General features: G+C 39.1%; 2 protein-coding genes, 1 long non-coding RNA gene and 1 pseudogene across 7 annotated transcripts; 3 read left to right on the top strand and 1 right to left on the bottom strand.

Annotated features, from left to right (window-relative positions):
* The first annotated feature begins 33,821 nt into the window (after positions 1-33,821).
* On the top strand, positions 33,822-70,441 carry LOC114672378 (uncharacterized). Its single transcript, XR_013413284.1, has 4 exons — positions 33,822-34,075; positions 36,509-36,614; positions 54,182-54,271; positions 69,524-70,441. It is a non-coding gene; the product is annotated as an uncharacterized LOC114672378 (long non-coding RNA).
* ZFY (zinc finger protein Y-linked) lies at positions 53,621-102,095 on the bottom strand. 5 transcript variants are annotated; one of them, XM_077989722.1, is made up of 8 exons: positions 101,697-102,095; positions 83,173-83,261; positions 75,322-75,894; positions 60,489-60,638; positions 60,080-60,223; positions 58,911-59,063; positions 57,985-58,125; positions 53,621-57,264 (listed from the first exon to the last, which is right to left on the bottom strand). In XM_077989722.1, the coding sequence occupies exons 2-8, from the start codon at positions 83,231-83,233 to the stop codon at positions 56,081-56,083; spliced, it is 2,406 nt and encodes an 801-aa protein (XP_077845848.1). In that variant the 5' UTR covers positions 83,234-83,261; positions 101,697-102,095; the 3' UTR covers positions 53,621-56,080.
* Positions 101,068-103,062, top strand: LOC144329361 (uncharacterized). The gene is made up of 2 exons (XM_077989804.1): positions 101,068-102,444; positions 102,641-103,062. The coding sequence occupies exon 1, from the start codon at positions 101,392-101,394 to the stop codon at positions 101,995-101,997; it is 606 nt and encodes a 201-aa protein (XP_077845930.1). The 5' UTR covers positions 101,068-101,391; the 3' UTR covers positions 101,998-102,444; positions 102,641-103,062.
* Positions 103,063-104,979: 1,917 nt separating this feature from the next.
* LOC106995390 (nucleosome assembly protein 1-like 1 pseudogene) lies at positions 104,980-108,092 on the top strand (annotated as a pseudogene).
* Positions 108,093-144,179: the final 36,087 nt, after the last annotated feature.

Genomic DNA, 144,179 nt, shown 5'->3' with positions numbered 1-144,179 from the left:
AAACACTAGAAATGAAGTATTACTTCCTTAAGGATAATAATACATACTGCAGTTTGTTTTAAATAGTTTACATCATTCTTACCTTCCTGACAAATTTCAATTGATAAAGTTATGAAAGTTAATGACCAGCTTTTTATTTTCATTATTGCCAAAATGCTAAAAGGAGGTGTAAATACAAAACTTTACAAATACAAATAAAATACAACATTATAATACTGGGTTCTTCATTCACTACTGAATTTAATTGACAAAATGAATATTTTAAGGAGGAACAATTATCTTAAATAGGGGCAGTTTTAAAAAAATAATTTGGAGGGGAAAAAGAGAGATATAGACTAACCACTGATAGAAATAATTTAAACTAGAATGGGAAAGAACCATGGTGGCCAGGTAGAGAGAAAACGTGGAAAATAAGATTCTTTAGAAAAGGCCATATTGGGGTAGCAGCCAAGATGACTGAAGAGAAACAGCTCTGCCCGAAGGCGGGTGATTTCTGCATTTCCAACTGAGATGAACTGGTGATTACCCAGTTCATCTCATTGTGACTGCTTGGACAGTGGGTGCAGCCCACGGAGCTTGAGCTGAAGCAGGGTGAGACTTCACATCACTCAGGGAGTGCAAGGGGTCAGGGGAATTTTCCCCCCTCCCCAAGGGAAGCCATGAGGGTCTGAGTCTGAGGAAGCATGCACACTCCAGCCCAGATACTGCGCTTCTCCTACAGTCCCCTTTGGGCAGACACAGAACTAGCTGCAGGAGTTTTGTTTGTTTCTTTGTTTCTTTGTTTGTTTGTTTTTTCCTTACTCCAGTGGTGCCTGGAACACCAGTGAGACAGAACAGTTCACCCCCCTGGAAAGGGAGGCTGAAGCCAGGAGCCAAGTGGTCTGGCTCAGCAGGTCTCACTCCCACAGAGCCCAGCAAACTAAGATCCACTGGCTTGTCATTCTTGCTGCCAGCATAGCAGCAGTCTGAGATCAATCTGGGACACTGGAGCTTGGTGGGAGAAGGGGCATCTGTCATTGCTGAGGCTTGAGTAGGTGTTTACATCTCACAGTGTAAACAAAGCAGCCAGAAATTTCGAACCAGGCAGAGCCCACTGCAGGTCAGCAAGGCTGCTGTGGCCAGACTGCAAAATTTCTCCTCTCAGGGCAGGGCATCTCTGAAAAAAAGGCAGCAGCCCCAGTCAAGGGCATATAGATAAAACCCCCATTTCCCTGGGACAGAGCACCTACACGAAGGGGTGGCTGTGGGTGCAGCTTCAGCAGAATTAAATGTCCCTGGCTGATGACTCTAAAAAGAGCAGCAAATCTCCCAGCAAAGCATTCAAGCTCTGCTAAGAGTCAGAATGCCTCCTCAAATGGGTCCCAGACCCTCATGTATTCTGACTGGGAGACACCTCCCAGTAGGGGATGACAGATGTCTCAAACGGGAGAGCTCTGGCTGGCATCTAGCAGGTGTGCCTCTGAAGCAAAGTTTCCAGAGGAAAGAATAGGCAGCAATCTTTGCTATTGTACAGCCTCTGCTGGTGATACCTAGGCAAACAGTGTAGGGAGTAGACCTCCAGGAAACTCCCACAGACCTGAAGTAGAGGGGCCTGACTGTTAGAATGAAAACTAACAAACAGAAATGATAGCATGTCCACTAAAAGACCCCATCCTAAGATCACCAACATCAAGACCAAAGGTAGATAAATCCACAAAGAAGGGGAGAAACCAGTGCAAAAAGGCTGAAAATTCACAAGACAAGAATGTCTCTTCTCCTCCAAAGGATCACAACTCCTCACCAGGAAGGGAACAAAACTGGATGGAGAATGAGTTTGATGAATTGACAGAAGTAGGTTTCAGAAGGTGGGTAATAACACACTCTGAGCTAAAGGAGCACATTCTAACCCAATGCAAGGAAGCTAAGAACCTTGAAAAAGGTTAGACGAATTGTTAACTAGCATAATCACTTTAGAGAAAAACATAAATGACCTGATGGAGCTGAAAAACACAGCATGAGAATTTCATGAAACATACACAAGTATCAATAGCCAAATTGATCAGGTAGAATAAAAGATATCACTGATTGAAGATGAACTTAATGAAATAAAGCGAGAATACAAGATTACAGAAAAAAGAATGAAAAGGAAGCAACAAAGCCTCCAAGAAATATGGAACTATGGGAAAAGACCAAACCTACATTTGATTGCTGTACCTGAGAGTGATGGGGAGAATGGAACCAAGTTGGAAAACACTCTTCTGGATATCACCAAGAACTTTCCCAATATAACAAGACACGCCAACATTCAAATTCAGGAAATGCAGAGAACACCACAAAGATATTCATCAAGAAGAGCAACCCCAAGATGCATAATCGTCAGGTTCACCAAGGTTGAAATGGAGAAAAAAAGTTAAAGGCAACCAGAGATAAAGGTCGGGTTACCCACAAAGGGGAGCCCATCAGACTAACAGTGGATTTCTCTGCAGAAACTGTACAAGCCAGAAGACAGGGGGACCAATATTCAATATTCTTAAAGAAAACAATTTTAATGCAGAATTTCATATCCAGCAAAACTAAGCTTCATAAGCAAAGGAGAAATAAAATCATTTACAGACAAGCAAATGCTGAGGAATTTTGTCACCACTAGACCTGCCTTTCAAGAGCTCCTAAAGGGAGCACTAAACATGGAATGGAACAACCAGTACCAGCCACTGCAAAAACATACCAAATTGTAAAGATTATCGATGCTAGGAAGAAACTGCATCAACTAATGGGCAAAATAACCAACTAACATCATAATGACAGGATCAAATTCACACATAACAATATTTACGTTAAATGTAAATAGGCTAAATGCCCCCAGTTAAAAGACACAGACTGGCAAATTGGATAAAGAGACAAGACCCACTGGTGTGCTGTATTCAAGAGATCCATCGCACATGCAAAAATACACATAGTCTCAAAATAAAGGGATGGAGGAATATTCACCAAGGAAATGAAAAGGAAAAAAAAGCAGGAGTTGCAATACTAATCTGTGATAAAACAGATTTAAACCACAAAAATCAGAAGAGACAAAGAAGGGCATTACATCATGGTAAAGCGATCAATGCAACAGAAGAGCTAACTATCCTAAATATATATGCACCCAATACAGACACACTCAGATTTATAAAGTAAGTTCTTAGAGACCTACAAAGAGTCTTAGACTCCCAAACAATAATAGTGGGAGACTTTAACAACACACTGTCAATATTAGATCAATTAGATAGAAAATTAATAAGGATATTCAGGACTTGAACTCAGCTCTGGACCAAGCAGACTGATAGACATCTACAGAACTCTCCACCCCAAATCAACAGAATATAAATTCTTTTCAGCACCTCACTGCACTTATTCTAAAATTGACCACATAATTTGAAGTAGAACACTCCTCAGCAAATGCAAAAGGACTGAAATTATTAGTCTCGCAGACTACAGTGCCATCAAATTAGAACTCAGGATTAAGAAACTCAATGCAAAACTGCACAACTACAAGGAAACTGAACAACCTGCTACTGAATGACTACTGGGTAAATAATGTAATGAAGGCAGAAATAAAGATGTTATTTGAAACAAATGAGAAAAAGACACAATGTAACAGAATCTCTGGGACACATTTAAAGCAGTGTGTAGAGGGAAATTTACAACACTAAATGCCCACAAGAGAAAGCAAATTGACACACTAACATGACAATTAAAAGAACTAGAGGAGCAAGAGCAAACAAATTCAAAAGCTAGCAAAAGACAAGAAATAACTAAGATCAGAGCTGAACTGAAGGAGATAGAGACACGGAAAACCCTTTAAAAAAATCAATGAATCCAGGAGCTGGTTTTTTGGAAAAAATCAACAAAATACATAGACCACTAGCCAGACCAATACAGAAGAGAGAAAAATTAAATAGATGCAATAAAAAATGATATAGGGAATATCACCACTGATCCCCAGAAATACAAACTACCATCAGAGAATACTATAAACACCTTTACTCAAATAAACTGGAAAACCTAGAAGAAATGAAAAAATTTCTGGGCACATACACCCTCCCAAGTCTAAACCAGGAAGAATTTGAATCTCTGAATAGACCAATAACAAGTTCTGAAATTCAGGCAGTAATTAAGGCCTACCAACCAAAAAAGTCCAGGAGTAGATGAATTCACAGCCAAGTTCTACCAGAGGTAAAAAGAGGAGCTGGTACCATTCCTTCTGAAACTATTCCAAACAGCAGAAAAAGAGGAACTCCCCTAACTCATTTCATGAGGCCAGCATCATCCTGATAACAAAACCTAGCAGAGACACAACAAAAATGGAAATTTTAGGCCAATATCCCTGATGAACATTGAAGTGAATATATTCAATAAAATATTAGCTAACTGACTACAGCAGAACATCAAAACTGTATGCGCCACGATCAAGTCATCTTCATCCCTGGGATGCAAGGTTGGTTCAGCATATGCAAATCAATAAACGTAATCCATCAGATAAACAGAACCAGTGACAAAAACCACATGATTATCTCAATAGACACAGAAAAGGCCTTCAACGAAATTCAACAGCCCTTCATGCTAAAAACTCTCAATAAACTAGTCATCGATGGAATGTATTTAAAAATAATAAGAGCTATTTATGACAAATCCACAGCCAATATCATAATGAATGAGCAAAAATTTGAAGCATTCCCTTTGAAACCCAGCACAAGACAAGGTTGCCCTGTCTCACCACTCCTATTCAAAATAATATTGAAAGTTCTGGCCAGAGAAATCAGGCAAGAGAAAGATATAAAGAGTATACAAATAGGAAGAGATGAAGTCAAATTGTCTCAGTTTGCAGATGACATGATTGTATACTTAGAAAACCCCATGGTTTCAGCCCAAAATCTCCATTAGCTGATAAGAAACTTCAGCAAACTCTCAGGATACCAAATCAATTTGCCAAAATTACAAGCATTCTTATACACCAATTACACAGAGAGCAAAATCATGACTGAACTCCCATTCACAATCGCTACTAAGAGAAAAGAATACATCGGAATACAATTTACAAGAGATGCGAAGAACCTCTTCAAGGAGAACTACTAACCGCTGCTCAAGGAAAGAAGAGAGGACACACATAAATGGAAGAACATTACATTCTCATGAAAAGGAAGAATCAATATGGTAAAAATGGACATACTGCCCAAAGTAATTTATTAAATCAATGCTATCCCCATCAAGCTACCACTGCCTTTCTTCACAGAATTGGAAAAAACTACTTTAAACTTTATATGAAACCAAAAAGGAACCTTCATAAGCAAGTCAACCATAAGCAAAAAGAACAAAGCTGAAGGCATCACACTGCCTGACTTCAAACTACACTACAAAGTTTACAGTAATGAAAACAGCATGGTACTGGTACCAAAAGAAATATATAGACAAATAGAACAGATCATAGGCCTCAGAAATAATACCACACATCTACAAGCATTTGATCTTTGATGAATCTGACACAAAGAAGCAATGGGGAAAAGATTCCCTATTTAATAAATGGTTTTGGGAAAACTGGCTAGCCATATGCAGAAACCTGAAACTGGACCCCTTCCTTACACCTTATACAAAAATTGACTCAGGATGGAGTAAAGACTTAAATGTAAATACAAAAACCATAAAAATCCTAGAAGAAAACCTGGGCAATACCATTGAGGACCTAGGCATGGGCAAAGTCTTCATGACTAAAACACCAAAAGCAATGGCAACAAAAGCCAAAATTGACAAATGGGATCAAATTAAACTAAAGAGCTTCTACACAGCAAAAGAAACTGTCATCAGAGTGAACAGGCAGCCTACAGAATGGGAACATTTTTTTGTAATCTAAGGAGTGGAACATCTCACACTGGGGCCTGTTGGGGGGTGGGGGACTAGGTGAGGGATAGCATTAGAAGAAATACCTAATGTAGGTGATGGGTTGATGGGTGCAGCAAACCACCATGGCATATGCATACCTATGTAACAAAACTGCACACTCCGCACATGTTCCCCAGAACTTAAAGTATAATAATAACAATAATAAAAAGAAAGAAACAACTCTGCTCTGTGGCTCTCACCAAAAAGCAAGAAAACCATGGGTAAATTCTGCATCTTCAATTGAGGTACCAAGGTTCTCTCACTGTGACTGATGAGGCAGTTGGCGCAACCCACTGAGAGTGAGGAAAAGCAAGGTGGAGTGAGGGCCCACCTAGGAGTTGCACATGGCAAAGGGTGCTTCCTCCCCTGAGCCAAGGGAGGTGGTAAGGGACTGTGCTACCTCTTCCTAGAAACCATGCTTTTCCCATGGGTCATTGGAAGCTGTGGACTAGAAGGTCCCCTAATAAGCTCATGTCACCAGGCCTTTGGTCTGAAGCACAGAGCTGTGCAGACTCATGAGAGTTGCTCAGGTGGGTAGCCACTTGAACAGGCACTGAGACACAGGAAATTTTTGCATATCCTGGTTCCAGGAACTACAATGAGGCAGGAAATTTGTTCACTCCCATGGGAAGGGGACTGAAAGCCAGGGAGTCAAGCTGCCTCATGTTTACAAAACCCCACAAGCTAAAATCACTGGCTTGACATCCACACTGGCCAGCACAGCAGGCTGGAGGTTGCCTAAGAAGACTAAGTTCTGGCAGGAAAGGGGCAGCCACTGTCACTGTGGCTGCAGTCAGCCATTTTCCTCTGCTGCATGCTGGTGAAACTGGGTTTTCTGGCTTGGGAGCAATTCCCTACAGAGCAGTACAGTGGCTGGGGTGGTTAGTGACCAGACTGCTTCTTTAAGTGAGACCTGGATCCACGCCTCCTCACCCAGCAAGTCCTCCCTGTGGGAATTTCAGCATCCCCAGCCAGGGATTTATGGACAGAACTCTGATATCCCTGAGACTAGCCCCTATTAGAAGGGGCTGCTATGGTATTGTGGACTAGCTGTCTTAGTCTTTTCTGGCTGCTGGCTCTGGAGAATCAGGGACACCCTGATTCTCCTATTGACTGGGGAGTCAATAGGAATCCTCCCCAGTGCAGTACACCTGCTCTGACAAGAGGCAGCCAGACTGCTCAAGTGGGTCCCTAATCCTGCTCCTTCTGACTAGGTGAGAGACCTTTTAACAGGAGCTCCAGATACTTCATATAGGAGCGTTCCAGCTAACAACAGAGGAAGGAGCAGGTTGCTGCCCTTGCTGTTCTGCAGCCTCCATGGGTGGTACCTCCAGGAGGGTCCCAGAAAAATAGGGTTAGAAGTGGACCCCCAGCAAGCCACAGGAGCCCTATATAAGAGGGGCCTGACTGCTAAAAGAAAAACAAATAGAAAGCAACAACAACAATAACAACAAAAAGGCCCCACAAAAACCCCATCCTCAGAGATTAAAGATAGATATACCCATGTAGATGAAAAATAATCACCGCGAAAATGCTGAAAACTCAAAAAGCCAGACAACCTCTTCTCCAAATGATCACAACACTTCTCCAGCAAGGTCACAGAACTAGGCTGAAGCTGAGATGGATATAGTGACAGAAGTAGGCTTCAGAAGATGGGTAAGAACAACTTTTGTGAGCTAAAGGAGTGTATTCTAACTCTTCGCAAAGAAGATAAGAATCCTGATAAAACATTACGGGAGGCGTCAGTTTAGAGAGGAATATAAATGACCTGATAGAGCTGAAAGACACAACATGAGAACTTCACAATGAAAACACAAGTATCAATAATCAAATAGACCAGGCAGAAGAAAGGATATCAGAGCCTGAAGACTATCTTGCTGAAATGAGGCAGACAGAAAAGATTAGGGGGAAAAAAAAGAATTAAAAAGAATGAACAAAACCTATGAGAACTTTGGGATTATGTAAAAAGATTGAACCTACAATTGATGGGGTACCTGAAAGAGACAGGGAGAACAAAACCAAGCTGGAAAACACACTTCAGGATATCATCCATGAGAACTTTCCTAATCTAGCATGACAGGCCAACATTCAAATTAAGTAAATCCAGAGAACCCCAGTAAGCTATTCCATGAGAAGATCAGCCGCAAGATACCTCAGCATCAGATGCTCCAAGCTCAAAATGAGGGAAAAAATATTAAGTGCAGCCGGAGAGAAAGGGTGGGTCACCTATAAAGGGAAGCCCATCATTCTAACAGTGGACCTCTCAGCAGACACCTTACAAACCAGAAGAGATTGGGAGCCAATATTCAATATTCTTAACAGGAAGAATTTACAGCCTAGAATTTCAGTGGCCAAACTAAGCTTCATAAGCAAAGAAGAAATAAAATCTTTTTCAGACAATCAAATGCTGAGAGAATTCATCACCACTAGGCTTGCTTTGCAAAAGCTCCTGAAGGAAGTACTAAATATGGAAAAGAAAACTGTTACCAGCCACTACAGAAACACAATGAAGTACACAGATCAATGACACTACTAAGCAACTACATCAACAAGTCTGCAAAATAACCACCTAACATTATGAAGCAGGATCAAATTCACACACACAAATTTAACCTTCAATGTAAATGGGCTAAATGCCCCAATTAATAGACACAGAATAGCAGACTGGATAAAGAGGCAAGATCCATTGGTGACCGGGTTCCGAGATGGCTGAATAGGAACAGCTCCAGTCTACAGGGCCCATCATAAGCGATGCAGAAGACAGGTGATTTCTGCAGTTCAAACTGAGGTACTAGGTTCATCTCACTGGAGCTTGTCGGACAGTGGGTGCAGGACAGTGGGTGCAGCCCTCTGAGAGTGAGCTGAAGCAGGGCGAGGCATTGCCTCACCCAGGAAGCACAAGGAGTCAAGGAATTTCCTTTGCTAGCCAAGGGAAGCTGTGACAGATGGCACCTGGAAAATCGGGTCACTTCCACCCTAGTACTGCACTTTTCCAATAGTCTTAGCAAGCGGCACACTAGGAGATTATACCCCGCACCTGGCTCGGAGGGTCCCATACCCACGGAGCCTCTCTCATTGCTAGCACAGCAGTCTGAGATAAACTGCAAGGCAGCAGAGAGGCTGGGGCAGGGGCGTAGTCATTGCTGGGGCTGCAGTAGGTAAACAAAGTGGTCTGGAAGCTTGAACGGGGTGGAGCCCACCACAGCTCAAGGAGGCCTGCTTGATTCTGTAGACTCCACCTCTGGGGGCAGGGCATAGCCAAACAAAAGGCAGCAGAAACTTCTGCAGACCTAAATGTCCGTGTCTGACAGCTTTGAAGAGAATGGTGGTTCTCCCAGCATGGCATATGAGATCTGAGAATGGAGAGACTGCCTCCCCAAGTGGGTCCCTGACTTCCAAGTAGCTTAAGTGGGAGGCACCCCCCAGTAGGGGCAGACTGACACCCCACATGGCCGGGTACCCCTCTGAGATGAAGCTCCCAGAGGAACGATCAGGCAGCAACATTTGCTGTTCAGCGATATTCTAGCTTCTGCAGCCTCTGCTGCTGATACCCAGGCAAACAGGGTCTGGAGTGGACCTCCAGCAAACTCCAACAGACTTTCAGCTGAGGGTCCTGACTGTTAGAAGGAAAACTAACAAACAGAAAGGACATCCACACCAAAATCCCATCTGCACGTCACCATCGTCAAAGACCAAAGGTAGGTAAATCCACAAAGATGGGGAAAAAACAGAGCAGAAAAGCTGAAAATTCTAAAAATCAGAGCGCCTCTGCCCCTTCAAAGGAATGCTGCTCCTCACCAGCAATGGAACAAAGCTGGAGAGAGAATGACTTTGACAAGTTGAGAGAAGAAGGCTTCAGACGATCAAACTTCTCTAAGCTAAAGGAGGAAGTTCGATCCCATCACAAAGAAGCTAAAAACCTTGAAAAAAGATTAGACAAATGGCTAACCAGTATAACCAGTGTAGAGAAGTCCTTAAATGACCTGATGAGCTGAAAACCATGGCATGAGAACTGCGTGACAAATGTACAAGCTTCAGCAGCTAATTGGATCACTTAGAAGAAAGGGTCTCAGTGATTGAAGATCAAATGACTGAAATGAAGCAAAAAGAGAAGTTTAGAGAAAAAAGAGTAAAAGGAAACAAACAAAGCCTCCAAGAAATCTGGGACTATGTGAAAAGACCAAATCTACATCTGGTTGGTGTACCTGAAAGTGATAGGGAGAATGGAACCAAGTTGGAAAACACTCTTCAGGATATTATGTAGGAGAACTTCGCCAACCTAGCAAGGCAGGCTAACATTCAAATTCAGGAAATACAGAGAATGCTACAAAGATACTCCTTGAGAAGAGCAACTCCATGACACATAATTGTCAGATTCATCAAAGTTGAAATGAAGGAAAAATTGTTAAGGGCAGCCAGAGAGAAAGGTTGGGTTACCCACAAAGAGAAGCCCATCAGACTAACAGTGGATCTCTCAGCAGAAACTCTACAAGCCAGAAGAGTCAGGGCCAGTATTCAATATTCTTTTTTTTTTTTTTTTTTTTTTTTTTGGGATGGAGTCTCGCTCTGTCGCCCAGGCTGGAGTGCAGTGGCCAGATCTCAGCTCACTGCAAGCTCCGCCTCCCGAGTTTACGCCATTCTCCTGCCTCAGCCTCCCGAGTAGCTGGGACTACAGGTGCCCGCCACCTCGCCCGGCTAGTTTAATGTATTTTTAAGTAGAGATGGGGTTTCACCGTGTTAGCCAGGATGGTCTCAATCTCCTGACCTCGTGATCCGCCCATCTCAGCCTCCCAAAGTACTGGGATTACAGGCTTGAGCCACCGTGCCCGGCCCAATATTCTTAAAGAAAAGAATTTTCAACCCAGAATTTCATATCCAGCCAAACTAAGCTTCATAAGTGAAGCAGAAATAAAATTCTTTACAGACAAGCAAATGCTGAGGGATTTTGTGACCACCAGGCCTGCCTTACAAGAGATCCTGAAGGAAGCACGAAACATGGAATGGAACAACTGGTCCCAGTCACTGCAAAAACATGCCAAATTGTAAACACCATCAATGCTAGGAGGAAACTGCATCAACTAATGACCAAAATAGCCAGATAACATCATAATGACAGGATAAAATTCACACATAACAATATGAACCTTAAATGTAAATGGACTAAATGCTCCAATCAGAAGACAAGACTGACAAATTGGATAAAGAGTCAAGACCCATCGACGTGCTGTATTCAGGAGACCCATCTCATGTGCAGGGACACACATAGGCTCAAAATAAAGGGATGGAGGAAGATCTACCAAGAAATGGAAAACAAAAAAGGCAGGGGTTGCAATCCTAGTCTCTGATAAAACAGACTTTAAACCAAAAAAGATCAAAAGAGACAAAGAAGGCCATTACATAATGGGAAAGGGATCAATTCAACAAGACGAGCTAACTATCCTAAATATATATGCACCCAATACAGGAGCACCCAGATTTATAAAGCAAGTCCTCAGAGACCTACAAAGAGACTAAGACTCCTACACAATAATAATGGGAGACTTTAACACCACACAGTCAACATTAGACAGATCAATGAGACAGAAAGTTAAAAAGATATCCAGGATTGAACTCAGCTCTGCACCAAGAGGATCTAATACACATCTGCAGAACTCTCCACCCCAAATCAACAGAATATACATTCTTCTCAGCACCATATCACACTTATTCTAAAACTGACCACATAGTTGGAAGTAAAGCACTCCTCAGCAAATGTCAAAGAACAGAAATTATAACAAACTGTCTCTCAGACCACAGTGCAATCAAACTAGAACTCAGGATTAAGAAACTCACTCAAAACCACTCAACTATATGGAAACTGCACAACCTGCTCCTGAATGACTACTGGGTAAATAACTAAATAAAGGCAGAAATAAAGATGTTCTTTGAAACCAATGAGAACAAAGACACAACATACCTGTATCACTGGGACACATTTAAAGCAGTGTGTGGAGGGAAATTTATAGCACTAAATGCCCATAAGAGAAAGCAGGAAAGATATAAAATTGACACCCTAACATCACAACTAAAAGAACTAGAGAAGCAAGAGCAAACACATTCAAAAGCTAGAAGAAGGCAGGAAATAACTAAAACGAGAGCAGAACTGAAGGAGATAGAGACATTAATAAAAACATTCAAAAAATCAATGAATACAGTAGCTGGTTTTTTGAAAAGATCAGCAAAATTGATAGACCACTAGCATGAATGATAAGAAGAAAAAAGAAGAATCAAATAGACACAATAAAAAATGATGAAGGGCATATCACCACTGATCCCACAGAAATACAAACTACTATCAGAGAATACTATAAACACAGCTATGAAAATAAGCTAGAAAATCTAGAAGAAATGGATAAATTCCTGGACACGTACACCCTCCCAAGAGTAAACCAGGAAGAAGTTGAATCCCTGAATAGACCAATAACAGGCTCTGAAATTGAGGCAATAATTAATAGCCTACCAACCAGAAAAAGTCCAGGACCAGACAGATTCACAGCTGAATTCTACCAGAGGTACAAAGAGGAAATGGTACCATTCCTTCTGAAAATATTCCAATCAATAGAAAAAGAGGGAATCCTCCCTAAGTCATTTTATGAGGCCAGCATCATCCTGATACCAAAGCCTGGCAGAGACACACACACAAAAAAGAGAAATTTAGACCAATATCCCTGATGAACATTGATGCAAAAATCCTCAGTAAAATACTGGCAAACCGAATCCAGTGGCACATCAAAAAGCTTATTTATCCACCACGATAAAGTTGTCTTCAACCCTGGGATGCAAAGTTGGTTCAACGCATGCAAATCAATAAATGTAATCAATCATATAAACCGAACCAACAACAAAAACCACATGATTATCTCAATAGATGCAGAAAAGGCCTTTGACAAAATTCAACAGCCCTTCATACTAAAAACTCTCAATAAACTAGGTATTGATGGGATGTATCTCAAAATAATAAAAGCTGTTTATGGCAAACTCATAGCCAATATCATACTGAATGGGCAAAAACTGGAAACATTCCCTTTGAAAACTGGCACAAGACAGGGATGTTCTCTCTCACCACTCTTATTCAACATAGTGTTAGAAGTTCTGGCCAGAGCAATCAGGCAGGAGAAAGAAAAAAGGGTATTCAATTAGGAAAAGAGGAAGTCAAATTGTCCCTGTTTGCAGATGACATGATTGTATATTTAGAAAACCCCATCATCTCAGCCCAAAATCTCCTTAAGCTGATAAGCAACTTCAGCAAAGTTTCAGGATACAAAATCAATGTGCAAAAATCACAAGTATTCCTATACACCAATAACAGACAGAGAGCCAAATCATGAGTGAACTCCCATTCACAATTGCTTCAAGGAGAATAAAATACCTAGGAATCCAACTTACAAGGGATATGAAGGACCTCTTCAAGGAGCACTACAAAGCGCTGCTCAATGAAATAAAAGAGGACACAAACAAATGTAAGAACATTCCATGCTCATGGATAGGAAGAATCAATATCGTGAAAATGGCCATACTGCCCAAGGTAATTTATAGATTCAACGCCATCCCCATCAAGCTACCAATGACTTTCTTCACAGAATTGGAAAAAAGTACTTTAAAGTTCATATGGAACCAAAAAAGAGCCTGCATTGCCAAGACAATCCTAAGCCAAAAGAATAAAGCTGGAGGCATCACACTATCTGACTTCCAAAACAGAGATATAGACCAATGAAACAGAACAGAGCCCTTAGAAATAATACCACACATCTACAACCATCTGATCTTTGACAAACCTAACAAAGACAAGAAATGGGGAAAGGATTCCCTATTTACTAAATGGTGCTGGGAAAACTGGCTAGCCATATGTGGAAAGCTGAAACTGGATCCCTTCCTTACAGCTTATACAAAAATTAATTCAAGATAGATTAAAGACTTAAATGTTCGACCTAAAATCATAAAAATCCTAGAAGAAAATCTAGGCAATACCCTTCAGGATATATTCATGAGCAAGGACTTCATGACTAAAACACCAAAAGCAATGGCAACAAAAACCAAAATTGACAAATGGGATTGAATTACACTAAAGAGCTTCTGCACAGCAAAAGAAACTACCATCAGAGTGAATAGGCAACCTACAGAATGGGAGAACATTTCTACAATCTACCCATCTGACAAAGGGCTAATATCTAGAAGCTACAAAGAACTCAAACAAATTTACATTAAAAAAACCAACAACCCCATCAAAAAGTGGGTAAAGAATATGAACAGACACTTCTCAGAAGAATATATCTATGCAGCCATCAGGCACATGAGAAAATGCTTATCATCACTGGTCATCAAAGAAATGCAAATCAATACCACAATGAGATACTATCTCACACCAGTTAGAATGTCAGTCGTTAAAACGTCAAGAAACAACAGATGCTGCAGAGGGTGCGGATAAATAAGAACACTTTCACACTGTTGGTGGGAGTGTAAATTGGTTCATCCATTGTGGAAGACAGTGTGGTGATTCCTCAAGGATGTAGAACTAGAATTACCATTTAACCCAGCAATCCCATTACTGGGTATGTACCCAAATGATTATAAATCACGCTGCTATAAAGACATGTGCACATGTATGTTTATTGTGGCACTATTCACAATAGCAAAGACTTGGAACCAACTCAAATGCCCATCAATGATAGACTGGATTAAGAAAATGTGGCACATACACAATGGAATACTATGTAGTCATTAAAAAGGATGAATTCATGTCCTTTGCAGGGACCTGGATGAAGCTGGAAACCATTATTCTCAGCAAACTGTCACAAGGACAGAAAACCAAACACTGCATGTTCTCACTCATAGGTGGGAATTGAACAATGAGAACACTTGGACACACGGTGGAGAACATCACACACTGGGGCCTGTCAGCAGGTGGGGGGCTGGGGAAGGTATAGCATTAAGAGAAATACCTAATGTAAATGATGAGTTAATGGGTACAGCAAACCAACATGGCACATGTATACCCATGTATCAAACCTGCACAGTGTGCATATGTACCCTATAATAAATAAATACATACATACATAAATACATAAATACATACATACATAAATACATAAAAGATTTTTAAAATCTGTATGATTCTAGGCAAGTAGTTACCATGTGACAATATGCAGCAGAGTAGACCTCTGATGTTCAGTAATTTTGGGGGTTAATTTCCTTTGTCACTTCTTAGCTTGTAAAACAAATGAAACATTAAGTATACACCATGCTTCATATCATCTTTTCCTATCATAAATATAGGACAAATGGCATGAATTGTGATACAACATAATAAAATTATATTGTTTCATACTTCTCAGGACATAGCCACATAAATAAACGCTGCCTTTCAAAGCAATCAAAAAAAGAAAGAAAAATAATACAATTAAAATGCGTTATTAGAAAATATTATTTCAATACAAAATAAAGTAGCAAAAATAGATGAACAAAAGACATAAGAGAGGAGACATAATTTAAATTCAAAAACATATATACTTCAAGTAAAATAATGAAAAAAATATGTGTCATGCAAATAGCAACCACAATAAAGATGGACTGGCTGTAACTAATATCGGACCAAAAAAAAAAAGTCTAAAACAAAAAAGTCATTATATATAACACGGGAGACTGTTAAGAAATTAGAGAAGCCCAACACAAAATACAATAATTATAAACACATATGCACTTAACATAGTACCAAAATAAGGTAAAAATGCAAAATTTAAGACAGAACTATGCAATTCAACAATAAAAACTGGAGACTTCAAAACCACTCTTTCAGTAACGGGTAGGACCCACAAGAAAACAGAAGACTGGTACAACACTGTAAGTCAATTGTACTATATTGACACATATGCCATCCTAAAAAACAACTAAATATATATCCTTCACTTGTATACCTTCAATATTCTCTGGGATAGATGACAGCTAAGCCACAAAGCAATCATAAGTAAGGTTAAATGGAAATAACACAACATGAGTTCTCCAAATACAACGAAATGAAATCAGTAACAGGAAAACTTGGGGGAAACTCACAAATATATAGAAATTTAAAACACAATCCAGACGTTTGTTGGTCAAAAAGAAGTCAAAAGAGAAATCAGAAAGTAATTTGAAATAAATTAAAACAAACAACAAAACATACCACAGATTTATGTGATGCAGCAAAAGCAGCGATAAAAGATATAAATTTATACTTGTAACTGCTTTTGTTAAAAAAGAAGAAAAAAAGCAATTCAATTGAATTTACTACTATAAGATATGCGGGGCAGAAGGAACAAACTAAACTAAAGCATGCAGAAGAAAGGAAGTAATAAAAATTAGAGTGGAAATTGAGGAAATAGATAATGAAAAGCAATAAAGAAACCTAATGAAACCAAAAGCTGGTTCTTTCAAAAGAGGAACAAAATTGATAAACCATTAGCTAGTTTGACTAAAAAAGAGAGAACACTAAAATTGCTAGAATCTGAAATAAAAGAAAAATAATTACTACTAACCTTACATAAATGAATAAAATGAACACTGTGAGTGTGTCAAAAATGTAGATTATTTAGATTAAGTGGATGAATTCTTAGAAACAAACTACTGAAACTAATTCAAGAATAAACAGGAATGTCACTAGACCTATAATAAGTGAAGATAGTGATTCAATGCCCACAAGAAATATCCTAAGGTCAGAATGTTTTATCCATGAATGTTACTGAATCTTCAACGAAGAACTAATATGAATTCGGCTGAGTGCAGTGGCTCATGCCTGTAATTCCGGCACTCTTGAGAGGCCTAGGCAGCAGATCACTTGAGGCCAGCGGTTTGAGACTCACCTGCCAACATGGTAAAACCCCATCTCTATTAAAAATTTTCCAGGCGTGGTCGCAGGCACTTCTAATTCCAGCTATTCAAGAGGCTAAGGCAGAATTACTTGAATCTGGGAGGCAGAGGTTGCAGGGAGCTGAGATCATGCCACTGCACTCCAGCATGGGCAACAGAACAAAACTCTGTAAATAATAATGATGATAATAATAATAATAACAAATTATTCATAAACTCTGCCAAAAAAAAAAAAAAAAAAAACATTTTCCAATTCCTTTTATTTACCTTGATGTCAAAACTATATAAAAATATAAGAGGGTCCGGGCACAGTGCCTCACGCCTGTAATCCCAGCACTTTGGGAGGCCAAGGTGGGCAGATCATGAGGTCATGAGATCAAGATCATCCTGGCTAACACGGTGAAAAATACAAAACAAAATTGTATTTTTGAAATATATTTTTGAAATATTTGTATATTTGAAAAATACAAAAAATCTGCCAGGCAAGGTGGCACATGCCTGTAGTCCCAGATATTCGGGAGGCTCAGGCAGGAAAACCACTTGAACCTAGGAGGTAGAGAGGTTGCACTGAGCCGAGATTGAGCCACTGCACTCCATTCTGGTGACAGAGCGAGATTCCGTCTCCCAAAAAGAAAAAAAAAGGAAAAAAAAAATCATAAGAAAACTACAGTACACTGTGTTAACTATGAAATGAAAAACAAAAAAATTCAACAAATTATCAGCAAACTGAATGCAGCAACATACATATTAAGTACCATGACAAACAGGGATTTATCTTGGGAAAGCAAGTTTGGCTCAACATTCAAAAAATATTAATGTTACACATCATATCAATAGAACAAAACACAAAAATCACATGATTATCTCAAGGATAGGAGAGAAAAAGGATCTGATAAAGTCCAATAATATTTGTGATAAAAATATGAATGGAAGTAAACTTCTTCAACTCGATAAAGGACATCTGCAAAAACTCACAGGTAACATCATCACACTTAACAGTGAAAGGCTGCATGCTTTTGCAAAAGATACGGAACAAGACAAGAATACTGTTTACACTGCTTCTATTCAACATTGTACTACAGGTTCTAGGCAGAGGGAAAAGGCAAGAAGAGAAGTAAAAGGCTTTCAGACAGCAAAGAAAACAGCAAAACTGGCCGGGTGCGGTGGCTCAAGCCTGTAATCCCAGCACTTTGGGAGGCCGAGACGGGCGGATCACGAGGTCAGGAGATCGAGACCATCCTGGCTAACACGGTGAAACCCCGTCTCTACTAAGAAATACAAAAAACTAGCCGGGCGAGGTGGCCAGCGCCTGTAGTCCCAGCTACTCCGGAGGCTGAGGCCGGAGAATGGCGTGAACCTGGGAGGCGGAGCTTGCAGTGAGCTGAGATCTGGCCACTGCACTCCAGCCTGGGCGACAGAGCGAGACTCCATCTCAAAAAAAAAAAAAAGAAGAAGAAAACAGCAAAACTACTTCTCTTTACAAATAACATTATATTGCGTATGGAAAATCCTAAGTACTCAATCACTAGAGCAAATTAATGAGTTCATCAACATTGTAGGATACAAATTCAAAAATAAAAAGCAATTGTATTTCTATATACGTGCAGTGAAAGATCCTAAAGTGATACTGAAACAATCCAACTTATAATGCCATTAAACAGAATAAAATATTTAGAAATACATCAAACAAAATTTTTAAAATGTATGAAAATTACCAAACATTGTTAATGGACTCACAATTCTAGACTTCAAGAGTTACTTTCAATTAATTGGTAATCTGATTTCATAACTGATGTGAAATTACATGTAACACTACAGGAGGGAGAAGAAAGAAGACTCACAATTCTAGATTTCAAAAGTTACTACAGGATTCAAGCAACATGGACAAACAGATGCAGTCAAGTGAAACAGCTGCCACTGAGAGAACAGGACTGTAGCAGAGCAGGTCTCACTAACATTTGAACAGACAGGCCCCTGTAACAACTGTTTCAGCACTGAATGGTTAAGCTAAATATTAAGAGCAAGTGCTCTTATACAAAGGCTAGAATGTAACAAAAGCCCACCAAGAGTTTTGCCAAGGCTTTTCCTAGGTCTTGAAGCATGACAAGGTAACAAAGGAATTCTTAATGGGACCTGTTTAGAATTAAGCACGTTTTATTGTTCGCGTGAAGAAACTCCCCAGGCCTCCATAAACAAGTTTTATTGGAGGTCTGAAAGAACTCCCCAAACCTCCACGATTGAGCAAGAGACAAGATAAGAGTAATCACCCCAGCACCTGGATCCATCTAGATTCAATAAATTTACTGAAGCTCTGGAGAAAGGTCTTCAAAGTTTGGACTTTAGTTACAGGTTAGAGGAAGTTAATCACTTATGCCTTTAGATGAATGCACACTTACACATACACATAGAGCTGAGAAGGTACATAAGCTCTGGAAAACTTAATTTTGAGTGGGTCTGGCAGTATTTTCCAGGCCTCCTCTCTGTACCCAATTACAGAAATAAACTCCCTCCTTTCCCAGTTCATCTGTATTTTATTATTGGGCTGTGAGAATAAGAAGCCCAACACTTAGTTTGGTCTGGGACCAGGATGGCTGGCACACTCCTAACAGGTCTTCAGAGGGGAGGCACTAAGAGTGGAAGGAGGGAAAACACAGAAGCTGAGCTGAAGTAGGGAACCAGCAAGGGATCTGAACCACAAGAGCTGACAAAGTACTTACCATAGCAAAACCTTAAGCAACCTGATAGGGCTGAAAAACACTCTATAAGAATTTCATCATTCAATTGCATGTATTAACAGCAGAACTGGCCAAGCTGAGAAAAGAACCTCAGTGCTTGAAATGTGTTGTTCTGAAATAAGACAGAGAATAAAAGAGAAAAAAAAGAAAGAAAAAAATTAACAAAACCTCTGAGAAATATGGGATTATGTAAAGAGACCAAATGTAAGACACATTGGTGTCTCTGAAAGAGTCAGGTAGAGTGTAAGCAACTTGGAAAACGAAGCCAACAGGGAATCAAGAACAGGCAGGGAACCAGTGCTCAACACTGGAGTCAAAGACATGTTGTCCCTCATTGACTATGGGAAATGAGGCAACTAAGTTAGCCTCCCTTGGCATCAGTTTCATCATGTGACACTGTACAGCTAGTGCAGCCTTTGTAGGCTCTCAATGAAACATCTACATAAACATACATAAACACTTAGAGCACTCAGTACTTGTACACCTCAATCACAGAGTCAATGGACACCAGTAGGGAGAAACCCACAGGCAAAAACAACATGGTAAGGCCTCAAGGAGAGGAAACAAGCATCAGGTAAGATCCGTGGCAGGGGTATCTGGTGGTGTTTAACATTGGAGTCCCAAACTCTGGAAGACCACCTTAGACTGAGAAGCTATGCAACAAACTCAGAAAATAAACTTAACTAAGGAATGCAAGTCTCCCATAGGTAGCACCCACATCCCACTTCCCCACTTAAGGTAAGTAGTCATCTCTTGAAGTTGCTTGCTGTATAGATGCTACAATTATTATGCCAAAAGTTAGCTATAAAACCATCAACCAATGCCACATATTGGACACTACAACCAACAACCTACAACTTAACGATATGTAGCCAATTGCTAATCAATGCTATTTCTGTAATCCATTTGGCAATTCCTAACAAACAACTTTGTTATAGGCCACTTGCTCACTACTTTTTGCCTTTACAAATGTGCTTATCACATATCCACGTTAACAAAACATTGGTGTGCCTATCTAAGTTTACTTGGTTCTGTGTTTTCCAGGCACTTTTCCGCATCATGCATCAAATAGACATTTTAAAACCATGTTTCATCCCTCAGCTTTTTCCTTTAGTTTGATATTTAGAGTACAGTAAGCAGGGTTCAGAGTCCACTCCTCTGACCATCTAACACTCTTCCAGGAGTCAGCACTATGAGCCCAACATCTAGGCAGGCAGAAGACCTTAACATTCTTCTAGGAAAGTAAGGGGTTAGTCCTCCAGAATTCGAATCTCTGTACCCCTTGGTTGAGATCAGACTGTTTGAGCTGTTCTTTCAAACTCCCCCTTTGCAGAAGTCATTTAGCCATCTCCAGCGATGGATAGGAGTTTCAGGTTTCAGGAGAAAAAAACAAAAACAAAAACAGCCTTCTCTGCCTCAAGAACAGAAGCACAGGTCACAGCAGGAAAACAACTCTACAGAGAACTTCTACCCTCTCTGCCATTGTCTTCAGGAAGAAATCTGTGTCAGGCTTTTGGCAGTGTAGCACCAATGGTTTCACTTCTTTTGGCCCAAAATTACATTGTGTGCATTTAAAATTGCAGTTGCTACCTACTGTTTGTAATTTGAACTTGCATTTTCTTCTGTAACCAATTACCGGTAGTTTCAAATCAAAAGGTACATGAAGATGAGTTCTCTCATTCCAAAGTTAAGAGACACTTGCTCCCTCCAAATCCAACTGGGTGCTGTAAGTGACTAGAGGCATTACAGAGCTGTTTGGACAGCTGTCCATGATATGCAGCAGTCTCACAGACCTTGCAAGAAAAGGACCTTCAGAGAGTTTCAGCATAACCAGAAGGTGCATATTAGTGTTGGCCACCTGGCAACTTGAGCACTCTGCCACTACAAGGGGATCAGAAATTCCAAGATGTTTAAGACAAATTAATTTGTCTTCGGTAACACCTTGGCTGAGCGACATGCATAGGCAGCACAATTCAACCACAGACACATTTCTGTCACTTTCAAAAAGTTCCTAAATTATGGGAAATATTCTTTTGTTGGGCAGTCTTCTTTTATAAAAGCAGCTGGTTTCATGTACAACAAAAATGGAGTGTCCTCAAAAATATCTGGAAAAATAAGCCCATGTAACCTGGAATGGTCATAAGCGGCAATGGCCTAAATGAAGGTCTTTTGAAATGCTCAAAGTAATTTATTTGCATGCACAATTGGAAGAAGTTTGTTTTAAAACCAGAAAAAATAAATAAATGAGAGAGTTGGCCTTGCTTTTTTGCAATGGGAAAGGACTGAACCTAACACCTGGAACCAATGCTCGTCATAGTTAGGAGCAACATTTTCTATAAAATGACGGTCTGTGGAAAAAAAACTGCCTTCCAATAAGGCAAATTAATGAGAAAATCTGTATATCTATACCAAGCCTAAGTGAAGAAATTAATGACAACTGCTGAGGAAGCCTGAGTTGAAATTTACATTACCCTTAATTTAGGGAAATGCCTGTGAAGAAAACAAAAATGTTCCTGTCTAAAATTGTGGTAGGAGTTATTAAGAAATTATTTTAGGCAGATAGAGAGGAAAAAACGGGGTCCTTGGAAGATTTTTCGCAGCTCTTGTCTAGCATGTGTAGGTAGTGGTGCATGTGTACACAAAAAGAGAGCCAAATCATGAGTGAACTCCCATTCACAATTGCTACAAAGAGAATAAAATACCTGGGAATTCAACTTACAAGGGATGTGAAGAATCTCTTCAAGGAAAACTACAAACCACTGCTCAAGAAAATAAGAGAGGACACAAACAATGGAAAAATATTTTATGAGGTCAACATCATCCTGACACCAAAATCTGGCAGAAACACAACAGAAAAGGAAAATTTCAGGCCAATATTTATGACCATGGAATGATGAACATTGATGCAAAAATTCTCAATAAAATACTGGCAAACCAAATTCAGCAGCACATCAAAAACTTATGCACTACAATCAAGTCGGCTTCATCCCTGGGATGCAAGGCTGGTTCAACATATGCAAATCAATAAACATCATCCATCACATAAACAGAACCAATGACAGAAAACACATGATTATCTCAATAGATGCAGAAAATGGTCCTACTGCCCAAAGTAGTTTATAGATTCAATGCTATACTCATCAAACCACCATTGACTTTCTTCACAGAATTAGAAAAAACCACTTTAAATTTTATATGGAACCAAAAAAGAGCTCGCATAGCCAAGAAAATCCTAAGCAAAAAGAACAAAGCTGGAGGTATCACACTACCTGACTTCAAACTATACTAGAAGGCTGCAGTAACCAAAACATCATGGTACTAGTACCAAAACAGATACATAGACAAATGGAACAGAACAATCTTGGCAAAGTAAGTTTTCTAAGTTAACTGAAGCCCTATCTCCAGATATTCAGGGTTCACATAGTTAAAAACTGTGTTTCTTAGGTTTTCTCTATGGGGTAAGGTTAGTAGTAGTTAAAAGTCTAATGTACAATAACTAAAGCTACAAATGATTAAAAAGTGACAGCAGGTATGTAAATCAATGACTTGACAGGGTTTCATTTAACCAATTTGTAACATTTTCATCCCAAATGGCTTTTTGGTGCTCTTAAAATTCCTCACTGAGACAACTTCTCTTTGACCCTCCAGCAATAGCCTCCGTCCCCTGCACACACATGCACCACTACCTACACATGGAACAGGACTATCCAGCAATGAGCTTATTAGCCAAAATAAAATTTAAAGCCTCAAACCATCTGAATATACACCTCCTCTCAGCCAAAAAAATTCCAAAGATAACCTGAAAAACTAGTTTGGGCCGTAATGGGAAGGGGGAGTCAGACATGCCTCATTACCATTAACATCAACACAGACCATGGTACTGATAGAACAGATCCTTTAAGTCTGACAGGAAACCTTTACAATCTATTCTCTCTAAAGCCTCTCTGATACCTAGAGGCTATTAGCAAGACAAAACCTTGGTATCCACAATCCCTTATTATCACCCAGACATTTCTTTCTATTGATTTCAGATATTTATTTAAATGCTTGACAATAAGAAAATGTTTCAATTCACCTAAGATCTGGAACCCACATTTCTAGTGGTCCTACTTTTCTGGACCAAACCACTATTTATATTACACATATCGATTAATGTCTTGTTTCTTCCTAAATGGATAAAAGCAAATTGTATCCCAACTACCTTAGGCACATGTCATCAGGACCTTGGAAGGCATGTCCTTAACCTTGGCAATATAAACTTCTAAATTGAGACTTTTCTCAGATAGTTTTTGGATTAAAAGTCTTTTTGAGAAACTCTGACATGCAGATTTTTATCATCAATGCTATCAAGGAAAAAATGTTCTGACTAAAAGAGAAAAATGAGGAAGAAAAAAAAAAAACTTTTAGCTGAGGAAAAGCAAGTGTTCTCTAAACTACCAGACCCAGAAAATGTCAACAAACTGATAGGTATTGAATAAATGAACAAAGGAATGAATGGAGGAATGAATGAGCAAATGACCAAAGGCAAGGTGCTTAAAAATAGATGGCTTTGGCCCAGCACAGTGGCTCACGCCTGTAATCCCAGCACTTTGGGAGGCCAAGGCAGGCGGATTACGAAGTCAGGAGATCGAGACCATCCTAGCTAACACAGTGAAACCCTGTCTCTATTGAAAATACAAAAAAATGAGCCAGGCCTAGTGGTGGGCCCCTGTAGTCCCAGCTGTTGGGGAGGCTGACTCAGGAGAATGGCCTGAACCCAGGAGGAGGAGCTTGCAGTGAGCTGAGTTGCGCCACTGCACTCTAGCCTGGGTGACAGAGCAAGACTCCTCAAAAAAAAAAAAAAAAAAAAAAAACAGGGAAAAATGGATACGGTTTTCGCAGTTGGGTAGCATTCTGCAAAAGCACTGGATCAGTGGTCAGATAATTCAACCGAGGTTCTTGCCGAATAAACTGCCTGTTCAACACATCTCTTGGCCTGGCAGTCGAGTGCAAAAAGAGAAATTTGAGAAATTTGAACAAAATGATGTATTTTTACTGTATATTTTCTATCCTTTTACTTTCTGTTTTTTTTTTGTATCATTAATTTATGTATTTTTCTTGCCAATATTGTATAGCTAGAATTTTATCTAATTTTATAATTTTTGGCCTTTAATAGATAGAGTGTACTTATATTCATTGCAATTATTAAAATATTTGGCTAAAATAATTAAAGTATCTGTTATATATTTTATTTTACATTTTCTTTTCATCCTGCTCTTTCTTCACTTCCTTTATGACAGCTTTACTGACAGCTATTTAATTTGTTTTGAAGGTTCATTTATTTTGTTTTTTGTTTTTTTGGCACCATATTTCCCTTCTACTTGTTTGGACACTTTGCATTCTTTCTATTCCTGTAGTGATTACCCTTAATACTTTAACACCTATATGTAATTTAAAGACAAAGAAGCAATCAAACCTTTTTAATTGTAATACTATAGCACTGTTTTAATCTAGTAACCTCTGTAATGAAGGATAGTGGTTGCCTACCCAATACATACTTATCCTTTGTACCAAATATACTTCAAATCTGTTGAAGTATCTTTCACTGCATATCATGTGTGTAGGTTTTGTTCTGCTTTGCTTTTTTGAAGGAAAAGCTAACTCCATCTCTTGTTGTGGGAGTCAACCTAGTTATGCATAATGTTATTCACTTGTTGGGGTTGCTAATGGTTAGTTATGTTAACAGTATTTCCAGGAAAAGCTTTGTGGTCCAACACTAGCCATTGATACGTGATGAGCAGCCTTACAGAAGGACTTTAAGAAAAAGTTTCTTCTTCTTTAAGAGAAAGCCATAGGAAAATGTTATTTATCTTTTTTTCTCTCAATTGCCAAATTTGGATGAGACATATGGAACTGCTATAAATGTCTTTTTCCCAATATATTGATTTAACAAATACCAAATATGCAACTAACCTTGAAGATAACTACATCTGGAGTTCCTATTAAAAGTTTTCTTATTGTTCAGTCTGTTGAGTCATGTCTTGCATTTTGAGTGTGTGAGTGTGCTTTTATTTTCCATATGTGTATAGGCTCAAAGTATTACTATTATATGTTACCCAGGCTGGTTTCAAGCTCCTGGCCTCAAGCAATCCTCTTGCATTGGCCTCCCAAAGCAGATTATAGACGTGGGGCACCATGCCCAGCCAAGTTATGAACTGTAATACTTGCAGCCAAGAGCGTTCTAACTCACAATGATGATGGCAACCTGTTTGGAGCAGCCACTGTGGCGATGCCAGCTACAGCAGGGGAGGCATGGCCAGGGCTACATGTTCCATGGAGCTGTGAAGAGCTGGGAACAGGCAGGAGCCCTGTCCCCTTCCAAGTTGGTGGGGTGGGAGTCCCGTGCTTAGCTGCAGCTGCCCAACAGCGGCTGCAGACTCAGGTATCCCTATGCTTTTGGGGGCCCAGGAACCCCCTTTGCCCCTGCAAGCTTGAAAGTGCTTGGTCCTGCTGCCTGGCCTTTCCCAACTCTTGTTTGCTCCGAGTGTGGAGCAACATTATGGCCAAGCCCAGGTGCTATCACAACCCAGCCGGGAGGGTGTCCATGCTCAGGGTGGTGTTGACACACCAGCCCCCTGCCACCAAATCCCCTTCCAGACTTTGGGTGCCCATGAGCACAGGAGTGGAGCTGAGGAGGTATTGAGGGTCATTTGGCACAGGCCTGCTGGCACTCCTTGGCATGAACAGTCTGGGCACTGTGGATGGCAAGTTGACGGCAACATTAGGCAGATGGGCTCCTGGGAATAAAGAGTTGGGTTGCTGGTGAGGCACTGCTTCAAGCCATCCTGAAGGCTGTCAGTTCCAGGTGAAGTCTTTAGCCCTCAGTGAAAACTTATGGTGCTTTTTCCAGGCCTGCACATGGCTGCGTATGGACTTCTTGCCTTCTGAAGTCCATAAAAACCTCAGACAGCCAGACTTACACAGACTGTGGGACTACCAGCTGTGGGAAGCACTGACCCAATTCGGGTCTCCTTGACTTGTCAGGACAACCTGCTTGCAGAAAGGAGCTACCCATTGCAGGTCTCCATTCTGCTGAGAGCTGGACACTCACTGGGACAACCAGCCTGCGGAAAGGAGCTATCCACTCTGGGTTTCCTGAAAGCTGTTCTGTTGCTCAATGAACCCCGTCTTTGCCTTGCTCGTGCTCCAGTTTTCCGTGTATGTCATTCTTCCTGGATGCAGAACCAGAACTCAGGACCACAGAATGGTGGACTGAAAGAGCTGTAACACAAAAAGGGCTAAAACATACCCTCTGCTTGATACCTTGTGAGTGACAAGAAGGAGAAAAGAGTTGTTGACCTTCAGGGAGCCCACACCTAGGAGCTCCCCAAGCCAAGGCTATGACACCATCTTTGAGGCTCTATGGTTCCTAGCATCTCCAAGTTTCTGGGCACCACTGCATTACCCGGTGCCCACAGTGGAAAAAGCCACTTCCAATACGCCTGGTTCAGCTGCAGCATCACACAGAGCTAGCACCTGTGCTGGCACCTGGAGTTGCCTGCCTCACTGCAGCTGGCATGCCTAGCAGTGCACAGTGGCCAGACCTGACTCACACACCTCTCATTACTCCATATCTGGCTTGCCCTTGGCAGGTATGGAATCCAGGCTGGTTGCTTCACCAAGTGGGCAGAACAAGCCCAGCAGGCCCAAGAAAAACCCAAGCAGAGGCCTCATCAGCCACAGAGGTTTCTGGCTGGTAAAGCAACACCCTAAGAATCCTGTGGCAATAGCAATGCCAATTCTTCTGTATATTGTTATTGTGTAGTATTTTGGTCCCATCATGCTTTTACTCAGTACCCCCAACCTGCTCTCATTACCCACTGTTATGGCTCTTGTTTTGAGACATATAAACAAACCAATGTACCATTAGTCAATACATTTATAGAACACTGGCAAATAATGGACCAGGTAAAGTACGCAAAGAAAATCTCAACAAACACAAAAACAATATCTAACGGACCATATTCATGAAAGGAAACATGAGCCGCAGTTCAAAAGAAGCAATGTACCAACCATAAAACTATTCATTGTGTTCAGTGCCTTTACTCTGTTTCTCCTCGTCAGTTCTCCTCCTATCTCTACCTTGCTGTGTGCCTGAGAAACTGAACTTTGGACTGTGTAAGGTGCTCCCATTCACTTTGGTTTCCAGGTGGATTCAGCCAATGGGCAGTTTAGAAGGGTGATAAAAGGCAGGTGGTATTTATTGCCTTGGCTCCTCTCTTGTGAAGGGAGTTTAGCTCTTGTCAGTACAGTTTTCTTCCTCGGCTATGCTTATCCTGAGAAGTCAGGAACTGTGGAAGACCTGAGATTTTGCCTTCCTGACAACAGATAGGGTGATTATATTCATATCCTTACCAAAGAGACTAGAGTCCTGGTCAAAGACAATGACTGTTTACTATTCATAGAAAAAAGCAGCAGCCTGAGCAATCTCTTGAGTTCATACACAACATCTCAGTTCACACAGATCATGCTGAGACCTAACTATTCACCGAGCTTGTAGTGGGTTGCTTTATAGGAGAGAAACCCTCAGCTAAACGACTGATCTTTTATCAAGACTGCTAATGATCTTCCCATTCTCCCCTCCAGAGAGATAACTCATTCAATGAAATGCTAGCAAAACTCCTTAAGTGTTGAGGGGAAAGGGTCTCCAGGTAGGTAACACTGGAAAATAGGACAAGGTTTCCTGTGACAGAAAGGGGAAGGCTTTAGGATGTTGGAATGCTTCTTAGGGGAGAATGACATTTCCTATCATTAGTCTCCAGCTGTCAAGGTGGATTTTTGGTGGACCATGTGGAAATGCTGAGAAATGAAGCAAAAAATCCTCCCAACACTTTCACCCTAGTCTGAACTGATGAGTACTCCCCAGTGTTGCTAACATTGGGTGTTGCATTATATCTCATTAGTTTCTCACAAATCTGCTCATTTTTGTAAATAGTCCATCTTTAAATTCTTAAATTACCCAGTTTCTGCATGTCTCATTGTTGCATGTAGAGACAATATCTTAGCCAAGGACATATATTAAAAACATTTCTAAATAACAAAAAACAACTCTATTTGATTTAGCAGAGGGGCTGTAACAAAATATAAGCTTTGGGAAGGATGAAGGAATGAAGATTGGAAGTGAAGCAACCAGGAACACTGTCCAGAACATGGAGAGTTAATTTAGTGGTCCCTATTCCCATTACAGACACACAATGTTACAAATACTGACACCGAGTTCTGATGCTGCTCCTAGAACTTTTGGGCACACTGTTTGCTCTAACTCTGATAGGCCTGCTGGCTGTCTGCATCCTCACCAGCACAACTTTGTCAAAATTCCAGACTCTGTATTCCTTATTTTCAATTCAGCCTCCAGTACAAGCACTGATTGGCAGAGCCTGGGTAGGTACCACCACTCTGATTGCAAGGGAAGCTAGTATGTTGAGGTTCTACAATGAAAGGTGACACACTCTGCCATATAACTTGAGGAATTCCTGAAATATAAGTAATATTAGATTCTGAGCAGCCAAACTAAGTGACCAATGGCCACTACTTGCCCACCCCAATGAGTGGCAAATTAGAAAAGAGCCATGATTCCAAGGGAAATAGGGATCAATGGGATATCTTATATCAGACCAAGTAGATGTAGAAATTCTTCAAGAAAAATTTTGTTAATTTCTAGCATATTGCAATAGATACTTGGATAAGATGGTGCAAGCTAGCTGGTAAAGCCAGCTCTTCCTGGTTTGCCTGGGATTTTTTAAGTGTTTTAACAGTTGAATACCCTAAAAATAAAGGTTTATAGTTGGATACCCTGACAATAAAGGTTCATAATGAGGACATACCTTCAGTCAACAGCATTATGTTACCTTGATTGTCAGTGTTGCAGGAATCAGGACACTGGAGAGACCAATGAGGGGAACAGGAGGATTTTACTTAGGTGGCCACCAGCTCAGCAGATTAATATCCCGAAGTTGAACAATGAGCAAAGACAGGGCTTGACTTTTATTCATGCAACCAAAGCAGGTTGGCTCGCCAATGGTACAAAACTTGCCAGGAGGGGAAAGCAAACTTACAGAAGCAGAACAAACACAGTTAATCAAACGGTTACAGATCTTGTAACTCAGGCATGTCTTGTGACCTTTGCTATGCTGCACAGGAGGGAAAAACAGGAACTTGCAAAATCCTTGCAAACTTGCAGAAAGAGTTACAAAAATAGTTATACAAGCAGAACAAAGAATGATGGCATCGGGAAAGAATTTCAGGCAGAGACTGAAAGTAACTTGTTTTTCTTGTCCCTGATCTTGTTAGTCCTATGGCCGTTCTTTCCCGTAGCCAGCCATGGACCTCTTACATGGCTTTCCCTTAGGCCTGCATTTGTCTTCTTAAGGACAATTCCCTTAGCTCACAGAGATCACCCTTAATTTGACCTATGATTGCAAGGGGCTGGCCGAACAAGATCTCATAGGACAAATACCCAATTTGTTTGGTGCAAGTGCACCTGATTCAGAGGAGGACCATGGGCAGGACCTGATCCCATCAGAGATGAGCTTCTTGGCAATATTTCTTTAATAGCTGCTTGAGTGTTCAGTTCATGTGCTCCACTTTTCCTGAGTTTTGCAGCTGGTAGGCTATGTGTAACTTCCATTTCCTGAATCCTCAAGGGCCTGGTTTGCAACAAGAAGGTCCTGCACCAGTTTATATTCATTAGTCCCCAGTTTCTGCACTGGTAAAAGCAAGAGTATTCTGCAGTGACCAGCATCAGGCTAAGATCCTGTGTTCTAAATGCCACTTCAAATGCCCTTGGATGCCATGTATGGCTTATCAGGGAAGTGGGTAATAACTAAACTGAACTAGTATTTCCCCTGGTTTTAGTTCTACTATCTTTGGTATCTGGCTCACAGCCAGGCTAGGGGCGTTACCTTCAGCCCACACTCTAGGAATTTTACTAGGCAACCCATACAGCTCATCTAGCCCCAGTTTTGACAACCCTTCTGCATACAGCCTCCATTCTTCTGCCTGCAGGACATCAAGATTTAACACCATTTCTTCAGGATGGTGGCAGACTTAAAGTTATGGGTCATATCATTGCCGAGTGTTCAGCCTCAGTGTCTACCATAAAGCCCCTTACTTCCACCATGACCATGGGGTCCTGGGGGCCTAAGGAGATGTAGCCTTGTTTGGCCTAGTCTTCATACCCTTCAGTCCCTGCCAGTCTGGTAAGGTCGGCATCTGGCTCCTTCTCAGTGTGATAGCCCTTTGCTGGCAGCCTTCTAGCTCCTTGACTTTCGTCCTCTCCCTCATCGCCCTCTGGACATTCATTCTTCCAGTGTCCTTTCTTCTTGCACCCTGCACACTGGTCCCTATTCAGTCCTTCCTGATTCTCAGGTCTTGGCTTGATTTAACCTTTTCCTTGTCCACACCTACATCCACATCCTCTTGTGACATTCGCCCCCTTTCCATAAGTGCTGCCACCAGCAAATTGGCCTTTTTCCTGAGTCTCTGATCAGCTGCTCTTTTTGTCTCCTCACCACAGTTAGTGTACACCTTGGTGGCCACTTCTAAAAGCTGAGTGATATTCATGCCAGTGAAACCCTCTAGCTTTTTGCAGTTTTCACCTGATGTCTCCCTGGGCTTGCCCTACAAACACCGCATTTACCATGGACTGGTTCTCAGCAGCCTTAGGATCAAACGGAGTGTAAAGCCAGAAGGCCTTACAGAGTCTCTCATAAAACTGGCTACAGCTTTCATTTGCACTCTGAAGCACCTCTGAAATCTTTCCCATATTGAATGTCTTTTTCCCTCCTTCTCTCAAATCTTGCAGGAGTGCCTCTTGGTACCTCTGCAGTTGCTGTAGTTGGGCTGCGTCATTTGGGTCCCAGTGCGGGTCTGCTTCTGGGAACTGGCCCTGTGCATATTCTAGGACATTAAGGACGCCTTCAAGTGCATTGTTTTCTAGTCAGTGGAGGGTTACCTGGGTCACCCTTCAGCATTCCTTGGTGTTGAACAGCGTCAGGACAAGCTGTTTGCAATCTGGCCAAGTTGGATTGTGTGTCTGAAAAATAGACTGTATCAGATCTGTGAGGGCCTGGGGATTCTCCATGTAGGAGGGAGTATGGTGTTTCCAGTTTAGGAGATCAGTAGTTGAAAAAGGCTAGTAAATGAAAGTTGGTTGCCCCCTCTTGGACCTGGCCCTGTTCATCATAATAGATGGGTCCCCTGGTTTCTCAAAGAGGCATCTGCAAAGCTCTGTTGCAGCCAGATTGGAGGCAGCTTGCTTGATCATCCTGACTTTCCTCCTTGACCTCCTGGGTTGAGGGCTCAGATTTCTCCCTTTGGGGTTAGCCTGGGGCATGTCACCATCTAAGTCTGGCTGCTATGGGGCCAGCCTTAGTAAAGGTGGGTAGATTGGTGCATAGGGAAGAGGGGTTTCTATTTCCTCTGGTGGTTCCTGCAAAACTGGTTTTTCTTGTGTTTTTTCCTTTCTCTCTGTAGCTGACAGTGAAGCTGAATTCTCTTTCACTTTTGGCTCAGCTCGAGCTACCTGTGTTCTGCAATAAGCTGCCAGGCAGGGCTGCAGCCACGCAGGTTGGGTTTGAATTATATTCAGCCATGAGTCAACATAAGGAAATTGACCTGATTGTCCAGGCTGTCCTCTGACTTCAGTCACCACCTTAATACACAGCCAATTTTTTTTTTTTTTTTTTTTTGAGACGGAGTCTTACGCTGTCACCCAGGCTGGAGTGCAGTGGCGCGATCTCGGCTCACTGCAAGCTCCACCTCCCGGGTTCCCGCCATTCTCCTGCCTCAGCCTCCTGAGTAGCTGGGACTACAGGCGCCCGCCACCACGCCCGGCTAATTTTTTGTATTTTTAGTAGAGACGGGGTTTCACTGTGGTCTCGATCTCCTGACCTTGTGATCCGCCCGCCTCGGCCTCCCAAAGTGCTGGGATTACAGGCTTGAGCCACCGCGCCCGGCCAATACACAGCCAATTTTTTCCCTATCTATGGTTCCTTCAGCTGGCCATCCAACATTGAAAGAAGACCACTCTATTTCACAGACAGTTCTTCAATCTCTGGGGGTCAACTTGATCCCATAATCCCCCATATAACGTTTCTTAAAGTTCTTTAACATGCATTCTAATGGGGTAGGTTTCAACAACTTCCCTCCCATTTCCTCCCAGTTATGGCACAATTCACTCACTCTTTTACTTTCACTTCGGACGGATGAGACCGTCTCCCTCGCAGGAGTATTTCAGACACTGCTTAGCTTTAATGGAAGGTTTCAGTCCCAAGCCCAGACCACCACAATCACTAAACTGTGGGGCACCTCCCTAGCATACAGTCTATGATGAGAGACCTGTGGCTCCATACACATCACTCCACACATTGATTCCTTTTGGAACCGTCTGTTCACATGCATTCACATACCTCCCCACTCCTGGTTTCCTTTTTTAACCAATTTAGTGAGCCACTCTTGCGTCCTGGGTCATTTGGGGTGTAGGTTTCTCCCGACTTTGTGAACCTCTCTTGTGTCCTAGGTCAGATTAATAGGTACACCCCAGGAAGTGATGAGGCTCGTCTTCTGTCCTTATGGGACAGGTCTTGCCTCAGGCCCAAACCTTATCATGGTCCTGTAGCACGTTGTCACTGGAATTGTCCTTAAATTCCGTTGTGCTGTCAGAGAGCAGCAGCAGGTTGTGGGAGAGCTGATCTCCCTTCTGGGTTGAAGTTCGCCGGATAGCATGCCTGGAGTCATGGGTCTCCCCTACCCCTGTCTCCTTTGCTGGGGCCCTAGACCCACAGGCAAAGGATACAGCAAACCTGCCATCTTCAATCCTGGCTGGCTCACCAAACTGTGGCTGGAATCTGGAGACCAGAGAGACCAATGAGGGGAACAGGAGGATTTTATTTAGGTGGCCACTAGCTCAGCAGATTAATATCCAGAGGCTGAGCAGTGAACAAAGACAGGGCTTGAATTTTATTCATGCAACCAAAGGGGGTTGGCTAGCCAGTGGCGCCAAACTTGTGAGGCAGGGAAAGCAAGCTTACAGAAGCAGAACAAATGCAGTTAATCAAACTGTGACAGGTGTTGGAACTCAGGCATGTCTTGTGACCTCTAGCATCCTGCACAGATGGGAAAAACAGGACCTTACAAAATCCTTGCAAACTTGCAGAAATAGTTACAAAAATTGTTACAGGAGCAGCACAAAGAATGATGGCATGGGCACAGAATTTCAGGAGGAGACTGATAAGAACTTGTTTTTCTTGTCCCTGCTTTTGGAACCCATTTCTTCAGGGCCGCTGCCTGGCCTTGCAGGTAATGTTATCATAGCTCCAGCTGGACTTTTGAGTGAGTCAGCCCGGTCAGAGAAGAAGGACTTGTTTTTCTCTTTACTTGTTTTTCTTACATTTCCTGGTTCATCAGCAAGAAACAACAAGCTATTTACCTTCACAATAGAGAAGTCCAGCAGAACCAAGATGGAAGCAGAGTGGGTGAATCTGAATCTATGGACACATTCATCTTGGAAACCCTAAGAGAGGCGAAAGGTGAGTATCTAGCTGATACTAGACAGTCATTATGACTAATTCTGACTGTTAGAGGGAGTGCAAAAGTCAGTCTCAAAGCTAACAGCCAGTACTAGGAAACAGAAACAAAGTAACAAGAAACTCTTACAGCAGCAGAGTTCTTCTAAATAATTCCATTGGATGGTATTTCTCGTCGTTAGTCTACTTAGAAAGAAAATTGGGCCTTTTAAAATTATTATTGTGATAAAGTGCTCATAACAAAATTTTCCACCATAATCATTTTTAAGTGTACAATTCAGTACTTAAATGCCTTCACATTGTTGATGTAACCTGTCTCTAGAACTTTATCTTGTAAAACAGAAACTCTATACCTATTAAAACAACTTCTCCCTATTCTCCCCTCCCCACAGTCCTGGCAACCATCACCTACTTACTGTCACCCTGAATTTGACTATTCCAAGGACTTCATATAGATGGAATCATACTGTATTTGTTCTTTTATGTCTGGCTTATTTTACTTAACACAGTGTTTTTCCTGTAAGTGCAGTTGTACCATGTCAGAATTTTATTCTATTTTAAGGCTGAATAATATTCCATTATAAGTATATTTCATATTTTGTTTCTCTATTCATCTCTTAATTGAAATGTGAATTGTTTCCACCTTTTGCAGTTGTGCATACTATTGCCATAAATATTTATGTCCAAATATCTGTGAGCCAGGCTTTCAATTATTTGGGGTATATATGTAATGTTGGAATTACAGAATCATTTTCCACATCAGTTGCACTATTTTGTATTTTCACTAGCAATTCATAATGTCCGTTTTCTCCACATTTTTCCCAACACTTACTTTCTCTTGAAAGTAAGTATTAATTTGTATGAAATGGTATCTGCTTGTAGTTTTAATTTGCATTTTCCTAATGGACAATGATGTTGAGAATCTTTTCATGTTTTTATTGATGATTTGTATATCTTCTTTGGTGAGAAATGTCCACTCAAATCCTTAACCTATTTTTAACTGGTTTTTCTTGTTGAGTTGTAGGAGTTATTTATATATTCTGGATATTAGTTTATCAGACGTATGATTGACAGATATTTTCCCTATTTGTGTGTTGCCTTTTCACTCTGTTGGTAGTGTTTTTAGGTACTCCGAGGTTTCTAATTTTGTCCAGTTTACTTAGTTTTTATTTTGCAGGGTGTGGTGGCTCACACCTGTAATCCCAGCACTTTGGGAGGCCGAGGCAGGCAGATGACCTGAGTTCGGGAGCTTGAGACTGGCATGACCAATATGGAGAAACTCAGTCTCTACTAAAAAAACAAAATTAGCTGGGCATGGTGGCGCAAGCCTATAATCCCAGCTACTCCCAGATTCTCCTGAGGCAGGAGAATCTCTTGAATCTAGGAGGCGGAGGTTGCAGTGAGCCAAGATTGCACCATGCACTCCAGCTTGGGCAACAAGAGCAAAACTCCGTTTAAAAAAAAAAAAAAGGTATTCTGAAGTATTTTATTCTTTTGGATTCTATTTTAAATGGGATTATTTTCTCAATTTCCTTTTCATATTATTCAGTGACAATATATGAAAATATGACTTTTTTGTATGTATTGAATGTAATAGTTTGTGTATTTGTATAATCTTTGTTTTCAACATAAAGGTTCATGTCATCAGCAAATTAAGATAATTTCATTAATCTTTTACAATTTGGATGTGTGGTTTTTTTTTTTCCCTTGCCTAATTGACCTGCCTTAAATTTCCAGTACACTGTTAAATAGCAGTGATTTAGATGGGCACCTCTGGCACAGTGGCACATGCTGTAATCCCAGAACTTTTGGAAGCCAAGGCAGATGGATCACTTGAGGCCAGGAGTTCAAATTCAACTTTTCCTTTTTGCAAAATTTCTGCGTACTATTTACCAATGTTCTAAAATGCAACGTATTGTATTGTAAACCTTAAAAACAAATAGAGAGACTCTTAGGTGTTTATTTGGAAAAGGAACATTACAAAGTATGCACAAGCTGTAGTAAACTAGGTGCACGTTCAGAGCAGTAAAGGAAGACAAAGGAATTTTAAAGTACTAAATGGGGAGGATTCCATAGTTGTTTTGAAATAACTATCCCTGGCTACAAAGATCAATAAAACAGATGTGTGGGTAAGTCAAAAAGAAAAGTAACAAACATAATGCCAGTCTGAGGTTGAATAGGCAGTTGCTGGGCAGATGTCTTGTGGAAATATTTTTTATAAGTTTGTGGTATGGTTGCAATCTGTGTTCCTACCCAAATCTCACACTGAATTGAAATCTTCAGTATTGAAGCAGGGGCCTGGTTGGGGGTGATTGGATCATGGGGGCAGTTGCTCACAATCCCCCTTGGGTGCTGTCATTGTGATAGTGAGCTCTCCTGAGATATGGTTGTTTAAAAGTGTATGCCACTTTCCCCTCTCTCTGGATCCTGCTCCAGCTATGTGAGACACTTGTATCTGCTTTGCCTCCTGCCATGAATGAAAGCTCCCTGCAGCCTCCCCAGAAGCACATACGCCCATGCTTCCTGTAGAGCCTGCAGAACTGTAAGTCAATCAAACCTCTTTTCTTTATAAATTACCCAGTTTCAGATATTTCTTTATAGCAGCGTGAGAACAGACTAATAGTGATACTAACAATCACTTGGTCCAGTAACCTTTAAATCCTCATACCCAGGATTCTGCATAGTAGTTTAAACAGGCTTGAAATTAGTTTAAATAAGACCACTTAAATGGGCTAAAAGTTTGTGATGCCTCTCTGCAAGGTTGTAGAGTTTTGTAGAGTCTTCTTTGCTGTCAGGCATACCAGTATGAGAACGCTGTATTCCTGGCCTTTCCTGGCTCCATTTGTTAGGATTTTCTTTTTTAACATTAGGGACTCCATTTTTATTTTTATTTTATTTTCTTTTTTTGAGAGGGTGTCTCGCTCGTCACCCAGGCTGGAGTGCAGTGGCCGGATCTCAGCTCACTGCAAGCTCCACCTCCTGGGTTCATGCCATTCTCCTGCCTCAGCCTCCCGAGTAGCTGGGACTACAGGCGCCCACCACCTCGCCCGGCTAGTTTTTTGTATTTTTTTTAGTAGAGACGGGGTTTCACTGTGTTAGCCAGGATGGTCTGAATCTCCTGACCTTGTGATCCGCCCGTCTGGGCCTCCCAAAGTGCTGGGATTATACATTTTTAATCTGACAACTTTCACAGTGTACATGTGTAATATTGTCACACAAAGTAATTTGCTTCTAAGTGTCAGATAAAAATAGGAGGTCTAAAGTTGGGGGAAATAAAGAATGTGGCTTTACCACAATATCAACCACTAACTATATGACTTTAACTGGCAGCCTCAATTTTCATATTTATAAAACAACATACTGAAAAATATTAATGTTTATACATTTTTCCCACATTATACATTTTAAAATGAATACTATCCACAAATCTAATATGCCAAAGTGATCAAAAGCCTGCTGCTAGTTAAAAAAAAAAAAAGAGTAAGAAAAAATAATAAACCAAGAAAAAAAAAAGCAACCGATATGGCTAGTGTGCACATGTAGGATTATTTTCTCCTATCATACTATAACTATCTGCGACCACCTTACTGTTTCATTGTACTGAACCCTGTTTAAACTACCTCGGCAGAATCCTGTGTGCCAGGATTTAAAGATTACTGGACCTAAAAGTACTTCATAGAAATACTTCCAACTTTCTAGTCCAATAGAGGAAAGTTTTCACTTACTGAATGGTTAACGAAAAATTAAATTCTTTGTAGTATTTTTAATTGTGGGAAACAAAAATTTAACATTTTACTAATTTCTAAGTGTACAGTTCACTAGTGTTAACTGTATTCACACTATTGTGCAGTAGATCTATAAAACTTTTCTTACTTGACAAGTTAAAAATAAATATACATATTAATGGAGTATAAAATGATGCTTTCATATATGTGCATGTTGTAGAAAAATTAAGCTTATTAACATATCCATCACCTCACATACTTACTCTTTTTTTTTTTTTTTTTTTTTTGAGACAGAGTCTCGCTCTGTCACCCAGGCTGGAGTGCAGTGGCCGGATCTCAGCTCACTGCAAGCTCCGCCTCCCGGGTTCACGCCATTCTCCTGCCTCAGCCTCCCGAGTAGCTGGGACTACAGGCACCTGCCACCTCGCTCGGCTAAGTTTTTGTATTTTTAGTAGAGACGGGGTTTCACTGTGTTAGCCAGGATGGTCTCGATCTCCTGACCTCGTGATCCGCCCGTCTCGGCCTCCCAAAGTGCTGGGATTACAGGCTTGAGCCACCGCGCCCGGCCCATACTTACTCTTTTTATGAGAACATTTAAAATCTACTTTTAGCAATTTTAAAGTATACATCATTATTAACAACAGTTATCATACTATAAAATTTATTACTTACACTTATTTCTCTTATCTAAATAAATACTTTGTGCCCTTGACCAATGTCTGCCCATTGCTTATATGCTCCTACCGCAAGCCAATTATATTCTCTGCTTTGATAGGTTCAATTTTTAATATTTGCACATATAAGTGAATATATGCAGTATGTCTTTTTGTACCTAACTTCTTTCTTTTAATATAATAGCTAGTAGGTTTATTTATGCTGTCATAAATGCCAGAAGTTCCTTTTGTTAAAGGCTTAATAGTATTTCCTTGTGTAGATATACCACATTTTCTGTACTCCTTTATTTGTTAATGGACATTTAAGTTGATTTTATATCTTAGCTATTGTGAATAATGATTGCAGTGAACATGGAAGTGCAGATAATTCTTCTACATGCTGATTTCAATTTCCTTGGATAAATACCCAGAACTGGAATTGTTAGATCATGTGTAAGGAAGGATAACCTACATCATAAAAGAAGGAAGATCTCAAATAAGAACCTACTGTTATACCTCAATAAATTAGAAAAGTAAGAACAATATAAGCCAAAAGTTAGCAGAAAGAAGAGCAGAAAGATCAGAAGAGAAATAAAGTAGGACTACAAAAACATTTTAAAAGATTAACAAAACTGAGATTTAACTTACTGAAAAATAAGAAAAATTGATAAATCTTTACACTAAGAAAAAAATTAAAGACTCAAATCAAATCAGAAACAAGAGAGGAGATATTACAGCTGATATCACAAAGGTACAAAGATTATCAAACTATTACAAACCAACAAATTTTATACCAAACAATGAGGTAACATAGAAGAAATGAACAAATTTATAGAAATATAAAACCTATCAAAGATGATCATGAAGAAATAAAAAATGAACAAACCAAATTATGAGTAAGCAAACTGAATCAGTAATAAAACTCTCCCATCATCAAGGTTGTGGTGAGGAGTGATCTCACCACTTCACTCCAGTGTGGGTGACAGAGCAAGACCCTGTCTCAAAAACAAAAAAGTCTTTCATCATAGCAAATCACAAGATTTGATGGCTTCTTGGTGAATTCTACCACATAATTTAAGAAAAACTAATGCCAATCCCTTGTCAACCCCTTCCAAAAAGTTAAAGAAGACAGAATACTTCCAAACTTATTTTTTAAGTCTAGAATTACCCTAATATCCAAGCCAGATAAGAATATCACAAGGAAAGAAAATACAGGCCAATACTCCTGATAAACATGGATGCAAACTGTCAACCAAATGCTAGCAGACTAAAAGACAGCACATTAAAAGAATCATTTGCCATGATCAATCGAGATTTATCCCTGGGATGCAAGAATGGTTTAATATATACACACGAATATATGTTATATATAACATTAACAGAATGAAGGACAAAACCATATGATCAGCTCAATAGATGCAGACAGGCTTCAACAATATTCCACATCTTTTTATAATAAAGATCTCCACAAATTAGGTGTGTAACTCAACACAATAAAAGCCATATATATTACCAACTTGCAGCCACATTATACTCAGAAGCTTTTCCCCTAAGATCAGGAATGAGACAAGGATGTCTACTCTCACACCTCTTATTCACTACAGTACTGGATGTGATAGCCAGAGCAGTCAAGTAAAAAGCAAATACATCTCATCTAAACTAGAAGGAAAGAAGTGAAACTGTCTCTATTCACTGATGACATGAACTTATATATATTGAAGTGTGGCAATGCTGCCATTCTTGATAAGGTTGCTGACAAGCCCCTGTGAATGTGGACTTTCTCTAGCTATCCTCTGGGTCATTTTGCTGTTCATGATATGAGACAGACAGTTGCTATGTGTATCATCAAAGCAGTGGACAAGAGGGCTGCTGGAGCTAGCAAGGTCACCAATTCTTCCCCAAAATCTCAGAAGGCTAAATGAATGTTATCCTTAATATTTGCTACCCCAGTTTTAATCAGTGGTGGAAGAATAGTCTCAGAACTGTTTGTTTCAATTGGCCATTTAAGTTTAATAATAAAAGAATCATTAATGAAAATAATGCATCATAAAACTTTAGAAGGAAAGTAGAGTGTCTTATGGGCCACTGGTAGGGGGAGTGTTGTTTGTTGTTGATTTTTTTTTTCTTTTTTGTATATGGCAGTTTTCAGTTACTGGGTTTAAAAACCAATACTATTTAATTAAAACAACTTGAATAAAAATCTGTCACAGCATTTTAAGAACCATTAAAACAAAGTTTAATGAGAAACCAAGAAAAGAACCCAAAATATGTTACAACGCTCTATTAATCAAAGCAGCATGACACAGCATATAAACAGATACACTGACCAAGGGAACAGAATAGAAACCTATGTATTTACCATACCATAAGCTGACTTTCAGTTGACAGGGAAAAATAAACACAAACAAGGAAAAACACATTTCATGGTGGCTCACGTCTGTAATCCCAGCACTTTGAAAGGCCGAGTTATGAGGATCACTTGAGATCAGCCTGAGAAACATAGTGAGACCCCCATTTCTACAAAAAAAACTTCTTAAAAATAATAATAAATTAGCCAACATAACCAGCTACTCAGGATGCTGAGGTGAGAGGATCTCTCAAGCCTGGGAGGTCAAAGCTGCAGTGAGCCGTGATCACTCCACTGCACTCCAGCCTCCATAACAGACCAAGGTCCTATCTCAAAACAAAACAAAACTAAAAAGTTGTTATTGATGTGACCTAAAACTTCAATAATTTACAAAGTATTTTAACCTCATAAGATGCAAAAATGGTTTTAAAATCTGAATAAGTATAGATGTCATACCTCCAGGCAACATAGATAATACTTCATTGGTAGGAGAAATGCCAACCTGCTCAAAGAGCTGCAACACTTCCAGCTGGTAGTATGTTGGGGATTTAGTTTAAGCAGCTTTGTCTGTATGTATTTCTTGTGTATATCCATGCATGAATACCTGAATCCCCAAACATATATATATGGACACATACATACACAGGAACATATATATATACATGTCATGTCATCTATCATTTACCAATATTCAAACACATATGTTAAAATAGGGTAGAAATTTATTTGGAAATAAGAGCAGATATCAAAACATAACAGGAATACTATATTAAACAAAATTTTATGAGCAAAACCATATATGTGTAATAAAACAAAATCCATGAGACCAACTTAAGTTTGACTATCTAGTAGCTACTAAGTGTGGAAAAATTGTATTTCTAACATGACTTACATCAACTACCCCTGGGGCAGTTAATTCTAAAAAACAAAATACTCATTCAGTTACTCACACCACACCTTTGCCAGCCTTTCAAGTTTTACTTGTTGACTCTGCTTCTGAATTTTATTTACCTTTGAAGAATTTAACTCATGGGAGACCACACAAGATTTATGAAATGCACATTATTTACAGGTGCATTAAAAAGTATACTTATTGAATGAACACCTGCCCTGTAAAAAGCTTACATAAAAGTATGAATGTGAACTATTTAGGCCCTGCTTTACTTGCACTGCTTTTTTTTTTTTTTTTTTTTTTTTTTTTTGAGATACAGTCTCACTTTGTGTCCCAGGCTGGAGTACAGTGGCTCAATCTCTGCTCACTGCAACCTCCACCTCCTGGGTTCAAGAGACTCTCCTGTCTCAGCCTCCGGAGTAGCTGGGACTACAGGTGCACATCACTATACCTGGCTACTTTTTATGTATTTTTGGTAGAGACAGGGTTTCATTATGTTGGCCAGGCTGGTCTGAAACTCCTGACCTCAGGTAATCCGCCCTCCTTGGCCTCCCAAAGTGCTGGGATTATCAGTATGAGCCACTGCATCCAACCTGTGAGTTTCTGGTTTGGTTTAGTTCTATGATTTTTCACATAAAACACAATATGTTGCATAATTATTTTGTAACTTCCTTAAAGTGCTCTTTTTAGTAAAGATTCACAAACTTGTGAGTGCATAAGAATAACGTCCTTAACAAAGGACTTGTTAAATCAGATCGCTGGGCTTATTGGTAGGAAAAATGTTGGCAAATGAATTATGCCTGCCTAACAGCAAAGAATGACGTCCATAAGATGGTATACTAGAACTTTCCAGGCCCTCATTCCACCAGAGACACCAAGTTAAGAAGAAACTGCAGACTACAATACCTTTGTAAGAGCTCTCAAGACCAGCTGAGAAACTATAGCAAGCCATGCCAAGTAAAATCAAGAAGGGACAGGAAGAGTTACTGGACTATAAGTAATTTCTCAACAGAAACATTGCAGGCCAGAAGGGAGTGGGATGACACATTTAAAGTGCTGAAATTTTAAAACTGCCAACCAAATTAACTGTATCTCGCAAACTATTCTTCAAAAATGAGTAAAAAATAAAAGTTTCCCATATAAAAGCTGCAAGAGTTAATTACTGTAAGAACTGCTCTTCAATAATTGCTAAAGAAAGTCCAAATTTGAAAAAAAAGGATGCTAAAGAGCAATATGAAAATATAAGGATTCTAGTAAAGGTAAATATGTAGAAAAATACAGTCATCTGGTTTGTTATAATTTTAGTGCATTGATTCACTTTTAATTCTTGTATGGAAGTTAAATTAAAAAAAGAAAAAGTAACTATAAATTTATGTTAATGAATAAACATAACCAAGTAGGGAGGTTACAGCTAAAGAGGCACATATATGTGACTGAAGTTAAGTTATATCAATTTAAAATAGAATGTTATAAACTTTAAGATATTTAATTGCAATGATAATATTGCAAACATAATATATCCACAATATGCACAAAAGAAATGAGCAGGGAATCCCTACCAAAAAAAAAAACTAAACACAAAGGAAGGCACTAAGACTTAAGCAGGAACAAAAAAGCTAAACAGAAAATAATTAACAAAATGGCAATAGTAAATCCTTCCCCTATTATAATCTAATTTAAATGTAAATAGATTGAAATCTAAAAATAACATTGGAGTGTTTGGGTGCAGGTGCTCAGGCCTGTAATCCTAGCACCTGAAGAGGTCAAGGCAGATGGATCATTTGAGGCCAGGAGACTAGCCTGGCCATTGTAGCAAAACCCAATCTCTACTAAAAATGTAAAAATTAGCTGCGTGTGGTGGCACACAACTGTAATCCCAGCCCCTCAGGAGGCTGAGGCACAAGAATCACTTGAACCCAGGAGTAGGAGATTGCAGTGAGCCAAGATCACGCCACTGCACTCTAGCTTGGGTGATAGAACAAGACTCCATCCCACCAAAAAAAAAAAAAAAAAAAAAAAAAGAGAGAGAGAGATTGAGAGACTCTGTCTCAAAATAATTTCTCAGAAGAAATAAAATAACACCGTAACATTGGAGACTATAAATTGGCTATAAAAGAACAAAACAAAACAGAATCTAACTATATGTTGTCTATCTTAGATCTAATGACATACGTAGGCTGAAGGTGAAATGATGAAAAAAGATAATCAGGCAATAGTAACCAAAAAGAGCAGGAATGACTACAATAACAGATAAAATAGACTTCATGCAAAAAAACCATTCAAAGAGGCAAAAAATGTTATATAATAATAAAAGGGTCAATTCAACAAGAAGATATTTAAAATGTTTAAAATTGAATCAGTAATAAATAGCCCACCAACCAAAAAGAGCCCAGGACAAGATGGATTCACAGCTGAATTCTAGTGGATGTAAGAAAGAAGAGCTGGTACCATTCCTGCTGAAACTATTCCAAAAAAATTGAGGAAGAGGGAATCCTCCCTAGCTCATTCTATGAGACCATCATCATCCTGATACCAAAACCTGGCAGAGACACAACTAACAAAAAAAATTTCAGGCTGATATCATTCTTGATGAATGTCAATGCAAAAATCCGTAGCAAAATACTGGCAAACTGAATCCAGCAGTAGATAAAAAAGCTAATTAGTAAACTATAATCAAGTAGGGTTTATCCTCTGGGAAGCAACGTTGGTTGAACAGATACAAATTTTAAAAATGTGGATTATCCTATAAACAGAAATAGAGACAAAAACTACAAGATCATCTCAATAGATGCAGAAAAGGCTTCTATAAAATTCAATACCACTTCATGTTAAAAGCTCCTAATGAACTAGGTATTAAAGAAACACAACCCAAAATAACAAGAGCCATCTATGACCAGCCCACAGCCAACATCATACCGAATGGACAAAAGTTAAAAGAATTTCCCTTGAAAACTGGCACAAGACAAGGAGGCCCTCTCTCATCACTCTTATTCAACATAGTATTGGAAGTTCTGGCCAGGGCAGACGGCCAAGAGAAAGAAATAAAGGGCATCCAAATAGGAAGAGAGGAAGTCAAACTATCCCTGTTTGCGGACAGCATAATCCTAAATCTAGAAAACCTCATACTCTTGGCCCAAAAGCTGATAAACAGCTTTAGCAAAATCTTAGGATACAGGGTCAATGTACAGAAACTGCTAGCATTTCTGTACACCAACAACATCCAAATCAGGAACATGATTCCATTCACAACTGCCATGAAAGAATGAAATACCTAGGAATACAGCTAACCATGGAAGTGAAAGATCTCTACAAGGATAATTACAAACCAGTGCTCAACGAAATCAGAGATGACATAAGTGGAAGAATAATCCATGCTCATGGATAAAGATGAATATTGTTAAAATGGCCATAATGTCCAAAGCAATTTATAGATTCAATGCTATTCCTATCAAACTACCGATGACATTCTTTACAGACTTGAAAAAAAAAATTAAATTCATATGAAACCACAAGAGAGCCTGAATAGCCAAGGCAATCCTAAGCAAAAAGAACAAAGCTGGAGGCATCACATTACCTGACTTCAAACCATACTACAGGACTACAGTAACTAAAACAGCATGGTAATTCTACAAAAACAGATACATAGATCAATGGAACAGAATAGATATCCCAGAAATAAGGCCACGCACCTACAACTATCTGATCTCCAACTAAGCTGACAAAAACAAGGCATGGAAAAAGTACTCTCTATGCAATATATGGTGCTGGGATAACTGATTAGCCATATGTAGAAGATGGAAACCCTTCCTTTACACCATACACAAAACTCAAGTCAAGATGAATTAAAGGTTTACATATAAAACCCAAAACGGTAAAAACCCTAGAAGACAGCCTAGGCAATACCATTCTGGATGTAGGAATGGGCAAAGGTTTCGTGAAAAAGACAACAAAAGCAAATGCAGCAAAAGCAAAAATTGACAAATGGGAACTAATTAAACAGTTTCTTCACAGCAAAATAAACTATCAAGTAAGCAGACAACCTACAAAATGGGAGAAAATTTTTGCAAACTATATATCTGACAAAGGTGTAATATCCAGCTCTATAAGAAACTTTAAACAAGAAAACAACCCCATTAAAAAGTAAGCAAAGAGCCGGGCACAGTGGCTCACGCCTGTAATCCCAGCACTTTGGGAGGCCGAGGCGGGTGGATCACGAGGTCAGGAGATCGAGACCATCCTGACTAACACAGTGAAACCCTGTCTCTACTAAAAATACAAAAAAATTAGCCGGGCCTGTTGGCGGGTGCCTGCATGCGAGATCCCGCCACTGCACTCAAGCCTGGCTGACAGGGCAAGACTCTGTCTCAAAAAGATAAATAAATAAATAAAGCAAGCAAAGGACATGAACAGATATTTTTCTAAAGAAAACATGTATTCAGTCAACAAACATGTGAGAAAAAATTCAACATCACTAATCATTAGAGAAATGCAAATCAAAACCACAGTGAGATACCAGTCACACCAGTCAGAATGGCTATGATTAAGAAGTCAATAGATGTTGGCAAGGTTGTGGAGAAAATGACACACCCATACACTGTTGGTGTGAGTGTAAATTAAGTCAGCCATTGTGAAAAACAGTGTGGTGATTTCTTATAAAAGGAAAAGCACAACTACCATTCGACCCAGCAATCTCATTACTGGGTATGTACCCAAAGAAATGTAAATCCTTCTGTCATAAAGACACAAGCATGTGTATGTTCACTGCAGCACTTTTCACAATAGCAAACACGTGCAATCAACCTAAATGTCCACCAATAGTAGACTGAATAAAGAAAATGTGGCACATACACACCATGGAATACTATACAGCCATAAAAAAAGAACGGGATCAGGCTGGGTGCAGTGGCTCATGCCTGTAATCCCAGCACTTTGGGAGGCCAAGGCGGGTGGATCACAAAGTCAGGAGTTCAAGACCAGCCTGTACAACATGGTAAAACCCCGTCTCTACTAAAAATACAAAAAATTAGGCGGGTGTGGTGGTGGGCGCCTGTAGTCCCAGCTACTCGGGAGGCTGAGGCAGGAGAATTACCGGAATCCAGGAGGTGGAGGTTATGGTGAGCTGAGGCTGTGTCACTGCACTCCAGCCTGGGCAACAGAGCGAGACTCCATCTCAAAAGAAAAACAAAAACAAACAAACAAAAAACAACAACAGGATCATGTCCTTTGCAGGACCATGGATGGAGTTGGAGGCCATCATTCTTAACTAACACAGCAACAGAAAACCGAATACTGTATGTCCTCACTTATAAGTGGGAGCTAAATGATGAGAGCGCACGGGCACATAGAGGAGAACAATACACACTGGGGCCTACCAGAGGATGGAGAGTGGAAATAGGGAAAGCATCAGGAAAAACAAGTAATAGGTACTAGACTTAATGTCTGGGTGATGAAATAATCTGTACAACAAACCGCTGTGAAACAAGTCTACCTATGTAATAAACCTGCACGTGAACTTAAAATAAAAATTAAAAGAAAAGATAATAACAATTATAAATATATCTACACTAAATATCAGAGCTCTTAACTATGTGATAAAAATATTGACAGAAATAAAAACAAGAAACAAGGACAATAATATAGGAGGCATCATTCGCCCACTTTAAATAATGGGTAGAGAAATCAAATAGAAAACCAATGGAGAAACAGGACTAGTAAAATGCTGTACACGAATTGGACATACCAGACACATAGAGAACATTCCACACAACCACAGCAGAATATACTGAGGCGGGCGAATCATGAGGTCAGGAGATCAAAACCATCTGGCTAACACGGTGAAACCCCGTCTCTACCAAAAAAATACAAAAAACTAGCCAGGCATGGTGGCGGCCGCCTGTAGTCCCAGCTACTCCGGAGGCTGAAGCAGGAGAATGGCTGTAAACCCGGGAGGCGGAGCTTGCAGTGAGCAGAGATCCAGCCACTGCACTCCAGCCTGGGCGACAGAGCCAGACTCTGTCTCGAAAAAAAAAATCACACACACACACACACACACAGATTATACAAAGTGCATTTTCTGAGCACAATATGATGCACTAAAAATCAAGAGAAATGGGAAAACTGGAAAATTACAAATGTATGGAAACTAAGCAACAAACTGTTAACCAATGGAAAACCCGGCACAATAGCACTCACTTGTAGTTCCAGCTACTTGGGAGGCTGAGTTGAAAGTAAGAGCTCTTGAGCCCTGGAGTTGAAGGCCAGCCTAGGCAACAGACCAAAAGGCAGTGTCAAAAACAAAACCACACAACCAATGAATCAAAAGAAGCTACAAGGAAAATTACCTTGACACACACTAAAATGAAAGCACGACGTATGGTACACACAACATGAGATACAATCAAAGTAGTCACAGACAGGTAAATTTACAGCTGTAAATACATGTATCAAAAAAGAAGAAAGACCTCAAACCAACTACCCAACAATATCACATGTACTCGAAAATATGTGTAACTATTATATGTTATTTAAAAATATGTGGCCAGGCGCAATGGCTCACGCCTGTAATCCCAGCACTTTGGGAGGCCGAGGTGGGTAGATCATGAGGTCAGGAGATGGAGACCATCCTGGCTAATATGGTGAAACCCTGTCTCTACTAAAAATACAACAACAAAAAAAATAGCTGGGTGTGGTGGTGGGCACCTGTAGTCCCCCTACTCTGAGGCTTAGGCAGGAGAATGATGTAAGCCTGAAACGTAGAGCTTGCAGTGAGCCGAGATCACGCCACTGCACTCCAACCCAAGTGACAGAGCGAGACTCCATCTCAAGAAAAAAGAAGCTTAATAGTAGAAAAATCAACAAAACTGAATTCATATTTTGAAAAGATGAATAACGTTGGCAAATTTTGCCTACATTAAGAAAAAGACTCAACTGAATTTAGAAATGAAAGAACAGTAATTACAAGTGATGCCACAGAAATGAAAAGGAGTAAAGAGAATACAATGAATAAAATGTACACCAAGGAGTTGGATAAATCAGAAGGAATAGGCTGGGTGTAGTTGCTCACACCTGTAATGCCAGCGATCTGGGAGGCCAAAGTGGGTGGATCACCTCAGGTAGGTTTGAGACCAGCCTGGCCAACATGGTAAAACCACATCTCTACTAAAAATATAAAAAATTACCCAGGTGTGGTGACGCACACCTGTAATCCCAGTTACTCGGGAGGCTGAGGCAGAAGAATCACTTGAGTCTGGGAGCCAGAGGTTGCAGTAAGCAGAGATAGTGCCACTGTACTCTAGCCTGGATGACCGAGTGAGATTCTGTCTTTAAAAAAATAAAATAAAATAAAATAATAATAATAATAATAATAATAATACATTGCTAGAAACACACAACCTACCATGAGTATATAAGGAAGAAGTAGAAAATCTGAACAAACCAGTAACTAGTAAGATTGAATCAGAAATAAAAATCTGAGCAAAGAACAGCCCACAGTAAGATGGCTTCACTGGAGAAGTCTATCAAAGTTTAAAAATAATTTTATGCAGGCACAATAAAGAATGAAATAATGTCCTTTGTAGCAACATGGTTGCAGCTGGAGGCCATTATCATAAGGAAACTAATGCAGAAACAGAAAACCAATTGTCACATGTAAGTGGGAACTAAATCTTGGGTTAATATGAACATAAAGATGGAAACAACACATACTAAAGTCTCCAAAAGAAGGGAGTAAAGGAGTGGGGCAAGCGTTGAGAAACTTCCTATTGGGTATTATCTTAACTATGTGGCTGATGGGATCAAAAGAAGCCCAAACCTCAACACTACACATACACCCTTATAGCAAACCTGTACTAGTACATCTGAATCTAAGATAAAAATGAAAATTTTTTAAAATAAAAAAATTAATAATCCTAAAGAAGGAAGCACTCTGAAATTCATATAAAGATGCCAGTATTACATTGCTGTCAAAACCAGATAAAGACATACACAAGGCTAGGTATGGTGGCTTATGCCTATATTCCCAGCATCTTGGGAGATTAAGACAGGGATTGCTTGAGTCCAGAAGTTCGTGACAAGTCTGGGCAACTTAGGGAAACCATGTCTCTACAAAAAAATTGTAAAAAGTTAGTTAGGCATGGTAGTGTGCACTAGCAGTCCTAGCTATTCAGATGGCACGACAGTTTGAACCCAGCGGTTCAAGGTTACAGTCAGCTGCGATCGTACAACTGCACTACAGCCTGGGCAACACAGCAAGACCCTGCATCCAAAAAACATTAATTTAAAAAAAACACATAAAGACAAAAAGAAAATCACAGATCAATATCACTAATGAAAATCTATGCAAAAATTATCAGTAAAATACAAACAGGTTGAATTTAACAGCACATTATAAGGATTATAGACTGGGATTACATGCTTGTAATCCCAGCATTTTGGGAGGCCAAGGTGGGTGGATCATTTGAGGTCAGGAGTTCGAGACCAGCCTGCCCACCATGGTGAAACCCTGCCTCTACTAAAAATACAAAAATTAGCCAAGTGTGGTGGCCAAGATGCAGTGGCATGTGCCTGTAATCCAGCTACTTGAGAGGCTGAGTAAGGAGAATCACTTGACCTTGGGAGGCGGAGGTTGCAGTGAGCCAAGATCACATCATTGCACTCCAGCCTGGGTGACAGCAAGACTCTGTCTCCAAAAAAAAAAAAAAAATTACATAGGCCAGGTGCCATGGCTTATAATCCTATAATCCTAGCACTTTGGAAGGTCAAAGCAGATGGATCACCTGAAGTCAAGAGTTCAAGACCAGCCTGGACAACATGGTGAAATCTTATCTCTATTAAAAATACAAAAATTAGCTGGGAGTGGTAGCAGATGTCTGTAAGCCCAGCTACTTGGCAGGCTGAGTGAGGCAGGAGAATCTCTCCAACCCAAGAGGCGGAGGTTGCAGTGAGCTAAGATCACGCCATTGCACTCCAGCCTGGGCAACACAGAAAAAAATCGCTCTCAAAACAACAACAACAAAAAAAAAACAAAAAACTGATTATATACCATGACCAGTAAGATTTTACTGGATTTTAAGAATGGTTCAACAATGCCTTTTAATACATCACATTAACAAAAACAAAGGACAAAAGCTACATGATCATTTCAATTTACATTAAAAAGCATGTGACAAGATTCCACACCTTTTCGTTATAAAATACACTTAGGCAAGAAGGGGGAACCCTCAACATAATGAGGGCAATTATTTTTATTTATTTATTTTGAGATGGAGTCTTGCTCTGTCACCCAGGCTGGAGTGCAGTGGTGCAATCTCACCTTACTGCAACAACCTCCTCCCACGTTCAAGTGATTCTCATTCTTCAGCTTCTTGAGTAGCTAGGATTACAGAAATGTGCCAGATGCCCAGCTCATTTCTGTATTTTTAGTAGAGACCTAGTTTCATTATGTTGGCCAGGCTGGTCTCAAACTCCTGACCTTAAGTCATCTACCTGCCTCAGCCTCTTAAAGTGCCGGGATTATAGGTATAAACCACCATGACTACCCAGGGCAATTTTATTTATTTTTGAGATGGAGTCTCGCTCTTTTGCTCAGGCTGGAGGGAAGTGGCACGATCTCGGCTCACTGCCACCTCTGATACCTGGGTTCAAGCAATTCTCCTGCCTCAGCCTCCCGAGTAGCTGGAGTTACAGCCATCTGCCACCACGCCCAGTTATTTTTGTATTTTTAGTACAGACGGCGTGTCACCATGTTGGCCAGGCTGGTTTCAAACTCCTGACCTCAGGTGATCTACCCAAACTCCCAAAGTGCTGGGATTACAGGTGTGAGCCACCATGCACAGCCAGCAATTATTTTTAAAAGCCCACAGCTAACACCTTATTTGATGGTGAAAGGCTGAAAACTTTTTCTCTAAAATTGAGGAAAGGCTGCTAAGTGATATAAGCCAGTCACACACACACACACACACACACACACACACACACAAACTGTATGATTCTAATAAAGTAGTCAAATTCATGGAAACAAACTAGAATAATGGTTACCAGGGCCTGGGCGGCAGTGGAGAGAGTTGTTTAATGAACATTGAGTTTCAAATATGAAACTTAAGAAACATTCACAACCATGTAAATATTCTTAGTACTATTAATTGTATACACTTAAAATGATTAAAATGGGCTGGGCGCGGTGGCTCAAGCCTGTAATCCCAGCACTTTGGGAGGCCAAGACAGGCGGATCCCGAGGTCAGGAGATCGAGACCATCCTGGCTAACATGGTGAAACCCCCTCTCTACTAAAAACTACAAAAAACTAGCCGGGCGCGGTGGCAGGCGCCTGTAGTCCCAGCTACTTGGGAGACTGAGGCAGGAGAATGGTATAAACCTGGGAGGTGGTGCTTGCAGTGAGCTGAGATCTGGCCACTGCACTCCAGCCTGGGCGACAGAGCAAGACTGTCTCAAAATAAATAAATAAAATGATTAAAATGGGAATTTTTTTTTTTTCTTTTCACAGTAAAGCCAATCTGACTGCTGGTGCCTATGTACAATTTTTTTATGTAGTAGGTCTAGGGTGAGCCCAAGACTTTATGTATCTAAAAAGATTCAAGTAATGCTGATGCTGACCTGGCCCAGCTTCAAAATATCGTACCTTTAAGATATTGGTCATAATGCTTTTCTTTACAAAAATCCTAGAATTCCTGAGGAGTTAAAAAATAATAAAAATAAAAAATAATAAAATTGACATTGACATTGCCAGAAAACCAGTCAGTAAATTATCTTAGGTGAAATCACAGGCCTGATTGGGTATATTTTTAGGTTTTCTAAGACAACTAAGTTATTCATGATCTTACCTGGCTTACGACTCTGGCCAGTGACATTCACCATATATATTTTTTAAACATTTTAGTGGCTTTAATTATTTACTGTTTGAACCACTAAACAAACACATGTTCCTAGAGTTGAAGAACTGCAGAATCTTTATCAAAGGTGTTTTGCAACTGAAGAGAGGTGATGGAAACATGAATGTGTTAAATGCCACTTACACATTTTAAGATAGTGACTTTTATCATGTGAATTTTACCTCCACAAAAATTTACGAGTCTCGGTCTTCTTTGCTGTAATGTTTGACTCCTCGTTAACTTCTACCAAGCTTCTAATTTTTGTTGTAATACCCATCCCACAGTATATGTGTACACTAAAGATCTCCAAACTGAATACAAAGGAGTAACACACAAATGTGTAACTAGGGCAGGTTCTTCTGCTATGGACTTACTGCCCTCAAAAATCACTTAAGGCCTAGTGCACTGGCCTATGCCTATAACTGCACCATTTTGGGAGGCTGAGGCAGGAGGACTCCTTGAGCCCAGGGGTTTGAGACCACCGTGGGCAACATAATGAGACCCAACCCCATCTCTATAAAAAATAAAAAATTAGCCAGGCACGACAGTAGATGCCTATAGTCCCAGCTACTATGTAGGCTGAGGTGGGAGGACTGCTTGAGCCCGAGAGTTCAAGGTTGCAGTGAGTTGAGATCACAAACCACTGCACTTGAGCCTGGGCAAATGAGTGAGGCTTTGTTGTTAAAACAAAAACAAAAAACCAAAAGAAAAAAAAGAAAAAAAAAGCTCTATGCAAGGAAAATTTATTTCAGCAAGTGGAGATGCTAACCAAACAATCTTTCATTAAGATAAAACAAAAAATTGATTTTCAAAAACACATTGAGCAAAGGACTCTTCAATTAGCACAAGTACTCTGAAATACTACTTGTAAATTCATAAGGTTACCAATATTTACATAAAAAGCATTTTGTGTTCCACTTATGTACAGAATGAACTAAGTGGGGAAATAAAAATAGTCCACTATGTTTTATGTTTATTAAGACTTAAAACTGCATGTTTTAAAGAAAAAGAGTTAACTTAGTATTGGTATCATATACAAGTAAACATTTATTAACAGCAAAATATTATTTTTATTTTTGCATATTATTCTCAAGTACACATTTACAACAGTATCACACTTCCTACATGAATTCTCCATAGTATTTTAAGTATTTTACAATTTGTACAGTGGAAGGGACATACGATATTTAATACACTATTTTTCAACCAAACAATAATTTATGTCATTGTAAGATTTTGTACCTCTTTAAAACTTTCAACTTCAACATCCACTTTTTTAGCTTTGCTAATCAAATTAAGAATTAAAACCAGCCTGCAAATAATAACAGTATATAACATTAAGCACAATTTCGTTTCTGTCTTTATACAAACGTTCTATCATATTTACTTGACCAAATGCTTAATTACCTTTTAAAGGTTTCAATACTGTGGTTAAAAACAAAACAACTGTGTATAACTCCAGACTATATGAAAAACATGAAGTATGTAAAGTGTTGTTCTTTACCTTTCTGTTTATTTTTAAAATATAAATAGCTAACTATTAATTTTAAGGAGTGCTTTAAAACTCTTAAACTTTCACTTAAATACTTCCTTTTATATTACTTCAGGGAGAAAACAAATTGGAAGGAGATTTAAAGGATTCTCAAATACAAACTGAAGTTATCAAGAACAAGATAATGAAGGACAGTAACAATCAGGTAGAAACATGTATGAGGGCTAAGAAGTCCTAACAGATTTTCAAAATCCATTATATGGTTTTGGTTGGTACTAGGTTTAAATTCATGTATTACTAAACCACTTCAGAACTAGATCAAATTAATCTAACATGTCAGAGGCTGTCAATCACCAAATATTTATATTTCCTAATCCTGTAACTTTTGAATTGGTGGCCCAGAAGGAGAAAATAAAAACCTGACAGCGTAAGTTGAATGAAGCACCACCATACTAAAGCCAGAAGGTAGCTGTAATGTGGTTTAAAAAAAATTCTAATCCCTGAAAATATTCCAAATACATAGGTACCAACAGCCAAATTAAGGAACCTAAAAATGCATTTTCCATTCTCCAAAATTCTTATTAACCAAATTCTTTTTAATTATATGAATTCATTTTATATTATATCCATACATGTTATTAACTGCTTAATAACTTATTAACTCTCAAACAATAAAATTTGGAAAGTGATATATGTTCCAAATAAGGCCACGGATTTTCATTACGTATGTTTATCTTCTAATCAAAATCAACTTAACTGTTGTCTTTTTAAAACTTTACTCAGTGTAAAATAAAAAGCAGGATAAAGTTGCTAATTTGGAATTAGCTCTCATTCTGTTACATGGTACCACCACTTTCCCTTAGTCCTCTTTACTTTGCAGTGAGACAAGAGTTCCTTCACAGGATTCTCAAAAACTAAGAAACCTATGTCTGAAATAGCTTTCCAGGAAAAATTTATGATATGAAGCTGAAATTGTAAGAAAACATTCTATCTAGAAACATCTTACCTTCCATTTTTATCTATCAAAGAGTATTAGAAGATTTTCACTCTTCCTAATGTCCTTCTTTTCAATTCTTCACCTCAAATTTAGTAACTCTGAATAGTAAGTTATGAAATGCTCTCATGCATCCCTGGATCTTCCAGGTTACTGTAAATTTTCATAAGTTTAAAATTTGTGCTTGTGTGTGTAAATATGTAATAAGCAACAAAGATGCATATACAAGATTTAGAGTTACACACCAAGTTTCAAAAAATCCTGAGTCCACAATTTACCTCTAAAAGACTAAAAGTCAGTATGCAGTAAGTCTCGGGTGTTGGAATACAATGCAAGACAAAGCAGTACAAAGAGAAAACAAAAGACAAAAATAAGTAAAACTTTTCAATAATACTTTTTAAAAGTTTGCTGTGCTGACAAAAGATGTAAACACTATTAATGAAAATTAAAGGAAGTACATTTTGTCTGCTGAACAAAATGAAATTTAAACATAAATGTAGTCAATATCCTATATTAATCAATGCTAGAAGCTCAAATGTAAAATTTCATCATCATGTAATATTAAGCAAGACAAAAAAATTATTATGTTTTGCTAACTGGACTTGACAGTAAAATCTCCCATTTATGTTAGCAGATGTCTCCAATGTGAAACGTTTGTGTAGGAAGAAATGGGTCAAAAATGTTACTTTTGTAGTTATCAATCTGATTTTGTCTTAGAAGAGTACCATCAACATGAATAAATATGTAAATAAATAGTAAAGCTTTTAAGACTGAAAATTCAGTATAGAATCACAAATTATAAGCAACTTGCTTGTTGCTATTTTTCTCATCTATTAAAGAAACTGAATAGGATTCAGGACACCCTATTGAATAAAATGTAAAGAAAAGTGGACTAGAAGCGATAATTCTATTTTTACACAGCATAATTCAATGTATAGTAATGGATGTGAACAAGACTGGCTTTAAAAAACGAATTTTCTGCTTCAAGGCCAACATCTTTACAAGCTTGTAGACACAATGTTAGGGCAGGCCAACTTCTTTATGATGTCGCATTATGTGCTGGTTCTTCTCTGAAGGTCTTCGGAAGCCTTTCTTGCAGTACTCACACCGATGAGGATAGTCTTTTGTATGAATGGAAATGACGTGCCGTTTAAAGCCTGAGGCATCCGTAGTGCTATACTCACAGTACTCACACTGATATACTTTCCTGCCACTGTGTGTCTTCATATGCTTTTTAAGCTCATTTTGTTGCCTAAATCCCTTTCTACATCTCTTACACCTAAATGGAAGATCCTTTGTGTGAACTGAGAGAATATGGCGACTTAGAACAAATGGGTCTGCAATCTTAAAGTCACAATGTCTACATTGGTGCATTTTTTTACCTTTGTGGACAGCCACATGCTTCTTGAGTTCTGAAGGCCTGTGAAAGCCTTTCTCGCACATCTCACACTTATGAGGATAGTCTTTTGTATGAACTGAAATTACGTGTCGTTTCAAATCACTTGAGTTTGAACTCTTGTGGTCACAATGCAAACACTGGTGTGTTTTGTTTTCTTGGTGGACAAGAGTATGCTGCTGCACTTCTTTGGTATCTGAGAAAGTCAGAAGACAAATATCACACTTGAATGGCATCTCTTTACTATGCTTTGTTTTTATATGTGTTTTCAAGTTGGAAGAGTCTGCAGACCTATATTCGCAGTACTGGCATTGGTATGGCTTCTCCCCTGTATGGATTCGCATGTGCTTTTTGAGTTCCGATGGGTGTCGGAAACCTTTACCACACTCCACACAAATATGAGGAAAGTTCTTGCTGTGGACTGCCAAGAGGTGGCGATTCAATAACCCCTGTTCAGCTGTCTCATATTCACAGAATTTACACTTGTGCATTTTGTTGGCCCCTTTTTCCTTGTGCACCATTTTGTGAGTAAACAAAGCCCCCGCATGAGAAAAATGCTTCCCACACTCATCACATTGAATGGCCTTCTCTGCCTTGCTGGTCAGCTTGTGGCTCTCCAGGTGGTTATGTAAACTTATCTTCTTGTTGGTAGTGTAATCACAGTCAGTACAGTGGTACTTCTTCTTGGCAAGGTGTTCGGGATGGTTTTTCATGTGTCTTTTCAAAAAACCTCTCGACTTAAACTTCTTCCCACAAATCATGCAAGGATAGACAGTCAAAGGATGACCATCAGGGCCAATAATTATTGCTAAGAAGGGAAAAGAAAGCAGTATGAGTGCTTAATCAAACTTCTGGTTTCCTCATGAATTTAAAGCTTGTGTTCTGAACATTACCGGGCAAATACTTTTATTAACATTCCTTTTACTGCTTTTCAATGTTAAGAGTTATAGTAATGTCCTAATCAAGAGAAGTGGTTTGGTTCAGTATGAATCAATCTCACCCCCTCCAGCTTAAAAAAATAAATCAATCAAGCAGTGATAAAATAACATGAATTTAGAAATGTATAGCAAATAACCCATAGAAATCAAGGCCAGCATTTCTTCTTTGGTGACTGACTCCAAGCCAAATATATGCTAACAGTAAAGCTTAACTGCACCTATAAATAAATTTTAATATGCAAAGAAGTATTCAAAACAACACAGGATAGTAATCTGTCCTGTAAATAACCTAAGTACTTCTTCCACTTCTCTGTAAATAATACCTGCTTTATGGTGGTATACGTAGATCCATGTAATTTTGTTCACTTAAAGTTAGGTAACATTTTAGAAATTTATTTTCCTTTTCACTAAATCACCAGAGGATTTTAATTCTTTTTCCTGAATGTTTGAGGCACAACTGTTTCTTTTTATCCAAGAAAATCATTCATGAATATCACTGAATTTTGAAATGTTTTCTTTCAAATTCAATACACAAAAATACACGGGGCCTAGCAGCTAAAACTCCATCATAATACTCCTGTGGAACTCACCTGTTTGGTACTGCCTGGAATCAGGTCTTCTCTTTTTCTTTGGTTTTTGTTTAGCCAGTCTGCCAAGGCCAGTAGACTCATCTACGTGCAAGAGAGCACTTGCAGTGCCATTCCGGTTTTCAATTCCATCAGAATTATTACCTAACGACGTGCATTAAAACACAAAATTACACAACATTATAAATTCTAAAGAATCAGGAATTCTTTATTAACAACAAGAAGTCCTGACATTCACGAATGACAGAAAGTCCTTATTTTTTATTTTTATTCTTTTTTTTTTTTTAATGTATCTTTGAGACAGAGTCTTGCTCTGTCACCCAGGCTAGAGTGCAGAGGTATAATCTTGGCTCACTCCAACCTCCTCCTCTCAGGTTCAAGCAATTATCCTGCCTCAGCATCTTGAATAGCTGGGATTACAGGAACACACCATCATACCCATCTCATTTTTTTGTATTTTTAGTAGAGAGGAGGTTTCACCATATTGGCCAGGTTGATCTTGAACTCCTGACCTCAGGTCATCCACCTACCTCAGACTACCAAAGTGCTGGGATTACAGGCGTGAGCCACTACCCCTGGCCCCCAACTGCAGATAATGTGTTTTATGGGCATATTTATGGCAAGACCATGGGCAGTGCCTAGCTTCCATATCTAGCAGCATGTTGCTCTACTGGACTCCCTTATTACCTCCCAAAATTGTAAAGTTATGAGTTACCTATAAACCAAGATTTAAAATGTTAGACTAAAAGCTCCCACACTTACGTAATAAAGGCATGAAAGTTCATGTTAAAATTAAAGGCAACAGGGAGACTATGTAATCTTCCTCTACTTTTGCTTAAGTCATGAAACCCTAAGACCACAGAAATCACTTTCAACGGCGAATTAATGTTCAAAAACCACTCAATCCTTCTAGCTACTATGTAAGTTACCATAAGCTGCTGCCCATGCAATTGGCACGAAGGTTTTCATTTCATCCTCATCAATTTGCTGCTCATGCACAGCAGCTGCTGCTGCTGCAACAGCAGCATCCTCCTCTCCTACGATCACTTCCATATAAACTTCATCAGCAATTTCAGCAACATCTAAGCACAAAATAAATAAAAAAATTTTTGTGACTAGGTTTACAGAGATCACACAGAAAAAATACATTAGTAGGAAAAAATAAACTGGTTGAATTAATCATTCGTTTCTTGGCTTTCACCATAATTAAGTTTATAAAGCAACAATGAAAACATACATAGTCACTGATATGTTTCCTTGGAATATGGCAATATAGTAATCTCTACAACAGTGTTGCTTATTTTTTTCAAATATTGGTTGCATTAAAAAAAAAACAAAAACAAAACCCAACTTGGGCAGGGCACAGTGGCTCACGCCTGTAATCCCAGCACTTTGGGAGACCAAGGTGGGCGGATCATGAGGTCAAGAGATCCAGACCATCCTGGCCAACATGGTGAAACCCTCATCTCTACTAAAAATACAAAAATTAGCTGAGTGTGGTGGTGCATGCCTGTAGTCTCAGCTACTTGAGAGGCTGAGGCGGGAACATGGGAGGTGGAAGTTGCAGTGAGCTGAGATTTCACCACTGCATTCCAGTCTGGCGACAAAGTAAGACTCTGTCTCAAAAAAACAAAAAACAAAAAACACAGCTTATAGAAAGATAAAACCCTCTCCCACAAAAAAAGCCACATACTGGCACATATACATCACGGAATACTATGCAGTCATAAAAAATAATGAGATCATGTCCTTTGCAGGGACATGGATGAAGCTGGAAACCACCATCCTCAGCAAATTAACACAGGAGTAGAAAACCAAACACCACATGTTTTCACTCATAAGTGGGAGTTGAACAATGAGGACACATGGACACAGGGAGGGGAACATCACACACTGGGGCCTGTTGTGGGGTGGGGTGCAAGGGAAGGGAGAGCATTAAGACAAATACCTAATGGATGGTGGGCTTAAAAACCTAGATGATGGGTTGATAGGTGCAGCAAACCACCATGGCACATGCATACCTATGTAACAAACCTGCACATTCAGCACATGTATCCCAGAACTTAAAGTAAAATTTTTTTTTAAAAAAACCACATACTTAAATCTTCATCATCTTGTTGAGAGTCATTGACAGTCATATAAACCATCTTTTCCCTGGGAACACGAATACTGCTGTTCTGATCAAGTAGTTCAACTCCATGATCATTTTCAGGCTCACTCTCCACAATGTCTACAGTTCCACCTATCAGAGAAGATGAAAGCTCCAAAAATTATTAGAGAGTTCATTTTCACATATTTTGCTTACATGTTTTCATATATTTTTATATTACTAAATCAAAAATATGTCTTGAAAGTTGTCTTTGGAAAAGAGTTCAAATTTTCCAACCTAAATAATCTAAACTAAATGCTAAATATCAATGAAAAAAAGGAACCTGTTTATTTTTTTGACACCATTTGGTTGAAACATTTGGATGATGATGTATAAAATGCTGACGGCTTCCTCTTACCTAAGTCATCTTCTCCAGGGTCAGCTTTAAAAATGTATACCTTGATGACTTCAGGACAAGTGCCATCCACTTTACAAGGATCCATTTCTGATTCTGCATCGATGGTCACTCCAGTGGAACCATCATGTTCTATTTTGCCAGCATCATCCACTGAAAAGGCAGAAAACATATCATCAACAATAACAGCAGATGCTTTAAAACTTAAGAAAACTAATAAAAGGACATACATCATCTTTGCTTGTCATAAAGTAAAAGCATATAATATTACAAGTATTCTGCTTTATTTTTTGAGATGGGGTCTTTTCTTGTTCTGTCACTCAGGCTAGAGTACAGTGGCACAATTACAGTTCACTGCACCTTTGACTCCAGAATTCAAGCAATCCTTCCGCCTCAGCCTACTTCAGTAGCTGCAACAACAGGCGTATGCCACCATGCTCAGCTAATTTTTTTATTTTTTTGTACAGACAAGGTCTCACTATTTTTCTCTGGCTTATTTCCAATTCTTAGGCTCAAGCAATTCTCCCACCTCAGCCTCACAAAATGCTGGGATTACAAGCTTGAGCCACAGAACCCAGTTTACCAATGTTCCTGAAGATCTGAGAAATAATGCCCTACTAGTAAATTCAGTACACACTAGTCCTAATATATTTTATGAGCATTACCTAACATTCAGTACTTCTGAATACAATTGTCTTATCTGTTTCTATGAGAATCATAAACTTTTTAAAAATCAAAATATGGTTGCCAGAAACATAAATTCTGGCTGGCCATGGTGGCACATGTCTGTAATCCCAGCACTTTGGGAGTCAGAGGCAGGCAGATCACCTGAGGTCTGGAGTTTGAGACCAGCCTGGTCAACATAGTGAAACCCCTGTCTCTACTAAAAATACAAAAAAAAATGAGTTGGGCATGGTGGCAGGCGCCTGTAATCCCAGCTACTCAGGAAGCTGAGGCAGGAGAATCGCTTGAACTTGGAAGGCAGAGGTTGCAGTGAGTCAAGATTGCACCACTGTACTCCAGTCTGGATGACAGAGTGAAACTCTCAAAAAATAAATAAACATAAAAATAGTTGTAAATTCTAATATTAATCTGTTTAAACCTAATACTACACACATATGCATTTAAAAATACACACACACACACACACAAAACATATACATGAGTTCATAGAAGTAATGAGTCTGGGTCTACTGCTGGCAAATAAGTAAGATGTAGGGCTTAAGTATCTTCTTAAATGACTTAAGGCAGACTGTTTCATGTTTATGTATTAAAAAAAAAAAAAGAATCCTTACTTACCAATAAAGTGAATATATGATTTCCAACAGTGGGCTCAGGGTATCTACAACAAACTTTTAAGTGTTATACAGTAAGGGAATCAAGTGTGCTGTTATGCTTGGGACTTCAAAATTTTAACAAAAGTAAAACATAGTATCTAAAAAAATACACTCTGGATTGCAGTAAATACCAAAAATATGACCCCCATATAATGTAACCTTACATTACACACCACTGTGGGCACTGACTACTATCTTTAGCACAACAGAAAGTGTGGCACGAACAATAGCCCAACAGAACAATTTAATTTATCACAAAAGTCAGATTTTTCAATATTCAGTCCATTACAGAAACACTGAGTAATGTTCTCTCTGTTCTGGGCCCACCTGGCCTGTATGACACAGCAAGAGACCAACCACAGAGGAGCAGGACCCCAAGAAGCTTTTTCATTTCCCCTTTCCCATTTTAGTTTTCTTTTTGTATTCCTCTGCTGACTATATTTCATTATCCTTTTGGCTAGATATTTATGTTTAATTCAATTAAACAATGATTCACAACTATAAATCAGACTCTGGGCAAGTATTAGAGGTGTAAACTTTAAAAGAAATTGACCCAAGGCCAGGCATGGTGATTCGCACCTGCAATCCCAGGGCTTTGGGAGGTGGACGTGAGTGGACTGCTTCAAGCCAGCCTGGTCAACATGGCAAAACATGTTTTCTACTGAAAATACAAAAGCTGGGCATAAAGGCACATGCCTGTACTCCCAGCTTCTCGGGAAGCTGAGGCACAAGAATCATTTGGACCCAGGAGGCTGAGGCTGAGGCACAATAATCATTTGAACCCAGGAGGCTGAGGCTGAGGCTGAGGCACAAGAATCATTTGAACCCAGGCCAGAGGCTGCAGTGAGCTAAGATCTCACCACTGCACGCAAGCCTGGGCAACAGAGAAAGACTATCTCTGGAAAAAAAAAAAAAAAAAGGTAATGGACCCAAGAAATTTATAATTCAGTGAAAAAGCAGACAGATGAACAGATGATTATTTTAAAATGTGATCATAATAATGTAGTTACTTTTTATTAAGTGATTACTGAAAGCATTACTTAATACTCATAATAACTCCATGAGGAAGTGCTATAATACTGTCGACATTTTACAGTAAAGCAAACTTGAATGATTTATCTAAGGTCACACATCTAGTAACTGGCAAAACCAGAATTCAAATCTTGATCCATGTAATTCACAAGAAACAATCATCAACCTCTGGTGTTTGAAAAATGCTGTAAGTTTAAGCTGTTAGAGGCAATAATAATTTTTTCTAAAAATAAAAAACAATATAACAAAAGATGGTTTCCATTAGTGCAGAGCAGATAAATGCACTCACAATTCAACTACAATGAGTATTACTAGAAAAGGCAATGGTGATAGTTTTGACTACTTTAGGTTTTAAATTCTTAGTCTTAACTTTTAACAGTGGCTTATAACACAGAATTTAGATTTTGAAATCTTTGCATACTTTTCAAATTCCCCATCTTGTTCTTCAAAACATCCAAAACTATATTTGTCTAATCAAAATTCTCTAAAGCCAATGTTAAAGAAACAAAAATACAATGACAATATAATTTGGTTTCTTACTAGGAATTACAGACTACTTTCAAATAGCATCTCCTTGTTACAAACATGGATATTATAAAATCTAACTACTTAACCCAGGATATCAGAACTTGAAACACTGGGCTACTAAAAGCTACTAAAACTTAACTATTTAAACACAAGATGTAAGAACCCAAAACAATGGGGAAAAAAGTTTTGTCTAATTTGGACACAGTAACATGTTTTCAAATCACGTTTTAATATACATTTGTCTTCAAAACAAAATGTCACTTAGAAAGACACTAGCTGATTCCTTGATTACTTAGAAGAAAAAATTAAATTTTCTTTTTTTTCTTGAGATAGGAGTCTCACTCAATTACCCAGGCTGGAGTGCATTGGTGCTATCTCAGCTCACAGCAACTCCCAAGTTCAAGTGACTTTCTTGCCTTAGCCTCCTAAGTAGCTGGGATTACAGGCATGTGCCAACACGTGTTGTCAATTTTTGTATTTTTAGTACAGATGTGGTTTTGCCATATTGGCCAGGCTGGTCTTGAACTTCCTGACCTCAAGTGATCCAGTTGCCTTGGCCTCCCAAATTGCTGGGATTACAGGCTTGGGCCACTGCACTTGACCTAAAATTTCTTTAAACATAAAATTATACTAATTTTGAACTCTCTAGTGCAATCTTTAATGTTAACACTGGTGTACATTATTTTTATTAAAACTGATTTGTTTTCCCATACAATGAAATAATATTTTATAAATTTTCAAGGTGTCCACAAGATAGTATTCGTATAAAACAGGCTGGGGAGTCAGAAATGTTTTGGCAAATGTTGCAAAGTGCAATAACAGCTGCCCCCCAAAAAAGTGAAGGTATCTCATGTAGACTGAAAGAGAACAGCACTTATTCTATGCAAAGAATACAGCAGGTAGGGGGACAGGACAGTAAGAGAGTACGTTCTTCAATACTGCTGCAGATCAGGCCATAGTGGGAAATGTGACCAACTGGTAAACCAAAACCAGGTTTACTGGAGGACTTTATGCACCAGGCAGAGGGGCTCAAACTTAATTCTGGTAGACTGCAAGTTTCTCGATCTGATTAAAATCAGAATCTGCAGGTATGGAATGAACTTGTATACACAAATAGACTCCAAGGTATCCTACTCCTGGGGATTCTTATCAGAGATCTGATAATTTCTGCTTTTAAAAAGAGCAGTCACTAAGTCAGATCAGTATTTTTGCTAAAGCATCCTGCTGACCTTATAAAAAAGCATATTTGAAGAGATCAAGAAATGACGCAGAGAACTACAGCTTCAGTACATTTAGGTGACAGATAATGAGGCCTTGAATGAGGACAAAGGTAGTACAAATGGGGATAAAGGCTGGAGTTGAGTCATATTTAAGAATAAACCGAGAAGACGGAATGAATGACATGTGAAGCCACCTACAGAATATTCAACTCTGAAAGTTGAAGATCAACACCAATTTGGAAGCCATCAGCAAAATGTTAACTAAAAAACACTTGAGATCATGCAGTGAGCATCTGCAGTGTAAAGAAAATCATGAGCTAAAGACACAGTCCCAGTGAGATTACAATTTAAGGCAGTGGCAAGAAAGAATTCACACAGTAACCCAAGTAGAAAAAGCTGGAGAGGTAAGTAGAAGGGCATGAAAGAAGCTAGGGAGTTAAAGGTTCCAAGTATCCTAGTAAAACCTGATGTAATAACACAAGCCAATGAGCTACAAAAGGGAGAGGTGAGGAAATGAGAAGGATGTCTGTCTTTATAACTCATAGCTTAATTTTTAGCTGGTCACGTTATCTCACTTTTCTTTGCTTCCTCAGAAAATGAATTATAGTTCTGCTGAGGAAAAAAATTGGTTACTGGATTTCCACTGGACTGCATTTTGTCTAAATTAATATCATAAAAATGGTGCTAGTTTTTTGCTTTGCAGTCTTAAAATGCAAGCACATGGCTTGTGCCTCTCCATTCATTTAAATTGTCTCATCTTTCAAAACCAGGTTGTTAAAACTTCATTTACAACTAACCTCAGAAACAAAACAGTTTACCTGATTTCTCTCTCCTAAGGTTTCCAACCAGACACCTTGACAATGGTATCAATCTGTCTTCTTAAAAGAAAGATCCAGTCACTTTACCCTCCTGCCCTAGTCTCTAGTACTCCTTTTCCTACCAAGTAAAATACAAATTGCACAGTCTAGCAACCCAAATCTGCCTAAACTGCTTTGATCTTTACAGTATTATTGCCCCCAATATCTCATGGGCCCCAAATTTAAGAAATACTATTTTATTATTTATTCCCTTATACTTCTTCAACTTTGCTCTAAAAGACAGCTTTTTCTTGAGATGATCCACTTTAATATTTAAGAAAGTATTTTTAAAAAAATTAGAGTGCTCAAAAACAACACCATCTGAAATACCAATAGAATTTACAAAAATATTATTCAGATATTTCTCAATGCATATATACAACTAAAAGAACAGAAAGAAGGACAAATATAAGTTTAAAATTAAAATTGAAATGTTACTTTTAAACAAAAATTTTATAGCAATTTGAACAAGTAAAACAGCTTAATTCCATGGCTGGTCATTCTAACTGTTCTCTTGCATATTTTTTCAACTCCTATGCCCCTGTCTGATTTGATAATACTTGACTGGCAAAACCGCAAACCTAGCTGATATAATTTTATGTCAGCATCTACATCTATGCAGCTAAGTCTAGACAGAAAAAAAAAACAGCATGATGTAGATAGTGTCATCTTTAAATATATAAATATGAACCTTGAGTAGATGCTATTTGCCATATTTTTCTTAAAATTCCAATACTACCTGCCTGTTATCTTATTTCCCACCTTACCGAGAACCCAAAGCAGAAAGGATGATCCACTGCCTGCACCATCTGTCCTACTGCCAACAACTCAACTTTGTATTTCCTTCACATTGCCACAGACAAGCAGTATTCCTTTCCACTTAAAACCAATGCCCCCACATAAGCACTAAATTATACCTTCTCTTTTCTGTTTTTTTGCTTTTTTTTTTTTTCAGTTATCCCCTATACCACCAATTTATCTATCACCCTCTAAAGGAATATTCCCACCAGGAAATAAGCTTTTTCTTTGAAACAACACTAAAACAAACAAAAATTCCATCTTCTCTTGATCTCACTTCTCCTGCAAGCAACTGTTTCGTATCTCCAGTGATTCTCATTGCACATTCTTTCTCTAAACTTATACTTCCATCAAGCTTTTGTCCATGATTTCACTGAATCTGTTCACCAAAGAAATACATGACCAACTCTGAGTCCTCATCTGACTTGCCTAAGTTGCCGCATTTGATGCAAACTGTCACTGTCCTCTCTACTGAACTAAGATCAATACATGCATTTCCTTTTTGAAGTCTATGATACAACTCAAACTGAGGTCTATGACAAAATGTCATCCTTCCAGCAAGGCATCCCTGACCATCTCTGAAACTCACAATCCTTTTGATTAAGCTCTTTTACTTTCCCAAGACACATTATAATACACATTTAAATAATTTTACGTATATACAGTCATACTAGAAGTCCATCACGATGAGGGAAAGGAATCTCTATTTTGTGCACTAATGTATTCCAAGACTTGACAATACTGTCTAGCCTTAGTAAATATCTAACATTCAGTTTGTTATATATATGAAAGAAGATCAATTAAATGTCTATTAATTCAAAACAGAAGATTTTAAAATACTCTTCTAAGAAAAATATGGGCTGGGAGAGGTGCCTCAAGCCTGTAATCCCAGCACTTTGGGAGGCTGAGGCGGGTGGATCACGAGGTCAGGAGATCAAGACCATCCTGGCTAACACGGTGAAACCCCGTTGCTATTAAAAATACAAAACAGCTAGGTGTGGTGGCGGGCGCCTGTAGTCCCAGCTACTCGGGAGGCTGAGGCAGGAGAATGGCGTGAACCCAGGAGGCAGAGTTTGCAGCAGCTGAGATGGCACCACTGCACTCCAGCCTGGGCAACAGAGCGAGACTCCCTCTCAAAAAAAAAGAAAAATATGATAAAAATAATAGGTAGGAACCATACTGTAAAGATATTATCTACTGTCACCTGCTGTAAAAGGTGAAAACATGAATATATTTGCACATCGTGACATGGCAAATATTTTAGTTAATATTTTGTAGACATTTACCATATTACATAACCTTAATTTGCACGTTAACTCCAATTTTACATTAATTCAAAAATCACTACTCATTATTTTATCAGTTCTCCACTCTTGAGTCTTTTTCTACTAATTCATCTTTTGGTTTATGGTATCAAGTAGCAACTCTATCACACATGGGTGCTAAAATTTCTGAAATCCTGGATGTTTTAAAATGTCTAACTGTGATTTTGACTTGAATAAGCTGTGTATAAAATTCTTATGCTATACTTTCCTCAGAAACTTTAAGCTTTGTTGCACTGTGTATAGCATTGAGTATTTTGAGGTGGATGACTATATAATTCTTGATCCTTAAGTTCACTAATATAATGATGATTATTATTAGTTTTCGCTGGGTACAGTGGCTCACGCTTGTCATCCCAGCATTTTAGGAGGCTGAGGCAGGCAGATCACCTGAGGTCAGGAGTTCAAGACCAGCCTGAGCAACCAGGTGAAACCCCATTTCTACTGAAAATACAAAAATTAGCCAGGCATGGTGGCAGGTGCCTGTAATCCCAGCTACTTGCGAGGCTCAGACGGGATAATTGCTCGAACCCAGGAGGCAGAGGTTGCCGTGAGCTGAGATTGTGACACTGTACTCCAGCCTGGGTGACAGAGCAAGACTCTGCCTCAAAAAAAAAGTTTTATTAGTCTCTCAATTTCTTAGAAGAAAATGAACTGCCTTAAAAGATTACAATTTTTCTTTTTTGGCACTAAGAGGAAATTCACATATGAGTTACTGTGGCATAGTAGGTAAAGCATACAATCCAGTGGGTTTTCAGAGAGCTGTGAAAATTCACAGAGCTGTGCAAGCATCATCACTAATTGCAGATAATTTCTATCACCCTCACAAGAAATCGCTGTACCATTTAGCTACTACTCCCTATTCCACACAACACTATCCATGAACACTAGGCAACAATATACTTTTTGACTTTACATATATACCTATTCTAGATACTGCACACACTTCTTGCATTTTAACACAATGTTTTTGAAGTTCATCCATGCTATGGCATTCATCAGTGCTTCATTACTTTTTATGATCAAATAATATTTCATTAGATACACCATATTTTATCAATTCATCAACTGATAGATATTAAAGTTATTGCTGCTCTTTGGCTACTATGACTAATGATGCTATGAACATTTGTATAATATGTAACCTGTTTTCTGGGAATATGTTTTCAGTTCTCTTGGGTATATCCGGAAAGGAGCTGCTAGGTCATATGGTAGTCCTACGTAAATTTAACTTTTCCAGGAACTGCCAAACTTTGTCACAGTGGCTGCAAAACATCAGCAATTTATGCTTATTCCAAATACTTGTTTTCCTTTCCTTTAATACCCATCCATAGCAGATATAGGGTGGTATCTCATTCAGGGATTCCTTTTATAGTTTTAGCTGTCTTATTTAGACAGGCGACAGCTCTCTACGATCATAGATAGCTGTCTATGATCATAGAGATAATCATATAGCTCTCTATGATCTTACAGAGCTATCAATGATCTGTTTTGAGTCATTTTTGTATACACTTTGAAGTAGGGACACAATTTCAATCTTCTGCATGCAAACATCTAGCTACTCCACTACCATCTGCCGAAAAAACTATTTGTTGTTATACTGAACTGTCTTGGCACCTATGTGAAAAATCAGCTGGGTGACAGAGCCAGACTCCATCTTAAAAAAAAAAAAAAAAAAAAAGGAAAGAAAAATCAATGGGCCCTACAGACATGTGGTTTTATTTTGTACTCTGCATTCTGTTCCACTGATCTATACATCTCTTCTTATGGCAATATTACACAATCTGGATTACTGCTGCTGTTCTGATTATCTGTAAATATTTTAATTTCACCTTCATTTTTAAAGTATAGTTTTGTTGAATTTCAAGTTCTTGACTGATATCATGCCACTGCCTTCTATCCTCCATGTTTTGTAATGAGAAAATCGCTATTATTCTTTTTCAGAGAGGATAACTTGAGCTGGGCGCGGTGGCTCATGTCTGTAATCCCAGCATTTTGGGAGGCCAAGGCAGCAGATCTCGAGGTCAGGAGATCAAGACCATCCTGGCTAACACAGTGAAACCCCCTCTCTACTAAAAATATAAAAAATTAGCCAGGCATTGTGGCACACGCCAGTAGTCCCAGCTACTCAGGCGGCTGAGGCAGGAGAACTGCTTGAACTAGGGAGGCGGAGGTTGCAGTGAGCCGAAGTCGTACCACTGCATTACAGCCCAGGCAACAGAGAAAGACTCCATCTCAAAAAAGAAGAAAAAAAAAAGGATGGATGAAATGGAAGGAAAGGAAGGAGGGAATGAGGGAGGGAGCGAGGGAAGGAGGACTTGTATGTGAGAAGTGAGTTCTACCTTACTGCTTTAAAAAAATGTCTTTTGACAACATAAATGTCTTGTGTCTAGAAATGGATCCCTTGTAATTCACGCAACTTCTTACAAGTGAAGATTACAGTTTTTCATCAAGTTTGTGAAGTTTTCAGCTATTATTAAACTATTCTTTAAGCCAATTTCTTTCTTCCCTCCCACTTGTGGTACAGTATATGTTGGTATGCTTACTTCATGGCATCCCATAGATTATATATGGCCATATTCATTTTTCTTCATTATTTTTTATTTCTCCTCAGACTAGATGATCTTAATTGAAGTTCCTGTAAGTGTTCTGATTCTTTCTTCTGCCTGTTTAAACCTACTTTTGAGTTCCTCTGGTGAAATCTTCATTTCAACCCCAGAGACTCTATTTACTTTTTAAATTCTGATTATTGATATTCTCCATTTAATGAGACATCATTATCCTACTTTCCTTTATTTCTTTACACATGACTTCCTAATTAGCCCTTTGAACAATGTAATAAAACTGATTCATAAGCTACTCTAGTAAGTACTGTGTCTGGACTTCCTTGGAATGAATTTCTGTGGGCTGTACTTTTTCTTGCGCATAGGCTGTGCTTTTTTTGGTTTTGTGCCTGTCTCATTTTTTGTTGCTGTTGAAAACTGAACATTTAAAATAATACTATTTGGCAACTGTGAAAATCAGATTCTTTGTTTCCCTAATGTGTGTTGTTATGACTGGTTACTATTGCTTAGCAAACAACAGTACTGTGATTTTTCTAAACTAATCCTTTAAAGTGTATTTTTTCACATGTAGCAATTTAAAAGTCTAATTATATCTAGCTATATAAAATACATATTCAGCTTATGACTTGACAGATGTGTAGAACCAGCAGTTTTTGGCTCTTACACGCATGTTGAAACATTCATGCAGGCTGTTTATAGTTCTATACTGGGTTTTATTTGGGCAGCCCTTGAAGATTACCCAAAGTGTGAGTCTAAGGCCTTGCCAAGCTTTTCCTTACCAGGGCCACAGACCTGGCATTATCACATTCAAGATAATCAGGAATACGTCCCAGCTTTTCAAAGCCCTCTGGACTTTTCATTCCACTACTGGACTTTTCATTCCTTTTAAGTTTTAGTATATCTACTGCTTGCCCTAACTGTATCAACTGCCTCAAAAACCAGTGATGTTCAACAGTTGTCTCTAAAATTTTCAAGCAACAACCCAAAGGAGAAGGCTCATACTACAGAAGTTCAGAGTCTAAGTCAATTAAAATAGTCTAAGTGTAGTATTGGGTGCAGTGGCTTACATCTGTAATTCCAGCACTTTGGGAGGCCAAGGTGGGTGGATCACTTCAGGCTGGAAGTTAGAGACCAGACAAATCAACATGGAGAAACCCCATTTCTACCAAAAAAAAAAAAAAAAAAAAAATTAGCCGGGGTGTGGTGGCACAGCACATGTAGTCCCAGCTACTCAGGAGGCTGAGGCACAAGAATTGCTTGAACCCAGGAGTTGGAGGCTAAGATGAGCTGAGATCACAGCACTGGGGTCCAGCCTGGGTAAAAGGGCAAGACTCTGTCTCAAAAAAAAAAAAATGGGTGGGTCTTGCAGGTCACCACCACCAAGTCAAATAATATCAGTTCTCTGAAAATGGGCCTTTCTTCCTCCTCCAGTAGCTGCCAAACTGCTGTTTAAAAGAAAAAAAAATTTTTTTTGACTCAGGGTGTTGCTCTGTAACCTAGGTTGAAGTGCAGTGGCTTAATCATAACTCACTGCAATCTTGATCTCCTGAGTTAAAAGGATCCTCCACCATGCTCAGGTAATTTTTTAGTTTTTCTGTAGAGAGAGGGTCTCACTATGTTGACTAGGATGGTCTCAAACTCCTGGCCCCAAATGATCCTCCTGGCCAATCCTCTCAAAGCACTAGGATTATAGGCATGAACTGCTATATCTTCCCTGACTGCTCCTTTTTTTTATATGTCAGATGCCAGTTTTTAAGGCCAACATACAGCTTGGGAGAAGTGGATGTAAACACAGCAAATTAAAAGGGCACAGTCTTGCCAATATCCAGTACTCACTCTATTGCTACAATCATTTAGTTTTCAGAGAGCTGAAAAATGTTACTCTGATAATTTTTTTAAACCATTGTTCTCATTATTTTCAGAAAAGAGAAGTTTTTCAGTGTTCTTTACTCTGCCATTTTCATTGCTGTACTCAAATCATTCCTAATTTCAGGAAAGCTTTCTTCCATAACTTTCTGTCATATTAATTGTTTTCTTCTTTTCTGTATGTAAGTTTTGCCTTCTGTTTCTCATGTCTGCTAATCTTGTCCATAATCATTTTTATGTCTGTTTTTTCACCATTTCATTTTGGCAATTTTCTAAAGCCCAGTCAGAAGGTCTCCAGTCATATTAACACTAATCCACATTTATTTTATTGCCGCTTTTATAGTCTCTTTTACGGGTAACGTTATTTCTCCGTTCAGCTTCTTTCCTAAATTCCAACAGTTTGATTTCTATCTCCTTTGATTAGCTTATCTCCTTTTGAAACACTGCACATGTGCTTTAAGATTTTCTTAATGTATTTTAGAGTTTCTACATAAAAATCATTAGTTTTAGTCTTATGAAAACACACCTGTTTCAGCAATGTATCAAAACTTAAAACAACCTATCTCCCTAAAATATCTTTATTCACTTTTCAGAAATCATCCCTTGTAGATACACACTTTTAAAATTCTTGCATTTGGTATCATTTTGCCAAATGGTTTTACAAAACAAAACAAAATTAATAGATAGCTTAAAATATATGTATATACACTTACTAATTATATATGTAATATATATCCAAAATATATGTATTTTTAGGTATATATATCTAATGAGTTACAGAAGGATAAGCAAAATTAATATATGTAATGTGTATAAATATACAAAAAATATAAAATAAATACAATAAACAACTATTTTACCAGTCCTACTCTGCTCTAGTAGCCACTAGAATCATTAAACAAATCATCAAACTGTATTGATCCATAGGCTTTCAGATTTAGATATGAGGATTGGGTTTCATTTATTCATTTATTCACTGAACATTTTTACTGAATGTTCACTATGACCAAAGTCATAATTTATTAGAAACACTACGTGGATTGCCAAAACAACTAAACTAGATGCCCTTTGGATGAGACATGATATGCACAAACGTTCAGCTATAAAGTTCATGTAAGTGTTCACTCCACAAATATTTTATACCAAATATGCACAGGTTTGAGGGGGACCTGTATTTGAGGATGATGTAATCAACTTAAAAGTCAATGGTAACATCTATACAGTAAAGACTATATAAAGAGGTTATGTTGATCTCCATAGCATTTAGGGTGTAACAGTGAGCACTTTTGTGCAGATATACTACTGTGCTAACATAGAGGACTCTGATCATTTTAAATGAGATTTTCAGAGGAGAAAAAACCTGCCACTAAAGACATAAAAATTAATAAGCTCTTAAATCTAATAACATACTTTTAAATGTAAAGTGTACTTAAAGACTGTTTTACAACCTTCAATCTATGTATTAAATATATTAAAGAATTTAAAAGATATTACCATCTCTCATATTATGGAAAACATTAAAGCTTACTGTCAATGACAGCATCTCAGTATTCACTATATTAATATAAAATCAGACCACACTTCCTCTATACACTTTATGAAAAACCTGTCAACCCTAAGCCCTATAGAGTTTTTATTTATTTATTTATTTATTTATTTTTTTTTTTTTTTTGAGATGGAGTCTTGCTCTGTGCCCCAGGCTGGAGTGCAGTGGTGCGATCTCGGCTCACTGCAAGCTCCGCCTCCCGGGTTCACGCCATTCTCCTGCCTCAGCCTCCCGAGTAGCTGGGACTACAGGCACCCGCCACCTCGCCCGGCTAATTTTTTGTATTTTTTTAGTAGAGACGGGGTTTCACCGTGTTAGCCAGGATGGTCTCGATCTCCTGACCTCGTGATCCGCCCGTCTCGGCCTCCCAAAGTGCTGGGATTACAGGCTTGAGCCACCGCGCCCGGCCTAGAGTTTTAATTTAAAATGCTGCATTAGGAGATATTTTTTCTGGAGGAAGTAAGAGCTAGCAAAAAAAAAAAAAAAAAAAAAATTGAAATAGCTAGATAAATTTGGCATATAAAAATATTTATTATGACATTTTCAAAGAGCTAAACACCCCTTACTCCCCCTTTTCCTGGCACACCAGGTTATAAAGGTTATGAAGGTCAAAACTGTAAATTATTAATCTTAAATATTTAAACACTTCATAGAATAAGTTTTTACACACAGAATAAATGTTTATTAAATCAGTTGAATGAGGCTCTTTAAAATCATTAAGCAGGTTCAGAGGGAGGTAGAAAATTATCATTATTAGAAAACTAGGCCATAATGGTATACTTGATCATATAAGAGGTAAATGCCTACTCTCCCTGTGCCCATGCAAATGCCTGCACAAATCTTTTGCTGTGCTACGCTCAAAGACACAGGACAAAGAGTGTAGGTGGTATTTAATATTAATGGGAATGCTCTAAACTAAATCTACACTATAAAACTTCTTTTCAAAGACCATAGTAATGAACTGATCAATTAGGATAACTATTTAAATCAGCAGATAAATGACACAATGATTCTATAAGTCGTAACCATATTAATGTAGAAAATATACCTAGATATTGAAGTTAAAAATATTAGAGAAACATAGTCAGAGATTCTAGCAACAGAATGACTATAGCAGCTGCTGCATAAGCAAAAGTATGTCCAACCATGTTCTGGTTGACAAAGTTATAAACACAATCAAGAAAGCCAGCATCCCATGAGGATCAGTGAGCAGAACATAAAACTAGTATGATGTAAAATTTGAAATCAATTTGAAACCTAAATAAATTAGTTGTTGATGGCCTTGGTGCAACCACTGTATTTCAGGGCATTCACCAGATTTAACTCCAAAGCCACTAATGAATTAAACACCAACAACAAAATCATGACTTTAAAGAGAAAAGGGACACTACGGTAGAAAAAAGGGAGAAAGTGAAACGACTACATAATAAAAAGACTTAAAAAAACTGACTACAAGTCTCAGGGATAAATCTGAAGGTAACAGACCAATCATACTTTGTATGATTTCATAAGGCTCAATTCTGTTATTTTCATTCCTTATTTTTCTCATCTTTCTATTCTACGCTAATATAGAAATAACTCTATTCTGTACCATGTCACTTAATTATGATTTATCTTCTAGGATGCAAACTAAGCAACAATGCATGTAGATTTATGATTTGTACTTTAATTTTACAGAAGTTAAAGTCAATAAAATTTCACCATTATTTATGTTATAAAATACGTTTCAAAAACATTGCTTAAAATCACTGTACCACATGACTTACACGAAATCATTAGGTAGTCCTCACAGTTGGCTTTGTCATTATCTTGCTGGTCCACTGAGATCCCGCTGGCATCTATGATTGCTTCAGGGGCACAGTCTGCTACCAACACTTCTTCTGAAACTACGTCACTGGTCAGAGGATCAGTAATGATTTCTGCTTCCACTACACTATCATGGACCACATGTTCAACATGTCCAATGTCACACACATGCATGGATTCACTCGTTAAAACATGTTCTGGCATAGACATTGAGGCTGAAGTAATGTCAGAAGCTAAAACATCATCTGGGACTGTGCAGTGTGGTAAAGAAACTTCTTCAGTTACATCTGAGTCCAGCACTTGCTCAGGAATGATGACATTTTCAGATACATCTGCCTCTTCTAAGATATCTGAGCACTGAACATCCTCCTCTATGACAACATCTTCAATAACATCTTGGATTACAACTGAGTCTGGGTCATCAGGAACAAAGTTATGCACAGTTATGTCTGAATCCACAATATTAGAAACAAAAACTGCTTCTTGTACTTCCACAACAATCTGATCACCATCCATGTGTGTAGCATCAGCTCCTTAAAAAATAAAAATTAAAATGACAAATCTCAGGTAAGTATACATGACTAAATACAGTTTTTATTTTATTTCTACTGGGAAAACAGACTATGTCCTTGGTGTTCCTCAAACATTGAGACAATAGAGAATGAATCTATTTTTGATTCATTTAACAAACAGAAATTTTTAACATGAAAACTTACTTTACTCAACCCTAATCAACTAACAAGAAATAAAAGAAAAATAAAAAACCTTTGGGGCAATTACAGAAGAAAACCATTCATGAAATACTTTTAAAACATCAACATAAAAAATTTCCCATCTCACTGAAATAAAATCTTAAGAGATTTTTATATGTTAGGCAACAAATTCAGAAAACAAATATACCATTTATTCGCTACATGTTTCATTCATTTCTCTTCCTTTTTTCACCGTCTCCTTTCTCAACACACTACTTTTCTTTTATTCATTATACCTACATATTTCTTTTTTACCCTTCCTTCTTTCTCTTTCGGCCTTTATAATCTTCCCACTTTGTCCTGGTGCAATATCCCATCAATATCCACTATAACTGCGCTAATTAGAAAGTCATTCTTTGAATCTAAGACAAAAGAATCAGGGTAGAAATTAAGAGGACTAAAGAGACGAAAGACATTAGGTTGAGAGGTTTCTATGGATAGATAAAATGAATAAAAATGCAGCTGGGCTAGGTGGTGAAGGGTGGGGGTGGTTAGCGTAGGGCCTGCCCTAATTTTGCCAGGATATTCCACCTCCATCTCTCCTCCTCCTGTTCCCACTAACCCCAAATCCCAAGGTAGTTCCTTGGGAATATATATATAAAAGCATTTTTCTAGTGCTGGGTGCAGTTAAGCAATGAAGGCAGAAGGGAGAGCCAGTTAAAGCCCACTGAGATCAAATGACTGAACCAAGATCACACAACTTGCACAGCACATGATGCTCGGTAAATATTATTCTAAATGAACACCACAAATATGAAGAGAATTCATATATCTTTAACACAAATATAACCTAATATGAAACAAATCAGGCATTATGGCTACTAGTGCATAGAGAAAAGCAAACATGGATGACATATGAAAAGCTATTCACATATCACAAGCAGTTAAGATTTCTTTTTTTCCTTCTCCACTCCCACTACCTCACTGGATTATCCTTAAAAAAAAAGAAAAAGGAAAAAAAAGCTATTTATCTGATTAGTATTTCTGATTGTAACTCAGAGGAAGCTGAGTCCAAGCAGGTACACAACTCAATGATTGTGTACCTGTGGCAAAGTCCTCAAACACACAGCTTCTTCAACAAAAGTGATCAACGAGGGCAAAGCAACAACAGATGTTGCAGGAGTCTTTCAAGTAGTTAATACCCACTTAAATTACACGTTGAAAGAATGTTTGCTTTTATTTCTATACATCTTCTACAAAATGATTTCTACTCATTTGTCTTCTATGTTCATAATAGCAATAGAACAGTGTAATCCCCATTGCACAGACATAAATTTGACAGCACTTAGTGGCAACAGCACTGGTGATAATGGTCTAAATCAGAGGGCAAAGTTTAGATACTTATTAGTTTTGTAACCTTGGACCAAGTCATCTAGCCTCTGAGTTCAGTTTCCTCAAGAGTAAAATGAGGTCAGTAGTAACTGTCATGCACACCTCACAGGACTATCATGATAAATGGGAATGCATGGTACGGGTCCTGAAAAAATGTAATCAGGGAGATGTTTCATTATTGTTATGCATATGAAAATGGAAGCTTGGGTAGATTACATGACTTCCTCAAATTTAAAGAAAACACCATTTCAAGTGTTATCAAGGCGAAAATGCAACAGCCCTTCAATCTACCATTTAGCCCATGACTTAGGCATGATTGTGGCAAGAGTACACTAAAAAAAGTACTGAGTTTTTTCGCAAAGAACTTAGTCTCTCTCTTTCAAAGAAAAAATTTGAAAGGGTGGTGCAGACTGGTGTTAAAAACCTGGCCACAAGCAATCCCTCTTGCTGTGACCTCCCAAAATAATTATACTTCACTATGTTCCAGAGAAGGAAAGAATTATAGGTTTGCATTTACCATTAACAACCTGAAAGCACCTAACAGTGAGTCAAAAGAATATCCTAAATTGCTTAACAAATACATGCACACACACAAAATTTAGAAGGTATATTTAAAACTCCTTATGTTTCTCGGTAAAGTTAATTACTATTGCTAATATATGGCAATATTCATTTAAAATTCAGTTAATAAAATCATTAAAATTTTAATTTACAAGTGTATGAAACAGAAAAATAAAATCTAGTCTAATTATAGTATTACGTATTTAGAACCCTGAGCAATCTGAAATTGAGAATACTTTTTTCCCCCTCTTGTTTAAGTGTAATTTTTTTTGCAGTTCTGGAAATGAGGTAAGGATGCATCTGCCTGATATAGAGGCTCCTTTTGTGAATATGTGAAAAGGTTACAAAAGTTAGGACAGGATCAATTCCAGAGGACCTGGGATTTATAGTTTATTTCCTGGGCAATGGAAAGGAATAATCCACGTTTTTTAGGGTTGAATATTCTACTACTGTGGTAGATGAAGGAAAGAAACCAAGAGTGAGAAAACAGTCTTAATACTATCAATGAAGAATGAGGTAATAGGGCCTAAAAAGCAGTGTCATAAGAAGACTTCTCTCAGCATCCCAGACAATCTACATCCCACTGTATCCCCCACCAACCAAATCCCCAAGATGTTTATTCTCTGATCACTGGAACTTACAATATATTATGTTATGACTTATACCACATGGGCAGTGCAGGTAAAATTAAGGTCATGAACTTTAAAAATAATTTGTTGAGACCAATCTGCTTAGATAAAGCAGAGAGCTTTTTATGTCTGGAGTTGGGGAGCTGAAGCAGAATGATAAATTGGAGAGATTTTACATATGAGAGGGATCGAATTAGCCACGCCTACAGTGGCCACATGGAAAGCATGAGAAACAACATGGAGTTTGTCATAAGAAGCAAAGATTAGCCTCTTAGCTCACAACCAGTACAGCAATGGGGACTCCAGTCCTATAGCTGCATGAACTGCCTTCAACCAAGGACCTGAATAAACTGAAATTGGATGCATCTAAAGAACAATGAAACTGGATTCACCAGAAAGGAATAAAACTCTGGCAACACCTTATGAAACTAGCCACGCCATGACAGAATTCTGACCTACGGAAACTGAGACAATAAAATTTGTTTTGAACTGCTTGAGTTTGTGGTAATTTTCTTTGCATTAACAAAAATAATTTCAGATTTTGGTGCCAAGAAGTGGAGAACTGCTTATACAAACACCTAAAAACATAAAGTGACTTTGTAGTTATGGATAGGTGATACCTAAAAATGTAAAGTGGCTTTGCTGTTGGATAGGTGCAGACTGTAAAATTTCTTACAAGAATGAAGAGAAATTCTAGCTCTTAGGGAAATGAAAAAAAAAAAATTTAAAGAATGAAAAGCTTAGATTCTGTTGAGTAGAAAAAAAAAACTAAATTTCCTTTAAAAAACCAATACTAAAAATATGAATGTTAAAAATAACAGGCTGGGCACAGTGGCTCATGTCTGTAATCACAACACTTTGGGAGGCTGAGGTGGGAGGATGGCCTGAGCTCAGGAATTCAACATCAGCCTAAGCAGCACAGCAAAACCTCATTTCTACTAAAAAAATTCCTGGCCAGGAGCGGTGGCTCAAGCCTGTAATCCCAGCACTTTGGGAGGCCGAGGTAGGTAGATCACGAGGTCAGGAGACCGAGACCAGCCTGGCTAACACGGTGAAACCCCATCTCTACTAAAAACACACAAAAAAATTAGCCAGGTGTGGTGGCGGGCGCCTGTAATCCCAGCTACTCGGGAGGCTGAGGCAGGAGAATGTTGTGAACCCGGGAGGCGGAGCTTGCAGTGAGACAAGATCGTGCCACTGCACTCCAGCCTGCGGGACACAGCAAGACTCTGTCTCCAAAAAAAAAAAAAAAAAAAAAAAAAAAAAAATTCCCCAGGCATTGTGGTGCCTGCCTGTAGTTCCAGCTACTCAGGAGGCTGAGGTGGGTGGATCACTTGAGCCCAGGAGGTTGAGGCTGCAGTGAGGAGCCATCATCATGTCACTGCCCTTCAGCCCTGGTGACACAGTGAGACCCTATCTCAAAACCAACAACAACAAAAAGTAACAAACTCTGCCAGTGAGAATCCAGAGGGAGAAAAGATCAAGGCAGAGAAATCCTACATGGACTCAGAGAATACCTAAGTCATGTATGACTGCTAGTAGAAATCTAGAGTTTTGTAACACTGCTTGTAAGGGCTTAAAAGTGAGTTTCCAACAGAAGGAAGGAAGAGCTCTGTTACATAAAAAGACAGACTACTTAGCAAAATTGTCTCCCTGGGTTATGTGGAAAGCACAACTTGATAGACCACTTAGCAAAATTGTCTCCCTGGGTTATATGGAAAGCACAACTTGTAAAAATGAACTCTTCAATTCAGAAGATTTTAGGAAAGTGTTGGAGATGTGGTCTCATTTCTTCTTACTGCTCAGAGTAAAATTCAGTGTGAAAAATGAATAGTTGGAAGATTAAGCAAAGAGATAGTAAAACACGACAAATGAGAAGTTTTCTGTCCATCTGGGGGGTGAAAGGGGAGGTTAAATTAAAGAGACTCCTTGTCAGAGCAAAGCCTCATCTTTATTTACAGCCACTTCCCATCACAGGCATCACTGCCTGAACTCTCGCCTCCTGTCAGGTCAGTAGCAACATTACATTCTCATAGGAATGCGAACCGTACTGTAAAGTGCACATGTGAGGGATCTAGGTTGCATGTTCCTTGTAAGAATCTAATGCCTGATGATCTGTAACTGTCTCCCATCACCCTCAGATGGGATGGTATGGTTGCAGGAAAACAAGCTCAGGGCTCCCACTGATTCTAAATTATGGTGAACAGTATAATTGTTTCATTATATATTACATGTAATAATAATACAGATGAAGTGCAGAATAAATGTAATGTGCTTGATTCATCTAGTAACTATCCCCAAACCCCCCTATTCCCAGGTCCCTGGAAAAACTGTCTTCCACAAAACCAGTCCCTGGTGCCCAAAAGAGTGAGGACTGCTGATTTGAGAGAGAGAAAAAAACAGTATGGGATTCTCAACTATTCCATGAAACAGAAAGAACAAAAGGTTCCTTCAGGCACCTGATCATTACACAAGGAAAGTAAAATGTAAGGAAAAAGGAAAGAAAGGGAAAGGCCAAGGTAAAAGAAAAAGAAAGAGGGAAGGAAAAGAAAAGGCAAGGAGTGAGGTAATAAGGTAAGGTAAGGCAAGGTAAAAAGAAAAAGGAAAGGAAGTGGAGGGAAAGGAAAGGGAAAGGGAAAGGGAAAGATCAAAAACCAGAGAATTAAGTCTTTTTCAAGCAAGTAAAAGTGTGACCTACAAATACTCAGCACTTCTAAGAAATCTAACGATATTGGACTTCAACCATTTTAGCAGAAGTCAAAAACAGACATAAGATAATCTCAGAAAAAATTATATGAGCCTCTTGTCTACTACAATAAATCCCCAAGACACACACAAATTGTTTTTTCAAAAGAAGCACTGCTAGCTTAAACTGAAAGGGACACAGAATTAATACAATGAACTGTTGGACTACCAGAATTCCAGAGGCAGGAAGCAGGAAATAAAACTATTCAGCTGCAAATATCTGCTGTCTTTGAAGAAAATAGCAAGGAAGACTCAAAGGGTGGAGCCACAGGCCAAAAAGGATTATTCCCAGGTCTTGAAAATTAATGGGAGTTTGTCTGGTTGCATTTCAGAATTTCTTCACACAAAATTTCTTTCTTACCTTTCATGTCACCCTGTTTGAACCAGAATATCCCAAACTGTCCTACCACTGTACACTGGGAAGTAGATAAAGAGGAATTGTGTCCCAGGACTTGCACTTAATGACTGATACCCAGAGAATTATTAGCATCTGATTTAAATGATACTTAGCACTTCTGAGCTGATTAATTTCATATAAGATTTTTATTTTTTTTTTAACTGGGAAACTTGAGAGAGGGTGGATGTTATTTTACATTTGCCAGAGACACATGAGAACCAGGGTGCAGATGGTGGCAGGAAGAACGGTCCCACAAAGATGTCCATACCCTAATCCCTGTAAATCTTGTAAATATGTTACATGACATGGCAAAAGAAATTTTTCAGGTGTAATTAAGATTATGAATTTAAAATTGGGCAATTATCCCGGATTACCCTGGTGCATCAAATCTAGTCATGTGAGCTCTAAAAATGAATAGTTTTCTGGCTAGATTCAAGAAGATGTATGTGATAGAAGGGAAGATCAGAAAGATTAAAAGCATGAGATGGACTCCACTCACTGCTGCTTGAGGAAACCACCATGCAAAGCATGAGAAGAAATGTGGGCAGGTTCTGGAAGCAAAAAATGTTCCTGGATGATGAACTGTAGGGAACAACAAACAGTATCTCCATGGTACAACAAAAAGAAACTAAATTTACCTAAAAGTATGGATATTCTTCGAAGTCAAGAGCCTCCAGCCCTGTTGATAGCTTGATTTTTTTTTTCTTGCTCTGTTACCCAGGCTGGGGTACAGCTGTGCCATTATAGCTCACCACAGCCTTAATTTCTGGTTTAGCAATCCTCCTACCTCAGCCTCCAGAGCATCTAGAACTAGAGCTATGCACCACCATGCTCAGCTAATTTAAAAAAAAAATTTTTTTTTTGCAGAGACAGGGTTTCCATTGTGTTGCCCAGCACCCAGGATGTTCTTCAATTCCTGATCTCAAGCAATCATCACAATTCCACCTTCCAAAGCAATGAAATTACAGATGTGAGCCACCACACCTGGCCAACATCTTAATTTTAACCTTGTAAAATTCTATACACAGAACTCAGTTGAGCCACATTTCTGACCTATAGAACTCTTGAGATAAATTTGTCCTGTTTTAGATTAGTAAATTTTTTGAAATGTACCAATGGAAAAATAGAAAACTAACACAAACAGAAAACATTTCAAAGGGAGAACTAGAAGGATTTAATTGCATAACTGGAAAAACTGGAACAACTGAAGGGTAACAGTAAGATTTTGGTATTGATGGCTTAATTAACAAGATTATGAGTTGGCTATAAGATTCTGACAGGACATAAGTATGGACCTAAGTACTTAAATATGAATTAACATCAGATTCTGCAATTTTGATAAGTAATTCCAAATCCAGCAGATGGGAAGTGAAACAACCCAAGAAATAGTAATACCTATTCCATCAAAAAATGAGTTTGGCTCTTGTGGCTGCAATTCAAATTCATCTTCATCCATGGCCTTTAATTCTCATTAGTCACAGCTCCTAAACCAGGGAATAAAGTATACCAAACATTAATTTTTATATCACATATTAAAATGTCATGATATTCACATTTCTGAAATGCTAAAATTATTTTTCAATAACCTATCAATGTAAAATTAAAGGGAACAAACTGATTTCCAGTGATACATGGGCTGCAACAAGACAGGAAAGGGCAGGTAGATTAAATCAAACAGATTGACAGTGTTTCTGTTTTTTTGTTTTTTAAAGATACTGGGTCTTGGCCAGGCACGGTGGCTCATGCCTGTAATCCCAGCACTCTGGGAGGCCAAGGCGGGAGGATCACAAGGTCAGGAGATCAAGACCAGCCTGGCTAACACGGTGAAACCCCATCTCTACTAAAAACACACAAAAAAATTAGCTGGGTGTGGTGGTGGGCGCCTGTAGTCCCAGCTACTCAGAAGGCTGAGGTGGGAGAATGGCGTGAACCCGGGAGGCAGAGTTTGCAGGGAGCCGAGATCATGCCACTGCACTACAGCCTGGGCGACAGAGTGAGACTCTGATTCCAAAAAAAAAAAAAAAAAGAAAAAGAAAAAGAAAAAGATACTCAGTCTTGTTCCTCACACTAGCCTAGTATTCCAGGGCTCAAGTAATTCTTCCCCGCTCAGCCTGACCGGGTGGGACTACAGGCCACCATGCTTGGCCTTTTTGTATTTTTTTAAAAGTTCAATTATCATCTTACATAAAATTCACAATGCTTAAGTATTTAGCATGACAAACTTTCGTAAGTGTTAACTGGAATTTGCATTATTTATATTAATTACTTAAGTGTTAACCGGTATTTGCATTATTTATATATACAGAACATTTCTTACACACCAGATGAATCTTCTTGAAGCACTACTTTGATCACTCCCTTACGAACAAGCAGTTCTCCAATATTCAGTGAGCTCCACATTATTAACCCAAGCTACCACATGACTTATTTACTGTTATTACTCAACTTTGCAACCTAGTTGGACAGCATATCATTCTTTAAACAATCTTTATGTGTTTACCCTGGCACTCAACATCCTAGAATTTTCTAGGAGGTGAGGTCTTGAAAAAGTGGAGCTATACCTGTTCAATTGTCATTAGCAGAGTCAGTAACTGCTAATATTTACAAATATTTATAAATGCAGGGAAATGTCAATATCAGCGACCCCTTAGGGATGTGGTACTAGCGTCTCATGTATGTAAACAGATATCTGTGCCACAAATAGCTAAATTCTGGTTTAATCATTCTGAAACAGGCAATAAAGAAAAGAGCTCAAACAAGTGAGAAACCACTAACTGCTACATTCTAGGACTTTACTCAGCACAACAGCTACTAACTCAAAATCCTAAATGAAAGGGGGTTAGCTATAATTTTATGTCATATACTTATTCCTACTATATACTTGAGCCCATGATAATGGCTGCCCACCAATCCAATCTTTACTATAGTGAGCAATCATTCTTCAGCAACACATTTGACTGATTATTGTCCTATTTTATCATGGCGAAAACTGACAGAGACAAAAGAGGCTTTTTTGCACTTCACTGTAAATATGACCACACCTTTACATTAGTAAGCTTTCTTGGGTTAGAACTGCCAGTTTCTTCCTACAACCAGAACAAAACCATGCTCTTAATGGTAATAATATCACCACAATTTTGATAAGTAAAGGTGAAAGATAAGCTCCCATGATTTAACAGTAATTTCTAATGCCTTTGCAGTAAGAACCAAGCTTAGAGATCAGCTGAACTGGAAAACAAATAAACAGAATGATCCAGAGGATCCACTCTAAAAAATAATTTAGGCCAGGTGTGGTAGCTTAATCTTGTAATCCCAGTATTTTGAGAGATCACGGGAGGGGGATTACTGGAGCCCAGGAGTTCTAGACAAGTCTGGGCAAATAGTTGGATCCCTTCTCTACAAAAAAATTTAAAAATTAGCTGGATGTGGTGGTTCACCTGTGGTCCCAGCTACTTGGGAGGCTGAGGCAGGGGAAGATCATTTGAGCCTGAGAGGTCATGGCTACAGTGAGCTATAATCACACCACTGCACTCCAGCCTGGGTGACAGAGCAAGACACTATCTCTATAAAAAACTCCAAAATTAGCCAGATGTGGTGGTGCATGCCTTCAGTACCTAGCTACAGTAGTATGAAGATGAGAAAACTACTAACAGCTAGTAAACCAAAAAAGGAGAAATAAACCAGTGTAAAGTAGAAAAGCATTCTAGAAACATATGTGTATGCATGTGTGTATGTATAAGCATATGTATATGTGTGTATATATATATACGCACACACACACAAACATATGGGGTTTTTTGTTTTGTTTTTTTGTTTTGAAACAGGGTCTTGCTCTGTCGCCCAGGATGGAGTGCAGTGATGTGATCGTGACTCACTGCTGCCTCGACCTCCCATGTAAAACCGATCCTCCCATCTCAGTCTCCAGAGAAGCTGAGACTACAGGCACTTACCAACATGCCTGGCTAATTTTTTTTTCTTTTTCTTTTTTTGTAGACATGGGGGTCTCAGTAGATTGACCAGGCTGGTCTTCCACTCCTGGACTCAAGGTAACTGCCTGCCTCTGCCTCCAAAGTGCTGGGATTGTAAGTGTAAGCCATCACAGCTAGCAATATTGCTAAAATAATCTTGACAAAGGCTCTTAAAAATTTATTAGCTTTCACAAGTAATGTGAGAGAGTGACTATTTCCCAAAACCTAATAAGCACCACAGACTTAAATTTTTTGGCCAGCTTGGGTGCCGTGGCTCACCCCAGTAATCCGAGCATTCTGGGAGGCTGAGGCAGGTGGATGCTTGAACCCAGGAATTTAAAACCAGCCTGGACAATATGGTGAAATCTTTATATCTTTTAAATCTTTTATATCTTTACAAAAGATATAAAAATTAGCCAATCATGATAGTGGGTACCTGTGGTCAGTTACCTGGAGGGCTGAGGTGGGAGAACTACTTGAGCCCAGGAGGTTGAGGCTGCAATGAGCCATATTCTTGTCACTGTACTCTAGCCTGGGCAACAGAAATAGATTGTCTCAAAAAAAGGAAAAAAAAAAATGTGGCTGCGTATGGTGGCTCACAATTGAAATAGCAAAGGCAAGAGGATTGCTTGAGGCCAGGAGTTCAAGGCCAGGAGTTCAAGACCAACTTGGGCAACAAAGTGAAACTCTTTCTCTACTTAAAAAAAAAAAATTAGCTGGTTGTGGTAGCACGCCCCTGTAGTCCCAGCCACCAATGAAGATGAGGAAAGAGGACTGCTTGAGCCTAGCAGTTTGAGCTTTCAGTAAGCTATGACTTGGTTGCTGTACTTCAGCCTATGACTAAGACCCTGTCTCAAAAAAAAAAAGGAATAACTTCTGACCCCCTTACTGAAAAAAAAAAAATTTATATCCAATGTGTTTTTTCTGGAAAGAAAAATGCTTGCACATTTCATACATCTTTCTATCAAGTTTTATCTCACTGATGTAATGTTATGTGTGTTTATATTGTTATGTGATCTATTGTTATACTTTTATCTGTCATATGTTTAAATTTTTTAAGCAACCCCATCAGATTTTGATTGGAACTGCATCAGTCTATACTAATCAATTTGAAAAGAAATAGTATATTTAAAATATTAACTCTTCTACTCCATATCTACTCTTTAATTTAGGTCCTCTTAGATTTAATATAAGAATTTATGAGAAAGATCTTAGATTATTTCATTACATTTACTTCAAAGCACTGGATGTTAGCCTGCTACAACCTTCTTTGATAAAGTCAGAAATAAAAGTTGAATGTTAGCCTTTTTAATTGTATCCATGTTTGCTTTAATTTATTCTAACTTCATCCATTTTTAAAAGGTGTCATAATTTGTTAGATGCAAAAATCTGTTAAGCCGTTTGTATAAACGTTTGTATAAACTGTCTCATTTAATTCACCGTAAGTAGTAGCTATGACCAAGCCTATTTTCCAGTTAAGGAAATTGAAGCTTAAAATGCTAAGAAGCCTGCTCAAGGACACATTGTAGCAAAAGAAGATCTTTCACCTAAGGTGTCAAACCACCACGTCTATTGTTTGTCTCATTACTCTGTATCATAATCTGGGACTTCATTCCATTTTATTCCTTATATAAATTTCAACTACTTATTTTTTAATCTTTTAATTCCCCATTCTCTAGTTTCAGTTGTTTCATAATATCTTCATTTAGTCTACTTTAAGCTATCTGAATGTTCATTATCTTAAGTCTCAAGAGTTTTATGGTTGGAGAGGAAAACAAAAGTTCTAAGAATGAACATATTTAGCATATCAGTATTCTCTAAAGTAGTATTTGCACACATTTAGGAAATGGATGTAAAAAGACAAAAATCAAAACTTTTGTTTTTATATATTTTAAAATCTCATCCTTTAAATGTGTACATTGTATGTTTAAAAATAATAGTTTAACAAAATAGGTGAATAAGAAAAACTGGAGATTACTCAACTAAAAAATGCAAACACTCCTCCCTTTATAAACTGTAACTGCTTCCTACTGAACACACATTGTCTTTGTTAATCAGTCTGAATGACAAATATAGTAACATGACAACAATACAAAATAAATACAATTATGTTGTAAGATGAAAAATGTAAAATCCTACAATTATATGTATAAAAAAATTGGTGAAAGTGAAAAAAAAAGTTCAATTACAGTCACGGCCATTGGCTTAAATATAGATCTCTCTTTATAACTATAGAAAGAAATCATAACTGTAGAAAGAAAAACACAACTGTAAGCACGGAAGTAATTTTTTTCCAAAGGAGAATTATGTGAATATCAAGATTTGCAACAGCTCTTAGAAAACTGAAAAAGCCCCTGAATATATTATCTTTATTATCACGCAGTGCACAACAATGAAAATACCGTTACTGTACTGCCACACAGTTCTGTCATCCAAAACTTAATCCACTGTTTAATTCATTCTGTTCAAATAATTAGTACACAGGATTACAATTAAATCTAATTTTTGAAAGATGAAACAAATTCATAATTTTTATTTCATCTATAAAAATAAAATCTCAAGCTATTTTGCACCATATTATAAAACATTTATCCTGATTTTCCATAGTCCAACTTTCTTCTGTATCTACATACTCAGAAAACATAAATATGGTGTGTTATACACATTTCTTTGATATCATTGTAACGATTTTAACTTCTATTTAGCTTTCCTCAATTTTTTTTTTTTTTTTTGAGACAGAGTTTCACTCTTTTTGCCCAGGCTGGAGTGCACTGGTGCAGCGCAATCTTGGCTTCCCAGGTTCCAAACACTTCTCTTGCCTCCGCCTCCCGAGTAGCTGGGATTACATAAGCCTGCCACCAAGACCAGCTAATTTTTTTGTTTTTTTGTTTATTTTTTTTTCAGTAGAGACGGCGTTTCACCATGTTTGGCCATGCTGGTTTCGAACTCAGGTTTCAGGTGATCCACCTATCTCAGCCTCCCAAAGTGTTGGGATTACAGGCATGAGCCACCGTGCCCAGCCCAAATATTTTTAATTTAACACACCCTATTTATCTTAAAAATTCATCTTTTTTTTTTTTCTTATCTGCCACTCCACTCAACCAATCTTTTTATGATAAAGCAAATTTTAAACTTCCCTTTTTTTCCTGGCCACCAAACCCTATCTTCAAATAGAAGTTTAAATACAAAATAAACACACTATCTTTCTACTGCCTGAAATCAAGTAATTGGGTTTAACATTAAAACAAAGTAACTGAAAAGACATAAGTAGAAACTATTTATTTATAAGCTGTTGTTTAAAAAGATGGTGAGATGAAATCATTCAGTACAATAAAAAGCCAGAAAGGAGATGGGAACTCATATGAAATACTGGCAAACAGACAACATAAAATACAATGGAAAGAGATTTAAAAAGATGTCCTAAATAAGAGATTAAACTCACTCAATGGGTTATGTTTAAAATACTCCTTGTGGTCAGCCAGGGTGGCTCATGTCTATAATACCAGCACTTTGGGAGGCCAAGGTGGTTGGACTGCTTGAGCCCAAGAGTTCAAGACCAGCCTGGGCAATGTAGTGAGATCCCATCTCTTAAAAAAAAAATCCTCCTTGCATACCCTTGTTAATAGGAAATTAAAATTAAAACCACTGCAAACTCTTTAGTTTTTAAAAAATTATATGATTTTTATAAGAGGGAGAAAAATATTGTTTTAAAAAGGCACATTAACAAAAAACAAAAAAAGCCAGAAATTAAACAAAATTTAAGACCAGAATCATCATCAGCATTGAAATACATCATGTCTTAATGTTAAAACGAAAATAGTGACATAAGGCCGGGCGCGGTGGCTCAAGCCTGTAATCCCAGCACTTTGGGAGGCCGAGACGGGCGGATCACGAGGTCAGGAGATCGAGACCATCCTGGCTAATATGGTGAAACCCCGTCTCTACTAAAAATACAAAAAACTAGCCCGGCAAGGTGGTGGGCGCCTGTAGTCCCAGCTACTCGGGAGGCTGAGGCAGGAGAATGGCGTAAACCCGGGAGGCGGAGCTTGCAGTGAGCTGAGATCCGGCCACTGCACACCAGCCTGGGCGACAAAGCGAGACTCCGTCTCAAAAAAAAAAAAAAAAAAAAAAAAAAGAAAATAGTGACATAATATGTAATAGTCCTAAACACAGGCACCTTACAATACAGCCCAATAAATAAATACATACATTTGAAAATGCAGGGAAAAACTTAAATAATTCAGGGGTAATGAGAAAAATATCTATAGAGGCCAGGTCCTGTGGCTCACGCCTCTAATCCCAGCACTTTCGGAAACTAACATGGGAGGATCACTTGAGGTCAGGTGTTCGAGACCAGCCTACCCAACATGGTCCTGGCCAATATGGTTAAATCTTGTATCTATTAAAAACACACACACAAAAAATTAGCCAGGTGTGACGGCATGCAGCTACTTGGGAGGCTCAGGCACGAGAACTCCTTGGACCTGGGAAGCACAGGTTGCAGTAAGCAGACATCGTACTACTCCACTCCAGCCTGGGCTGTTGAGTGAAATGCTGAGTCAAAAGAGGGGAGGACAGGGGAGCAACTTTAATTGCATATACTGTAAAAAGTGAAATCAAATATAAATGTGCTAAGCTTCCTACATATGCATACACACTAAACTGAAAGAAAAAAAAGGCATAGTAAATTCAAGCAAAAGGGAACGAAAGATACGGACAGAAAGCATCAACAAAAAAATTCATTAAAAAATATAATCGAATTCCTATCTGGCAAGGAAAAACGGCAAAATGTAAAAAGCTTATCAGAAAAAAAGAAGCAAACTGACAGAATTATACACATTTTGTAAGTCATAAGATAAAACTATAAATATTTATATCCTATTTATAAACATATTTATAGGACATTACAAATTCTGTGTAAGCAACAAGACTATACTCAAGAAAAGCCAAAGACTTATCACCATGAAAGAAACTTTCAATAAATCCAATGTCAAAAAAATATTAATGGCCGGGCACAGTGGCTCACACCTGTAATCCATCATTTCAGGAGGCCAAGGTTGACAGATCACCTGAGGTTAAGGAGGTCGAGACCAGCGTGACCAACATGGAAAAACCCCGTGTCTACTAAAAATACAAAATTAGCTGGGCATTGTGGCGCATGCCTGTAATCCTGGCTACTCAGGAGGCTGAGGCAGGAGAATCACTTGAATCTGAGAGGCGGAGGTTGCAGCAAGCCAAGATTGCACCATAGACTGCAGCCCGGGCGACAGAGTGAGACTCTGTCTCACCAAAAAAAAAAAAAAAAAAAAATTCATAAAAAGACTCCAAGTACAAGTAAATATACAAAGAAATTCTATCTAACTTCAAAGAAACAACGAATCCCTTTTTAATAGGCAACCTGTGTCCAGAAAGAGAGAAACTCTCATTACCTGAGTTTAACACAACTTTATCAAACTGTGAAAAAAAAAATTACAGGAACGTAATTTTGTTTCTATTCTATTAGCATCTATGAGACTGTGCAGATACGAAGATAGGACTACAATAAGGCTATGTAAATATTAAACATCCAGGTGATTCAAAATGTTTAAAGTTAGAAACGCTATTAATGCAATTAAGCACATTAAAAAACTAAAGAGGAAAATCAACAGATGTAACCAAACATCTTAAAAATTCAACTTCTCCTTTTTATTAAAAAAAAAAAAAACCTCTCAAATTGTGAATGGAAGGAAGCTTAAAGAATATCTTCCCAAGAAAACATTCCAACATCAGTATTTAAGGATAAAACACTGGAAGCACTTCTTTTAAAGAATCTAGGCCGGGCGCGGTGGCTCAAGCCTGTAATCCCAGCACTTTGGGAGGCCGAGACGGGTGGATCACGAGATCAGGTGATCGAGACCATCCTGGCTAACCCGGTGAAACCCCGTCTCTACTAAAAAATACAAAAAACTAGCCGGGCGAGGTGGCAGGCGCCTACAGTCCCAGCTACTCGGGAGGCTGAGGCAGGAGAATGGCCGGAACCCGGGAGGCGGAGCTTGCAGTGAGCTGAGATCCGGCCACTGCACCCCAGCCTGGGCGACAGAGGAGACTCTGTTTCAAAAAAAAAAGAATCTAGACCACTGGAAAAGAAATCTAACATCACTATTCACAGATAACATAAATATACAAAAAATGCAAAAAAATCATTATTACTGCTGAATCTTACTATGTCTACATGCTCAAAATTGTAGGATGAGCCTTTATATACCACTAATGAAAAACATTGCCAAGTAAATTGATACACTGGAGTTCGTTTAGATTTATTCACAGTTTTTAAAAATCATACACCACTCTTATGCATACACAGAAAGAACAGTAACATCCAAAGGAAATTGGCTCAGGGTATTGATAAAGTTTCTTTGAATTCAGTGCTACTCTCACTCACTTGTCTATTCACTGCTGTTCAAAGTCCTTATCTTTCTAACTAATAGAGTCATCTTGATAACAACAGTGCTAATTATGAAGCGTACTAAATTATCATCTCTGGAATAATCTTTCAAGTCAAAGACATCTACTTTGCAAGCTCTGATGCCTGCATTTTACTATTTGACAAAAGTCTGCTTTATCTTTTTCCTTGAACTGAACCACACCAATATATGGTAAGAAGCTGTCTCCAAAATTAGAAAATATGTAATAAATATATTACAACATATTTATACTCAACATAAGACAATTAACCTCTGACTGAACCAAGGGCCAATCAAACCTGCTTCCGGCTGTTTCCTTCGGCCAGGCACAGTGGCTCATGCCTGTAATTCCAGCACTTTGGGAGGCTAACACGGCCTGGTCATTTGAGGCCAAGAGTTCAAGACCAGCCTTGCCAACATGGTGAAAACTGGTCTCTACCAAAAATACAAAAATTAGCTGGGCATGTTGAGGGGCACCTGTAGTCCCAGCTACTTGGGAGGCTGAGGCATGAGAATTGCTTGAACCTAAAAGGTAGAGGATGCAATGAGCTGAGATTGTGACACTGTACTCCAGCCTGGGTGAGAGTGAGACCCCGTCTCAAAAAAGAAAAAAAAAAAAAAATTAGCCAGTCATGATGAGTGTCCTATACTCCCTGCTACAAAGGAGGCTGAGGTGGGAGGATCACTTAAGTTCAGGAATTCAAGACCAGCCTGAGCAACACAGTGAAACCCCATCTCTACAAAAATATATGAAAATTATCTGGACATGGTGGTGTGCACTTGTACTCTAAGCTACACATGAGGCTGAAGTGGGAGGATCACTTGAACCCAGGAATTCGAGGCTGCAGTGAGCTATGATCATGCCACAGGACTCCAGCCTGTGCAACACAGTGGGACTCTGTCTCAAAAAAACATATGTATATAGTGGTATATACACACAACAGAATACTACTCAGCTATAAAAAGAAAAAGAAATCATGTCTTTTGTGGCAACATGGGTGGAACTGAAGGCTATTATCTTAAGTGAAATACAACAGGTACAGAAAGACAAATGCCATATTATCTCATAAATGGGATCTAACTAATGTCTACACATGGACTTGACACTAGAGACTCAGAAGGGTAAAGGTGTGGAAGGGAGTTGGATAATGAGAAATAACTTAATGGGTATAATGTATGTTACTTAGGAGATGGCTACTCTACCATCTCCATGTATGTAACAAATGCATCCATGTATACACCATGCAATCTACGTATGTAGTTGTACCCCATAAATTTACACACACACACACATTTTGTGTATATATGGACAGTGGACTTAGATGGCCAAATTCAAAACCTACTCCAGCACTTAATCATATAATATATAAAATGTCATGGCCTATAGACTTTCTTATCAGAAATACGGTACAAAGCTGGGGAAGGTGGCTCACTCACACTTGTAATCCTAGCACTTTGGAAGGCAGAGATGGGAGGATCACTGGAACCTAGGAATTCAAAGCCTGCCTGGGCAACACAGTGAGTCCCCATTTCTATAAAAAATAAAAAACTAGCTGGGTATGCATGGTGGTTTGCACCTGTAGCTCCAACTACTTGGGAGGCTGAAGTTAAGAGGATCACTTGAGCCCAGAAGTCCAAGGGTAAGCCCTAATCATGCATCAGTGCACTCCAGCCTGCTAACAGAGAAGACCCTGTCTCAAATTTAAAAAAAAAAAAAAAAAAGGTATAAAATATTTGACCTCAGGGAGTGATAAATAGATTAAATGGGCTATTTAGAAACCTCAAAAACAGTGCTAGTGGCCGGGCGCGGTGGCTCACGCCTGTAATCCCAGCACTTTCGGAGACCAACGCAGGCGGATCACCTGAGGTCAGGAATTCAAGACCAGCCTGGCCAACGCGGTAAAATCCCGTCTCTACTAAAAATACAGAAATTAGCTGGGCATGATGGCAGGTGCCTGTAATCCCAGCTACTTCAGAGACCGGGGCAGAAGAATCGTTTGAACCCAGGAGGCTGCAATGACCTGAAATCGGGCCACTGCACTCCAGCCTGGGTGACAGAGTGAGATTCTATCTCAAAAAAAAAAGAAAAAGAAAAAGAAAGAAAAGAACAGTGGTGGCACACAAGAAGTACTTATGATTATGTACTAAATTCACCATGTGTGTTTCTTTGTGTATGTATGTATTCTACAAATGTGATATATATACAAACTTAAAGTTTTACCATGAATTTTTTTTTTTTTTTGAGATGGAGTCTCCCTGTCACCAAGACTGGAGTGCAGTGACACGATTTCGGCTCACTGAAACCTCTCTGCATACCAGGTTCAAACCATTCTTGTGCCTCAGCCTCTCCCATAGCTGAGATTATAGGCACGTGCCACCACATCTGGCTAATTTTTGTATTTTTAGTAGAGACTGTGTTTTACCATGTTGGTTAGGCTGGTCTCAAAATCCAGACCTCTGGGGACCTGCCAGCCTCAGCCTCCCAAACTGCTGGGATTACAGGCGTGAGCCACTGTGCCCGGCCTATGAAAACTGAAAAACCCTAAAATGAGTAGAAGAAAAACAACTAAAACAATCAGGAGGCTGAGGTGGGAGGATCACTTGAGCCTGGGAAGTGGAGACTGAAGTGAGTTTAGATAGTGCTACTACACTACAGCCTAGTGACAGAGCAAGACTCCGTCTCAATTTTTAAAAAAGAAAAAAAAGCTAAAACAATTCTAAATAAAATATACATATTAACATTTGATCATAAAGTCAGTTTTAAAACACAGCAAACAGAGAAGCAAATAAAACACTGAAAACAAAATAGGGAAACTAAAAATGCCTAAATACTTAAAGGAATCTGATATACCACACAAACTGCATTACATATCAATGGAGAGAAAAGCTAAATGAAATAAATCCATACAAAAAAAGATAAATTGCAATCCAGTAAAAAATACAAAAGATGTCCAGAAGGATTCATGCCCTATATATTTTTGTAAAACACAAAATTTTAAATCAGTTTTAAAAAACTAATAGAAGACAGCATTTTTATGCCCTATTTAGTAGGAAAATTATTGCAGACACAAAAATTACAACCTATATATGAAAACACTAAAAAGATTACCTCAAAACTGCATCCTACTCAACAAAATATACCCAAAAGAACGTTAAAAGAAGCCCCAGGCTAGGCATGGTGGCTCACACATGTAGTTCCAACAGTTTGGGAGGCCAAGGCAGGAAGACTGCTTCAGCCCAGGAGTTCAAGACCACACTGGACAACATGGCAAGACTCTGTGTCTATGAAAAATAAAAAACAAAAAGTTAACCAGTGTGGTGGGGTGCACCTGGGCCCAGCTATTCAGGAGGCTGAGGCAAAGGGTTTGCTTGAACACAAGAGGTCAAGGCTACAATGAGTTGTGACCACTCCACCACACTCCAGCATAGGAAACAGAGATACGCGCACACACACGCGCGCACGCGCGCACACACACACACAGAGTTTATATTGGGGGAGGGTGGGCAAGTGGGGAAGCTCAACCTCATTAGAAATATGACAAATGCAAAATTAAAACAACTGGATATTATTTCATCTCCAAAACCCTGAAAGAAATTAAACTGTCAAACCTTTGGTGCCAGGTATGGTGGCTCACGCCTGTAATCCCAGCACTTTGTGAGGCCAAGACGGACAGATGACCGGAAGTCAAGAATTCAAGACCAGACTGGCCTGCATGACAAAACCCTGCTTCTACTAAATAAATAAATAAGCCAAGTGTGGTGGCACATGCCTGTAGTCCCAGCTATTCTGGAGGCTGACATACAAGAATTGCTTGAATCCAGGAGGCAAAGGTTGCAGTGAGCCACGATTGCACCACTGCACGCCAGCCTGGGCAACAGCATAAGACTCCCTCTCAAAAAAAAAAAGGTAATGATATGGAGAAACACTCTGACAGAAAACTTAGTATCAACTAGATACAACCAATGTGGAAAGAATTTGGCAATTCCAGTACAGCTGACAAATGCACATGCACTTCAGATTACCACTTCCACTTAAACCCAAGAGAAGTTAATCATGTACAAAGATGTTCAAAGCTACATTGTTTCAAAATTGGAAAAGACTGAAAACCTAATTGGTTCCCAGTAATGAATAAACAGGCCACAGCATATGTATAAACTATAATAGAATATAAATTCAGATTAATGATTTCCCAAACTTTTTCACCTTAGGACTCCTTCACAATTAAAAAATTTGAGAGTCCTAAAAGAGCTTTTGTTTAAGCAGGTTTTATTATCAACATATACCATTTTAAAAGGTAGTGCCTACTAATTTTAGGAAAAGTTTATTTATGTTTGTTCACTTAAAACTAATAAACCATTAATATTAAGATAAATAACACTATTAAAAGTACTTTCCAAATTATAAATTTTTATGTTAATCTTTTTAATACCTGGCTTAAAATAAAACAGATGGATTCCTCTATCTGCTTCTGCATTCAACTTTCTGAAACATGTGAAACTCTTGAAAACTCTACTGTACACTACATTCATGGGCTAATAAGAGTAAAAAAGGTAAATTACTTCTTGGTATTTTTTTAAAAATTGTTTTTCTCTCACAGACATCTGAAAAGGTGCCAAAGATCCCCATGGGTTCCTAGACCAACTTTTGCTAACTAAAACATTAGATCCACAGATAACATGAAAGAAACTCAAAAACTCACTGTTGAGTGATAAAAAATACACAAAATGACACATACTCTATGATAACTTCCTGAAGTTATAACACATACAAGGAAACCAGTCTGGGGAAAAAGAAGCAGGATTGAGAAGCACTGAAGGCAACTCTTTAAAATGACCTGCACAATTCCATTTCTTTAAATTAAAAAAAAAAAAATGAAACAAGTGTGAAAGACTGTAACATTTGTTACAATCTGTTACAACAGATTTATACTTGCCTACTAAGGACAAAAGATTTTATAATTTACATGTTTAATATATTAACTGTTAATTTTTTAAAGTCATTGACGTAGATTCCTTTGTGTCTCTCCTAGATTCCTTTGTGCCTTTCCTAGATTAAAATTCCTCTTTCAATTAAGCAAAATTTGGTTAAAATCTAGTTACTCTCCTTTATTACATTTTACAGCTAAATAAGAGCGCCATATTTATTAAAATACTATGTTTAAAACAATTTAGTAAGAAAAAGAATGGGCTGTCAGCCAAGGTAGATGGTTAAAGCAATGGTGGAAACATGTTCCTGAGAATCCTGTTTTCATCTGCTGCCTTCAAAAAATGAACACTCAATACTTACACAATTCAAGAACACTATTTGGCTCCTTAACTTCAATTGGAGGGCCATTCAACTCCATATAAATCTCTGCATTAAATTATTTCAAATGATTTTTTTGAAATAATGTTTATCTGCCAGATCATTCTGTTAGCGGAACAAATCAAGGTAAGAAACTATCTACTATAATTAAGGGCTTCAAAAGTTAGGGATGAAAACAAAAGTATAAACCTACATTTAGAATACAATAGATTAAATGTTAATTAAAGATATCTACACTGCTCTAAGTGACAAGGATGAAAGAAAGCCTGGTAAAACGGTAGTGTCTGGAAAAGGAAGATAGCAAAAAGCAGGAATTATTTTAGGGACTCTAGGGCAAAAGAGGTTCAATGCACATTACTGGGCACCTACTCTGTGCCAGATAAATTTGGTTTCAGCAATATTGAATATGGACTGTTAATAAAAGGTCAGGATGGAGGTGTTCAGTAAGTAACTGTAAATGCTAGATGAGAAATTTGATGAGTGAGAATAAGAGACAGGGATGCCAGGGAAGAAGTTTGGAGAAAACGAGTAATTAATCTCAAGTTAAATTCCACATTTAGGTTAGGAAAATGACCAGAGCAGACAAAGAAAGGACAGAGAGTTTCTGAAATGCAGTACACTTTCAGGTGACACACCAATTACCTGCTGTGGAACAGTTTCACATGTTGAGAAATACCAGATTTAGAAGTGGGAAGAATAGAAATAAAAGTACTAGTGAAACTAAAGAGAAGACAGATACGCTTTTTGTAAAATAAGCATATCTATGAATATTTATAGAAAGGGGCAGGCAGAGAGTAAGGAAAGGGTAAACAGAGAAAATGAACTTTGAAAGCAACACTTCTCCCAACAAAAGAAAGTAAAGTGAAGGAAGAACTAAAGCAAAAGTATGAAATGAATGAGATCAAACATTTGCATCATATGGTCATCTATCTTTCTCAATTCAGTAACAAAATAATATGCTGGCATTGAAGAACTTAAGAATCTAAAAAAAGTTTGCAATTGCCAGAACGCATAAATGCAACAATTCAAAGGTAGCAATTAGTGACAATACAAATGTAAACAGAGTCAGAGTTATTTATATATATATATATATATATATATATATATAAGCACTGTATGCTTTAAAAAAAAAAGGGGGGCATCTATTTAAAAAATACACATAAATTAAAAACTAACAACTCATTTATCCAAGATAATTGGCTAGCAGAAGTCCGGCACAGTGGTTCACGCCTGTAATCCTACCACTTTAGGAAGCCAAGGCAGGTGGATCATCTGAGGTTTGGAGGTTGAGACCAGCCTGGCCAACATGGTGAAACTCCATTTCTACTAAAACTACAAAAATTAAAAATTAGCTGGGTATGGTGGCACACACCTGTAGTTCCAGCTACTTCGAAGGCTAAGGCAGGAGAATCGCTTGAACCCAGGAGGCAGAGGTTGCAGTGAGCTGAGATAGCAACAATGCACTCTAGGCCGGGTGACAGAACGAGACTGTCTCAAAAAAAAAAAAAAAAAACTAACAGATCGTCAAGGTCTATCCCATCAGGCAAAAAAGTACTTTTTACTTAACAATTTCCTTATAAATCCTTTAAAACTATGCACTTGCCTGTCTTCTTTTTGCACATCCATTGCTGATGTACTGGAACATCTACAACTGCTGTACTGTACAAGATACAATTCTATCTTCTTTACAGCTCTTCAGTTGTCAAGATATAAAGCAACTACCTCTACAGTTTATGTTGGCCCTTAGCAAGTCAACAACTAGATTGCATTAAAAATTTGCTTTGATGGCCGGGCGCGGTGGCTCACGCCTGTAATCCCACTACTTCGGGAGGCCGAGATGGGTGGATCGCGACGTCAGCAGATCGAGACCATCCTGGCTAACATGGTGAAACCCCGTTTCTACTAAATATACAAAAAAATTAGCCGGGTGTGGTGGCGGGCTCCTGTGGTTCCACCTCCTGGGGAGGCTGAGGCAGGAGAATGGTGTGAATCTGGAGGCAGAGCTTGCAGTGAGCCGAGATCGCGCCACTGCACTCCAGTCTGGGCGACAGAGCCAGTCTCTCTCTCAAAACAAAACAAAAAAAAAATTTTTTTTTTCCTTTGACTACCTCCTGCAATACACTGCCACACTTTTGTAAACCATCAATCTCTAGTTTCCTTCAGACTTCTTTGAATCATCAGAGCTCTGATATGCTAAAGTCTGGGAAAACTGAAAACCTGCCTTTTATAAATTGTAAAAGTCTAGGAAACAAGTGCTGTACATGTTCTCTGAAACTACTGCATCTAGGACCCTCACATATAAAGTGAACTGCCAATTTTAAAGCTTGCTCACCTGAAGACTATTTTCATCAGAGGATTACCTTCACCAAGAAGGGCAATGTTTGCATACAGCCATCTGAAGGCTACTGCATTTCTGACAACTGGTTTTTTTTTTGTTTTGTTTTTTGTTTTTGTTTTTGTTTTTTTTGAGACAGAGTCTCGCTCTGTCGCCCAGGCTGGAGTGCAGTGGCGCGATCCAGGCTCACTACAAGCTCCGCCTCCCGCGTTCACGCCATTCTCCTGCCTCAGCCTCCCAAGTAGCTGGGACTACAGGCGCCCGCCACCACGCCCTGCTAATTTTTTGTATTTTTAGTAGAGAGGGGGTTTCACCGTCTTAGCTAGGATGGTTTCGATCTCCTGACCTCGTCGCCTCGGCCTCCCAAAGTGCTGGGATTACAGGCATGAGTCACCACATCCGGCCAAAAAATAGCTACATTCTTGATCATCTATCCGGTAACGGAAACACCAATTTACTACTAGCCCTCAATGCTTCTCAGCCTTGAAACTGTTCTAACAGCTGCAGCCAGAGCTCAGCATAATCTCAGGTGTGCCACGAACGCATTTCAGAATCTATCTTTTACAGCCTAAATTTGTATCCCTTTCCTATCTATATTACACACTCCAGCCAAACCGTAAATATTTGCCATTTTCTACAGACATTTCATTCTTGTAATGACCTCTCCTACTCCCACCCTACCTAAGAAAATCCTACTCATCCCTCAGTAACCCTAGCTAAACCCCATTATCTACTTCAGGAATCCTTTCCCAATTTTGCAACCTGAAACCTCGCCTTCCTGTGAAATGCCCACAGCAAACTTTTTGCAGTCACGTTCTGCATTAAGCGCCTTTTAAATCTTTCTTAGTACCTAGCACTGTCCAACGCTCACGCTACTGTGCTCCAATTTGCCAGCAAAGTTGCACAAAATGCTAACAAGTCTTTTGAAGATGAAACTGTATAAGAAATTTCAAATAAAATCTCAATGTCATCATGGGTATATGAACCTACAAGTAATGTATTGTCCTTCAAAGAGAAAAATACCTCTTCTGCCTATTTTCCATCTCTTACTCAAAAAAAAGTATCCAGACTAAAAAGCTCGTTTAAATACAGCTCATCAAAAGTTTTTCCACATAAATGAGAGAAGTCGCCTTAAAATTTTATTCCTCTGCCCTCGTGCTATATAATTTGTACTGTACTGTCTATCGAATGATGTCTAATAACTTTTTTTATAATAAATCCCATTGATATTTTTCAGATCCTCGAGGAGGCAATGATGGTTGCAAAATAAGCGCATGGAAGGTCCCCGAACAGCCACATAATGACTTTAATTAGGAGAAAATAAAATTTTCTGGAATTTATGTGCTCTCGTGAGCCCAGGTGCCCTAAGTGCCACCTGCCCAGTAGGGTGCTATAGACTCTGGGAAAGACACAGAGCAGGGAGCGCTGCGACTCCGGCACCCGAACAGACGTCTGCAGCATGTCAGCTAAAGCGTAGCCGACACAGCCTCCAGCCAGGGACGGGCTGTGAGGGGAAGGCCGAGAGGTGGCGCTGCTGCAGGAGTCTGGAATGTAAGCGCGCGCATGGCGACAAAGGCAAAGGCCGCCAAGGGAACGAGCACGCCCCGTCGCGCAGACACGCCGTCGCGCCGGAATCTGGGCGGCCGCAGCCGCCGCCGCGGCCGCCCTTTTCCCCATCCCCGGCTCAAGGATCATAACGGAATTCTTTTCCAGATACCGCCTTCAAAATGGCGGCTCCGCCTCCCGACAACACTTTCAATACTCCCCAGCAGCAGGCGCCTACTATCCGCCATCTTGCCCCCGGTCCCTCCTCCCCTTCGCGGACATTTACATAGCGAAAATAGGCCCAGCAGGCCTCCGGCCTTCACCTCACGCCTGCAGCCTTCGCCTCCTCGCCAGGCCTCGCCCCCGTGCCGCGCCCTGGGTCTGCAGTGGTTCGACCCCAGGTCCACCAACCGCCTTCCGAACAAACAGGCGACCTTTTCCCACCCCTGCCCGCTTACGGAGCGCACCTCCGCATCCTCTCAGGGCGGCCGAATTATTCCCAGGCCTAACTGCGGCCTCCTCGGGGCCTGTTCGGCGCCGAGCGCCACGCCGGCCGGCCTAGCGCGGGAGGGCGCCCTACGGGACGCCGACCAGGCCACGAGCAAGTTACTGCGCGCGCACTAGGCCCCGCGGCCGCGGGGGCACGCGGGACTCACCCGACGGACTTGCGGGCCGCCGGCGACAGCGGCGGGTGCTGCAGGCCGGCCTTTCTCTGGAGCACTGGGCCGGGCTCCGGCTGGTAGGGCGGGCGGAGGGAGGGAGGAGGGGCCGAGCTCGGAGCTGACAAAAAGCGGCCCAGCTCCCCGGCACAGGCCCGCCGTCAGCACGTCACGTCACCGCCCGGGAGAGAGACCCAGGAATATGCGGGATGGTAGTTGGGCCCCCTCCGCCCGGTGGGCCTCCCGGCGCCCCGGGTCGCCGCCGGTCACGCCCCGAGACTGGGGAGTCCAGTGACCTCACTGCGGTGGGGTCTCCGGCAGCCGGAGTTTCCGTCACAACGTTCTTTTCTTCCGCGCTCCCGCCCGCCGTCACCACTACTCGCGCGCCACCGCCTCAGTCGGTGGCGTACAGGCAAGCGGCCCCGCACCGGCCAGGCCACCCCCTGCCATCTCCGGTGGACCTCGGATTCCTAATCTCCCACACCCTGCCCCAGGCCTCCCCGAGACCTATTGCCTCTCCGCGCCAGTCCTAGCCAAGGCAACAGCTCTCATTGTTTGCTTGTCCTTAGACCCCCCGCACGCAGTAAATGTGTTTTCTTTATTCCTAGGGTTGAGGAGGAAAGCAGATGCAGAGATACAGATACAGACAGCATCCCCCACTGGCTCCTACGTTCGATTTAAAAATTAAAAGAAAAAAGTAAATGGACTTACCAGTGTGCAGGCAAGAGGAGGGGAGGGTTATCCTAAATCAATTACTAAGCCATTTGAGTTTTTTATGTTAACGTAGGTATTTTGACCAAGGTCTGTAATGTTTAGTATACGTTCTCTATTGCAATGTTTCATCTTTTGGCATCCTTGAAAGGTCAGTTTTGTGTAATTTTCTCATAAACAATGAATTATGCACATTCGTTAATAAGTGTAAACTAACAATTGGTTTGGGGATTGTTTTCTTACAAAATTATCCTCTTAAAGTTTAAAAAACCTTTAAAATGCATTTGATTAAACAGCTTGTACTGATAAACTACAAAAACGTGTATGTGTTTTCATTACGGTTTTATGCGCGCTAACTTCCTATTAAACTTGGGACTCGGACTGTGTTTGAAAGCTGCTACTAAAAAGTTAAATATGCCTATCGCCGTGGCTCACCTCCGAGCGCTTTGGGAGGCCAAGGCTGGAGTATCGCTTGAGGCCAGAAGATACAGGCCGACAGCTGTGATCAAGCCACTGCACTGCAGCCTGCAGGCCAGAGCCAGTAACCTCTAAATGTAGAGGCTAAGTATTTCAGTTTTCTAGCATACCGATTTTTAAAACTCACAGAAATCATCTTGTCCTTACCTGAGACACCTAAAAGTCATAAAATGCTTTACAAAAGAAAAACCAATGGTACATAGTTGGTATAATGAGATTAGTGGCTGGATAGCAATTCTCTTTTCAAACCATTGGTTTGACCTTTTTTTCTCAAGTGGTTACATTTTGTTTCAAACATGATAAATGAGAGGCAGCTCACCCCTGTAATTCCAAAACACTTTGGAAGGCTGAGATAAAATCAGCTTGTGCTCAACTGAGAGTTGGAGACAAGCCTGGAAAACAGGGAGATACATCTGTACAAAAAAAACTGAAAAGAGCTGGGTGTGTTGGTACACGCCTGTAGTCCCAGCTGTGGGGAGGCTTAAGCCCAGTTGGGCTATGATTGTGACACCACACTCCAGCCTTTATGACAGAGCAAGATCCTATATTTAAATAAATAAATAAATGTAAATCTTGTTTGAGAAAATTTCATCAAGTTAAGACAATGTATTTTGTGGAAAGAAGTATTTTTACAATGTCTTTCAGTGAAGAACTAGCCTAATTTCATACATAATTAACATAACTTCAAAATACTGATAAAGTTTTTAGAGAGAGTACCTGGCTCTTGCCACCCAGGCTGGAGTGCAGTAGCCCCTTCATAGTTCACTCGGCTTTGAACTCTCCAGTTCAGTGTAACAGCCATGGTCTCCCAAAGCACTGGGATTACAGCTGTAAATCAAATATTTCCCAAAGGCCTTCATTTAATGCTATGATATGTCAAGAATGGGATCTCATATCATCCACTCAACTGTAAGCAGCATGGTCAGAACACAAAAAAGGCAAACATTGTTAATACTTCTATGCTAATCAAAAATCCCATTATTATCAAAAATTACCAATATATAAAGCACTTCAGAAAGAACAGCTAAGGAATATAAAGGAAAAAAAGATGTTTCCTAATCTAAAAGATCAGAGGTAGTTTAGATAATGAAAGTTTAAACAGCTTTTGACACTACTTTTCATTCATAATGTTAACTTTTCTTAAGAGACAAGGAAAGGATGGTCTAATTGTAGTTGTCATATAAGAAGAGTCTTTATTACAGTCCAAGAAAGATTATAAATGACTCCACAGATGAAGTCAACTATATTACATCTTTTTATTTTCTCAGACACAACAGAGGGAAAATTTATACAAGGACAATGATGAGATAATATTTCAAAAGTATATTGTGAATACAAAATAACTGGCTGCAAAGCAAATAAGCTTTTATTACTGATAAAATGTACCTGTTGTTCAGAGTTGCTAATGTGTCTCAGCTTTGAAAGTAACCAGCTCACAAAGATCATGGTTTCAATAAAGTAGCTACAATTGCATAAGCAAGAGACAGTACAATGTCTTTATGTCTTTTTCCAAAAGAAGATGAAGAAAAAAAAAAACTGAATTTTTCTTTCCATTACTAAGAAGGAATTTACAAAAGAAAGATTATAGTAGTTTTTGAGAAAGCAGAGACACTTCAATAGTACAGCATTCATTCATATACCAAAATTTAAAAGCATGTTATCTAAAATGTCTCAAAAAGCTTTATGGAACCAAAATTTAAAGACATCGTATCTTAAAAAATCTCAAAAAGTTTTATAGAACTAAGTGTATTCGGCTGCTATGGCGGCCATGAGGAAATCCCACACTGAGTGGTTTAATCAACAGAAATTCATTTTCTCACAATGTCAGAAGCCCCAAGTCCAAGGTCAAAGTATTGATAGGTTTGATTTATTCCAAGGCCTTTCTAGTTGACTTTTAGTGATGGCAGCCATATCATTGTCTTCACCTGATCTTCACCCTGTGTCTATGTCTGACTCTCTTGTAAGGACACTAGTATTGAATTAGAGATCACCCATATTACTTCATTTTACCTTAATTACCTCTCTGCAAATGCAGGCACAGTTGGAGGTACTTGGAGTTATAATTTGGGGAAGGACCCATTTCAGCCCAGAATACCCTCTGGTCGCTCAAATGCATCTTATTTCTCACATGCAAAATACATCATTACTAGGGTGTGTCAAAAAATGTTGTGATCCAGTTTGAAGAGGCTTGTACTGACTAATAATGAGTATCATAATAACACGTTATAGAAATGCACTTAACCATTCAATGTATCCAAAATCATGAATCTACAATAACATATTTCAAAAAATTACCACCTTTGAGGAATGGTACAGAACCAACACTTATGAGAAGAATGTTTGATTATGAAAAGAATAACATGTTTAGCTCATACAAATTTTCCCAACCAAAAACAGTGATAGCAATTTTCTCTTTATAGATGTATTCCCTTTTTCAGTCTGTTTTCTTATCACGTCATGTAGCCTCCAGAAAATTCCACTGTACACCTGCGGAAAAATAAGAATGCAAAAGGCAGTATTTATAGTTATATGGAAATTGTTGTTGTTGTTGTTTTGAGGAGTCTCACTTTGTCGCCCAAGCTGGAGTGCAGTGGCGCGATCTCGGCTCACTGCCAGCTCCACTTCCCAGGTTCACTCCATTCTGCTGCCTCAGCCTCCCGAGTAGCTGGAACTACAGGTGCCCGCCACCACGCCCAGCCAATTTTTTTTGTAGTTTTAGCAGAGACAAGGTTTCACTGTGTTAGCCAAGATGGCCTCAATCTCCTTGTGATCTGCCCACCTCTGCCTACCGAAGTGCTGGGATTACAGGCCTGAGCCACCGCACTCAGCCTGGAAATAGTTTTGAAATTCCCCTTGAAACAGTATGGGGACCCTCAGACCAGACTCTTGAGAAAGAATTTGTGAGTTAAAATGTAATAATAGTTACACGGAGTGTCTTTGTTATAACATTTCCAGAGAATGCACAAATATGCCATTTTCATCCACCAAAATAACTAAAACAGAAATGAGGGATTTCATGTCAGAGTTCTTACATGGCAGACATTGACAACAAAGAAGAGTCTCATCTTGGACAAGATTTGGGGCTGGCTGTGGTGCTTCATGCCTGTAATCCCAGCTCTTTGGGACAAAGAGGGTGGATCACAAATTCAAGACTAGCCTGGCCAACATGGTGAAACCCTGTCTCTACTAAAAATATAAAAATTAGGTGTGATGGTGCATGTCTGTAGTCCCAGCTAGTCGGGGGGCTGAGGCAGAGAATTGCTATAACCCAGGAGGCAGAGGTTGCAGTGAGCTGAGATTGTGCCATTGCATTCCAGCCTGGGCAACAGAGTGAGACTCCTTTTCAAGAAAAAAGAAAAGAAAAGAAACTGGTTGGCCGGGCGCGGTGGCTCAAGCCTGTAATCCCAGCACTTTGGGAGGCCGAGATGGGCGGATCACGAGGTCAGGAGATCGAGAGACGATCCCGGCTAACACGGTGAAACCCCGTCTCTACTAAAAAAATACAAAAAAATAGCCGGGCGAGGTGTCGGGCGCCTGTAGTCCCAGCTACTCGGGAGGCTGAGGCAGGAGAATGGCGTAAACCCGGGAGGCGGAGCTTGCAGTGAGCTGAGATCCGGCCACTGCACTCCAGCCTGGGTGACAGAGCAAGACTCCGTCCCAAAAAAAAAAAAAAAAAGAAAGAAAGAAAGAAAAGAAACTGGTGAAGAGACAAAAATCAAAGCAGATTTGTTCAGATGATGGAAAATCCTCAGATTCTTACAGGCTTTAGAGAAAGACTTTATGGTCTGGTAGAAAGATCAACAGGATACACTGAAAGCTTGCCTAGAGTAGTTAAAAGATGAGTCAATACTCTCAAAAACCTGCAACTTCAATGTGCACAGAGGCCAAATTCTATGAGGAAGTTTATGATCCTGAAAGGAAGTATGCTACTCCCTCTCAACCTCTATTTGATATGTGATTTGATATTATTAATGCAATTCATGAACCTATGGAAGAAATATGTGAATTGAAAGCAGATAAAGAAAACAGAATTTCAGCTGAAATTCAAAGCTGAAAGAAAGGCCAAGGTTGAAGATGAAAAAAGTGAATGAAGAAAACAAAGACCCCAAAGGAATTCCTAAATTTTGGACTTGCTTAATGATATGGTTTGGGAACATCACGAACCTATTTTGAAGCACTTCAAAGATATTAAAGTGAAGTTCTCAGATGCTAGCCAACCTATGAGTTTTGTCTTAGAATTTCACTTTGAACCCTGAATATTTCACAAATGAAGTGTTGACAAAGACAAATAGTATGAGGTCAAAACCAGATGACTCTGATCATTTTTCTTTTGATAGGCCAGAAATTATGGGTTCTACAGGCGGCCAGATGGACTGGGAAAAAAGGAATAAAAACCTTTAAGAAACAGAAACACAAGAAATGTGGGACAGTTTCTGATGGGAATAAAACAGCTTCTGAGAACTCTTTCTTTAATTTTTTTCTGCCCTGCTTGAAGTTCTGAGAATGCAGTTCTGGATGATGCTTCTGAAGCTGTATTTGCTGTACACTGTGAAAATGGTTTATAATCCCAAAATCAGTGTTATATTTACTGCAGCAGCTGTTGAAGAAGATGATGATTATGATGAAGAAAGTGAAGAAATGCATGATAAAGAGGAAACAAACGGAGAATGAGAAAAATTATCCAGGCTGGGTATGGTGGGTCACATCTGTAATCCAGCACTTTAAGAGGGTGAAACAGGCATATCACTTGAGGCCAGGAGTTAGAGACCACCCTGACCAAAGATTACCCTGGTGAAATCCCATCTTTACCAAAAACTACAAAAATTAGCCAGATGTGGTGGTGGACACCTGAAGTCTCAGCTACTTGGGAGGCTGAGGACAATCACCTGAGCCTAGGAGGTCAAGGCTGCAGTAAACCATGATTATGCCACTGCACTCTGCTTTGTCTGACAGAGTAAGATCCTGTCTCAAAAAAAAAAACTTATCCAAAGCAGAATCAAAACCTCGTGGAGAGCAAGCAGCAGTAAAGTAGGATGGCCTACCTTCTGCTTCCCTAGAAAAGAAATATTTACATCTGACAAGTCTATTTCAAGGGTTTGTAGTGGTGTTTTCTTGTTGTTGTTTGCTTGCTGGCTTGTTTTTGTTTTACAGCCTAAAATAAAAATGTCAAATACAGAAAACAAGTGTACTCCAACTAATTAATTAAGGATAGACAATAGGAAAATACCACCATTTTGTAATCCCTAATACATAAATAAATCTAAAGCAATGATTACCAATGACTACTAGAAGACAATTAGATAATATGCCCTATGAAGGATATGCACAATAAGACCTATAAAGTAATCTGCTTCCTAACTCCCCCAAAGCAGTCTTGTACACAATCAATCCTCTAGATTTAACCACTTATTTGCAATAAATTTAGGGGCTTAGAGAAACATATAAAGCCATGATGGTAGAGAGTGTTTTACAGGAATAGATGAACACAATCCAGAGGGCAAGAAACTCTACTGGACAAATGACTTTTTTATCAAATAAAAAGTATGAGATAAAAGTGGAGGGGAAAATCAATAAATTAGAAAAGGCTTAAAAGGCATTTTAAACAATTATGAATAGGATTTATTTTAATCATGATTCAGAAAAATAACTATAAAAAGTGTCACTTTGAAATATATAAACCCTTAATGTGCCTGTATATACAGATACACATACAATGATCACCATAGTAACTGCTGTGAGATGGTATCTTATTGTGGTTTTGATTTGCATTTCTCTAATCAACAGTGTTGATGAGCCTTTTTTCACATGTTTGTTGGCTGCATAAATGTATTCTTTTGAGAAGTGTCCATTCATATCCTTTGCCCTCTTTTTGATGGGGTTGTTTTTTTCTTGTAGATTTGTTTTTCTTTGTAGTTTCCGGATACTAGCCCTTTGTTAGATGGATAGATTGCAAAAGTTTTCTCCCATTCTGTAGGTTGCCTGTTCATTCTGATAATAGTTTCTTTTGCTGCACAGAAGCTTTTTAGTTTAGTTAGATCCCATTTGTCAATTCTGGCTTTCGTTGCCATTGATTTTGGTGTTTTAGTCATGAAGTATTTGCCCATGCCTACATCCTGAATGGTATTGCCTATGTTTTCCTCTAGGGCTTTTATGGTTCTAGGTCTTACATTTAAGTATTTAATCCATCTTGAGTTAATTTTTGTATGAGGTGTAAGGAAGGGATCCTAGCCATATGCTTTATGCATATGGCTAGCCAGTTTTCCCAGCATCATTTATTAAATAGAGACTCCTTTCCCCATTGCTTGTTTTTTTCCGGTTTGTCAAAAATCAGATGGTTGTAGATGTGTGGTGTTATTTCTGAGGCCTCTGTTCTGTTCCATTGGTCTATATATCTGTTTTGGTACCAGTACCATGCTGTTTTGGTTACTGCAGCCTTGTAGTATAATTTGAAGTCAGGTAGTGTGATGCCTCCAGCTTTGTTTTTTTGCTTAGGATTGTCTTGGTTATGCAAGCTCTTTTTTGGTTCCATATGCAATTTAAATTAGCTTTTTTCCAATTCTGTGAAGAAAGTCAATGGTAGCTTGATGGGAATAGTATTGATTCTTTCTATTCATGAGTATGGAATGTTTTTCCATTTGTTTGTGTCCTCTCTTATTTCTTTGAGCAGTGGTTTGTAGTTCTCCTTAAAAAGGTCCTTCACATCCCTTGTAAGTTGGATTCCTAGGTATTTTATTCTCTTTGTAGCAATTGTGATTGGGAGTTCACTTGTGATTTGGCTCTCTTTTTGTCTGTTATTGATGTATGGGAATACTTGTGATTTTTGTCCTTTGACTTTGTATCCTGAGACTTTGCTGAAGTTGCTTATCAGCTTAAGGAGTTTTGGGCTGAGATTATGTCATCTGCAAACAGAGACAATTTGACTTCCTCTTTTCCTAACTGAATACACTTTATTTCTCTCTCTTGCCTGATTGCCCTGACCAGGAGTTCCAATACTATACTGAATAGGAGTGGTGAGAGAGGGCATCTTTGTCTTGTGCTGGTTTTCAAAGGGAATGCTTCCAGTTTTTCCCCATTCATTATGATACTGGCTATGGGTTTGTCATAAATAACTCTAATTATTTTGAGATACATTCCATCAGTCCCTAGTTTATTGAGTGTTTTTAGCATGAAGGGCTATTGAATTTTGTCAAAGGCCTTTTCTACATCTATTGAGATAATCATGTGGATTTTGCCATTGGTTCTGTTTATGTGATGAATTACATTTATTGATTTGGACATGTTGAACCAGCCTTGCATTTCAGGGATGAAGCTGACTTGATTCTGGTGGATAAGCTTTCTAATGTGCTGCTGGATTTGGTTTGCCAATATTTTACTGAGGATTTTCGCATCAATGTTCATCAGCGATATTGGCCTGCAATTTTCTTTTTTTGTTGTGTCTCTGCCAGGTTTTGGTATCAGGATAATGCTGGCCTCATAAAATGAGTCAGAGAGAATTCCCTCTTTTTCTATTGTCGGAAACAGTTTGTAAAAGAATGGTACTGGCCGGACCCAGTGGCTCATACTTGTAATCGCAGCACTTTGGGAGGCAGAGGCGAGTGGATCACCAGGTCAGGAGATTGAGACCATCCTGGTCAACATGGTGAAACCCCACCTCTACTAAAAAAAAAAAAAAAAAAAAAAAAAATTAGCTGGGCATGATGGCATGCACCTGTATTCCCAGCTACTCCAGAGGCTGAGGCAGGAGAATTGCTTAGGTAGAGGTTGCAATTCCCAGCTACTCCAGAGGCTGAGGCAGGAGAATCGCTTAGGTGGAGGTTACAGTGAGCTAAGATCACACCACTGTGCTCTAGCCTGGTGACAGAGTGAGACTGTCTCAAAAAAAAAAAAAAAAAAAAAAGGAACGGTACCAGCTCTTTGTACCTCTGGTAGAATTCGTCTGTGAATTTGTCTGGACCTGGAGTTTCTTTAGTTGGTAGACTATTAAATACTGCTTCAATTTCAGAACTTATTTTTGGTCCAGTCAGAGATTCGACTTCTTCCTGACATAATCTTGGGGGGCATATGTGTCTAGGAATTTATCTATTTCTTCTAGATTTTCTAGTTTATTTGCGTAGAGGTGTTTACGGTATTCTCTGATGGTAGTTTGTATTTCTGTGGGATTGATGGTGGTATCCCCTTTATCATTTTTTATTGCATCTATTTGATTCTTCTCCCTTTATTTTATTAGGCTGGCCAGTGGTCTATCTAATTTGTTGATCTTTTAAAAAAAAAAAAAAAGCTCCTGGATTCACTGATTTTTTTGAAGGGTTTTTCATGTCTCTATCTCCTTCAGTTCTGCTCTGATCTTAGTTATTTCTTGTCTTCTGTTAGCTTTAGAATAACCAGTTTAGAGAACACAAATGACCAGATGGAGCTGAAAAACACAGCACGAGAACTTCATGAAGCATACACAAATATCAATAGCTGAACTGATCTAGCAGAAGAATGGATATCAGAAATTGTAGATCAACTTAATGAAATAAAGTGAGAGGACAAGATTAGAGAAAAAAGAGTGAAAAGGAATGCACAAAGCCTCCGAGAAATATGGGACTATGTGAAAAGACCAAACCTACATTTGATTGTTGTACCTGAAAGTGACATGGCGAATGGAACCAAGCTGGGAAACACTCTTCATAATATGATCCAGGAGAACTTCCCCCACCTAGCAAGGCAGGCCAACATTCAACTTCAGGAAATAAAGAGAACATCACAAAGATATTCCTTGAGAAGAGCAATCCCAAGACACATAATTGTCGGATTTACCAAGGTTGAAATGAAGGAAAAAATGTTAAGGGCAGTTAGAGAGGAAGGTCGGGTTACCCACAAAGAGAAGCCTATCAGGCTAACGGCAGATCTCTTGGCAAAAACCCTACAAGCCAAAAGACAGTAGGGGTCAATATTGAATATTCCTGAAGAAAAGAATTTTCAACTCAGAATTTCATATCCAGCTAAACTAAACTTCATAAGTGAAGGAGAAATAAAATCCTTTACAGACAAGCAAATGCTGAGAGATTTTGTCACCACCTGGCCTGCCTTAAAAGAGCTCCTGAAGGAAACACTAAACATGGAAAGGAACAATGGTACCAGCCACTACAAAGTCATACCAAACTGTAAAGACCATTGACACTATGAAGAAACTGCATCAACTAACAGGCAAACAGGCAAAATAGCCAGCTGGCATCATAATGACAGCATCAAATTCACACATAACAATATTAACCTTGAATGTAAATGGGCTAAATGCCCCAATTAAAAGACACAGACTGGCAAACTGGATAAAGATTCAAGACCCACCAGTGTGCTGTATTCAGGAGACCAATCTCACGTGCAAAGACACACATAGCACTAAACTAAAGGGATGGAGGAATATTTACTAAACAAATGGAAAGCCAAAAAAAAAAAAAAAAAAAGCAGGCGTTCCAATCCTAGTCTCTGATAAAACAGACTTTAAGCCAACAAACATCAAAAAAGACAAAGGAGGTCATTACATCACGGTAAAGGGATCAATGCTACAAGAAGAGCTAAGTATTCTAAATATTTATGCACCCGATATAGGAACACCCAGATTCAAAAGCAAGTTCTTAAGACCTACAAAGAGACTTAAGTCTCCCACACAATAATAGTGGGAGACTTTAACACCCCACTGTCAATATTAGACATATCAATGAGACAGAAAATTAACAAGGATATCCTTGTTAAAATTAACAAGGACTTGAACTCATTCTGGACCAAGCAGACCTAACAGACATCTACAGAACTCTCCACCCCAAGTCAATAGAATTACATTCTCCTCAGCACCACATCATACTTATTCTAAAACTGACCACATAATTGTAAGTAAAACACTCCTCAGCAAATGCAAAAGAGTGGAAATCATATCAAATAGTCTGTCAGATCACAGTGCAATCAAATTAGAACTCAGAATTAAGAAACTCACTCAAAACCACATAACTATGTGGAAACTGAACCCTGAATGACTGGGTAAATAACTAAATGAAAGCACAAATAAAGATGTTCTTTGAAACCAATAGAACAAAGACACAATGTACCAGAACCATTTACAATTTTTTATTAAAGAGAAGATTAATCCTCCAAGAAAACCCTGTTATTCTGACACAGAGAACCAGGTCCTGGCCTTACATCAGTGTGCTTTTGATATTAATGTTTAATTTATAGAAAATCTCTCAACTAATTTTCAGATAAATAACCAGAATCATCCATCTTCCACAATAGTCCCTGAGCCTATATGGATTGAATAGTTTTAATTTCTGGCCCTGTGTTTCACAAAAACAGTTCATTTTGATTGTCACCTTCTCCTGGGTCTGAAGATGAGGCTTTGATTGGTTTCACCATTCAAGATTTAAGAGAAGTAGCTGCCTTTTTCAGACCCGTAAGTCAAAACTCTGAAACTTGGCAGCACAAAGATTAGTTAATAGAATATTTACAATGCAGAATGTCTATTGCAGTTCTCTCTAGCATTTAACAAGTAAAAATACTGTAATTTGGTGTTTAGTAGTTGCTGTCTACAGCATTTCAAACCATTGTAGTATAGTGAATAGGTACTAGCCAATCAAACAACAGAAAGAAACAAAGGGCATCCAAATCAGTATATAGAAAGTCAAACTGTCACTGTTCAGTGATGATATGATTGTATACCTAGAAAACCCTAAAGACTCATCCAAAAAGCTCCTAGATCCAATAAATGGATTCAGTAAAGTTTCATGATACAAAATCAATGCACACAATGCACACACCAAAAATGACCAAGCTGAGATTCAAATCAAGAACTCAATCACTTTTATGACAGCTGCCAAAAAATAAGTTAAAATACTTAGAAATATACCTAACCAAGTAGGTGAAAGATCTCTACAAGGAAAACTACAAAACGCTGCTGAAAGAAATCACAGATGATAACACAAACAAATGGAAACACATCCCATGCTCATGGATGGGTAGAATCAATATTGTGAAAATGAGTATAGTATCAAAGCAATGTACAAATTTGACGCAATTCCCATCAAAATACCACTATCTTTCCTCACAGAACTAGAAAAAACAATCCTAAAATTCATATGGAAACAAAAAAGAGCCCTCATAGCTAAAGCAACACTAAGCAAAAGGAACAAATCTGGAGGTGCCACAGTACCCAACTTCAAACTATACTACAAGGCAAAACAGCTATGGTATTGTTGCAGGACTTTTCATTGGTTCAGCTAAATACTGGGTTCCTGTCCGTTCCACAGCCATCAAAATTTAGGTTCACAGATGGTTTAAAGGGTGAGTAACGCCGGGTTTTCTTGGGTGAAAGGGGAAAATAAAGGGAAACAGGGATCTTTCAGAAGGCCAGATTTCCCTGCTAGAAGAGGAGGAGCCAGGTTCCTCCTGGCTGTGAACGTGGTGAGCTCCCCGAGCCTCCACTTCACTGGGGAGGCTGTTTGGAGTTTCTGCAGGGACTCCCTACCCCCTGGCTGTCTCGGTATTGGTATAAATACAGGCACAAAGACCAATGGAACAAATAGAGAACCCAGAAATAAAGCCAAATATTTTCAGCCAATCGATCTACCACAAAGAAAACAAAAACACAGGAGGGAAAAAGATGCCGTATTAAACTAATAGTGCTGGGATAACTGGTAAGCTACATGTGGAAGAATGAAACCGGATCCTCATCTCTCACCTTCTACAAAAATCATCTCAAGATGAATCAAAGTCTTAAATCTAAAACATAAAACCATAAAAATTCTAGAAGATAACATTGGAAAAACCCTTCTAGACATTGGCTTAGCCAAAGAGTTCATGATCAAGAGCCTAAAAGCAAATGCAATACAAATAATTTTTTAAAAAATAAATAAACAGATGGAACCTAATTACACTAAAAAGCTTTTCTGCAATGTAAAAGAAACAATCAACAGAGAAAACAGACAACACACAGAGTGGGAGAAAAATCTTCACAAACTATGCGTCTGAAAACTGGGAGGCCAGATGGTTTGTTTTCTGAGAAAGGAATTGAGATAAGACAAATTAAACGTTCTCAACTTTCAAAGCTGGCAGTGTCTATGTCTATGTTTATTAAAAATATATATACATAAATATGTATATACCAGTTTTATAAAAAAAATTTGTCCTGTTTCATTAAGCCATAAAACTAATGGGTTTACATTAGTAAAAACCATTTATAAATGGTTTTTATATTATTTTACCATATTATGCTCAGTATACCAAGACTCATTCCCTCAACCAAGACTCCATTCCCTACTCCTTAACCAACTCTTGATACTATTTATGTCTGTCAACCCAGGAACTGTGAAAAGGTAACACTGTTTTAATTTTATAATTTTTCTTTATGGTATATTAGCTATACAATTTTTCTTCTCTGAAAATTTCGTTGGAGAAACCTGTTGCTTTTTTTTTTTTTAGTTGCTCTTCCTTACTTTTTTTTTGTAGACATATTTTACACATTATGAATATTAATCTTTTTTTTTTTTTGAGACAGAGTCTCACTCAGTCGCCCAGGCTGGAGTGCAGTGGCGTTGATCTCGGCTCACTGCAAGCTCCGCCTCCCAGGTTCACGCCATTCTCCTGCCTGAGCCTCCCAAGTAGCTAGGACAACAGGCCCACACTGCCACGTCTAATTTTTTTTTATTTTTAGTAGAGACGCGGTTTCACCGTGTTAGCCAGGATGGTCTCGATCTCCTGACCTCGTGATCCACCCACCTCGGCCTCCCAAAGTGCTGCCACCATGCCCGGCCTGAATATTAATCTTTTCTTGTCATAAAATTTTAAAAGTACCTTTCTCCCGTTTGGCAAAGTCCTCCAGTTTTTCTCAGGACCTTCCCAGCTCTAACATGAAATCACAATCACTAGATAACTAAAAATACACTGTAAGTTGGGCATGATAGCTAACTCCTGTAATCCCAGCACTTTGAGAGCCCAAGGTGGAAGGACTGTTTGAGTCCTGGAATTCAAGACCAGCCTGAGCAACATAGTGAGACCCCATCTCTACAAAAATTTAAACAATTAGCCACATGTGGTATTTTTCTCCTGTAGCCTCAGCTACTCAGGATGCTGAGGTGGGAGGATCCCTTGGGCCTGGAAGGTCAAGGCTACAGTGAGCCATGATCACACCACTACATTCCAGTTTGGGTCACAGGACAAGACCCTGTCTCAAAAATTAATAATAATAATAAATAAAATTAAGTTCAAATAAAAATTCACTGTGCAGATCTAACTTCCAGAAATTTTAAGTTCATTTTTCTGAGTGAAGCTTCAGTCTAGTTATATATTTTTTAATTTCATTGTAGAGCAAAGTTCAGAACTATTAATCTAGTGTGTTGTAATTACAAATGTTTAACTATAATAAAACATGTCAGAGTATGTCATGAATAAGTTATGGTTTGATTTCATATTTATGAAGATAACTAATGAATTATAATATATTCAAAATTTATCTTACCATGGATAGGGGGTCAAATTTTGAAAGTTACTGGTAGGTACTTGTGTGTCTTCAAATTTCTTTCTTTTTCTTTTTATTTTTTTGAGACGGAGTCTTGCTCTATTGCCCAGGCTGGAGTGCAATGGCGCCATCTCGGCCCACTGTAACCTCTGGCTCCCAGGGTCAAGCAATTCTCCTGCCTCAGCCTCCCAAGTCGCTGAGATTACAGGTGCCTGCCACCATGCCTGGCTAATTTTTGTATTTTTAGCAGAGACAGGGTTTCACTATGTTGGCCAGGCTGATCTCAAACTCCTGACCTCAGGTGATCCACCTGCCTCAGCCTCCCAAAGTGCTGGGATTACAGGGGTGAGACATTGCATCCAGCTGTGTCTTCAAATTTCATGCAATTGAATTAATTACTTTCCAATTATACTTAGTGTTTTCTTTTGTATCTTGTTTAAAATCCAAAATTTTCCCAGGACCCTAAATTTTGACTTCTTGAAATACCAAATTTGATTGTTTTTGGTCACTTAGTTATGTAATATATCCTGAATTGTTTCTATAAAGTAAAAATTTATTTAGATTTACCACTTCTTTGTATACAAAAGTCACTGTCTTACCATTGTTTGTTGAATACCGCTTCTTTTCTCTGTTAGTATTGCCAACCTTATTATGTATTATGTTTTTATATTTGCATGAAAATAGTTCTATGCCCTAATATATAAATATATTACTGCATAAAAATAATACTTTTTTATTACTAAAGCTTTATTATGTTTTTAATTTTGTTAGGTTATTTGTGTTCCCATCTCAATTTTATTTATTTGCTAATTTAACTTTTTTAGAAACAAGGCCTTACTCTATTACCCACTCTAGAGTGCAGTCATGGAATCATATTTCACTGCAGTTTCCAAATCCAGGGCTTAGTCAATCCTTCCACTCACCTTTATGAGTAGATTCAACTGACATGAAGCTACTGTGCTACCATATTTCAGTAGTACCAGCCTATATAATGCAAAAATCATATGATATAATGCAGCCTTGTCTCCCATGAATCTTCCACTAGTAATCTCTTTTGAAGACTATGACTCTTAATTATAACAGTATTTTTTATCCCACAATACTTCAATTAATAGGTCCTATAGGAAGTTTTACCTTGTAAGTGAAATCAGCAAAAATGGCTCTGCAGAGATTTTTCAAAACCCTGTCTCTCTACAGAAACACCAAACACAAAACAAAAGAAGCAGAAACAAAAGAAAAGGCAAAAAAAAGTGTCAATATATTGTCAGAATTCTGAAAAATAGTTGACATCAATACTGTGAATGTCAAATGGAGGAAAAGGAACTTAAACATAGTAAAGAGAATTGTGACATTTTAACTTTCCTTTGATCAACTCCCTTCTTAGCATAGATGTCATGAAAATTGCATCCCAAGTTCCCATACAAATACTTGGTTCCAGAAACACAGAGAAGACCTTGTTTCCAGGAAATTCTGTGTATTTTACCCATTTTAATTTGTCTGAGGATTCTCTGCACAACTTACAAGGCATTTCCTTTTGCTTCACATAACTTGGATTTCTCAGCGTGGAAAGATAGAAAAGCAGGGGCATTCATTCCTACAATGACATGGAAAGTCAAATGAATAGGCAATGCTACCAGGAACAAAAAAGTAAAGTTACAGCAAATAATAAATTGATGAAAAGCATGAAGACACCAATCTGGGAGAGTTACCTTTGGGAAAAAAAGCTTTGGAGAGGTCCTAGAAATAAAAAAGAACCCATATCCATGCGAAGTGCAGAATAAACACTCAGACAATACATGAGGAAATCATAAGTTCACCTCTGGTTGATATTCAGACTGAGCTGAAGCAGGAAGGCAAGGCTAAAGCAGAGCTATAAATGACTTTCTGAGTTTTGAAACACCGCCCAAAATAGTCAGTTTATAAAACTGGGAGACTTTTTTTCTTTTCTGTCATTTGATTGTTGTGGATTCCAGGTATTAGAAAAAATTATGTCAAGCCACCATATAAACACAACGTTTTTTTTAAAAGATTCAGGAATCACATAAAACAATAGAAATGCAATCTTATAAAAAAGAGTATTAAAAAGTTACTAAACAGTTATAACCCACAACAAACAACAAAGTCAACTGTAATGAGACAAAAGAATCTGGATTACAGAGATATCAGATTACAATGTCAAAATGTCTAGTTTTCAACAAAAATGTAAAGCCAAGCTAAGAAGCAAAAATATGTGGTTTATTCACAGACTAAAAGGAAAATTAAAAATTTTCATGGGCTACAAAGCAGAAAAAAAAAGAATAAAAAAGAAAAATGAACAAAAACTGTCTCTAAGGAAGCACACATTAGGCTTACTGGACAGAGATTTTAAATCAACTCACTATATTGGTCTCAAAGAATTATGGGAAATCATGAATAAAAACCACAAGAAGTATAGTGTCTCATTAAGTTGAAATCAGTAAACTATCTTGGCCAACATGGTTAATCCCTGTCTCTACTAAAATACAAAAAATGAGCCAGGCATGGTAGTGCGTGCCTGTAAGCTACTTGGGAGACTGAGGCAGGGGAATCCCTTGAACTCCGGAGGTGGAGGTTGCAGTGAGCTAATATCATGCCACTGCACTCCAGCCTGGGGACAGAGCAAGACTCAGTCTGAAAAACAAAAATAAAACTAAGCAAAATGAAAAAAGAAAATATCAGTAAAATAAAAAATAATAAGAATTCCAGAACTGAAATGTATGTTAACTAATGAAGTGTGAAGAAGGGTACTACCAGACCTTAAATGATACTATAAAGCTACAGTAGTCAAGACACTGTAGTACAGATTAAAATATAGACTAATTAATAAATCAATAAAAGAAAACAGAGCCACTAGTGGCTCATGCCTATAATCTCAGCAGTTTTGGAGACCAACACAAGATACCTTAGGCCAGGAGTTTGAGACTAGCCTGGGCATCATTGTGAGACCCTGTCTCTACAAAAAAAAAAAAAAGAATGAAAGGAAGGAAAAAGAAAAGAAAAATATATCAACTTATCTTTGACACAAAGGCAAAGGTAATAGTAAAAAGAAAAGATGGTCTTTTGAGCAAACGGTGCTTGAACAATCGGATATCCAAATGGAAAAAAAAGAATCTAGATACAGACATTACATCCTTCACAAAAATGATCTCAAACTAATCACATATGTAATCGTAAAACATAAAGCTATAAAACACCCAGAAAATAACCATAGGAAAAAATCTAGACAATCTTAAGTTTGGAAATGACTTTTATTTATGACATTAAAAGCATGATCCATGAAAAAGAGAACTGATAGGCCAGACTACATTAAAATTAAAAATTCTGCTCTGCAAAAGATAATGTTAAAAGAAAAAGCCAAGTCATAGACTAGGAGAAAAATTATTTGCAAAATGCCCTTCTGGTGAAGGACTTTTATCCAAAATACACCACCAGTTTTTAAAATTCTTCCCTAGCAAGCAGACAAAAGGCAAAAGGCAAAAAACAAACAAACAAACAAAAATTCTCAACAACAAAAAAGCACACATTCAAATTTAAAAATGGGCAAATGCTTTGAACAGACACTTCATTAAAAAATATACAGAGATGGGGTGCAGTGGCATGCCTGTAATCCCAGCACTTTGGGAGGCTGAGGAGGGTGGATCATGAAGTCAGGAGATGAGACCATCCTGGCTAACAAGGTGAAACCCTTATTAAAAAGACAAAGCAAAAATTAGCCAGGCACGGTGGCGGGCACCTGTAGTCCTAGCTTCTCGGGAGGTTAAGGCAGGAGAATGGCGTGAACCCAGGAGGTGGAGCTTGCAGTGAGCCGAGATTGCGCCACTGCACTCCAGCCTGGGTGACAGAGCAAGACTCCATTTCAAAAAAAACAAAAAATAAAATATAAAAATAAGTTGAGCATGATGGCACTACCTGTAGTCCGAGCTTCTTGGCAGGCTGAAGTGGGAGTGGGTTTTTCAGCTTTAGCAGGTTGGTGATGTTCCTTTCTATGCTATCTATTTTGTCTATCAGCTCCTGCATTGTTTTATCACAATTTTTAGATTCCTTGGATTGGGTTTCAATGCACTACTATAGTTTAATTATCTTTGTTCCTGTACACATTCTAAATTGTATTTCTAGGCCCTGTGTAGTGGCTAATGCCTGTAATTCCAACACTTGGGGAAGGTGGGATGGGCAGATCACTGAGGTCAATTCAAGACTAGTCAGGCCAACATGGAGAAACCTCATTTCTACTAAAAATACAAAAATTAGCTGGGCGTGGTGGCACATGCCTGTAGTCCAACTATTCTGGAGGCTGAGGCAGGGCAATCACTTGAACCCAAAAGGCAGAGGTTGCAGTGAGCCAAGATCGCACCACTGTACTCCAGCCTGGGCAACAGAGCAAGACTCTCTCTCAAAAAAAAGAAAGCAAAAATAAATTCTATTTCTGTCATTTCAGCCATTCCAGGCAGGTACACAACCTTTGTTGGAGAGGTAGTGTGAACATCTGGAAGAAAGAAGGCACTATGGCTTTTTTAGTTGTCAGGGTTCTTGCATTTTTCTTTCTCATCTTTGTGGGCTTATCTAGCTTTAATGTTTGAGGTTGCTACCTTTGGATTTTTTTTTTTTTATACTACTTGGTGACCTTGAGGGTTTAATTTTGGTTGAAGGTGGATGGAACCAACAGACTCATTTGTGGAAGATTTTAGGGGATTAAGGTTAGGCTCCCAGTACCTGGACTGCATGTTCTAACTCTGGGGGACTTGTACCCCAACCTAGTTATCTGTGTCCTCAAGGTGAGGAATCCTTACATTGCAGGTGCTGAGATGTTCCCAGACTACTGGTCACTACAGTCCCATGGGTGGTGTCAGTCAAAGTTTTTCAAAGCACGGTGAGAGCAGGATTTGTTTTCATTTGCACATGCCAATAGCAGTGCTAGCAGCAGCTGTGGCAGAGTACTACCCGGTGCTGGGGTACCTTCCTCCCTGTGGGCATTCACTGCTATAGCAGAGGCAACGCAGCTGGGAGGTGGGTGGAGATCCCTGCTGGCAGCTGGGTCACATTGGAGGTGGTGTTCGCTCAAGACCAGTACACTGGTGAGCACACACCTGTGTGCCTTGTCTGCTTTCTACTTCTCACAAACAGGGGTAGTCACTCAGGGTGAGAAAGAATCTGCTGCTCTCTGGACAGTGTTAGCAAAAGGGCAGGGTACCTGTGCGGGCAGAGCTGGCTGGCTCTGTGTGCAACAGTGGTTGGCTGGGCAGGGGGTGAGTGACTGCACTCCTACGCACTGGCAGAGCAAGAAAAGCAAAACCTGCCTGCACAAACACCCACAAACAAAATGATGTGGGAAGTCGCCATGGTTCTTAGGAGGCTATGCTATAAAGAGTGACTGCGTGGGCTGGGGTGTAATCATAGGGGCTGCTGTGCTGGAGCTCTCTGCTGGTCAGGCCTGGCCCATTAGTGTGGTCTCCCAGGGCATCCCAAGGCTGCCCTGTAAGCAGGCCCAGCCAGGCTGGGGCCCTGAGAGATGCCAGCAAACCAAGGGGTGCTCAAGTTGGACCAGCCCATCTGATGGGCAAGACTTTCCTGCAGAGTTTAAGTCCCACAGTTCCCCTAAAGCTAAAGTCTCTTATGGGAGCAAGTCAAGCCTAAGGGAATGAATGTACCTGGCCATGCTCTGCTACAGATGCTCCTGCACCAAACACTGAGATCCATGCCAGCTGGATTTCTGCCCTGACCAGTTCTCTAAGCAGCTCTCCCTGCCAACTCAAGTGTCCCTGTTCGTTGAGGGGTCTCTTCCTGCTGTGGTTCTGCAGGCGCATGGTAAGAGCAGGTTGCCCCTTGCCTGTCCAGTTCACATATTCCCCTGTCGTTGTTGGTGGCCAGGAGTGAGTCGAGGTGTGCAGTTGCCCAATTCAGGGTTCCAAGCTTCCTCCCACTTCAGCCCAGCTACTGTTTCTTCCCTCCATCCACTCTAAGTGCCTCCCCTGTGAAGACCTATTAGGGGTGTGCAAGTCATCTTAGTCTGTCAGTGGCAGCTGTTCCAACAGGCCTTGTCTAGTTGACTGGGTTTCAAAAGGTCAATTGTGATATTTCTGGCTTTATCTAGCCCATAAGTAGACCACATGGGGCTTGTTAGATCAGTGATATTCTGAGGAGAACATCACTCTGCCTCTTTTTCACATTTTTGGGTTACCCCATTTCCCATCCACATGTGTTTCAGTAGAGGTCCGGTATTCCAGAGTTCCAAGCTCCAGTTAAGGCCCAGAAATCTTCAGAAAATGTGTAAAGGACCTTTCTAGGTTTAAAAATATTAACTAGGGGCTGGGCATGGTGGCTCACACCTGTAATTCCAGCACTTTGGGAGGCCGAGGCAGGCAGATCATGAGGTCAGGAGATTGAGAACATCCTGGCTAACATGGTGAAACCCCATCTCTACTAAAAACACAAAAAATTATCCAGGTGTGGTGGCAGGTGCCTGTAGTCCCAGCTACTCAGGAGGCTGAGGCAGGAGAATGGCATGAACCTGGGGGGCACAGGTTGCAGTGAGCCGAGATAGCGCCACTACACTTCAGCCTGGGAGACAGAGACCCTGTCTCAAAAAAAAAAAAAAAAAATTAACTAGGGCCCTGAGCTCCACTTTCCTTCAGAGAATGTAAATCTCTCTAGTCTCTTTGAGGTTATCACCTCAATTTTCAGGTAAGAAACCTGTTTAGGCCAGACGCAGTGCCTGTAATTCCAGCACTTTGGGAGGCTAAGGCAGGCAGATCACCTGAGGTCAGGAGCTCAAGACCAGCCTGACCAACATGAAGAAACCCCATCTCTACTAAAAATACAAAATTAGCCAGGCATGGTGTCACATGCTTGTAATCCCAGCTACTAGGGAGGCTGAGGCAGGAGAATCACTTAAACCTAGGAGGCAGAGGTTGCCGTGAGCCAAGATCGCATCATTGCATTCCAGCCCGGGCAACAAGAGCAAAACTCCATCGCAAAAAAAAAAAAAAATAGAAAGCTGTTTAACTGTTTTTATCAGAGAAGGCAATTCGCACAGAAAGAAAAGTAGCTCAGAACATTCTAAAAGAATGGCTGATATATAAAATTTATCAGTCCCAAAGAAAGTATGAGATTTCGATTATGACCTCATACGTGCCTGAGACAACATTTTAAAGGCATTTTGTTGTTTCTTTTCTTCCCTATAGTTTGCAGATTAGCTGATAAATTATTTAAATTGCTATCATAAGCTGTACAATGTAATCCCTCTCCCATTGCCATCGGGTTCCTGGAATTTGTAATATAAAGAATATATAGCGAATCAATGGCTTATGTTCAACTTATAAACTTTCCTTTCTTCTTCCCTTTATTCAGAGCACACACTCAGGACAATTTGAATTTATGTCTTCCAGGTTGGGGAACTCAAGTTTTCCCCAAATAAATTCTCTACTTATTCTAATTTTGCCATAGTTTCTCTCTTTAGGTCAACAAGACAAGACATAGTTGGTTGAATATTCTGGAGTAGACTGAATATTCAGACAAAGTAAAATAAAGGGGAGCAGTAAGAGACATGCTATTTCTAATGTCCTTGCTATGCATAATATTTTGTATGTTTAGCTTTCATTAACCATTCATAATAAATTTTTTAAAAAGCTGTTTTAGAATCCTGTTGTCTCACTGGGGTTTTTGAAACCCAATAAAAATTCCATTCTCTCTGCCTAATTTGGGAGGCTTCAAGTTCAGTTGCACTTGTGAGGCAACTTGAACATCTGGATTATCAATTATCTTGTACATGTGGAATATTTCACATAATGACCATAATAATTCTGAATTACCTATAGGAAGACTTTGCCTCTTCAGTAAATATTCCTAACTTCTGGAGCCAGAAATTGTACACCCAGAAAAAGTAGGTGTATTGGAAGGCAGAGTGTTCAGATCTTTAGAAATTAGGGATCATATTTTTCCATTTCATCTTGGATCCTGACAGACTGTTCAGTCTCTGCAACCATGCACAAGATGTCTACAAAATTAGAGGGGAAATATGCCACTGACTTGTCAGCCATGTCAAAGTCATGTGCTGTGCTGCAGCATAAATTAACCGTAGGTTTTAACCAAAGCCAAATGCTTGCTCACAGTATTAACTAGAATTGTAATCCTAAAAGCTGAAGTTCGGGGCGCTGAAATGCAAAAAGAGAAGAACTCAGACATAACAGAGACTTATGCACAATGCTCAAGGCTCAATGATGAAGACAGAATACCCGCTTCCAAAGGGGTTAGTGGTGCTTTCTCTGTGTTCCTCTACGGGCCTCAGGGTCATCAACAATTCCCTTCAGGTTCCTATATTGGTCACCAGATCTGTCAAAAGACAAAATTAGGTTGTGCACAGCGGCACAGGCCTGTAATCCTGCACTTTGGGAGGCTGAGTCGTGTGGATCACTTGAGTCCAGGAATTTGAGACCAGCCTAGGTAACATAATGAAACCCCATCTCTACTAAAAATATAAAAACCAGTCAGGCACGGTGGCATATACCTGTAGTCCCAAATACTTGGGAGGGTCAAGTGAGAGAACTGCTTGAGCCTCAGAGGAGGAAGTTGCAGTAAGCCAAGATTGTACCACTACACTCCAGCCTGGATGATAAAGTGAGACTTTGTCTCAAAGTTAAAAAAAAAAAAAAAAGGAAAGAAAAGAAAAGAAAAAAAAGACAAAATTACAACATATTTAGTATAAAGCTCCCAATTGCCTTTGTTGATATGCTAGAATTGAACAACATTTTCTTCCGTAAATTACAATAAGTGTTCCAAGGAGCTGAACAAAAGAGATTGGCTTTATAAAGAGACAAGTTCTGAAGAAAGCAGAATGAAAGAAAAATGAGCATATTAGTCATTTCCAAACCTACTTGTCTCACAACACAGGAATAGAAAAAACAGAAAAATAATTGATTAGTTAATGTTGGTTTCTTTAGGCTACTTCTGTTATATAAGTATTAAAACAGAGAGAACTTCATTATCCTGCCCATTTAAAATTTAATTTTTACTGATGCTTAATGGATATACATTTTGGAGGAGTACATGTAATAATTTAGTACATTCAAATAATTTGTACAGATCAAATCAGTTTACTTGGTACATCCATCACCTTAAATATTTGACTGTTCTTTATGGTAGAACATGTAAATTATTATCTCCTAGTTATTTTGAAATGTACAATAGGCTGGGCACAGTGGCTCAAGCCTGTAATCCCAGCACTTTGGGAGGCCGAGACGGGTGGATCACGAGGTCGGGAGATCGAGATCATCCTGGCTAACACGGTGAAACCCCGTCTCTACTAAAAAATACAAAAAACTAGCCAGGCGAAGTGGCAGGTGCCTGTAGTCCCAGCTAGTCGGGAGGCTGAGGCAGGAGAATGGCATGAACCCGAGAGGAGGAGCTTGCAGTGAGCTGAGATCTGTTCACTGCACTCCAGCCTGGGTAACAGAGCAAGACTCCATCTCAAAAAAAAAAAAAAAAGAAAAAAGAAATGTACAATAGATTGTGTAACCTACAGTCACACTACTGATGTCTCTAGTTTTCATTTCTTCTATCAAACTATACATTTGTACCAACTAGCCAATGAGTCTTTATCTTCCCTCCCCTCTATACTTTCTGGCATCTGGAAACCATAAATCTATTCTCTTTTCATGGGAGCTATTTTTTTAGTTCCCACATGAGTGAGAACATGTCCTATTTGTCTTTCTGTGCCTTTGTTATATAACTTAACATAATGTTCTCTAGGATTATCCATTGTTGTTGTAAATTGCAAGTTTTTTTAAATGACAGAATATTTCACAGTATATGGTATATTTACCACATTTTCTTTATCCACTGATGGACAATTACACTGACTCAGTATTTTAGCTAATGTAAATAATACTGTAATAAATACAGGAGTACAAATATCTCTTTGATACATTGATTTCCTTTCATTTGGAAGGAAATCTATCACTAGTAGTGAAATTATTTTATTTCATGGTGTTTCCATTTTTCAGGTTTTTTTTTTAAAGAAATCTCACACTTCTCATTAAGAGCTGTGCTAATTTACATTACCAGCACCAGTGTATGAGGATTCTGCTTTCTCCATATCCTTGCCAGAATGCATTATTACCTGTTTTTTGTTTGTTTGTTTTTTGTTTTTTTTTTTTGTTTTTTTTTTTTTTTGGACAGTCTTGCACTGTTGTGTAGGCTGGCACAATCTTGGTTCACTGTAACCTCCACCTCCCAGGTTCAAGTGATTCTCATGCCTCAGCCATCTGAAAGGCTGGGATTACAGAGGCTCACTACTATGCCTGGCTAATGTTTTTATTTTTATTTATTTATTATTATTTATTTAGTTAGTTAGTTATTTTTACGGACCCAAAGAGTGAATCTTAGCAAGATTTATTGTAAAGAGCGAAAGAACAATTCTTCCACAGCGTGGAAGGGGACCCGAGGGGGTTGCTCTTTTGTATTTTTAGTAGAGAGGGGGTTTCACCATGTTGGCCAGGATGGTTTCACATTCTCCACCTCAAGGGATCTGCTGTGGCTTCCCAAAATGTGGGCATTACAGGCATGCATCACTGCACCCAGCCTATGACCTATCTTTTTGATAAAAATTATGTTAACAGGAGAAAGATGATATCTCCTTGCAGTTATTTTTTATTTTTTGTTTTTATTTTTTGAGATGGTATCTCACTCTGTCACCCAGGCTGGAATGCAGTGGCAATATCTTGGCTCAGTGCGGTCTCTGCCTTCCTGGTTCAAGTGATTCTCTTGTCTCAGCCTCCCCAGTAGCAGGAACTACAGTCATGCACCACCGCACCCTGCTAATATTTGTATTTTTAGTAGGAACGTGTTTCACCATGTTAGTCAGGCTGGTCTCAAACTCCTGAGATCAAGTGATCCACCTGCCTAGGCCTCCCAATGTGCTGCGATTACAGGCATGAGCCACCACACTTGGCCCTCATTGCAGTTTTGGATTTGCATTCCTCTGATGAGTAGTGATACTGAGTATTTTTTATAAACCTGTTGGCCATTTGCATGTCTTCTTTTGGGAAATGTCTATTCAGATCTGTTGCCCATTTAAAAATCAAATTATTTCCTTTTATGCTATTGAACTGTATAAGACCTTTAGATTTTGTGGCTATTAATTCCATGTCAGATGAATCATTTGCAAATATTTTGTCTCATTCTGTAAATTGTTTAAAGAAACAAAGTAAAGACTTTGTTGTCTTCTTTGCTGTGCAGATGCGTTTTTAGCTTGATGTAATGTCATTTGTTTATTTTTGCTCCAATTACCTGTGCTTTTGAGGTCTTACACAAAAAACTTTTCCCAAGAACATGTTCTGGAGTTTTTCCCCCAGTGTGTTTTTCTTCTGGTTGTTTCAGATCTTGGATGTAGGTCTTTGGGTACACTTTGAGTTCATTTTTTATGTGCAGTGAGATAATAGGGGTCTATTTTAATTCTTATGCATATAGTTATCTAGTTTTGTCAACATCGTTTTTTGTAAAGACTGTCTTTTTTACATTGTATGTTATTGGTGCACTTGTCAGAGACGAATTGTCTATAAATGCACAGGTTTATTTCTGGGTCCTCTATTTTGTTCCCTTGGTCAGTGTATCTGCTTTTATGCCAACACCACAATGATATAGTTACTATAACTTTGTAGTAAATTTTGAAGTCAGGTAGTGTGATGCCTTCAGCTTGAGTTTTTTTCTTTTTTGGCTCAGATTGCTTTGGTGTTTCAGGATCTTTTGTGGTTCTATATAAATTTTAGTATTTTTTTCTATTTCCATGAAATATATAATTGGTAGTATTATGGGAATGCCATTGAATCTGCAATTGCTTTAGGTAATATTGCCATTTTAATAACATTAATTCTTTCATTGTATAAGCATAAAACTCCTTTTTTTTGTCTTCAAATATTTTCATCAGTGTTTTATATTTTCTTAATATAGATCTTTCACTTTTTTGGCTAAATTAATTCACAGCTATTTTCTATTCTTTATAGCCCTTATACATAAAATTACTTTCTTGATTTCTTTATCAGATTGTTCAGTGTTGGTGTAAACACTACTGATTTAAGTTACGTTTATTTTGTATCCTGCAGCTTCACTGAATTTATCAGGTCGGTTGGTTTGTTTGTGACAGAATCTTGCTCTGTCGCCCAGGAGTGTGGTGGCTCAATCTCAGCTCACTGCATCCTCCATCTCCCAGGTTCTAGTGATTCTGCTGCCTCAGCCTCCCAAGTAGCTGGGACTACAGTTGTGCACTACAACCACAGGCTATTTTATTTATTTATTTATTTATTTATTTTTGTATTTTTAGTAGAGATGAGGTTTCGCCATGTTGGCCAGGCTGGTCTGAAACTCCTGACCTCAGGTGATCCACCTGCCTCAGCCTCCCACAGTGCTAGGATTACAGGTATGAGCTACCGCACCCTGCCTGGTCTGTTCTTTTAGGCGGGTCTTTAGATTTATCTAAGTATAAAATCGTATCATTTGTAAACAAGGCTAACTTGACTTTCTTTCCAATTTCAATGTTCTTTTCTTTCCTTCTTCCTTTCCTTCCTTCCTTCCCTCCCTCTCCCTGTCTTTCTTTCTTTCTCCGTCTGTCTTTCTCAGAGTCTCTCTCTGTGGCCCAGGCTGGAGTGCAGTGGTGCGATCACTGCAAGCTCCGCCTCCCAGGTTCACGCCATTTTCCTGCCTCAGCCTCCCCAGTAGCTGGGACTACAGGCTCCTGCCACCACACCCGGCTCATTTTTTGTATTTTTAGTAGAGATGGGGTTTCACCGTGTTAGCCAGGATGGTCTCGATCTCCTGACCTCGTGATCCGCCCGTCTCGGCCTCCCAAAGTGCTGGGATAACAGGCGTGAGCCACCACACCCAGCCCCTTTATTTCTTTTTCAAGTCTTTCACTCCTCTGGCCAGGACTTCTAGTATTATAGTAAAGTGGTAAAAGGGAGCATCTTCTCTTGTTACAGATTTTACAAATAAGACCTCCAATTTTTTTTTTATAAAATATTATTTTAGCTGTAAATTTGTCCATAAAATTACTGTTTAGTTGTAAACATGGCCTGTATTATCTTCAGGTATATTATTACTTCTACAGCCAGTTTAATTTTTTTGTCATAAAGTGTTGTTAAATTTTATTTAAGAGCTTTTATTCCGCATCTGTTGAAATAATCGTGGTTTTTGTTCTTGCTTCTGTTAATGTGTCACATTTACAGATTTGTGTATGTTGAACCATTATTTCATCCCTGGGATATAGGACATTTGTTCATACTAAATAATATTTTTAATGTGAAATTTGGTTTGTTAGTAATTTAATGAGGATTTTTTGCATCTAAGGTTATCAGCGCTACTGGCATGTAGTTTTTCTCTTTTTGTTGTGTCCCTGTCTGGTTTTGGTATCAGGGTTATGCTGACCCTATAGAATAAGTTTGGAAGTATTCCCTCATCTTCCATTTATTTTTGAAGAGTTTGAGTAGAACTGATATTTTTTCTTCCTTAGATGTTTCGTAGAATTTAGCAGTGAAGCCATCAGGTCTTATGCTTTTCTTTCATGGATGACTTTTCCTTATGGCTTTAATAACATTACTCATTACTGGTGTGTTGAGGTTTTCCATCTCATCATGGTTCACCTTGGAACTTGTACATATCCAGAGTATGTATTCTTTGGTCTCAGTTGCTACATCTTTTTTATTTCTGATTTTATTCAGTCTCCTCTCTTCTTAGTCTCATAAGGTTTTGTCAATTTATCTTTAAAGATAATTATTTCATTAATATTTTGTGTTTTCCTCAATTTTATTTATATATGCTGTGATCTTTATTAATTTCTTCTCTTCTATTTGGGTTTGGTTTATTCTTGCTTTCCTAATTCCTTGACGTGAACCATTAGGTTGTTATTTTGATGTCTTTTTACTTTTTCGATATCGTTGTTCATTGCTATAAACTTCCCATGTAGTACAGTTTGGTACTGTTTTTGCTATACACAGAATTTGGTGTGTTGCAGTTCCATATTCCTTTGCTTCAAAAAAATTAAATTTCTTCACTGTCTTTTGACTTCAATAAAAGAAAAAAGAAATAAACATTTCCTTAATTTCTAAATTGACAAACAGGTCATTCAGGAACATAGTGTTTAGCTTCCATGTATTTGTGTGTTTCCCAAGATTCTTCTTGTTACTGATTTCTAGGAATATTTTACTGTGGTCAGAGAAGATACCTGATATTGTTTTTATTTTTTTCAGCTTTTTCAGACTTGTTAAGTGGCCTAAGATATAATCTCTTTTGCAGAATATTTCATGTGCTGAAAAAATTCTGTGCAGCCATTGGATAAAATGTTCTGTAAATGTCATTTAAGCCTATTATATCTAGTACATTGTTTAACCTTGATATTTCTTTGTTGATTTTCTGTATGAATCCATCATTACTGAGAATGGATTCATAGTCACCTACTATTATTATCTGCATTCTGTCTCTCCCTTCAGATCCATTATTCGCTTTATATACTTAGAAGCTCTGGTGTTGGGTGCAGATGTATGTATAACTGTTATATCCTCTTGCTGAATCATTATATAGTGACCTTTTTTGTTTCTTTTTATGTTTGATTAGTAATTTATTTAATCTGACATAATCATAACTACTTCTACTTACTTTTGCTTTCCATTTGCATGGAATATTTTCTTCCACTTGTTTGTTTTCAGTCTCCGTGTCTCTATAGGTAAAGTGGGTTTCTTGTAGGTAGCATAGAATTGGATCTCATTTCTGAATCCATTCAGCCACTCCATGCCTTTTAACTGGTCAATTGATTCCAATTACATCCACTGTTAGGAAGGAATTACACTGCGTTTGGTGAAGCTGCAGTGCATCATGATTTTGCCACTGCCCTCTGCTGGGTGGCAGAAGAAGATCTCGTCTCCAAAAAATATATTTTTTAAAAAAGCACTTACTAGTGCCATTTTGTGGCAAGTTTTCACGTTCTTTTTAAACTGTTTTCCCTTTCTCACTTTCTTTGTGGTTAAGTGATTATCTCTGGTACTACAGCTTAATTCATTGCTTTTCAGATTGTCTCTTATAGGTGTTTGCATTGTGGTTACCAGAAGGCTTACAAAAAAAAAAAGCTTGTAAGTCATTTTAAGTGAAGACGACTAATTTTAGATTACACAGAAACAAAGGCATAAAGAAAAATTCTGCACTTTAATGCAATCACCTCTACATTTTGAGTTTTTTTGGTCTCAATTTATGTATTTTTATATTACCAATCTCAACATGTTGTCGTAGCTATCAATATTTGGACTTCCTACTACAATTAGAAGTGAATTGCATATTACAATTACATTTCTCGGTTTGTCTGTGAACTAAATTTAACCAGTGGCTTTTATACAGTCAAATTCTTTCTTTTTGCATGGTGCTTTATTATTTCACAGGTACCCTGGCCAGAGAAGAAGAGTTATTTTTAGCATGTCTTGTAAAGTAGTTCTGATGGTATTGAATTGTCTTATTTGTCACTGTGAAAAAGAATTTCTCTCTCCTTCATATTTAAAGACTAGCTTTTTGAACACAGTATTCTTGGATGGTACGTGTGTGTGTGTGTGTGTGTGTGTGTGTGTGTGTGTGTGTGTGTGTATGTGAGTATGTATGTATTTTCCCCTGTTTTTAGCACTTTGAAAATATTGTCTGCTCTCTCCTGGCCTGTATGGTCTCTGTTGAGAAGTCTGTTCCCAGAAGATACTGAGCTCCTTAATATGTTATTTGCTTTTCTCTTGCTGCTTTTAGGGTCCCCTCTTTGTCTTTGATCTTTTAGAGTTTTATTGTTATATTCCTTGGGGTAGACTTCTTTGAATTGAATCTGTTTGTTGTTTTCTGAACTTCCTGTACATGAATGCATCTTGTTAAATTTTGGAAACTTTTTTGTTACTATTTATTTCAATAAGTACCCTAACCCTTGCTGTTGCTCAACTCTTTCATGAACGCCAATAATTCTGAAGTTTGTTTTTTCTTTGAGGTAATTTTCTATTCCTTTTTATTTTTTTTTTTTTAATTTTCCTTTGTGTTTTCAAATAGCCTGTTTACAAGCTAATTCCTTATTCTCCTGAATCCATCCTGCTGTTAAAAACTTCTAACAAATTTTTCAGTTTATCAAAAGTATTTGTTTCAAGACTTGTATGCTTTTTAAGTTACATATTTGAATGTCTGTTAAATTTCTCTGATACGTTTTTGATGGCTTTTCTGAATTGTGTTGAAGATCACTGAGTTTCCTTAAATTTCTACATTGAATTATTGGTTAGAGAGCTCACATATTGACATCTTCTTAGAGTCAGTCACTTTTTTCTTGTTTTGTCTGTTTTGAAAGGTCATAGTTTCCTCTTTGCTGCTGCCTCTTATGCTTGTCTTTGCATTGAAGGATAGGTTATGTATTGCAGCCTTACCTGTCTGGCTTGTTTTGCTTTTTATTGGATATATTTGTTTAAATTCTTTACTGCTAAGTTGCTGCCTCTTTTTAACTCCAGTTTGTGTCTTAAACCCTGGTTTGCTTTGGGTGTATTAAATAATTCCAGTACTGCCCAGTTTGAATGAGGGAGGTTCCAAAAGGGATATCCCAGCAGAGTGGGAATGCTACCTAGGCATTTTTGGCCAGGGTACCTATGAAATGCACTTCCTGCATCATAGTGCTCCTGACAAACCACTCTGATTTATTTTTAAAGTATTTTCTGATTTCCCTTATGATTTTTTTCTCATAATGTCAAGCAAAAATTGTAGGATGTTATTGAACTATGCTTCTGCAGTAGGTCCCAAAAGACCAGACTAAAAATTAAACTGGGGTCACACATGCTAATGTTCCACATCCCCAAATGTGAATTAAATTGTCTGACCTTACAACAAATAAAAAGAGAAATGACAGTCAATTTTGGCCAAGTTATAGAGTACATTTTTCCAGGGATAGTGATGGTAGTATCACTGCTCCTCTTTGTTTCTGCCTATCTTCATGGATATGTCTCCCTTGTCTTTCACTTTTCTGTGGTCCTTGCATCTGTCTTGTCCTCCTCACATTTGAGTTCTGGGATGTTGCTGATGATCATCTTGGTGCTGTATGTCTGTAAGCCAGCTCGATTTTACACCACTGTTTTCGAGCTAGACACTGAAAATTTAAAACTGGCTTGTTTGGGAAACTGCCTGTCATTTCTCTTTTTATTTGTTGTTAAGATCAGACAATTTAATTCACATTTGGGGATGTGGAACATTAGCATGTGTGACCCCAGTTTAATTTTTAGTCTGGTCTTTTGGGACCTACTGCAGAAGCATAGTTCAATAATATCCTACAATTTTTGCTTGACATTATGAGAAAAAAATCAAAAGGGAAGTCAGAAAATACTTTAAAAATAAATGAAAAAAATTGACATACCAAAATGTACAAAATGCAACTAAAATATGACTTAGAGAAAAAGTAAGGCCGTAAATGCCTACATTAAATGAGAAGACTTCATATCAATAACCTAACCTTCTATCTAGTGACACTGCAAAAAGAAAAGTAAAACCAAATCACAAACAAGTATAAGATAGAAAATAATAAAGATTAGTGTGGATTCAGTGAAACTGAGAATAGGAAAATAGAGACAATCAATAAAACAAAATGCTGGCTGTTTAAAAAGAACAAAATTGACAAATTTTACATGAAACGTTTCATATTACTAGTGAGAAACAGGACTAGCTGGATTTCCTAGGCCAACTAAGAATTCCTAAGCCTATCTGGGGAAGGTGACTGCACCCACCTATAAACACGGTGCTTGTAACTCAGCTCACACCCAACCAATCAGATTGTAAAGAGAGCTCACTAAAATACCAATTAGGCTAAAAGCAGGAAGTAAAGAAACAGTCAAATCATCTATCACCTGAGAGTACAGTGGGAGGGACATTGATTGGGATATACACACAGGCATTGGAGCCAGACAGGGCAACCCCCTTTGGGTCGCCTCCAATTGTATGAGAGCTCTGTTTTCACTGTATTAACTCTTGCAACTGCACACTCTTCTGGTGTGTGTTTGTCCAGCACCAGCTGAGCTTTCACTCGCTGTCCACCACAGCTGCTCGCTGTCATCACAGACCCGCTGATTTCCATCCCTCCAGATCCGGCAGGGTGTCCACTGTGCTTCTGATCCAGCGAGGCACCCATTGCCACTCCCAATCGGGCTAGAGGCTTTTCACTGTTCCTGAGCGACTAAGTGCCCAGGTTCATCCTAATCGAGCTGAACACTCGTTGCTGGGTTCCAGAGTTCTCTTCTGTGACCCATGGCTTCTAACAAAGCTATAACATTCACCACCTGCCCCAAGGTTCCATTCCTTGGAATCCATGAGGCCAAGAACCCCAGGTCAGAGAACAACAGGCTTGCCGCCATCTTGGGAGCAGCCAGCCACCATCTTGGTAGCTCTAAAAACAAAGAATCGCCGGTAACATTAAAATCAGAAATATCAAAAGGGACACTACTATCAACCCTAAAGAAACAACAAATTAGAAAAATTAAATGAAACAAATACTTTGAAAGACACAAATGATTGGAATAAAATTAAGAGAAATTAATCTGAATGCATTAATAACCAATTATTCAATTTTCTGAACACCAACTATTGTCCAACCATTCAATTCATATCTGTGTCTCTCTCTCTCTCTTTTTTTTTTTAAACTCCTGGAGCTACCCATTGTGAACTCTCAATTATTCCCAGCACTAAATAACTGGAGTTTCAGAAGACTCCACAGATTTAAATAGAGTTATGCCTACTTCACATACGAGTTCTTAGTCCCAAGAAATCTGTTCTTCTGACAGACTGGCTACATATTAGTTTCCCATAATTCTCTCCTCAAGTGCAATAATTCCCTAGAATGACTAAAAGAGAAGCCAGAAAAATACCCATGTTTGCTGCCTTATTACAAAAGATACATTCGACTTTCATGCCCAGTCTTGGCATGCTATTGTGAGCTTACAAACGTTTCCAACTTGGCATCAGTGACTCCATCTTAGTCTACCAATGCCATATTGAACTGCTCCTGAATACTGAAAAACAGAAAGGAGCGCTGAAACACACTTCTTTCACAACAACCATGTTTTCAACCATATACAATATAAAGAAACTGGTCATAATACTGACAAACATTCTGTATGTGCTTTTCTTTGGATTAACACAACTGCACTACTCTACTAATGATTACAGACTTAATTGTTAAATCCACCAATAAAATAATGAGACAATTTACATAATCTAAATAAGTTCCTTTAAAAGGTAAGCCCCCACACCCTCTCGGTGGTACAGTCTCTAACTGCTACCCAGGTTGCAACATCCATTTCAGAGTAAATGCTGATTTGTGTTTGATTGGTTGATTCTGCCTTTTTTCTTAGGGTTCACTGTTGGTGTCAGGAGCATGGATGCAAAGTGACTTTATCCTTTATGGTTCCAGGAGTCTTCGTCATCCATGAGGTACCTACTAAAACCTTGTTGCACTTTGGGATTTTAGTGTCCTTTGGTACCAGGAGTGATAAGCTCTCTTGCATGCCAAACAACTTTCATACTGATTGAGATCTCTCTTTTGTTTAGGATTTGTTGACATCCTTGTCAGTCTTTTTGCTTGTTTCCATTTTAAGTTCAGACAAGGAAAGGATAAAAGCGTTTGTTTTAAGCAAACTGAAAATTCCTCCCTCTCCAGCGGGAATCTCGGTTGTTATAGGTTTAGGTGTTACGGGTTTTTATCTAAATTATGTGTTTTTATCTAAAAGGTTCTGTTTGACTAACAACAGTTTGCAGTTGCAGTAGTCCCTATGGGGCTCATTTGGCCTTTTCAAACTATTTTTTGAAGACAACACCTTAAAAATAAAAAGGATTGCACCTCTCAGAACGGGAATGAGTAAGAGGTATGGAGGTGTAATTTAATTAGCACTCAGAAGCCTTAAAAAGTCCACTAAATCAAATATACCTTCTCTACAAGACAATGTATCTCTAACCTTCTAGAGTAAAAAAAAAAAAGAAAGAAAACAAATTAGAATAAAAATTTAGGCCATGGGTGGTTCATGCATGTAATCCCAGTGCTTTGGGAGGCAGAGTTGGAAGAATTGTCTGAGGCCAAGAGATCAAGACCAGTATGCCTAAGACAGTGACACGTCATCTCCACAAAAGAATAAAAACATTGCCGGGCGTGGTGGCTCAAGCCTGTAATCCCAGCATTTTGGGAGGCCCAGACGGGCGGATCAGGAGGTCAGGAGCTCGAACTATCCTGGCTAACACGGTGAAACCCTGTCTCTACCAAAAAATCAAAGAAAAACACACTAGCCAGGCGAGGCCGTGGGCGCCTGTAGTCCTTGCTACTCGGGAGGCTAAGGCAGGAGAATGCCGTAAACCCAGGAGGCGGAGCTTGCAGCGAGCTCAGATCCGGCCACTGCACTCCAGCCAGGGCGACAGAGCGAGACTCCGTCTCAAAAAAAAAAATAAATAAAAACATTAGCTAGGCATGGTGGCATGTACCTATAGTCCTAGCTATTTGTGAACCTAAGACAAGAGAATCTCTTGAGCCCAGGAGTTGCAGGCTGCAGTGAGCCATGACCACACCACTGCACTCCAGCCTGGGTGATAGAGTAAGACTTTATCTCTTTAAAAAATGAGAAAATAAAGTAAAAATCTTAACAGGAATGTCCATCTCCAACATTTGTAAATTCTAAAATTACAATTCTCTCTCCTTTACAATCACCCGAAACAGCTGAACCTAAACTGGCTCTACAAGCCCCTAAACAGGTAACCACTGCAGAAGCCTTTCCTAGCCTTCCCCAATTCCTACATACTCATTTCAACACCACTCACAATAAACAGAATCTATTAGTGGCTTCTTACACTCTCTGGTCCCACTGAGTTGCATGCAATAGCCAAAAAGTTTGCCAAGGTGACTGCCTCCTAAAAACTAGAAAAAACTATAGCTCATGCCTATAATCCCAGCACTTTAGGAGGCTGAGGTGGGCAGATCACCTGAAGTCAGGAGTTCAAGACCAGCCTGGCCAACATGGTGAAACCCCATCTCTACTAAAAATACAAAATTAGCCTTGCATGGTGGTGCATGCCTATAATTCCAGCTACTTGGGAGGCTGAGGCAGGAGAACTGCTTGACCCTGGGAAGTGGAGGTTGCAGTCAGCCGAGATCGCGCCATTGCACTCCAGCCTGGGCAAGAAAAGCGAAATTCCATCTCGAAGAAAAAAAAAAATCACCTAGGCATGGTAGCATACCTGCCTGCAGGCCCAGTTAGTCAGGAGGCTGAGGTGGGAAGATTGCTTGAGCCCAGGAGGTTGAGGCTGCAGTGAGCCATGATGGCATCACTACATTTCAGCCTGGGCAATGGAGTGAGACCACGTCAAGAAAAATAAGGAGGAGACTGGGCGTGGTGGCTCATGCCTGTAATCCTAGCATTTTGGGAGGCTGAGGCAGGCGGATCATGAGGTCAGGAGATTGAGACCATCCTGGTTAACACGGTGAAACCCCGTCTCTACTAAAAATACAAAAAATTAGCCAGGCATGGTGGCGGGTGCCTGTAGTCCCAGCTACTCAGGAGGCTGACACAGGAAAATGGCATGAACCCGGAAGGTGGAGCTGGCAGTGAGCCAAGATCGCGCCACTGAACCCTAGCCTGGGCAACAGAGTGAGACACTGTCTCAAAAAAAAAAAAAGAAAAGAAAAGAAAAAAGAAAGACAAAAAATAAGGAAGAGGAGAGGGGAGGAGAAAAAAGGAAAAGAGTTTGCTTAGTTAGTTACCAGAAAACATAAGTTTCTGGATCAGATCCCTATCACAAATTGGTATCATTATTGTTTCTAGTAACTTTGTTCATCTATGAATATTTGTCATAGTGCTTAGAACAAGCACTGACTCCACAAACTCAGGTAATGCTGGCCTAGTTTCCTGTACACTATTTTGGTCATCTAGGAAGTACCTGGCAATTCATCTGTGAATCTGTAAAATAGCTCACAAATGTCCCCTTCCATAAGCCATAAGGGACCCAATGGACATCTTCATGTTGCTCTGGCTTTCTAGGACAAGTTAGAATCAATGTAATAATTGATTGCACTGATTCACACTGGCACAAAGGAGCTATAAGGAGCTATGATGATTGTGTTTCAATGTTTTATTTTTCCATAAGTTATTGGGGTATAGGTAGTATTTGGTTACATGAGCAAGTTCTTTAGTGGTGATTTGTGAGATTTTGGTGCACCCATCACCTGAGCAGTACAGACTCCACCCTATTTGTAGGGTTTATCCTTCACTCCCCTCCCACTCTTCCCCGCAAGCATCCAAAGTCCATTTTATCATTCTTACGCCTTTGTGTCCTCATAACTTAGCTTCCACATACCAGTGAGAACATACAATATTTGGTTTTCCATTCCTGAGTTACTTCACTTAGAATAATAGTCTCCAATCTCATCAGGGTCACTGTAAATGCTGTTAATTAATTCCTTTTTATGTGTAAACATATATACCACAGTTTCCTTTTTTTTTTTTTTTTTTTTTTTTGGAGATGGAGTCTCACTCTGTCACCCAGCCTGGAGTGCAGTGGCTCGATCTCTGCTTACTGTAACTTCCACCTCCCAGGTTCAAGCAATTCTCCTGCCTCAGCCTCCCAAATAGCTGGGACCACAGGTGCCCACCATCATGCCCAGCAATTTTTTTTTTTTTTTTTAAGTAGAGATGGGGTTTGACCATGGTGTGCAGGCTCATCTCAAACTACTGAGCTCAGGCAATCTGCCTGCCTCGCCCTCCCAAAGTGCTAGGATTACAGACATGAGTCACTGCACCCAGCCTATATCACAGTTTCTTTATACACTCGTTGATTAATGGGCATATTTGGATTGGTACCACGATTTTGCAATTGTGAATTTTGCCATTACAAACATTTTATCAAGACTTTTCCTGGGTCTGGGCTGTGCCTGTTGCTGCCTCTGGGACAAATCAGCCTAATGCAGTAAAACTTATTTCTCTTTCTTTTTAATTTTATTTTTAATTTCTCACCTCAGTATCACACTTACTTGCGTACATTAAACCATCCCTGCGTCACTGGTATGAAGCCCACTTGATCATGGTGGATTATCTTTTTTATATGTTGTTGTATTCAGTTAGCTAGTATTTTGTTAAGGATTTTGGCATCTATGTTCACCAAGGGTATCAGTCTGTAGTTTTCTTTTTTGGTTGTATCCTTTTCTGATTTTGCTATTAGGATGATGCTGGCTTCAAATAATGAATTACAGAGGGTTTCTTCTTTCTCTATCTTGTATCGTAGTGTCAAAAGGAATGGTACTGATTCTTCTTTGAATGTCTGGTAGAATTCTGGATGAATTTGTCTGGTCTTGGACTTTTTTTGGTTGGTAATTTTTTAATTATTGTTTCAATCTTGCTGGTTGTTATTGGTCTGTTCAGGGTATCAAATTCATCCTGCTTTAAGCAAGGAGGGTTATATTTTTGTAGAAATTTATGCATCTCTTTTAGGTTTTCTAGTTTGTGTGTAAAGGTGTTCATAGTAGCCTTGAATGATCTTTTGTATTTCAGTGGTGTCAGTTGTAACAGCTCCTGTTTTATTTCTCAGTGAGGTTATCTGGATTGTCTCTATTCTTTTCTTGGTTAATCTTGCTTATGGTCTATCAATTCTACTTCCCTTTTCAAAGATCCTGCTTTTTGTTTTATTCATCTTTTTTTTTTTTTTTTTTTTTTTTGAGACGAAGTCTTTGCTCTGTCACCCAGGCTGGAGCGCAGTGGCGTGATCTCGGCTCACTGCAAGTTCCACCTCCCGGGTTCACGCCATTCTCCTGCCTCAGCCTCCCGAGTAGCTGGGACTACAGGCGCCTGCCACCTCGCCCGGCTAAATTTTTGTATTTTTAGTAGAGACGGGGTTTCACCGTGTTAGCCAGGATGGTCTCGATCTCCTGACCTTGTGATCCGCCCATCTCGGCCTCCCAAAGTGCTGGGATTACAGGCGTGAGCCACCGCGCCTGGCCTGTTTTATTCATCTTTTGTATCATTTTTTCTTTGTTTCAGTTTCATTTATTTCTGCTCTTATCTTGGTTATTTCCTTTATTCTGGTGAGTTTGGGTTTGGTTTGTTCTTGTTTCTCTAGTTCCTTGGGATGTGACCTTAGAATGTCAATTTGTGCTCTTTCAGACTTTTTGATGTCAGCATTTAGAACTACGAACTTTCCTCTTAACACTACCTTGGTTTTATCCCAGAGGTTTTGATAGATTGTGTCATTACTGTCATTCAGTTTGAAGAATTTTTTAATTTCCACCTTCATTTTGTTTTTGACCCCATGCTCATTCAGGAGCAGGTTATTTGGTTTCCATGTTTTTGCATGGTTTTGAAGTTTCCTTTTGGAGCTGATTTCCAATATTTATTCCACCGTAGTCTGAAAGAGTGCTTGATATAATTTCAATTTTCTTAAATTTATTTATTTATTTATTTATTTATTTTTTGAGACAGAGTCTCACTCTGTCACCCAGGTTGGAGTGCAGTGGCCGGATCTCAGCTCACTGCCAGTTCTGCCTGCCGGGTTTACGCCATTCTTCTCCCTCAGCCTCCCGAGTAGCTGGGACTACAGGCGCCCGCCACCTCGCCCAGCTAGTTTTTTGTATTTTTTAGTAGAGACGGGGTTTCACTGTGTTAGCCAGGATGGTCTCAATCTCCTGACCTCGTGATTTGCCCGTTTCGGCCTCCTAAAGTGCTGGGATTACAGGCTTGAGCCACCGCGCCCAGCCAATTTTCTTAAATTTATTAAGGCTCATTTTATGGTCTATTGTATGGTCTAATCTTGGAGAAAGTTCCATGTGCTTTTGAATAGAATGTGTATTCTGTAGCTGTTGGATGAAATATATTAGGTCCATTTATTCCAAAGCATAGTTAAATCCATTGTTTCTTTGTTGATTTTCTGTCTTGATGACCTGTCTAGTGCTGTCAGTGGAGTACTGAAGTTAGCCACTACTATTGTGTTGCTGTCTATCTCATTTCTTAGATTTACTAGTAATTGTTTTATAAATCTGGGAGCTCCAGTGTTAGGTGCATATATGTTTAGGACTGTGACATTTTCTTGTTGGACAAGGCTTTTTACCATTACATAATGTCCCTCTTTGTTTGTTTTATTTTATTTTATTTTTTTTGAGATGGAGTCTTGCACTGTTGCCTAGGCTGGAGTACAGTGGTGTGATTGCAGCTCACTGCAGCCTCCACCTCCCAGGTTCAAGCGATTCTCCTGCCTCAGCCTCTTGAATAGCTGGAATTACAGGTGCCCACCACCACGCCCAGCTAAATTTTTTTTGTATTTTTAGTGAGACGGGGTTTCCCTGTGTTGGCCAGGGTGGTCTCAAACTCCTGACCTCATGATCTACCTGCCTTGGCCTCCCAAAGTGCTGGGATTATAGGCATGAGCCACCATGCCCGGTCCTTCTTTGTCTCTTTTAACCACTGTTGCTTTACTTTTTTTTTTATTTTTTATTTTTTGGAGACGGAGTCTTGCTCTGTCGCCCAGGCTGGGGTGCAGTGGCCGGATCTCAGCTCACTGCAAGCTCCACCTCCCGGGTTTACGCCATTCTCCTGCCTCAGCCTCCTGAGTAGCTGGGACTACAGGCGCCCGCCACCTCGCCCGGCTAGTTTTTTGTATTTTTTAGTAGAGATGGGGTTTCACCGTGTTAGCCAGGATGGTCTCAATCTCCTGACCTCGTGATCCACCCGTCTCGGCCTCCCAAAGTGCTGGGATTACAGGCTTGAGCCACCGCGCCCGGCCCCACTGTTGCTTTAAAGTTTGTTTTGTCTAATGTAAGAATAGCTACCCTCGGTCACTTTTGGTGTCTATTTGCATGAAATTACTTTTTCCACCCCTTTAAGTTTATGTGAGTCCTTATATGTGTTAAGTGAGTCTCCTGAAGGCAGCAGATGACTGATGAGTTCTATCCATTCTGCGGTTCTATATCTTTTAAGTGGTGCATTTAGGCCATTTACATTCAATGTTATTATTGAAATGTGAAGTGCTGCTGCATTCATCATGCTGTGTGTTTCCTTTGCACTTTGGGTTGTTTTTTTTTTTTTTTTTTTTTTTTTTTTTTGAGACGGAGTCTCACGCTGTTGCCCAGGCTGGAGTGCAGTGGCGCGATCTCGGCTCACTGCAAGCTCCGCCTCCCGGGTTCCCGCCATTCTCCTGCCTCAGCCTCCCGAGTAGCTGGGACTACAGGCGCCCGCCACCGCGCCCGGCTAATTTTTTTTTTTGTATTTTTAGTAGAGACGGGGTTTCACTGTGGTCTCGATCTCCTGACCTTGTGATCCGCCCGCCTCGGCCTCCCAAAGTGCTGGGATTACAGGCTTGAGCCACCGCGCCCAGCCCACTTTGGGGTTTTTTTGTTTTTGCTTTTAAACTTGTGTTTTTGTTTTATAGGGCCTGCGTGACTTGTGCTTTAAAGAGGTTCTGTTTTAATGTGTTTCCAGGATTTGTTTCAAGATTTAGAGCTCCTTTTATCAGTTCCTGTAGTGGTGGCTTGGTAATGGCTAATTCTCTTGGCATTTGTTGTCTGAAAAAGATTGTATCTTTCCTTCATATACATTGCTTAGTTTCACTGGATACAAAGTTCTTGGCAGATAATTGTTTTGTTTGAAGAGGCTGAAGATTGGAAGAAGAAACCCTACAAGCCCTTCTAACTAACAGGTTTCTGTGGAGAATTCTGCTGTTAATTTGACAGTTTTTCCCTTTGTAGGTTAGCTGGTGCTTCTATCTCACAGCTTTTAAGATTCTTTAGTTGCTTTTAACTTTGGATAACCCGATGACAGTGTGCTTAGGTGAAGACTATTTTGTGATGAATTTTCCAAGTGTTCTTTGTGCTTCTTGTATTTGCATGTGTAGGTCTCTAGCAAGGCTGGGGAAGTTTTCCTCAATTATTCCCTGAAATGTGTTTTCCAAGCTTTTAGAATTATCCTCTTCCTCAAGAACACTGATTGTTCTTAGGCCGTTTAATATAATCCCAGACTTCTTGGAGGCTTTGCTCATATTTTCTTATTTTTTCTTTGTCTTTGTTGGACTGGGTTAATTTGAAGTCCACGTCTTCAAGCTCTGAATTTCTTTCTTCTACTTGTTGCTTGGGGACCCAGCGAGCTCCTATGGACTTTCTGCTGCCTCTATCCCTGTATTTTGCTTGGGTTGGCTCTCTAACTTGACTTAGCTCTAGGTAAAGTCAGAAACTGCTCTCCCACAAACACTTTCAGGTTCTCCAGTAGGGGCATGTGTTCAGGAGAGGAGGGTATCTCTTTCCCACTTCCACTGTTGGGACACTCACAGTATTTGGGGTGTCTCCTGGGTCCTGCAGGGGCCATCTGCTTCCTTCACAGCATCTGTGGTTCCTCTCAGGATTGCTGGTTTGTTCTTGGAGTCAATCTGGAGCTAAAATTTACAATGCAAGCCTCTGCATGCTGCTCTATCTGGAT

Source organism: Macaca mulatta, chromosome Y (assembly GCF_049350105.2).
Source record: "Macaca mulatta isolate MMU2019108-1 chromosome Y, T2T-MMU8v2.0, whole genome shotgun sequence".
In the NCBI taxonomy this organism is placed as follows: domain Eukaryota; kingdom Metazoa; phylum Chordata; class Mammalia; order Primates; family Cercopithecidae; genus Macaca; species Macaca mulatta.
The sequence above is the reverse complement of the archived record's forward strand: the minus strand, read 5'-3'. Positions and strand labels throughout refer to the sequence as shown.

What these genes read in the sequence shown, in the direction of transcription:
- ZFY (XM_077989722.1), bottom strand. Translation starts at nt 83,233, where the DNA reads ATGGATGAAGATGAATTTGAATTGCAGCCACAAGAGCCAAACTCATTT. An exon ending in CTCATTTTTTGATGGAATAG is followed by an intron (nt 75,895 to 83,172) that starts GTATTACTATTT and finishes TTATTTTTTAAG; the next exon opens with GAGCTGATGCTACACACATG. An exon ending in GGACTACCTAATGATTTCGT is followed by an intron (nt 60,639 to 75,321) that starts GTAAGTCATGTG and finishes CTGCCTTTTCAG; the next exon opens with TGGATGATGCTGGCAAAATA.
- LOC144329361 (XM_077989804.1), top strand. Translation starts at nt 101,392, where the DNA reads ATGGCGACAAAGGCAAAGGCCGCCAAGGGAACGAGCACGCCCCGTCGC.